The sequence below is a fragment of the Salvelinus namaycush genome, chromosome 13 (assembly GCF_016432855.1).
Source record: "Salvelinus namaycush isolate Seneca chromosome 13, SaNama_1.0, whole genome shotgun sequence".
Lineage (NCBI taxonomy): Eukaryota > Metazoa > Chordata > Actinopteri > Salmoniformes > Salmonidae > Salvelinus > Salvelinus namaycush.
This window is the reverse complement of record NC_052319.1, coordinates 35,216,834-35,361,012: the sequence shown is the minus strand read 5'-3', so window position 1 is coordinate 35,361,012 and position 144,179 is coordinate 35,216,834. Positions and strand designations below refer to the sequence as shown.

Sequence of the window (144,179 nt, the reverse complement as noted above, 5' to 3'; positions counted from 1 at the left end):
CCCTCCTAACTGATAGATGTCTCACTCCTAACTGACAGATGTCTCCCTCCTAACTGATAGTTCAATTTTATTTATTTTTTATTTAAACTTTATTTAACCAGGAAGGGCTCATTGAGATTTAAAATCTATTTTTCAAGAGCGTCCTAGCCAAGATAGGCAGCACCAAGTCATTACAAAAATTACAGACAGACAACATGAAAAACTACAAGTAATCTAGTAAAAACCATTGAATTTACGAGAGTATAACAAAATCAAAAACAGCAAATTAAAAACATTGACAGGTCAGGGAATCAGCCTCAAATTCCTTCATCAGTGATTTAAAAACACCAATCGGGACAAGTTCTTCCAGTTTAAAAGTATTTTGTAAGGTGTTCCAAGACGATGGCGCAGAGTACATAAAAGCCCTTTTACCAAATTCAGTTCGGACATTTGGAACAGTTAGCAGGATAAAGTCCAGCGAACGAAGAGAGTACCCACCACATTTCTGAACAATACAAATGCCCAAATAAAAAGGTAGTAAACCCATAATGGCTTTGTAAATAAAAGTATACCAGTGACTGAGCCTACGAGTGACTAGAGAAGGCCAGCCAACCCTGGTATACAAAGTGCAGTGGTGCGTAAGGGTTTTGCAGTTTAAAATAAATCTCAAAGTGCCATGGTAAAGAGTGTCAATTGATCTCAAACACTGAGCGGAAGCATTCATATATAAAATATCCCCATAGTCTAGTAAAGGCATACATGTAGCTGATACTAGCCTCCTTCTGGCTTCAAAAGAAAAACAGGCCTTATTCCTAAAATAAAATTCCAATTTTAGCTTCAATTTTTTTGTAAGTTGTTGAATATGCAATTTAAAAGAGAGGCCGTCATCAATTAGAATTCCAAGATATTTATATGAGATTACAAACTCAATCTCCTTGCCCTGACAGGTAGTAATAGGTGAAAGGTTCAGAGGTCTATTTCTTGCAATAGAAAACACCATTAGTTTAGTTTTGTCAGTATTGAGGATAAGCTTCAATTGACACAAGGTATGTTGAACAGTATAAAAAGCAGTTTGCAAGTTCTGGAAAGCTTTTGTAAGAGACGAGGCACAACAGTAAATAACAGTATTATCAGCATAAAAATGAAGTTGTGCATTTTGAACATTTTTGTCTAAATCATTTATATAAATAGTGAATAAGAGAGGACCAAGTACAGAGCCTTGGGGCACACCAGTAAGGACAGACAATTTAACAGACATAAGCCCATCAAATTGAGTGCACTGAGTTCTATCAGACAGATAGTTAGCAAACCATGCAACTGCATGCTCCAAAAGACCTACACTCAACAATCTCTGCCTTAGTATAGCATGATCAACTGTATCAAAAGCCTTAGAGAGATCAATAAAAAGTGAGACAATACCTCCTAACTGACAGATGTCTCCCTCCTAACAGACAGTTGTTTCCCTAATAACTGATTGCTCTCTACCTCCTAACTGACAGATGTCTCCCTCCTAACAGACAGTTGTTTCCCTAATAACTGATTGCTCTCTACCTCCTAACTGACAGATGTCTCCCTCCTAACAGACAGTTGTTTCCCTAATAACTGATTGCTCTCTACCTCCTAACTGACAGATGTCTCCCTCTTCCCTGATAGATGTTTCCGTCCTACCTGACAGATGTCTCAAATCAAATCAAATCAAATGTATTTATATAGCCCTTCGTACATCAGCTGATATCTCAAAGTGCTGTACAGAAACCCAGCCTAAAACCCCAAACAGCAAGCAATGCAGGTGTAGAAGCACGGTGGCTAGGAAAAACTCCCTAGAAAGGCCAAACCTAGGAAGAAACCTAGAGAGGAACCAGGCTATGAGGGGTGGCCAGTCCTCTTCTGGCTGTGCCAGGTGGAGATTATAACAGAACATGGCCAAGATGTTCAAATGTTCATAAATGACCAGCATGGTCAAATAATAATAATCACAGTAGTTGTCAAGGGTGCAGCACCTCAGGAGTAAATGTCAGTTGGCTTTTCATAGCCGATCATTAAGAGTATCTCTACCGCTCCTGCGGTCTCTAGAGAGTTGAAAACAGCAGGTCTGGGACAGGTAGCACGTCCGGTGAACAGGTCAGGGTTCCATAGCCGCAGTCAGAACAGTTGAAACTGGAGCAGCAGCACGGCCAGGTGGACTGGGGACAGCAAGGAGTCATCATGTCAGGTCGTCCTGAGGCATGGTCCTAGGGCTCAGGTCCTCCGAGAGAGAGAAAGAAAGAGAGAAAGAGAGAATTAGAGAGAGCATACTTAAATTCACACAGGACACCGGATAAGACAGGAAAAGTACTCCAGATATAACAAACTGACCCTAGCCCCCCGACACATAAACTAAACTAATGCAGCATAAATACTGGAGGCTGAGACAGGAGGGGTCAGGAGACACTGTGGCCCCATCCGATGATACCCCCGGACAGGGCAAAACTTGATTTTGCCCTGTGGGTGGGGATTTAACCCCAAAGTGGGTGGGGATTTAACCCCACCCACTTTGCCAAGGCACAGCCCCCACACCACTAGAGGGATATCTTCAACCACCAACTTACCATCCTGAGACAAGGCCGAGTATAGCCCACAAAGATCTCCACCACGGCACAACCCAAGGGGGGTCGCCAACCCAGACAGGAAGATCACCTACCTGATAGATGTTTCCGTCCTAACTGACAGATGTCTCCCTCTTCCCTGATAGATGTTTCTGTCCTAACTGATAGATGTCTCCCTCTTCCCTGATAGATGTTTCCGTCCTACCTGATAGATGTCTCCCTCCTAACTGATAGACGTCTCCCTCCTAACTGATAGATGTTTCCGTCCTACCTGACAGATGTCTCCCTCCTACCTGATAGATGTTTCCGTCCTACCTGACAGATGTCTCCCTCCTACCTGATAGATGTCTCTGTCCTACCTGATAGATGTCTCTGTCCTACCTGATTGATGTCTCTGTCCTACCTGATAGATGTCTTTGTCCTACCTGATAGATGTCTCCGTCCTACCTGATAGATGTCTCCGTTCTACCTGATAGATGTCTCCCTGCTAACTAATAGATGTCTCTGTCTTACCTGTTAGATTTCTCCCTCCTAACTGACAGATGTCTCCCTCCTCCCTGATAGCTTTCTCCCTCCTAACCAGAACACTAACCCTAGCATGTCCATATTCTGATGCAACCTTAACCCTGGTCTCAACCAGAACACTAACCCTAGCATGTCCACATTCTGATGCAACCTTAACCCTGGTCTCAACCAGAACACTAACCCTAGCATGTCCATATTCTGATGCAACCTTAACCCTGGTCTCAACCAGAACACTAACCCTAGCATGTCCACATTCTGATGCAACCTTAACCCTGGTCTCAACCAGAACACTAACCCTAGCATGTCCATATTCTGATGCAACCTTAACCCTGGTCTCAACCAGAACACTAACCCTAGCATGTCCACATTCTGATGCAACCTTAACCCTGGTCTCAACCAGAACACTAACCCTAGCATGTCCACATTCTGATGCAACCTTAACCCTGGTCTCAACCAGAACACTAACCCTAGCATGTCCACATTCTGATGCAACCTTAACCCTGGTCTCAACCAGAACACTAACCCTAGCATGTCCACATTCTGATGCAACCTTAACCCTAGTCTCAACCAGAACACTAACCCTAGCATGTCCACATTCTGATGCAACCTTAACCCTGGTCTCAACCAGAACACTAACCCTAGCATGTCCACATTCTGATGCAACCTTAACCCTGGTCTCAACCAGAACACTAACCCTAGCATGTCCACATTCTGATGCAACCTTAACCCTGGTCTCAACCAGAACACTAACCCTAGCATGTCCACATTCTGATGCAACCTTAACCCTGGTCTCAACCAGAACACTAACCCTAGCATGTCCACATTCTGATGCAACCTTAACCCTGGTCTCAACCAGAACACTAACCCTAGCATGTCCACATTCTGATGCAACCTTAACCCTAGTCTCAACCAGAACACTAACCCTAGCATGTCCACATTCTGATGCAACCTTAACCCTGGTCTCAACCAGAACACTAACCCTAGCATGTCCACATTCTGATGCAACCTTAACCCTGGTCTCAACCAGAACACTAACCCTAGCATGTCCACATTCTGATGCAACCTTAACCCTGGTCTCAACCAGAACACTAACCCTAGCATGTCCACATTCTGATGCAACCTTAACCCTGGTCTCAACCAGAACACTAACCCTAGCATGTCCACATTCTGATGCAACCTTAACCCTGGTCTCAACCAGAACACTAACCCTAGCATGTCCACATTCTGATGCAACCTTAACCCTGGTCTCAACCAGAACACTAACCCTAGCATGTCCACATTCTGATGCAACCTTAACCCTGGTCTCAACCAGAACACTAACCCTAGCATGTCCACATTCTGATGCAACCTTAACCCTGGTCTCAACCAGAACACTAACCCTAGCATGTCCACATTCTGATGCAACCTTAACCCTGGTCTCAACCAGAACACTAACCCTAGCATGTCCACATTCTGATGCAACCTTAACCCTGGTCTCAACCAGAACACTAACCCTAGCATGTCCACATTCTGATGCAACCTTAACCCTGGTCTCAACCAGAACACTAACCCTAGCATGTCCACATTCTGATGCAACCTTAACCCTGGTCTCAACCAGAACACTAACCCTAGCATGTCCACATTCTGATGCAACCTTAACCCTAGTCTCAACCAGAACACTAACCCTAGCATGTCCACATTCTGATGCAACCTTAACCCTGGTCTCAACCAGAACACTAACCCTAGCATGTCCACATTCTGATGCAACCTTAACCCTGGTCTCAACCAGAACACTAACCCTAGCATGTCCACATTCTGATGCAACCTTAACCCTGGTCTCAACCAGAACACTAACCCTAGCATGTCCACATTCTGATGCAACCTTAACCCTGGTCTCAACCAGAACACTAACCCTAGCATGTCCACATTCTGATGCAACCTTAACCCTGGTCTCAACCAGAACACTAACCCTAGCATGTCCACATTCTGATGCAACCTTAACCCTGGTCTCAACCAGAACACTAACCCTAGCATGTCCACATTCTGATGCAACCTTAACCCTAGTCTCAACCAGAACACTAACCCTAGCATGTCCACATTCTGATGCAACCTTAACCCTGGTCTCAACCAGAACACTAACCCTAGCATGTCCACATTCTGATGCAACCTTAACCCTGGTCTCAACCAGAACACTAACCCTAGCATGTCCACATTCTGATGCAACCTTAACCCTGGTCTCAACCAGAACACTAACCCTAGCATGTCCACATTCTGATGCAACCTTAACCCTGGTCTCAACCAGAACACTAACCCTAGCATGTCCACATTCTGATGCAACCTTAACCCTGGTCTCAACCAGAACACTAACCCTAGCATGTCCACATTCTGATGCAACCTTAACCCTGGTCTCAACCAGAACACTAACCCTAGCATGTCCACATTCTGATGCAACCTTAACCCTGGTCTCAACCAGAACACTAACCCTAGCATGTCCACATTCTGATGCAACCTTAACCCTGGTCTCAACCACTAACGCATCACCTCTCTCTCTCTTTACCCTGTACTACTCTTGTCCCAATCCCAATTCTACTCCTGTTCCCTGGCCTCTGATTGGTCCCCTTGTTGGACAGAGGCCCAGTAACACTAGGTGTTGAACAGGGCTGGGCTGTTGGCACTGGGCAGCCTGGTGTTTAATGCAGCCAGTGAGGGTCCTAGTGTTTACACTCTGAGAGCAAGCCTGCTTCGCAGCCATATCTATCCCAGTCCCAAACATCCCGGCTCCTCTCTCTATCTTTACTTTTTACCTCACATCATATATATGATGCTCTGGATGTCAGAAGGCTGGTGAGCTGGGGAAAGGTTTTCATCACAAAATGGCGAAATGGGGGAGAGGGTACTTTTGGGTCACTCACAGACATACATACACTGAATGTAGAAAACATTAGGAACACCGTCATAATATCGAGCTGCACCCCTTTTTGCCTTCAGAACAACGTCAATTTGTCGTTGCATGGACTCTACAAGGTGTCAATCATTCCACAGGTGTGCTGGCCGATGTGGACTCCGATTCTTCCCACAGTTGTGTCAAGTTGACTAGATGTCTTTTGGGTGGTGGACCATTCTTGATACACACGGGAAACTGTTGAGCGTGAAAAACCCAGCAGGGTTGCAGTTCTTGACACACTCAAACCGGTGTACCTGGCACCTACTACCATACCCCGTTCAAAGGCACTTAAGTCTTACCCATACACCCTCTGAATGGCACACACACAATCCATGTGTCAATTGTCTCATGGCTTAAAAATCCTTCTTTATCCTATCTGCTCCCCTTCTACATTGATTTGTCGTGGATTTAACAAGTGACATCAATAGGGGATCATTGATTTCACCTGGATTCACCTGGTCAGCAATGTTCCCTAAACATTTTTTGGGCACTGAGCAAATTTCAGGTGTGCTGGACACAAACTTGAACGTTGTGAAAATGCTGTGCAACTTCCAGCGTGTTTACTGTGAACACTAAGGCTGTACCTGCTTTAAGTTACAGTTTTAGACAGTGGTCTAGAAGGCTACTGTGGCTATTTGGTCATAATGTAAGTCTACCAGAGTGGCCTATCATCAAAAACAATGGAGAAAATGCATCCCATAACATTTTAACATGGAAATAGCTGTTCTATCATTCAGTCTACAGTAGCAGCCAATGTGTGGTGTTCAATGTAGGCCTACATTCCATGAGACTTTTGAAAAAACATTCAGGGCTTGACATGAACCTTTTATGCATTGTCCTTCAGACAAGGAGGTGACTGGAAATGTTGTTGTGTTGTTTGATGCAAGAAACCACTTTACAAAATAAATGCATTATTATTCCCAAACCATTATTACAGAGAATCAGACACATTATGCTACCCTCTGCCTATTGGCAACTTAGCCTATTCAAGCCTGTCTGAAAATACAACACTCTAAGAGAAAAAATAAAATCTCTTTACCATGTAAAGAGAAATGTAGAAATGTTATGTTTTGTGCTCTTGTAGGAAGCAATCACTCCATCATTGCTGATTACAAATGATCTATAACTGGGCTAATAACTCAATAACTAGCAAAAGATATGAACAAATGTGCACACATGCAGCACTCTCTTTGATCTCAAAACAAGCATATCTACTCACAACCGGTCATGCTGTAAACACAGTCCAGTTCGAACTGAATGGCACAGATCCATATATGGCAATGGTCTATTTGCATATAGGCCTACTGCACCGCTGATTGGTTATGCCGCGCCGGTCTGTGTAGAGTACAGGCTGAGTCGTGCGTGTCAATGCAATATAATCCTACTCCAATTCGTTCTGCCTACAACAAAATCTCTTGCATAGTTAGTTTTGCATACTAAGTCTTGCATAGTTCATTTTGTTTCGGTGTGTTGCATTCAAAGTGACTAATGTTGTGTTGATTCGATCACAGTTCCCACAGTAAAGGGAAACGTTGATAGTGTTAACTAAGGTGGAAAACTCTAGAAAGTTGAGTGAAGTTCAATCTCGTCCTTCTCTGCATAGGTGGATATTTCTTCTGCGGCAGTTCTACGCGCGCAGCTTAGAGGGAACATTGCAGGTCAGCCTAGGTAATGGAAAGAGTCTATGTCACCCCACAAAAAAAAAAAAAAAAAAAAAAAAAAAAAAAGAGTCTATGTCATGGAAAGAGTGTTCCTAATGTTTTGTACACTCAGTGTACATTGTCAGAGTGAAGATGGTACCACATAATGATGCAATGGGGTGTGTTTTGGGGTCATATACAATTAGTTTACCTTCTGTGGTAGGCTTGTCTCAACTGGAAATGGCCATAGGGGTCTCAAATGTGAACGCACGCACGCTCACACACACAAATACACACACAACGAGCTGTATAAGGCCATAAGCAAACAAGACAATTCTCATCCAGTGGCGGTGCTCCTAGTGGCTGGGGACGTTAATGCAGGAAAACTGAAATCCGTTTTACTTAATTTCTACAAACATATTACAAAAAAGTCTACATCACCTTTACTCCACACACGTGTACAAAGCTCTTCCTCTCCCTCCATTTGGCAAATCTGTCCATAACTGTATCCTCCTGATTCCTGCTTACAAGCAAAAAATCTAACAGGAAGTATCAGTGACGCTCTCAATACGGAAGTGGTCCAATGAAGCAGATGCTAAGCTACATGACTGTTTCCTTAGCACACATTGGAATATGTTTTGGGATTCATCCCATGGCATTGAGGATTATACCACATCAGTCACCAGCTTCATTCATAAGTGTATTAACAACGTTGTCCCCAAAGTGACCATACACTGGCTTCTGATTAGTGCCCCAACCAGAAGCCATGGATTCCAGGCAACATCTGCATTGAATTACAGGCTAGAGCTGCCACTTTCAAGGAGTGGGACACTAATCCGGACACTTATAAGAAATTCTGCTATGCCCTCCGATCAACCATCAAACAGACAAAGCTTCAATACAGGACTAAGATAGAATCCTACTACACCGGCTCTGATGCTTGTTGGTTGTGGCAGAGTTGGCAAATTAAAATCGATTACAAAGGGAAACCCAGCCGAGATCTGCCCAGTGACGCGAGCATAACAGACGAGATAAATATATTCTATGCTCGCTTCGAGGCAATCAACACTGAACCATGCATGAGAGCACCAGCTGTTCCAGACGACTTCCTGTTGCGCTTACATCTGTAGCCATGAAATTCTTTGAAAGGCTGGTCATGGCTCACATCAACACCATCATTCCAGAAACCCTAGACCCACTCCAATTCACATACCGCCCCAACATATCCACAGATTACGCAATATCTATTGCACTCCACACTGCCCTTTCCCACCTGGACAAAAGGAAAACCTATTTGAGAATGCTGTTCATTGACTACAGCTCAGCGTTCAACACCATAGTGCCCTCTGACCTCCTCAGTAAGCTAAGGACCCTGGGACTGAACACTTCCCACTGCAACTGGATTCTGGACTTCCTGACGGGCCACCCCTAGGTGGTGAGGGTAGGCAACAACACATCCGCCACGCTGACCCTCAACACGGGGGCATCTCAGGAGTGCATGCTTAGTCGCATTCTGTACTCCCTGTTCACGCACAACTGTGTGGCCATGCACGACTCCAACACCATCATTAAGTTTGCCGACAACACAACAGTGGTAGGCCTGATCACAGACGACAATGAGACAGCCTATAGGAAGGAGGTCAGAGACCTGGCAGTATGGTGCCAGGACAACAACCACTCCCTTAACGTGAGCAAGACAAATGAACTGAACGTGGACTACAGTAAAAGGAGGGCCGAGCATGTCACCATTAACGTTGACAGGAATGTAGTGGAGCGGGTCGAGAGCTTCAAGTTCCTTGGTGTCCACATCACAAAGGTGCTATCATGGTCCAAACACACCAAGACACTAGTGAAGAGGGCATGACAATGCCTATTCCCCTAAGGAGGCTGAAAATATTTGGCATGGGACGTCATATGCTCAAGAAGTTCTACAGCTGCACCATCAAGAGCATCCTGACTGGTTGCGTCACCGCTTCGTAAGGCAACTGCTCGGTATCTGACGGCAAGATGCTACAGAGGGTAATGCGAACGCCCTAGTACATCACTGGGCCGAGTTTCCTACCATCCTCGACCTCTATACCAGGCGGTGTCAGAGGAAGTCCCTAAAAATGTTCAAAGACTCCAGCCAACCTAGTCATAGACTGTTCTCTCTACTACAGCATGGAAAGTGGTACCGGAGCGCCATGTCTGGGACCAAAACGCTCCATAACTTCTTCTATCCCCAAGCCATAAGACTGTTGAAGAGTTAATCAAAAGACTACCTGGAATATTTTTATTGACCCCCATATTTTATTATTATTTATTATTAATAATAATCTCTCTTGCATAGGCTCAATGTACACTCACTGGACTCTAACCACACAATCACACATACTACTACATTGGCACTCCAACACTCACACACAAATCTCACACACACACACATGCATATTGACGCCACACACACACACACACAAACATTCACATTCCTTCACACTCTTCACATACGCTGCTACTACTCTCTGATTATTATCTATGCATAGTCACTTTACCCCTACCTACATGAACAGTACCAGTCAAAAGTTTGGACACACCTACTCATTCAAGGGTTTTACTTTATTTTTACTATTTTCTACATTGTAGAATAACAGTGAAGACATTAAAACTATGAAAAAACACATATGGAGTCATGTTGTAACCAAAAAAAGTGTAAAACAAATCAAAATATATTTTATATCTTAGATTCTTCAAAGTAGCCACCCTTTTTTTTCACACTTTTGGCATTCTCTCAACAAGTTTAACCTGGAATGCTTTTCCAACAGTCTTGAAGGAGTTCCCACATATGCTGAGCACTTGTTGGCTGCTCTTCCTCCACTCTGCAGTCCAACTCATCCCAAACCATCTCAATTGGGTTGAGTTTGGGGGATTGTGGAGGCCAGGTCATCTGATGCATCACTCTCCTTCTTGGTCAAATAGCCCTTACACAGCCTGGAGGTTTGTTGGGTCATTGTCCTGTTGAAAAACAAATGATAGTCCCACTTAGCGCAAACCAGATGGGACGGCGTATCGCTGCAGAATGCTGAGGTAGCCATCCTGGTTAAGTGAGCCTTGAATTCTAAATAATTCACTGACAGTGTCACCAGCAAAGCATCCCCACACCATCCATCCTCCTTCTCCTCCTCCATGCTTCACGGTGGGAACCACACATGCAGCAATCATCCGTTAACCTACTCTGCGTCTCACAAAGACACGGCGGTTGGAACCAAAAATCTCAAATGTGGACTCATCAGACCAAAGGACAGATTTCCACCAGTCTAATATCCATTGCTCGTGTTTCTTGGTCCAATCACGTCTCTTCTTATTATTGGTGTCCTTTAGTAGTGGTTTCTTTGCAGCAATTCGACCATGAAGGCCTAATTCACGCAGTCTCCTCTGATGTTGAGATGTGTCTGTTACTTGAACTCTGTAAAGCATTTACTTGGGCTGGTAACTCTAATGTATTTATCCTCTGCAGCAGAGGTAACTCTGGGTCTTCCGTTCCTGTGGCGGTCCTCATGAGAGCCAGTTTCATCATAGTGCTTGATGGTGTTTGCGACTTCACTTGAAGAAACTTTTAAAGTCCTTGGAATTTTCCGAATTGACTGACCTTAATATCTTAATAAGGTAATGATGGACTGTCATTTCTCTTTGGTTATTTGAGCTGTTCTTGCCATAATATGGACTTGGTATTTTACCAAACTCTACCTTGTCACAACACATCTGATTGTCCCAAACGTATTAACAAGGAAAGCAAATTTTTCTTACTTTCTTTTTAAAAACTCTGCATTGTTGGTTAAGGGCTTGTTGGTTAAGGGCTTGCATTTCACGGTAAGGTAGAAAATCTGTTGTATTCGGCACGTGTCAAATTAAATTTTATTTGATACACACACACACACACACACACACACACACACACACACACACACACACACACACACACACACACACACACACACACACACACACACACACACACACACACACACACACACACACACACACACACACATTAATTTACAAGCATGACGCCCAAGTCATTCACAAAGTTGAATCATTCTGTTTATGTTCAATGGCCTATAAAACCTATCAGTTGGTTACAATGCTGTTTTGATGTCCACCCATCGGAGAAGCACTCTTTTGAACTGGGGTCGCCCTACCAAGCCCCCTGTACCCCCCAGCCCTAAACCTTGTAAACCCCTCAGTGATGGTGATGTCATCTGTTGGCAGCCCTGGGCGAGAGGCAGGAATGTTACAGTCTGTTGATTGAGGCAAGGGATTATGGGACGGGTCCTGTCAAGTGGCATGAAAAGTGTGTGTGTGCCTATGTGTTTGCGTGTGTGCTTATGTTTGTGTGAAGGGGGACTTTACTGCGACACTGCAGTGTGAAGCCTGGTCTTTGTGTACGGGCCAGCTGTGTATGGGGGGGTGTGTGGACAGCCTATACATTCACAGTAAACTCCCAAAGTTGGAATCAAATAAGGTTATTGAGAGTGATGCCATAGGGGAACTATTTTGAGGTCTCTGGATAGCCATAAATGGGATGGTTCTTTTGAAGAAACGTTCCAAAATCCAAAACCAGAAATGTTTTGGCCCTCCAAAACCTTTTGAGTGGATTTTTTAGATACCAGTACCGACCATGACTGGGTTTGCTAGTGACAGAGGTCTAAGGCACTGCGTCTCAGTGCTAGAGACGTCACTACACACCTTGATTCGATTCCAGGCTGTATCACAACCGGCCGTGACTGGGAGTCCCATAGAGCGGCGCACAATTGGCCCAGCGTCGTCCGGTTTAAGGTTTGGCTGGGGTAGGCCGTCATTGTAAATAAGAATTTGTTCTTAACTGGCTTGCCTTGTTAAATAAAGGTTAAAAAATAATAATAAATAAGTCCAAATAACAGATTGGAACATACAGCGCCTTCAGAAAGTATTCAGACCCCTTGACTTTTTTCACATTACAGCCTTATTCCAAAATGTATTAAATAGTTACTTTCCCTCAATCTAAACACAATACCCTATAATGACAAAGCAAAACAGGTTTTTAGACATTTTGCAAATCTATTAAAAATAAATAACAGAAATATCACATTTGCATAAGTATTCAGACCCTTTACTCAGTACTTTGTTGAAGGACCTTTGGCAGCGATTACAGCCTTGAGTCTTCTTGGGTATGACGCTACAAGCTTGGCACACCTGTATTTGGGGAGTTTCGCCCATTCTTCTCTGCAGATCCTCTCAAGCTCTGTCAGGTTGGATGGTAAGCATCGCTGCACAGCTATTTTCAGGTCTCTCCAGAGATGTTTGATCGGGTTCAAGTCCGAGCTCTAGGTGAGCCACTCAAGGACATTCAGAGACTTGTCCCGAAGCCACTCCTGCATTGTCTTGGCTGTGTGCTTAGGCTCGTTGTCCTGTTGGAAGGTGAACCTTCACCCCAGTCTGAGGTCCTGAGCACTCTGGAGAAGGATTTCATCAAGGATCTCACCGTACTTTGCTCAGTTTATTTTTGCCTCGATCCTGACTAGACTCCCAGTCCGTGCTGCTGAAAAACATCCCCACAGCATGATGCTGCCACCACCATGCTTCACCATAAGGATGGTGCCAGGTTTCCTCCAGACGTGACACTTGGCATTCACTCCAAAGACTTCAATCTTGGCTTCATCAGACAAGATGATCTTGTTTCTCATGGTCTTAGAGTCAAGTGGGCTGTCATGTTCCTTTTACTGAGGAGTGGCTTCCGTCTGGCCACTCAACCATAAAGGCCTGATTGGTGGAGTGCTGCAGAGATGGTTGTCCTTCTGGAAGGTTCTCCCATCTCCACAGAGGAACTCTAGAGCTCGGTCAGAGTCACCATCAGGTTCTTGGTCACCTCCCTGACCAAGGCCCTTCTCCCCCAACTGCTCAGTTTGGCTGGGTGGCCAGCTCTAGGAAGTGTCTTAGTGGTTCCAAACTTCTTCAATTTAAGAATGATGGAGGTCACTGCGTTCTTGGGGATCTTCAATGCTGCAGAAATATTTTGGTACCCTTCCCCAGATCTGTGCCTCGACACAATCCTGTCTCGAAGCTCTGCGGACAATTTCTTCGACCTCATGGCTTGGTTTTTTGCTCTGACATGCACTGTCAACTGTTTGACCTTATATAGACAGGTGTGTCCCTTTCCAAATCATGTCCAATCAATTGAATCTACCAGGTGGCAGGGAAGTCAGGCGCAGGAGAACGAACTTGGTATAAACGGAGTTGTTTAATAAATGCTGACAAAACTCCAAAACAACCAAAATGTACAAAATAACAAGTGGGTACAGAAACCCATCGCACACCAACACAAAAATGCACATCACGTACAAACAAAACAATCTCCGACAAGGACATGAGGGGAAACAGAGGGTTAAATACACAACATGTAATTGATGGGATTGGGACCGGGTGTGAAGGAAGACAAGACAAAACCAATGGAAAATTAAAAATGGATCAATGATGGCTAGAAGGTCGGTGACGTCGACCGCCGAACACCGCCCGAACAAGGAGAAGGACCGACTTCGGCAGAAGTCGTGAAACACAGGTGGACTCTAATCAAGTTGTAGAAACATCTCAAGGATAATCAATGGAAACAGGATGCACCGGAGATCAATTTTGAGTCTCTTAGCAAAGGGTCTGAATACTTATGTAAATAAGGTATTTCTGTTTTTTATTTTTAATACATTTGTAAAAAAATCTCAACCTGTTTTCGCTTTGTCATTATTGGGTTTTGTGTGTAGACTTTGTCATTATTGGGTATTGTGTGTAGACTTTGTCATTATTGGGTATTGTGTGTAGACTTTGTCATTATTGGGTATTGTGTGTAGACTTTGTCATTATTGGGTATTGTGTGTAGACTTTGTCATTATTGGGTATTGTGTGTAGACTTTGTCATTATTGGGTATTGTGTGTAGACTTTGTCATTATTGGGTATTGTGTGTAGACTTTGTCATTATTGGGTATTGTGTGTAGACTTTGTCATTATTGGGTATTGTGTGTAGACTTTGTCATTATTGGGTATTGTGTGTAGACTTTGTCATTATTGGGTATTGTGTGTAGACTTTGTCATTATTGGGTATTGTGTGTAGACTTTGTCATTATTGGGTATTGTGTGTAGACTTTGTCATTATTGGGTATTGTGTGTAGACTTTGTCATTATTGGGTATTGTGTGTAGACTTTGTCATTATTAGGTATTGTGTGTAGACTTTGTCATTATTGGGTATTGTGTGTAGACTTTGTCATTATTGGGTATTGTGTGTAGACTTTGTCATTATGGGGTATTGTGTGTAGACTTTGTCATTATTGGGTATTGTGTGTAGACTTTGTCATTATTGGGTATTGTGTGTAGACTTTGTCATTATTGGGTATTGTGTGTAGACTTTGTCATTATTGGGTATTGTGTGTAGACTTTGTCATTATTGGGTATTGTGTGTAGACTTTGTCATTATTGGGTATTGTGTGTAGACTTTGTCATTATTGGGTATTGTGTGTAGACTTTGTCATTTTTGGGTATTGTGTGTAGACTTTGTCATTTTTGGGTATTGTGTGTAGACTTTGTCATTTTTGGGTATTGTGTGTAGACTTTGTCATTATGGGGTATTGTGTGTAGACTTTGTCATTATTGGGTATTGTGTGTAGACTTTGTCATTATTGGGTATTGTGTGTAGACTTTGTCATTATTGGGTATTGTGTGTAGACTTTGTCATTATTGGGTATTGTGTGTAGACTTTGTCATTATTGGGTATTGTGTGTAGACTTTGTCATTATTGGGTATTGTGTGTAGACTTTGTCATTATTGGGTATTGTGTGTAGACTTTGTCATTATGGGGTATTGTGTGTAGACTTTGTCATTATGGGGTATTGTGTGTAGACTTTGTCATTATGGGGTTTTGTGTGTAGACTTTATCATTATGGGGTATTGTGTGTAGACTTTGTCATTATGGGGTATTGTGTGTAGACTTTGTCATTATTGGGTATTGTGTGTAGACTTTGTCATTATTGGGTATTGTGTGTAGACTTTGTCATTATTGGGTATTGTGTGTAGACTTTGTCATTATTGGGTATTGTGTGTAGACTTTGTCATTATTGGGTATTGTGTGTAGACTTTGTCATTATTGGGTATTGTGTGTAGACTTTGTCATTATGGGGTATTGTGTGTAGACTTTGTCATTATTGGGTATTGTGTGTAGACTTTGTCATTATTGGGTATTGTGTGTAGACTTTGTCATTATTGGGTATTGTGTGTAGACTTTGTCATTATTGGGTATTGTGTGTAGACTTTGTCATTATTGGGTATTGTGTGTAGACTTTGTCATTATTGGGTATTGTGTGTAGATTGCTCAGAAATGTTCTTATTTAATACATTTTAGAATAAGGCTGTAATGGTACAAAATGTGGAAAAAGTCAAGGGCTTTGAATACGAAGTCACTGTATGTTATTTGTATTTAAGTAGCGTAAGATGTATTAGTCAATCAAAAACATAGATATTGAAACAAACAATATGGGAAATATATAGTACACGCTTCACTTATGGTCTAGTTTGTGGTACTCATTTCCACGATTTGGAGATACAGTAAGCTAAGGTTATGGAATAGTGACACCAAGCTAGTTCCCTTTCGTCCATAGTCTGGGCACGGGAATATTAGCTGACTGGGGTGAGGAGGGTGTCTTTAGGAGAACCTGAATCATCAGAGTCTGTAGTAATGGACCCATTATGCAGTTAGCTTTAGGAGGGTAGTAGCATAGCTATGTGAACTAAGTGACTGTGAAATTACGGTACTTCACACACTCACATTTCTAAGATATGCTGAGGATATGGGATTTTAGAACTCTACTACCCCACCACACTTTCTGAATTGACTGAAATTTAAATAAAATTGACACCAACTCTGGTGTGTGTGTGTGTGTGTGTGTGTGTGTGTGTGTGTGTGTGTGTGTGTGTGTGTGTGTGTGTGTGTGTGTGTGTGTGTGTGTGTGTGTGTGTGTGTGTGTGTGTGTGTGTGTGTTCTGGGAGAGAGGAATGTTGAAGTCATGCTAGCCCCCAGTGAACAAGCAACAGGGTTGTTTTTACAAAAACAATCAAACAAATGTTGGGCCTTGCTGGTGTTGAGAGTGGCACTTTTAACGTGGCACTGGGGGCTCTTAAATTTCTACTTTGACTGATTTACTGGCTGTCCTAGGGTTGGGGGTTGGGGGGTAGGGTAGTGGTTCCTACCCGCCTTGGGTGTAGCAGGTGTGGGATGTGAAGTGTGACGACGTGCCCCTAACAACCAAGCAGAGAACCAGGGGAGGGACAGGGGGGAAAGGTCTCTTCAAGCCCAGGATGGGACACCCTCACGAGTAGGGTCAGATGAACTTTGTGAATCCCACATTCATCTGACCATCTTACCCTTGTCCCACTGCTGGTTCGGAGAGCAATATGGTGTGCAAACATTAATTTGCAGCCAAGCACAAACAGGGAGCACGAGTTTCAAATAGTTTGAAATACTTAATTTCCCTGATATGCTGAATCAGATGTCTTTGTGCTGAGCTGTAAAAAAAAATCTAAAATAACATAAAGCCAGCATACCATGTAGTTCTCCAGGACCAGGGTTGGTGAACACTGTTGTACTTCTCCAGGACCAGGGTTGGTGACCACTGTTGTAGTTCTCCAGAACCAGGGTTGGTGACCACTGTTGCAGTTCTCCAGGACCAGGGTTGGAGACCACTGTTGCAGTTCTCCAGGACCAGGGTTGGAGACCACTGTTGTAGTTCTCCAGGACCAGGGTTGGTGACCACTGTTGTAGTTCTCCAGGACCAGGGTTGGTGAACACTGTTGTACTTCTCCAGGACCAGGGTTGGTGACCACTGTTGTAGTTCTCCAGAACCAGGGTTGGAGACCACTGTTGCAGTTCTCCAGGACCAGGGTTGGTGACCACTGTTGTAGTTCTCCAGGACCAGGGTTGGTGAACACTGTTGTACTTCTCCAGGACCAGGGTTGGTGACCACTGTTGTACTTCTCCAGAACCAGGGTTGGTGACCACTGTTGTACTTCTCCAGGACCAGGGTTGGTGACCACTGTTGTAGTTCTCCAGAACCAGGGTTGGTGACCACTGTTGTACTTCTCCAGGACCAGGGTTGGTGACCACTGTTGTAGTACTCCAGGACCAGGGTTGGTGACCACTGTTGCAGTTCTCCAGAACCAGGGTTGGTGACCACTGTTGTAGTTCTCCAGGACCAGGGTTGGTGACCACTGTTGTAGTTCTCCAGAACCAGGGTTGGTGACCACTGTTGTAGTACTCCAGGACCAGGGTTGGTGACCACTGTTGTAGTTCTCCAGAACCAGGGTTGGTGATATTTGTATATTTGTATGAGATTCATAAGATTCAACAACTGAGACATAACCGGAAAAGTTCCACAGACGTGATGAACAGAAATTGAATAATGTGTCCCTGAACAAAGGGGGGGGGTCAAAATCAAAAGTAACAGTCAGTATCTGGTGTGGCCACCAGCGGCATTAAGTACTGCAGTGCATCTCCTCCTCATGGACTGCACCAGATTTGCCAGTTCTTTCTGTGAGATGTTACCCCACTCTTCCACCAAGGCACCTGCAAGTTCCCGGACATTTCTGGGGGGAATGGCCCTAGCCTTCACCCTCTGATCCAACAGGTCCCAGACGTGCTCAATGGGATTGAGATCCGGGCTCTTCGCTGGCCATGGCACAACACTGACATTCCTGTCTTGCAGGAAATCACGCACAGAACGAGCAGTATGGCTGGTGGCATTGTCATGCTGGAGGGTCATGTCAGGATGAGCCTGCAGGAAGGGTACCACATGAGGGAGGAGGATGTCTTCCCTGTAACGCACAGCGTTGAGATTGCCTGCAATGCCAACAAGCTCAGTCCGATGATGCTGTGACACACCACCCCAGACCATGACGAACCTTCCACCTCCAAATTGATCCCGCTCCAGAGTACAGGCCTCGGTGTAACGCTCATTCCTTTGACGATAAACGCGAATCCGACTATCACCCCTGGTGAGACAAAACCGCGACTCGTCAGTGAAGAGCACTTTTTGCCGGTCCTGTCTGGTCCAGCAGGTGTGATGTTCGGATGTATCAATCCTGCGCAGGTGTTGTTAAACGTGGTCTGCCTCTGCGAGGACGATCAGCTGTCCATCCTGTCTCACTGTAGCACTGTCTTAGGCGTCTCACAGTACGGACATTGCAATTTATTGCCCTGGCCACATCTGCAGTCCTCATGCCTCCTTGCAACATGCCTAAGGCACGTTCAAGCAGATGAGCAGGGACCCTGGGCATCTTTCTTTTGGTGTTTTTCAAAGTCAGTAGAAAGGCCTCTTTAGTGTCCTAAGTTTTCATAACTGTGACCTTAATTGCCTACCTTCTGTAAGCTGTTAGTGTCTTAACGACCGTTCCACAGGTGTATGTTCATTCATTGTTTATGGTTTTTATGAATTATCTTTGAAAGACAGGGTCCTGAAAAAGGGACGTTTCTTTTTTTGCTGAGTTTATTTCTTTGTTAACCGCTCATCAAAGAATAGTCGCATGTGCGCACTCCCTCAAATTATTTGGAGAAAATATCCTTTCTATTTTATTCAGCTTTGTTCAATTGTATTCTTCATACTATAAAATAATATAAAATAATGTCATGGAATTATAAGAAAATCTTGTCTGCTAAATGAACTAGTGTAGCCCAGCCATTTAGCATAGCCAGATCAGGACCTAACAAAAGGACAACTCAGATTATGCTATTCTGTTCTTCTGAAATAGACTACATTTTCTTCATATCATGTTTCTTTAGACCTGTCTTAAATAAATAATGGATTTATTGTGAAGGTGTAAGTTATATTACATGGATTTATTATACTTTTTAAAATGTAGATGTTCAGAAGGTCTGCATAAGTGGCTTGTAGGCTGTGTATGGAAGCCAGAAGATGCTAAATGTGTTCATGCTAATTATGGGTAAATTACCGTGAGACCAACCGTTATTTGCTTGACAATTACCGGCTGATGAAATTGTGTGACCGCCACAGCCCTAATGGTGACCTATACCACGGATGACCTTGTTTTAAGCCATGCGTGAGGCTGTGACGGTCTGAGTTGAGGGGGATTAATACTTGTCACTGTGTAGAGAACTGTTCTGAAGGAGCCCTCTCTTTAAAGTCAGACCCATGTTTTCACTGTGCCAGCCGAGACCATCTGGGTGCCTCTCCGTCCCAATGGGATGGTGTGACAGTAGTGTTGGTATGTTGACTCCTCTGTTTACCCACGGAATTCCAGTGTTGCCACACGGAGAACGGGAACATAAGGAAGAATGTGGTAATGTGGGAGTTTTGCAAAGTTAAGCTGTGTCAACCAATCAGAGATAGAGCCCTGACGGCTGTGGGACCGTAAAGGAGAGATGGTTGACCCATCGTTACCACGGTGACAGGCTCAGCCTCTCAACTCCCACAGTAATAGCTGTAATAAAACAGTAACCTAAAAGGGTGGTTGGTTTGGAGTCTCCTCTCCTCTCCTCTCCTCTCCTCTCCTCTCCTCTCCTCTCCTCTCCTCTCCTCTCCTCTCCTCTCCTCTCCTCTCCTCTCCTCTCCTCTCCTCTCCTCTCCTCTCCTCTCCTCTCCTCTCCTCTCCTCTCCTCTCCTGGTAAACAGTAGGCCAGATGTCATAGTTACAGGGAGGTGGATGATGTTTAAAGGGCAAGCACACTAATTGAATAATGTCTCAGTACCAATGAATAGCTATAGGATTCCCCTTGACTGTGTATCTGCTGTATGACTCACACACACATGTGCACGCGCGCACACACACACATTCTCAAGGCAGGGAGGGAATGCAGTAAAGCCCGGGAGTGGGAGCAGCAGAGAGAGAGACAATGACAGATTGCAGACTAGACACAGATTGAGCTGTATACATTACAAATAGAACCATTAAAAACACTTTACCAAGCAAAACCCAAGCACTCTCACTCATTCACACACATTACTGTATTTTCTGCACGTGCCATTCTGTCTGGGATCCTTTTGCTCCAATGGTTATTACTGAGTTATTTCAACAGGATGTTTTTGGTTGGACTCTAAGCATGTTTTCATTGAGCCTCTAAATAGTGTTCCTGGGGAACAGTTAAACCAAAACACAAATAGGTAACACTCATCAGGGGTTCTGGACAACGTCACACATAACAGGCATCATACACTTTCTCAGGACACAGCAGAGGCCTGCTGGCGGGGTGGGGGGTGGGGGGGGGGGGGGGGGGGGGGCATGTGGGAGACACACAGCACCGACCCAGCTCTGTAATGAGATAATAAGGTGCTGAAACCTCCTGTAATGTCCTTCAAATCCATTCACTCACACCCACGGGACACCCTGCTTTTAGTGTCTCTCTCTCTCTCTCTCTCTCTCTGGTCTAGATGGTGAGCCAACGCTAACAGGAAGTGGTCATGATGAGTGTGGTGTGGACTGTGTGGCTTGGCGTCAGGTCCTAATAAACCAGAGATTCAGGGATTGCTACAGATACAGATGTTTTACTGGCAGGCAATGGAGAAAAGATGGGTGTTTGTACTATTTAGAGTGGGAACACACACACACACACACACACACACACACACACACACACACACACACACACACACACACACACACACACACACACACACACGCATACAGTTGAAGTCAGAAGTTAACATACACTTAGGTTGGAGTCATTAAAACATGTTTTTCAACCACTCCACAAATTTCTTGTTAACAAACTAAAGTTTTGGCAAGTCGGTTAGGACATCTACTTTGTGCATGACACAAGTCATTTTTTCCAACAATTGTTTATAGACAGATTATTTCACTTATAATTCACTGTATCACAATTCCAGTGGGTCAGAAGTTTACATACACTAAGTTGACTGTGCCTTTAAACAGCTTGGAAAATTTCAGAAAATGATGTCATGGCTTTAGAAGCTTCTGATAGGCTAATTGACATCATTTGAGTCAATTGGAGGTGTACCTGTGGATGTATTTCAAGGCCTACCTTCAAACTCAGTGCCTCTTTACTTGAAATCATGGGAAAATCAAAAGAAATCAGCCAAAAAATTGTAGACCTCCACAAGCCTGATTCATTATTGGGAGCAATTTCCAAACACCTGAAGGTACCACGTTCATCTGTACAAACAATAGTATGCAAGTATAAACACCATGGGACCACACAGCCGTCATACCGCTCAGGAAGGAGATGTGTTCTGTCTCCTAGAGATGAACGTACTTTGGTGCGAAAAGAGCAAATCAATCCCAGAACTACAGCAAAGGACCTTGTGAAGATGCTGGAGGAAACAGTTACAAAAGTACCTATATCCACAGTAAAGTGAGTCCTATATCGACATAACCTGAAAGGCCGCTCTGCAAGGAAGAAGCCACTGCTCCAAAACCGCCATAAAAAAACAGACTACGGTTTGCAACTGTACATGGGGACAAAGATCGTACTTTTTGGAGAAATGTCCTCTGGTCTGATGAAACAAAAATAAAACTGTTTGGCCATAATGACCATTGTTATGTTTGGAGGAAAAAGGGGGAGGCTTGCAAGCCGAAGAACACCATCACGACCGTGAAGCACGGGGGTGGCAGCATCATGTTTTGGGGGTGCTTTGCTGCAGGAGGGACTGGTGCACTTCACAAAATAGATGGCATCATGAGGCAGGAAAATGATGTGGATATATTGAAACAACATCTCAAGACATCAGTCAGGAAGTTAAAGCTTGGTTGCAAATGGGTCTTCCAAATGGACAATGACCTCAAGCATACTTCCAAATTTGTGGCAAAATGGCTTAAGAACAACAAAGTCAAGGTATTGGAGTGGCCATCCAAAGGCCCTGACCTCAATCCTACAGATAATTTGTGGGCAGAACTGAAAAAGCGTGTGCGAGCAAGGAGGCCTACAAACCTGATTCAGTTACACCAGCTCTGTCAGGAGGAATGGGCCAAAATTCACCCAATTTATTGTGGGAAGGTTGTGGAAGGCTACCCGAAACGTTTGACCCAAGTTAAACAATCTAAAGGCAATGCTACCAAATACTAATTGAGTGTATGTAAACTTCTGACCCACTGGGAATGTGATGAAAGAAATAAAAGCTCAAATAAATCATTCACTCTATTATTATTCTGATATTTCACATTCTTAAATTAAAGTGGTGATCCTAACTGACCTTAGAAAGGGGATTTTTACTAGGATTAAATGTCAGGAATTGTGAAAAACTGAGTTTAAATGTGTTTGCCTAAGGTGTATGTAAACTTCCGACTTCAACTGTACAAACACACACACAAACACACAAACAATGGGAGGTGCCTGAGGCTTATTGAGGCTTGGTTAAAGGACCAGGAAGAGAATTGAAGCCCAGGGACAAACACACGGTCTCATTACAGCCTGACTAACGTGTTCCTTTTACACCGCCACTCAAACTGTGTGTGTGTACAGTAGAGCTCTATCAGTCTGAATGCCCACAGCCCACTTTCAGAGAATGACAGGGAATCCTTGCCAATAAAACAGTTCAACTCCCACCTACTGAAAACAAAGCACACTAGAACAGTGTTTAAGTGGTTGACTCCAGTCCTCCGTGAATGCACAGGTGTGTTAGTGCCAGGCTAGGACAACAAAAGTGCAATGCGTTGGACAGCAGTTGAGAACCACTGCAACATGAGGCTACTCAGCTGTTTTTAACTACTTGACTTTACACGTACGTCATTAGTCATTAATCATTAGTCATTAATCATCAGTCAATAATTATCGATCATTAGTCATTTATCATTAGTCATTAATTATTAGTTATTAATCATACGTTATTAGTAATGAATCATTAGTCATCAGTAGTTGACTGGCTGGACATGGCTGGTGATGTCTAAGGTAACAATCCCCCCTCCCTCAGACACACAGTCCCCTCAGAGGAGAGTTGGCCAATGCTGGCAGAGCTGACGCTTGCCTGTGGAAGACAGGACAGGACATCCACCCTTTCCCTCCCCTCTGTCACCTTGGTCCCCCATACACACTTACTGCATTCATCCACCTGCGGGAGAGACACACTGCTCTCTGTCCATTCACTAAGACCCTGAGGGCAGAGTACAGGCTCTGGTAGTGGAGGGGTGGACACATGGTGGTGTGTACGTACAGACACTCTCTGGAGACCACAAAGTGAGTGAGTCAGGTGGGGTGGAGGGTTGAGGACAGGTGTCAGAACTGGCCTTGAAGAACACTGTCATGTTCTTTCTTTTAGGACTCCCGACTCATGTATGTTTGTGTGGGTGTGTGTGTGGGTGTAAATGTGTGGGTGTGGGTGGGTTTGGGTGAATGCAGTAAGTGTGTTTAAGCGGTGATGACGTCCAGTGATGGCCTATTGTGGAAGCCCCTGACCCAGCAGCTGACCCACAGTTTGAACTGGACCAGGTGGCTAGGAGCAGCTAATTCACGACTAATAATCCCAAATCTAACACCCATTATTCTTAGTGAAGTCTGCACTCTTCCATCCATTATTCTTAGTGAAGTCTGCACTCTTCCATCCATTATTCTTAGTGAAGTCTGCACTCTTCCATCCATTATTCTTAGTGAAGTCTGCACTCTTCCATCCATTATTCTTAGTGAAGTCTGCACTCTTCCATCCATTATTCTTAGTGAAGTCTGCACTCTTCCATCCATTATTCTTAGTGAAGTCTGCACTCTTCCACCTGTTATTCTTAGTGAAGTCTGCACTCTTCCATCCATTATTCTTACTGAAGTCTGCACTCTTCCATCCATTATTCTTAGTGAAGTCTGCACTCTTCCATCCATTATTCTTATTGAAGTCTGCACTCTTCCACCCATTATTCTTATTGAAGTCTGCACTCTTCCATCCATTATTCTTAGTGAAGTCTGCACTCTTCCATCCATTATTCTTACTGAAGTCTGCACTCTTCCACCAGTTCTTCTTAGTGAAGTCTGCACTCTTCCATCCATTATTCTTATTGAAGTCTGCACTCTTCCATCCATTATTCTTATTGAAGTCTGCACTCTTCCACCCATTATTCTTATTGAAGTCTGCACTCTTCCATCCATTATTCTTAGTGAAGTCTGCACTCTTCCATCCATTATTCTTACTGAAGTCTGCACTCTTCCACCAGTTCTTCTTAGTGAAGTCTGCACTCTTCCATCCATTATTCTTACTGAAGTCTGCACTCTTCCACCAGTTCTTCTTAGTGAAGTCTGCACTCTTCCATCCATTATTCTTATTGAAGTCTGCACTCTTCCATCCAATATTCTTAGTGAAGTCTGCACTCTTCCATCCATTATTCTTATTGAAGTCTGCAGTCTTCCACCAGTTCTTCTTAGTGAAGTCTGCACTCTTCCATCCATTATTCTTAGTGAAGTCTGCACTCTTCCATCCATTATTCTTAGTGAAGTCTGCACTCTTCCATCCATTATTCTTAGTGAAGTCTGCACTCTTCCATCCATTATTCTTAGTGAAGTCTGCACTCTTCCATCCATTATTCTTACTGAAGTCTGCACTCTTCCATCCATTATTCTTAGTGGAGTCTGCACTCTTCCACCAGTTCTTTTTAGTGGAGTCTGCACTCTTCCACCAGTTCTTTTTAGTGGAGTCTGCACTCTTCCACCTGTTCTTCTTAGTGAAGTCTGCACTCTTCAATTAATTATTCTTACTGAAGTCTGCACTCTTCCATCCATTATTCTTAGTGGAGTCTGCACTCTTCCATCCATTATTCCTATTGAAGTGCACTCTTCCATCCATTATTCTTATTGAAGTCTGCACTCTTCCATCCATTATTCTTAGTGAAGTCTGCACTCTTCCATCCATTATTCTTACTGAAGTCTGCACTCTTCCACCCATAATTCTTACTGAAGTCTGCACTCTTCCACCCATTATTCTTATTGAAGTCTCCACTCTTCCACCCATTATTCTTACTGAAGTCTGCACCCTTCCACCCATTATTCTTAGTGTAGTCTGCACTCTTCCACCCATAATTCTTACTGAAGTCTGCACTCTTCCACCCATTATTCTTAGTGTAGTCTGCACTCTTCCATCCATTATTCTTACTGAAGTCTGCACTCTTCCATCCATTATTCTTACTGAAGTCTGCACTCTTCCATCCATAATTCTTACTGAAGTCTGCACTCTTCCATCCATTATTCTTACTGAAGTCTGCACTCTTCCATCCATTATTCTTACTGAAGTCTGCACTCTTCCATCCATAATTCTTACTGAAGTCTGCACTCTTCCATCCATTATTCTTACTGAAGTCTGCACTCTTCCATCCATTATTCTTACTGAAGTCTGCACTCTTCCATCCATTATTCTTACTGAAGTCTGCACTCTTCCATCCATTATTCTTATTGAAGTCTGCACTCTTCCATCCATTATTCTTACTGAAGTCTGCACTCTTCCACCCATTATTCTTATTGAAGTCTGCACACTTCCATCCATTATTCTTACTGAAGTCTGCACTCTTCCATCCATTATTCTTACTGAAGTCTGCACTCTTCCATCCATTATTCTTACTGAAGTCTGCACTCTTCCATCCATTATTCTTACTGAAGTCTGCAATCTTCCATCCATTATTCTTACTGAAGTCTACACTCTTCCACCCATTATTCTTAGTCATCTGCACTCTTCCACCCATTATTCTTATTGAAGTCTGCACTCTTCCATTAATTATTCTTATTGAAGTCTGCACCGTTCCATTAATTATTCTTATTGAAGTCTCCACTCTTCCACCCATTATTCTTATTGAAGTCTGCACTCTTCCACCCATTATTCTTTGTGAAGTCTGCACTCTTCCACCCATTATTCTTACTGAAGTCTGCACTCTTCCATCCATTATTCTTACTGAAGTCTGCACTCTTCCATCCATTATTCTTACTGAAGTCTACACTCTTCCACCCATTATTCTTAGTCATCTGCACTCTTCCATCCATAATTCTTATTGAAGTCTGCACTCTTCCATCCATTATTCTTATTGAAGTCTGCACTCTTCCATCCATTATTCTTATTGAAGTCTGCACTCTTCCACCCATTATTCTTACTGAAGTCTGCACTCTTCCATCTATTATTCTTACTGAAGTCTGCACTCTTCCATCCATTATTCTTACTGAAGTCTGCAGTCTTCCATCCATTATTCTTACTGAAGTCTACACTCTTCCACCCATTATTCTTAGTCATCTGCACTCTTCCACCCATTATTCTTATTGAAGTCTGCACTCTTCCATCCATTAGTCTTATTGAAGTCTGCACTCTTCCATTAATTATTCTTATTGAAGTCTCCACTCTTCCACCCATAATTCTTAGTGAAGTCTGCAGTCTTCCATCCATTATTCTTAGTGAAGTCTGCACTCTTCCACCCATTATTCTTATTGATGTCTGCACTCTTCCACCCATTATTCTTACTGAAGTCTGCACTCTTCCATCCATTATTCTTATTGAAGTCTGCACTCTTCCACCCATTATTCTTATTGAAGTCTGTACTCTTCCACCCATTATTCTTAGTGGAGTCTGCACTCTTCCATCCATTATTCTTAGTGGAGTCTGCACTCTTCCACCCATTATTCTTAGTGAAGTCTGCACTCTTCCATCCATTATTCTTATTGAAGTCTGCACTCTTCCATCCATTATTCTTATTGAAGTCTGCACTCTTCCACCCATTATTCTTACTGAAGTCGGCACTCTTCCACCCATTATTCTTACTGAAGTCTGGACTCTTCCACCTGTTATTCTCTCTCTCTCTCTCTCTACTCTTTCTTTCCCCATTCTCTCTCTCTTGCCCATTCCCCTCTCTCATTCTCTTTCCATCCCTCCTCCCTCTCTCTGTCTCTTGCCCTCCCCCCTCTCTCTCACTCGCTCTCTCTTGCCCTCTCCCCCCTCTCTCTCTCTTGCCCCCCCCCCCCCCCCCCTCTCTCTCTCTGCGCTCTTCTTCCCCTGACTCCTCCCAGTAGTAGATATAAGACAGGTCCATGACGTGATGCTGTTCGGAGCTCATAACCCAGGGTTGTCTCTGTACATCCATCTGTCTGTCTCTCCATCTGTCTAACTGCAGTGATTATTCCCCCTTTAAACAGCCACTCACAGAGAAAGGTAAGGCACCTTCCAATTCTCCAGCCTTAGCACCTTTTTCATGATGTCAGATTACAAGGGTGAATGCTGTGATAAATTAAACTTTTTAGATGCATGTAAAACAAAAAACGTATAGTTAAGTTCAGGTTGACATCTTGGCACTTGGTTTATGTGTCTGTATATGCAATGTGTTTGTATTTGTATTTGTTCAATCAGCACGGGTCATTTAGGAACAGTTGACAGGTTGATTGCCTTTGAGTGTATTTTGGAATGATCAGAACCAGAGTTGTAGACTGAAGTCTTTGTATAGAGTGGTGTTCCTTGTCGTTGTTTTTTGTTGCTCTGTGATGATATCCATAATATTTCCTCAGTGTGTTTTTCATATCAGGACTGGTTTTACATGATTGTACAGTGCTTTCTGAAATGATTAATACCCTTGACTTATTCCACATTTTGTTCTGTTACAGCCTCAATTCAAAATGGATAAAACATTTCTCACCCACCTACACACAATACTCCATAATAACAAAGTGAAAACATGTTTTTAGCAAATGTATACAAAATGAAATATCTAATTTACATAAGTACCCTTGAGTCGATGCATGTTAAAATCACCATTGGTAGCGATTACAGCTGTGAGTCTTTCTGGGTAAATCTAAGAGCTTTGCAGACCTAGAATGTACAATATTTGCACTTAATTATAATTTTTTAACTCTTCGAGCTCTGTCAAGTTGGTTGTTGATCATTGCTAGAGAGATATTTTCAAGTCTTGCCATAGATTTTCAAGCTGATTTAAATCAAAACTGTATCTTGGCCACTCAGGAACATTCAATGTCATCTTGGTAAGCTACTCCAGTTTATATTTGGCCTTGTGTTTTAGGTTATTATCCTGTTGAATGGAGAATTTATCTCCCAGTGAGTGTTGGAAAGCAGACTGAACCAGGTTTTTCTCTAGGATTTTGCCTGTGCCTAGCTCTATTCCATTACTTTTTATCCTAAAAAACTCCCTAGTCCTTGCCGATGACAAGCATACCCTCAACATGATGCAGCCACCACAATGCTTGAAAACATTGTATTCGGGAGATGTATTCAGTACATTAAGTGAATTCCTTTCCTTTTCTTTTATTCTGTACTTCCTTCTTTTCACTCTGTCATTTAGGTTAGTATTGTGGAGTAACTACAATGTTGTTGATCCATCCTAAGTTTTCTCCTATCGCAGCCATTAATTAAACTCTGTAACTGTTTTAAAGTCACCATTGGCCTCATGGTGAAATCCCTGAACGGTTTCCTTCCCCTCCAGCAACTGAGTTAGGAAGGACGCCTGTATCTTTGTAGTGACTGGGTGTATCTTTGTAGTGACTGGGTGTATTGCTACTCCATCCAAAGTGTAATTAATAACTTCACCATGTTCAAAGGGATATTGAATATCTGCTTTTTTTTTTACCCATCTACCAATAGGTGCCCTTTTTTGTGAGACATTGGAAACTCTCCTTGGTCTTTGTGGTTAAATCTGTGTTTGAAATGTACTGCTCGACTGAGAGACGTTACAGATAGTTGTATGTGTGAGGTACAGAGATGGGGTAGTCCTTCAAAACCTATGTCCATGCAACTTATTTTGCGATTTGTTAAGCCCATTTTTACTCCTGAATTTACTTTGGCTTGCTGTGACAAAGGGGTTGAATACTTACTTATTAACTCAAGACATTTCAGCTTTTCATTTTTTATTAATTTGTGAAAATTTCTAAAAACATAATTTCACTTTGGTATTGTGTGTGGGCCAGTGACACAAAATCTAAATGTAATACTTTTTTTAACACAACAAAATGTGGAAAAAGTCAAGGGGTGTGAATCATTTCTAAAGGCACTTTAAATAGTCCAGTAAAATCCAAGTCTTCCTTTGTATGTCAATGAAACTAAATAGTTTTGGGGTAGCACCAATAAACTTTGGTTCACTTCAAATTGAGTTGTTCTTGGATGTTATTGGATGTTATCTTGGCAGTTTGGAATAAAGGGGAATCAGTCAGCTAGACTGTTTGAACAATTAGGGTTGGTTTTCCTTGTAAAGCTTAAGTACCATTAAGTGTTGTCTGTGTTCACTGTGGCTGCTTCACATGCAGAGGTCACTGAGACAAATATGCTTTTTTGTCATACAGTCCATGTTTCAGACAGAGGATGCTACCAAAGCGTTGAACAGTGAAGTAGATCATAGTATTATTGGTGGACAGAGTGTGAGCCGGTGGAAGCCTGGGCAGTGGGTAGTTGGTGTCCCAGGGTATGTAGTGACAGTGCCCCCTACTGGGTTTGTCCGATTCTCTTCTTCTGCTAAAAGTTGCCATCCCCAGGGAAATGGAATGTGGGTATCTGTGAAAGATTGCTTGTGTGGAAGGCGTGTGCGTGTGTGTGTGTGTGTGTGTGTGTGTATGTGTGTGTGTGTGTGTGTGTGTGTGTGTGTGTGTGTGTGTGTGTGTGTGTGTGTGTGTGTGTGTGTGTGTGTGTGTATGCAGGAGAATGTGTGTGTGCATGTGTGTGTGTGAGTGAACGTACATGTCTATGTGTAGGCTGTGAGATGTGTGCATGGCAGAGAGATGAAGCCAAACTGTCAGGTCTGTGTGATGGGGGCAGGTGCAGCAGTTTGGTGAGAAAAGAGCCCAGGTCAAACACTGTCACTGGCTGACAAGAGCTATTTCTCCCTGGAAAAATGACAGCTCATTAGTTGAAATGGATGGTGTTCTCTCACTGGAAAGCTCATCGGTCCATTGGTCTGTCATTTAAAAGTGAATGTCCAGTTATGCTCTTATTCTGTGAGGCAACAACAAGTCACCATATAATTAGATTTGCAAATCCAATCAGTTTTCCACGTTGATGCAATGTCATCACCTAGATTTTTGGGGTTGAAATGATGTGGAAACAACGCTGATTCAAGCAGGTTTTTCCCAGTGGGACACCTCGCTGTGCACAGGTATATACCCACCTAGAGTTGAACAAATCAACTGAAAACACATTCTGCGTACCCCCTCCCTTCAAGTGGACACAGGAGGTACAGGGTCAGAAAGGCCGACTAAGAACAGAAAGGTCAAAGAGCGTTCTAAGATGATGATGACCCCTCCGACACTTCAGATTGTGTGTGTGTGTGTGAGTGTGTGTGAGTGTGTGTGTGTGTGTGTGTGTGTGTGTGTGTGTGTGTGTGTGTGTGTGTGTGTGTGTGTGTGTGTGTGTGTGTGTGTGTGTGTGTGTGTGTGTGTGTGCGTGTGTGTTTCTGCGGTAGATAAAGGGCATGTTTCTGCGACCATACACCTCTAACTTAGTGTTAAGAGATATTAATGAAGGAATTCACTGCATGAGTGAATGCGAGAGCGAGAGACTGACAAAGGGAGTGAGAGAATCTGTAAACATAGTTTGGTTGTTTAGCGCCACAGCTGTGTCTAACGGGGCCAGTGTGTGTGTTAGTTAGTGTGTGTTAGTGAGTGTGTGTGTGTGTTAGTGAGTGTGTGTTAGTGAGTGTGTGTATGTGTGTGTTAGTGAGTGTGTGTTAGTGAGTGTGTGTCAGAGTGTTTGTGTTGCATTTTATAGATGTCCAATTATAAATGGTCCCCCCTTGCATGAGTGTTCGTGCACGCACGCACGCACGCACGCTCGCACGCACGCACGCTCGCACGCACGCACGCACGCACGCACGCACGCACGCACGCACGCACGCACGCACACACACACACACACACACACACACACACACTAACACACACACACACACACACACACACACATACACACACACACTCACTCACTAACACACACACTCACTAGCACACACTCACTAGCACACACTTACTAACACACACTCACTTACACACACACACTTCCACACATTCATTAACACACACACACACACACACACACACACACACACACACACACACACACACACACACACACACACACACACACACACACACACACACACTCACTAACACACACTAACACACACTCACTAACACACACACTCACTAACACACACATTCACTAACACACACACACACTTACACACACACACTAGCACACACTCACTAACACACACACACTTACACACACACACACACACACACACACACACACACACACACACACACACACACACACACACACACACACACACACACACACACACACACACACACACACACACACACACACACTTCCCCCTCCTCTCTCTTCATCTCCTCCCCCTCCTCTCTCTTCTTCTCCTCCCTCTCCTCTCTCTTCTTCTCCTCCCTCTCCTCTCTCTTCATCTCCTCCCCTCCTCTCTCTTCCTCTCTCCTCTTCTCCTCCCCCTCCTCTCTCTTCTTCTCCTCTCTCTCCTCTCTCTTCTTCTCCTCCCTCTCCTCTCTCTTCTTCTCCTCCCCCTCCTCTCTCTTCTTCTCCTCCCCCTCCTCTCTCTTCTTCTCCTCCCCCTCCTCTCTCTTCTTCTCCTCCCTCTCCTCCCTCTTCATCTCCTCCCCCTCCTCTCTCTTCTTCTCCTCCCCCTCCTCTCTCTTCATCTCCACCCCTCCTCTCTCTTCTTCTCCTCCCCCTCCTCTCTCTTCATCTCCTCCCCCTCCTCTCTCTTCCTCTCTCTTCATCTCCTCCTCCTCCTCTCTCTTCCTCTCTCTTCTTCTCCTCCCCCTCCTATCTCTTCTTCTCCTCCCTCTCCTCTCTCTTCTTCTCCCCCCTCTCCTCCCTCTTCTTCTCCTCCCTCTCCTCCCTCTTCTTCTCCTTCTTCTCCCTCTCTTCTTCCCCCACTGGTCACTTCTGTTTTTACAGCTGTTGGCATTGCAAACAATTAGATAATGCATGTTTTGACTATACACCAACAAAGTTCATATTGCAATAGCTTACACTTTTTGCATTCTTTGTAAAACACAGCTTGTGCATGTCAGACAGTACTGCGTCATTGATACAGATTGTTTTATCCTTTTTAAACAACGGAAACACATCTTATGTGGAAGAGAGAGTGACGCTGTCAATGTTTACAGAAATAAAAGCATCCCAGTTGTAAACAGCCAAGCCATTCTGACTTGTGTAACTGAACAACCCTGGTAGCCCTTTCCTGCAGTCAAAAGACCAAATCCCCCTGTAGTGGCCTCATGGCTGGAATGTTCTTAATCATTTTCATAATTTCATAATTAACCAACGTTATTTACAAAAAACCTAGAAAATCTGGTGTTTCTATGTCAAACAGTTTTGTTATATTTCAGTCTTCTGTGATGTATATAAAGTGTAATATTGTGATACAAACTGAAAATGTAATACATTTCAACTCTATATCTGACATGGTACAGGTGTCTTCTTCTTTTAAGCCCATAGCCATGTGTGTGAGGTGTATACTTTAGTTTCAAAGTAGATTTGTTTAAGACTACCAAGAAACACTCTGTGTGACCATGATTTAGCTCAGTGCAGTAAAAGGCTAAAGAGACACTGGATCACTCACCCACACACACTCACCCACGCATACATCAGACAGCTTTGAATAATTGTTTTGTGAGTCTTGGGCAGGCAGGGCAGCTGAAATCTCTGTGGCGTGTGGCCAACCACATGTGGTTAATAGGCAGGACCACAGAGTGAGTGAGTGAGTGAGTGAGTGAGTGAGTGAGTGAGTGAGTGAGTGAGTGAGTGAGTGAGTGAGTGAGTGAGTGAGTGAGTGAGTGAGTGAGTGAGTGAGTGAGTGAGTGAGTGAGTGAGTGAGTGAGTGAGTGAGTGAGTGACTGACTGACTGACTGACTGACTGACTGACTGACTGACTGACTGACTGACTGACTGACTGACTGACTGACTGACTGACTGACTGACTGACTGACTGACTGACTGACTGACTGACTGACTGACTGACTGACTGACTGACTGACTGACTGACTGACTGACTGACTGACTGACTGACTGACTGACTGACTGACTGACTGACTGACTGACTGACTGACTGACTGACTGACTGACTGACTGACTGACTGACTGACTGACTGACTGACTGACTGACTGACTGACTGACTGACTGACTGACTGACTGACTGACTGACTGACTGACTGACTGACTATCTCATGAAGACTTTTCCACCCTGAACCCACCACGTAATCATTCAGACAGAGTCAAACTGAGGGGGCTGTAGGTTAGGAACAATGTCATGTTGTCTAATGACAAGCTAATAGAAGGTCAGTGTGACCAAGAGGGCGGCACTTCCTTCCAAACCCTATAGTCACAAGGGGCCTTCCTTACAAATCGCGTCTCGTTGACTACGTGAGCGAAGCCTGGGTGTCCGAGGCTACTCTAAGCCAAACTGACATTTCTGTACATTGATTTCATGGAAGCAGTTTGAAAGGACATTATTCAGTGGATCCTGTAGCTAAATACAATGCCAGTGAATGACGGGTGTATTGCATAGCGTAGCCTATACTTTTTGGAACCAAGCTGCATCACGTCTTGAGGTTGCCTACCCTACACCTTCCTTAATACAACAGGTCTCGCATAATGTAGGTCTACACGTGTCTGACAGCTAGGGGGAACTCTGTGAAATCCTGTCTGTTCCACATTGTTATGGTTACCTTTGCTGCTCATCTAAACCAAAGATTTTTTACAACTAAACCAAGATAGACCACAGCTTGTCATTTCCAATGGGAACAAATGAGTCATAGTGGGCAGAACAAGCAAGAAGGTGGGCAGAGCCAAGCACAAGCTAGCGAGATCCTATTGGCGCGAGATCCTATTATCTGCATATTTCCGTTAGGGAACGCCTACTCTGTGAACTCAATTAGCTTTTGCACCCGGTGAAATACCTGTCTCATTGTTCTATCTGTGTCCAAACTCTGACTTGTCATGACATCTCCATGACAACAGGACGTGTCTGACACTAAACAGAAATCATGTTCTGTATCTGTTATGTTCTGTCAAAATGTTTCCCACCCTCCCGAGTGTGGCCTGTGACAAACACACACGTGTACAAACACACACGCTTACACACACACTTACACGCACACACGCTTACACACACACACGCGGGCATACACACACGTACACACACACGCACATATGCACACACATACAGTATGCAGATATACACACACATACACTATGGTTTAAGTTAACGATGGCCATAATATACTGTAGAAATGTGTATCACTTTGGGTCATCTTAATTAATGCTTTCTGTCAGATGGTATGTACTCTAGCTGTTCTCGTACAGTTGATCCTTTGTTAAAATGAGGCGACGAGCTCAGTCTGTCACTGCACATGGCATATTAATGATAGACAGCCAGTGAAAGTTTGCACCTACCCCACAAATCCCCCAAACATATTCCCACTCTTAAAGACGTCAGCTGAATCTATTTACTCTTTGAGTTGCAATTTGGTGACGGAAGTGTGTGTGACAATTAAAGTGACCTGTGGAATGTATCAGCACCTAGGCATTTCTCCCAACCCTGGTCCTGGAAAGCTACAATAAGGATGGTATTATGTTTTAGTTCCGGCTTTCTTACTTGAATACACACTCCAAATCACTCTGCATACTAGAGTCTGCTAAATGGCTTAAATGTGACTGTATCATAAAAGAAATCTGCGTCATTAGCAGTGCAACCCAAGCCAGGCGTGGATGGCCAAAACTGAACATACCATACATGATCTATAATCTCTCAATTCTGCTATACCAGCTAACAGAGCATGTCCTCAGTCCACCTCTACTGGACCAGAGTCTAGAATGTTCTATCTACGCCATACTGGATACATGTGCTCACGCACGCACACACACACACACACACACACACACACACACACACACACACACACACACACACACACACACACACACACACACACACACACACACACACACACACACACACACACACACACACACACATTGAACCAGTAGTCATGAATTAGGCTATTAGTCTAGAGCCTCTTCATCCACCTATGTGTCTGGGTCTCCCAACCCCCCCTTTCCAAACACATAATATGTTGTTCCACACTAAAAAATGTAATTTGCCAGTATCTACCCCAGCCAAACCCTAACCCAGACAACGCTGGGCCAAATTGTGCACCACCTTATGGGACTCCCAATCATGGCCGGTTGTGATACAGCCTGGGATCAAACCAGGGTCTGTAGTGACACCTCTAGCACTGAGATACAATGCCTCAGACCGCGGCGCCACTCGGGACCCCATCTGGGTCGTGTATGTATTCATATGTGGATGCATGTGGGTGGTAGATCCATTCTGTGGACAAGGGTGTGAAGTCACAGTTTGCAGTGAGATCACCACTGCCCCCCCACTTCTCCCACTCCATGTTTTGGTTGTTTGATGGATCTATTTCTATATCGCAGGCGTTGAGAGCCAAGAAAGAAATAAGGATGTGGAGCGAGGGCTCTTTGGCACGTCTGGCTCCCATTGCCACAGAAACGAGACGGGCCCCCTTCAAAGGCAGGAGATGGCCGGCTCCCGCGGGAGGAGAGAGGGTGGCACAGTCGCGTTAGAATCGCCAGCCGCCTGAGAAAAGGTCAAGGGTCAACTCAGTTGTCATCCATCATAGGTGAGCTAGTGTATAGAGCTGGGGCTGGGGTAGTGCTAGGGGTAGGGCTGAGGCTGGGGTAGGGTTAGGGCTGGGGCTGGGGCTGGGGTAGGGCTAGGGCTGGGGCTGGGGCTGGGGCTGGGGTAGGGCTAGGGGTAGGGCTGAGGCTGGGGTAGGGTTAGGGCTGGGGCTGGGTCTGGGGTAGGGCTAGGGCTAGGGCTGGGGTAGGGCTGAGGCTGGGGCTGGGGTAGGGCTGAGGCTGGCGCTAGGGGTAGGGATGGGGCAGGGCTAGGGGTAAGGCTGAGGCTGTGGTAGGGCTGGGGCAGGGCTAGGGGTAGGGCTGAGGCTGGGGTAGGGCTGGGGCAGGGGCAGGGGTAGGGGTAGGGCTGAGGCTGGGGTAGAGCTGAGGCTGGGGTAGGGCTAGGAGTAGGGCTAGGGTCTGGGGCTGGGGTAGGGCTAGGGGCTGGGGCGGGGCTAGGGCTAGGGGTAGGGCTGAGGCTGGGGTAGGGTTAGGGCTGGGGCTGGGGCTGGGGTAGGGCTAGGGCTTGGGTAGGGCTGAGGCTGGGGCTGGGGTAGGGCTGAGGCTGGCGCTAGGGGTAGGGATGGGGCAGGGCTAGGGGTAGGGCTGAGGCTGGGGTAGGGCTGGGGCAGGGCTAGGGGTAGGGCTGAGGCTGGGGTAGGGCTGGGGCAGGGGCAGGGGTAGGGGTAGGGGTAGGGCTGAGGCTGGGGTAGAGCTGAGGCTGGGGTAGGGCTAGGAGTAGGGCTAGGGTCTGGGGCTGGGGTAGGGCTAGGGGCTGGGGCAGGGCTAGGGCTAGGGCTGAGGCTGGGGCTGGGGTAAGCCTAGGGGTAGGGCTGAGGCTGGGGATGGGGTAGGGGTAGGGGTAGGGTTAGCTCAGGGATTTGATGGGGCAGGGCTAGGGGTAGGGCTGAGGCTGGGGTAGGGCGGACGCAGGGCTAGGGGTAGGGCTGAGGCTGGGGTAGGGGCAGGGGTAGGGGTAGGGCTGAGGCTGGGGTAGAGCTGAGGCTGGGGTAGGGCTAGGAGTAGGGCTAGGGTCTGGGGCTGGGGTAGGGCTAGGGGCTGGGGTAGGGCTAGGGCTAGGGGTAGGGCTGAGGCTGGGGTAGGGTTAGGGCTGGGGCTGGGTCTGGGGTAGGGCTAGGGCTAGGGCTGGGGTAGGGCTGAGGCTGGGGCTGGGGTAGGGCTGAGGCTGGCGCTAGGGGTAGGGATGGGGCAGGGCTAGGGGTAGGGCTGAGGCTGGGGTAGGGCTGGGGCAGGGCTAAGGGTAGGGCTGAGGCTAGGGTAGGGCTGGGTGCTGGTGTAGGGGTAGGGCCTGGGGCTGGTGTAGGGGTAGGGCCTGGGGCTGGGGTAGGGCTAGGGCCTGGGCTAAGGGTAGGGCTGAGGCTAGGGTAGGGCTGGGTGCTGGTGTAGGGGTAGGGCCTGGTGCTGGTGTAGGGGTAGGGCCTGGGGCTGGGGTAGGGCTAGGGCCTGGGGCTGGGGTAGGGGTAAGGCATGAGGCCGGGGTAGGGGTAGGGCATGAGGCTGAGTCTGTGGCTGAGTGTTGGTTGTGGAGAAAAAGGGTTGCAACTGGAACTAGGAGAGCGGGGATGGGATATTGGTATAGGTCACAGGTGGCTGGTGGAACCTTAATTTGGGAGGACGGGGTCATAGTAATAGCAGGAATATAATAAATGGAATGGTATCAAGTACATCCCATGTTTCCATGTGTTCGATACCGTTCCATTTACTCCATTCCAGACATTATTATGAGCCATCCACCCCTCACCAGCCTCCTGTGGCATAGGTATATGGCTGGAGCTGGGGCTAGGGCTAGGGCTTAGAATGGGGCTGGTGTTGGTGTACAGAGGTTGGATGGCATGGGGCTAGAACCCACAATCTCTTAGTTAATACTATATACCAGTTCACTCTTAGAAAGAAAGGTGATATCTAGAACCTTAAAGGATTCTTCGGCTGTCCCCATAGGAGAAACCTTTGAAGAACCCTTTCTAGTTCCAGGTAGAACCCTTTGGTTCCAAGTAGATCCATTTTGGATTCCATGTAGAACCCTTTCCAGAGATGTTTTTACATGGAACCAAAAATAGTTTTACATGGAACCAAAAAGGGTTATCCAATGGGGACAGTCGAAGAACCTTTTTGGAAACCTTTTTTCTTAGAAATAAAAATAATAATGTAAAATAAAGCATTACCACCTCTCCCAGAACCAGTCGGCCTGACCCAAACCCAACCACAGAGCGGAATCCCGTCCCTCTGGCCCATCTAGACAGGATCAGGACTGCCTTTGTTTAAAGCTCAAATAGAAAAAGACAGAGAAACACACACACAGTCCTACCCTAGCTGCAACAGAGGACCACAATGGAAATAAGATCACATTTTTTAACTGTACTGGGAAAGGGGAATACCTTGTCAGTTGTACAACTGAATGCATCTTCCGCATCTAACCCAACCCCTCTGAATCAGAGAGGTGGGGAAGGCTGCCTTAATTTACCTCCATGTCATCAGCACCCAGGGAACAGTGGGTTAACTGCCTTGTTTAGGCAGTGGGTTAACTGCCTTGTTTAGGCAGTGGGTTAACTGCCTTGTTTAGGCAGTGGGTTAACTGCCTTGTTTAGCGGCAGAATGACCTTTTTTTTTTTATCTATCAGCTCAGGGATTTGATCCAGCAACCTTTCGGTTACCGTCCCAACACTCCTACCCGCCAGGCTACCTACCTAGACTTTGTTGTGTGTTATCCTCCATGATTTAACAATGGAAATACGTCTCAGACTTTATTGTGTGTTATCCTCCATGATTTAACAATGGAAATAAGTCCCAGACTTTATTGTGTGTTATCCTCTATGATTTAACTCATGTGCATGTAAGACATTTTCAAGTTTTATGTTTGCTTGTTTTTTTTTAAATGGTCGAATTAATAAACTAAACTAAACCAAAGAAAACCCAAATGTCTGTCTGTGTTACTGACCTTCAGAGGGGAATGCACAGGAGGAAGAACATGAGTATAAGACTAGGTGGTGGTCTGGAGGACTGACTCGTTGGACCGCTCTTCTGTCTGTATGACCCGAGCTCTGCTTGTTGGACGCCACTTCTGGGTCCTGGATGTGAGTGAAAATGAGAAGAAAAAAAACAGACGCATCAACACACACACACACACACACACACACACACACACACACACACACACACACACACACACACACACACACACACACACACACACACACACACACACACACACACACACACACACACACCAACACACACACACATGCATTCTAGTTCCTCTCACAGCAGCTTCAAACAGATACCTGTAGGAGAAGACAGCATCTCAAGATCAGAGAGTGATGGGGTCAGAGGTTGTGGGCACTGACGTGTTTTTATTTCCACTTGGCTTTGAGGTGAGAAAAATACCTCTCACTGCTGTAAAATGACCAATGATTGACACGCAGTACACAACCTGATACATGCTAACACACGCACTCTTTTATCTATGCACCACACACACACCCGAAAAACACACAGATCAGGTGGACACTCTTTTTGGTGGACTTCTAGGGTCACCTAGGTGCCTAGCCTAGGTGTTTTTCCCAAACATGTGAAGATATCCCTTCCAAGTTGCCTTAGGTCAATTAGTATTTTGAAGTACTAGCCTAGTTATTCTAAAATGATACGCTTATAAATAAAGCTTCTGCGGTTCAAAGGCTTTGCAGGAACCCTACTGTAAACACAAAAAAACCTCAGAAATCAGCAATTATTTTGTATTTCTCTTCAGAAAGTTTGAACTATGAATACAACAGTGTTGGGGAAGCTACTCTGAAAATATACAGTAGTTTAACAAGCTACTACTGACCGGGCACAGATGTCAATTCAACGTTGGTTCAACGTAATGTCATTGAAATGACGTGGAAACGATGTTGATTCAACCAGTGTGTGCCAGGGGTTTGAAACAAAATCATTTTCCAATCGTTTCGTTCTGAAGAGTACCATTATTTGTTTTTGTTCCGACCAGCAAAATAAAGTTCTGAACCGGTTCGAACCCAAAAACGTACCGGTTTATGTTGTTAATTTAAAAAATCTCTGATTTTAAAAAAAACTTTTAGCTCAACGTTAAATTACTTCACCAATCATGCAGTGCGGATAGAGCAGCTTGCTATAGAACCGGCAAGCTATAGCTCAGTGAGTTGTTTACAGAAAAAGTATGTAAACCATTTGGAAATATCTGGATTTCTGCATAAATTTGTCATCAAATTTGATCTGATCTTTGTCTAGGTCATAACAATAGACAAACACAGTCTGCTTAAACTAATAACACAAACAATTATACGTTTTCATGTCTTTATTGAACACACAGTGTAAACATGCACAGTGCAGGGTGGGAAAAGTATGTGAACCCTTGGATTTAATAACTGGTTGACCCTCCTTTGGCAGCAATAACCTCAACCAAATGTTTTCTGTAGTTGCGGATCAGACCTGCAGTCAGGAGGAATTTTGGACCATTCTGCTTTACAAAACTGTTTCAGTTCAGCAATATTCTTGGGATGTCTGGTGTGAACTGCTCTCTTGAGGTCATGCCACAGCATCTCAATTGGATTGAGGTCAGAACTCTGACTGGGTCTCTCCAGAAGGCGTATTTTCTTCTGTTGAAGCCATTCTGTTGTTGATTTACTTCTGTGTTTTGGGTTGTTGTCATGTTGCATCACCCAACTTTTGTTGAGCTTCAATTGGCGGACAGGTAGCCTAACATACTCCTGCAAAAGGTCTTGATAAACTTGGGAATTAATTTTTCCGTCAATGATAGCAAGCTGTCCAGGCCCTGAGGCAGCAACACAGCCCCAAACCATGATGCTCCCTCCACCATACTTTACAGTTGGGATGAGGTTTTGATGTTGGTGTGCTGTGCCTTTTTTTCTCCACACATAGTGTTGTGTGTTCCTTCCAAACAACTCAACTATAGTTTCATCTGTCCACAGAATATTTTGCCAGTAGGGCTGTGGAACATCCAGGTGCACTTTTGCAAACTTCAGGCGTGCAGCAATGATTTTTTTGGACAGCAGTGGCTTCTTCTGTTGTATCCTCCCATGAACACCATTCTTGTTGAGTGTTTTACGTATAGTAGACTCGTCAACAGAGATGGTAGCATGTTCAAGAGATTTCTGTAAGTCTTTAGCTGACACTCTAGAATTCTTCTTAACCTCATTGAGCATTCTGCGCTGTGCTCTTGCAGTCATCTTTGCAGGTCGGCCACTCCTAGGGAGAGTAGCAACAGTGCTGTATTTCTCAATTTCTCACTGTGGTCTGATGAACATAAAGGCTTTTAGAGATACTTTTGTAACCCTTTCCAGCTTTATACAAGTTAACAATTCTTAATCTTAGGTCTTCTGTGATCTCTTTTGTTCGAGGAATGGTTCACATCAGGCAATGCCTCTTGTGAATAGCCAACAAACATTTTGTGAGTGTTTATATAGGGCAAGGCAGCTCTAACCAACATCTCCAATTTCATCTCATTGATTGGACTCCTGGTTAGCTGACTCCTGACTCCAATTAGCTTTTGGAGAAGTCATTAGCCTAGGGGTTCACATACTTTTTCCAACCTTCACTGTGAATGTTTAAATGATGTATTCAATATAGACAAGAAAAATACAATAATTTGTGTGTTATTAGTTTAAGCACACTGTGTTTGTCTATTGTTGTGACTTAGATGAAGATCAGATCAAATTTGATGACCAATTTATAAATAAGTCCAGGTAATTCCAAAGGGTTCACATACTTTTTCTTGCCACTGTACGTGATGGAAAGACAAGTGTAGGGCGCGTGGAGAGCTGGACGAACAAGGACAAGGGCTTGAGGGAGATTTTGTGTGAGTCAAAAGAACAAAAGGAGGAAGCGTTGTGGCTCTACAAATATCAACATATGATGTGGAAAGCTATGATTTTCAGAGTAGGACACCGATTAAAGGTGTCATCTCTGGCGTTTTGAAGGATATCGAGGCTTCGTGGCTTTGGAAGAACATGCCAGAAGTGGTAGACGCATGTCTACTGACCTGAATTATATATCGAAAGAAAGAGGAAATCCTATCGGTTTTGTTGTCGTTTGATCAAGAGTTTCTTCTGACTCGTGAAACTTGGGTATGTGAGATTTGCAGCGAGACCATATGTACAGAAGACACTGCAGTGTTACAATTGTAAAAAGTATGGACACGTGGCAAGTGTTTGTCAAAGGAATAAATATCTCGTAGTTGAAGAGTCCGATGAAGCACGTTGCTGTAATTGTGATGGGAATCACGTTCCTGAGTTCCCGGAGTGCCCTGTAAGGATGAAGGAGGTTGCAGTAGCAGGATCAGGGCTATCCAGCAGGTCTCCTATGTGGAGGCAGTGAAAATACCTGAAGGAGCGAGTGGAGATGAGATGGTAGTGGATGGCCCACAGCCTGCAGTGAATGCCATTCAGGAGAAGGATCCTGAAACATTAACAGTGAAGTAGGTGGATTTTGTTGCGTTTATAGCGCAAGTGATGAAATGCACTGGACAAACTGTTATAAAATCTAAGAAACTAGACATTGTGAATGTGGCAAAAAGATTTCTGGATCTCCAGGACTTTACAGCCTAAATGTTACAGGGAATACGGAATGAAGAGGTTCCCCCCTCCCAGGTTCCTGAGCCTGTGTAGGGATCTGAGTAGACATTTGAATCTAACTGGAGTAGTTTTAGTTATTCTTGTTTACTTTTGAATATTAGAAGTATATTTTTTCACCCTTCCCTTCTCCCTATTATTTAGCATTCAAGTTGATCAGTTTTCAGCCCATGCAGTAGGTGGCGGCATGCACCTCTAATGTTGTTTGCGGACCGCCATATCATAGAAGAAGAACAAGAGGAGTAGGGCTCCAGATGCATTTGAAATGTTTCAGGTGGGGAGAGAGGGACGAGAAGGAGGAGGCTTGGCTTGAAGCACTGGGCATCTTGTGATGACATTCATTATTTGAATTAGGCCCACAGAATTATACCTACGGAGGAGCGGCTTCTATGGAGGAACTTTGAATGTCTTTGAACTCAAGAGTTGGCTTAACAATAAGCTAGCTAATAAGCTTGTGTGTGCGGAACCAGAATTAAAAACACATCTTAGCTTTTTGTAGATAATAAATCCAATGTGAAATGTAATAACTATAGTATCCCTAACTAGCATTTAAAAAGTGAATGCATTCTTCTCTAATGAAAAATCTCTCTCCCGTTCTTCTGAATCATGTCACAACGCTACAGCTATGCTTTGGAGGGGGGCGGGGCTTGTAACTTCAGTAGTCTACAGCTATGCTTTGGAGGGGGGCGGGGCTTGTAACTTCAGTAGGCTACAGCTATGCTTTGGAGGGGGTGGGGCTTGTAACTTCAGTAGACTACAGCTATGCTTTGTGGGGGGCGGGGCTTGTAACTTCAGTAGGCTACAGCTATGCTTTGGAGGGGGGTGGGGCTTGTAACTTCAGTAGGCTACAGCTATGCTTTGGAGGGGGGCGGGGCTTGTATCTTCAGTAGACTACAGCTATGCTTTGGAGGGGGCGGGGCTTGTAACTTCAGTAGACTACAGCTATGCTTTGGAGGGGGGCGGGGCTTGTAACTTCAGTAGGCTACAGCTATGCTTTGGAGGGGGGCGGGGCTTGTAACTTCAGTAGGCTACAGCTATGCTTTGGAGGGGGCGGGGCTTGTAACTTCAGTAGGCTACAGCTATGCTTTGGAGGGGGGCGGGGCTTGTAACTTCAGTAGACTACAGCTATGCTTTGGAGGGGGCGGGGCTTGTAACTTCAGTAGGCTACAGCTATGCTTTGGAGGGGGGCGGGGCTTGTAACTTCAGTAGGCTACAGCTATGCTTTGGAGGGGGGCGGGGCTTGTAACTTCAGTAGGCTACAGCTATGCTTTGGAGGGGGCGGGGCTTGTAACTTCAGTAGGCTACAGCTATGCTTTGGAGGGGGGCGGGGCTTGTAACTTCAGTAGACTACAGCTATGCTTTGGAGGGGGGCGGGGCTTGTAACTTCAGTAGACTACAGCTATGCTTTGGAGGGGGGCGGGGCTTGTAACTTCAGTAGGCTACAGCTATGCTTTGTGGGGGGCGGGGCTTGTAACTTCAGTAGGCTACAGCTATGCTTTGGAGAGGGGTGGGGCTTGTAACTTCAGTAGACTACAGCTATGCTTTGGAGGGGGGCGGGGCTTGTAAATTCAGTAGACTACAGCTATGCTTTGGAGGGGGATGGGCAGATTGCCAGTGCGTGTGCGTGTAGGCTAAGATATTCAGGTGACAGGCAGACAGTGGAAGAAATTCTGATTGACCGAGGGAGGGCTTTGCATAGGCACTTGGTTGCATTTTTTGTGGGACTGGAAAAAAATGTCCTGAACATAAAATAATGTTATTAACCGGTTCCCATGCCTTTAAAATAACGGTTGTGTTATTTTAAAAGCATGTTTTTGGGGGGTGCAGGGTTTTATAAACTTTTTTTAGATCTTGCCTCTTTTTAGTCAGCAGGAAGCAGATTGTGCAATCAATCTTTCTACCTGTTCTTGATTATGGCCATACTATTTATTAACCTTTCTACCTGTTCTCAATTATGATGTTACTATTTATCAAATTGCAGCTGCCACTACTCTTAAATCCCTGGATTCCATTTATCATAGCACCCTTCGTTTTATCACAGGAGACAATTTTATTACTCATCACTGCATCCTTTACCAAAAGTTTGACTGGGCCTCTTTAAAGTCAAGCAGATCACATCGTTATGCTCTTCTTGTTTACAAATCCCTGCTCCATAAGCTTCTGACCTACCTTAATGCCACTGTTAAGATGAAAAATTACAAGTTATCAAACCCATTCACATGGTTGGTTAACTTTGGAGACTTTTTTGGTGTCGGGCTTTAAAAACCTTGCACCCTATGTTTGGAATAATCTCCAAAATACCTTTTGGTTGGACGTTTTGAAGTCCCTAAGCCAATTCAGGCAGCTGATAGAAGATTTTTGTAATGAAGAATGTGTTTGTATTAATTGACTTAATGTGTATTTAATGTGTATATTGCCTATATTTATGTGTATCTATACTTGCCAGTTGTATGTGCTTGTTTATGTGCAGGGCTCATTTGTAAAAGATACTTTAGTCTCAATATGACTTCCTTGTTGAAAAAAAGGTAAATAGTTCCGGAACAGTATAGATCACTTTCTTTCCCACTTCAGATTTGAACTGTTTGTTCTTTTACGTTCTGTTCTGTTCCCTGAACCGGTTCCAACCCCTGGTGTGTGCCCAGTGGGCGCTGTAACCTGGACTCAGGGTAGACGTAACATAGTAAATATAATTTAGACTCACTCCAATTAGTATGATATGTAATGTTTTGTATGGTATGTATTAATTTGTGGATGTCCATCATCCATTTTGTACAGTATGTTGCATTTTAAAACCAAGACATGGCAGAACGATTTCTGCATATTGCAACTTTAAGTAGTTCAGTACATCCAAACTACTAAAATTATAATATGTAGGCCTAAGTCTGAAATTGCTACAGTGTATTCGGAAAGTATTCAGACCCCTTGACTTTTTCCACATTTTGTTACGTTCGTCTGATTGGTGTGCCTGATTAGTGAAGTGTTGCAGAGATGGTTGTCTTCTGGAAGGTTCTCCCATCTCCATAGAGGAACTCTGGAGCTCTGTCAGAGTGACCAACGGGTTCTTGGTTACCTCCCTGACCAAGGCCCTTCTCCCTTGATTGATCAGTTTGGCTGTGTGGCCAGCTCTATGGAGAGTCTTGGTGGTTCCAAACTTCTTCCATTTAAGAATGATGGAGGCCACTGTGTTCTTGGGGACCTTCAGAGTTGCAGAAATGTTTTGGTATCCTTCCCCAGATTTGTGCCTCGACACAATCCTGTCTCAGTGCTCTACGGACAATTCCTTGGAACAGATGAGCAAAAATTACTGTATAAAATAAATAATTCAAATACTGAGCTATATTGTATGCTAAAACGTTCATATTTCTAGCACACAATGACCACATCAAGCTTGTGACTACAAACTTGTTGAATGTATTTTTCTTTTCTTTAGTTCATTTTGGTTGTGTTTCAGATTATTTTGTGACCAATAGAAATGAGAGTGAATGTATTCTGTTCTTTTGGAGTCACTTTTATTGTAAATAAGAATAGAATATAGAGTATTTCTAAACACTTCTACATTAATATGGATGTTATCATGATTACGGATAATCCTGAATGAATCTTGAATAATGATGAGTGCAAAAGTTACAGAGGGTCAAAGATCATACCCCCAGGACATGCTAACCTCCCCTGTTATTGGTATTGGTGAGAGGTTAGAATGTCTTGGTGAAGCTCTCAACCTGCTCCACTACAGCCCCGTCGATGAGAATGGGGGCGTACTCGGTGCTCCTTTTCCTGTAGTCCACAATCTTCTCCTTAGTCTGGGATCTGAGCACGCACCCCTGGGGGGCTCCAATGTTGAGGATCAGCGTGGCAGATGTGTTGTTACCTACCCTCACCACCTGGGGGGCGGCCCGTCAGGAAGTCCAGGATCCAGTTGCAGAGGGAGGTGTTAAGTCCCAGGATCCTTAGCTTAGTGATGAGATTTGAGGGTACTATGGTGTTGAACGCTGAGCTGTAGTCAATGAATAGCATTCTCACATAAGTGTTCCTTTTGTCCAGGTGGGAAAGAGCAGTGTGGAGTGTAATGGAGATTGCATCATCTGTGGATCTGCTTGGGCGGTGTGCAAATTGGAGTAGGTCTAGGGTTTCTTCGATAATGGTGTTGATGTGAGCCATTACCAGCTTTTCGAAGCACTTCATGGCTATGGACGTGAGTGCTACGGGTTTGTAGCCATTTAGGCCGGTTGCCTTTGTGTTCTTGGGCACAGGGATTATGCTGGTCTGCTTGAAACATGTTAGTATTACAGACTCAATCAGGGACATGTTGAAAATGTCAGTGAAGACACCTGCCAGCACATGCCCGGAGCACACGTCCTGGTAATCCGTCTGGCCCCGCAGCCTTGTGTATGTTGACCTGTTTAAAGGTCTTACTCACGTCGGCTACGGAGAGCGTGATCACACAGTTGTCCGGAACAGGAAAGTAATGAACTACTACCAAGCTACTGAAAAATGGAGTTACATTACTAGTTGAATTAGGTGTTCACTACTAATGTAGCTCACTACTTTCCAACACCGGAATAGACAGAAACAAGCTTGAATGTGGGGTATTGCTGAAACCAGGCTAAAGAGAAAGAGCCATGCCATGTCCTGTGTCTCTCCCTGGTGGCTGAGGGGTGTTAGTGCAGGTATGTTCGATCTAGCTTGGGGAGACTCCTACAGACTCATTCACCCTGGAAAATGTTACAATCCTCCTCCCATTGACACACAGGGTCTAGGTTAAAGATAACATCACTATCAGGTACAATACCTGGGGGGGGGGGGGGGGGGGGGAAGAAAGAGAGAGAGAGAGAGAGAGAGAGAGAGAGAGAGAGAGAGAGAGAGAGAGAGAGAGAGAGAGAGAGAGAGAGAGAGAGAGAGAGAGACACACACACACACCAATTGGTGAACAGGTTGCGATAAATCCCATTGGAAATGAATAATAGCCTCTCCATCTTTCCATCCGTATGGAGAGTATGCCACTATCACTTTAATAATATTTACATATCTTGCATTACTCATCTCATATGTATATACTGTATTTTATACCATCTATTGCATCTTGCCTATGCCGCTCTGTCATTGCTCATCCATATATTTATATGTATATATTCTTATTCCATTCCTTTACTTAGATTTGTGTGTATTAGGTAGTTGTTGTGGAATTGTTAGATTACTTGTTAGATATTACTGTACTATCGGAACTAGAAGCACAAGCATTTCGCTACACTCGCAATAATATCTGCTAACCACGTGTATGTGAACAATAATATCTGCTAACCACGTGTATGTGACCAATAATATCTGCTAACCACGTGTATGTGACCAATAATATCTGCTAACCACGTGTATGTGAACAATAATATCTGCTAACCACGTGTATGTGAACAATAATATCTGCTAACCACGTGTATGTGACCAATAATATCTGCTAACCACGTGTATGTGACCAATAATATCTGCTAACCACGTGTATGTGAACAATAATATCTGCTAACCACGTGTATGTGAACAATAATATCTGCTAACCATGTGTATGTGAACAATAAAATGTGATTTGATTTGAATATTTCTCATTCACAAAGGTCAGCTGTGACAACTGATTGGGTTGAACTGACTCCCTAAGAGGCCAAGCCAACAGTAATAAGTCATTCCTACTGCATATATTTGCCAGACCAGCTCTCAGAATCAGGATCACCTTTATTCACCTACTGAATAATTCACACAGTCAGAATTTTACTTGGTGATATGGTGCTGCTAATGATAGACCATTTTTAGAGACAGAATACCGACAGTGGAGTTCAAACAAAGTTTACACATGGAAAACATGTATTTGATACCATTCCACCAATTCCACTCCAGCCATTACCACAAACCCGTTCTCCGCAATTAAGGTGCCACCAACCTCCTGTGATAGAGCGCCCTCATAGGAAGATCCGGGAGGTTCACAGTAAAAGGTCAGGGCCACATAAAAAGGCTATCTAACAGTCGGCCCAGCCAAAATCAGCCCCATTGTATTATTCATTATTTTATGAAAGAAAGAACATGTTAAGAGAAATAACAGACAAGACTTTCTCCCGCCTCCCTATCTTGAGTTAAAATGGCTATTTGTCATTTTCTCATGTTGCTTCCTCTGCTGTTTGAAATCCAAGGTAAAGTGTAGTCAGTCAGCAGTCAGCATGTTTAAAAAGAACATCCTGCAACATAAACTCCTTTTTCATTTTCTATTGTTTAAAAAGGATGGCGCCTTTGTTGAGTGTTGAGTGACTGGTGGTCAGTGGTGTATAGTAATTAAGTAAAAATACTTGAAAGTACTACTTCAGTAGTTTTTTGGGGTATCTGTACTTTAATTTACTATTTATATTTTTGACAACTTCTACTTTTACTATTGTACTTTTACTATTGTACTTTTTACTCCATTCATTTTCGCTGACAACCCAAAGTACTCGTTACATTTTGAATGTTTAGCAGAACAGGAAAATTGTGAAACTCACACTTATCAAGAGAACACGTGGTCATCCCTACTGCCTATGTTCTGGCTGACTCACTAAACATATACTTCTTTACTTTTACTCAAGTGTGACAATTGTGTACTTTTTCCACCGTGCTGGTGGTGGTTTATAACTGCAAAATGCATGTTGGATGCATTACACGTTAGTGTCCAGCAGGTGAAGGCAGAGCAATGCAAAGGTCTACCAGGGTATGAATCATAGTACCAGTCATAGGCCTATGGATTTTATCGCCATGTCTGAATGTTTGATTGTTTGCATTGTGAATTAGATTCACTTTATTAACTGATTGACTTTGTGATCAATTGATCAACTAACTGATTATCTAACAGACTTCTCCTCTGGTGACTTCCCTAGGCCATGGTTGTACCTCCCTTCTCCGCCCCCCTCCCTCTCCTAGTGGCTCTGCTTCAGCTTGCAGTACTACCTCTTGTCCACGCGGGGGCGTACTACAGACACAAGCAGCACCCGCAGCAGCATCAGCCCACGCCACACCTGTCCCACATGGGCATAGGGGGTAAGGAGCAGCACCCTCAGCAACATTGGCCGGGAAAAGAGATGCCCCACATGCAGTACCCCCAGTACAGAAAAGAGATCCCACAGATGTCCATGCACATGGGCAAGGCGAACCCCCACAAGGGTGGAGTAGTCAACAGTGGACAGGATAAAGGTGAGACCGAAGGGAAATCTCAAATGACATGTGGCTCTGGTCAAAAGTAGGCCAGTAGTATGTTACTTATATTAAGATTATGTCAATCTTCAATGTTTATTACCTTAACCTAACTCGAGTTAGGACACACACACTCTGCCATCTTGGAATGTTTAGACTGAATGGACATCTTATCCCCCACAGGTCAAACCATCCCCAGTGGGGCAGTGGGAGGTCTCCCTGGGGGTCTGCCAGGAGAGCAGGGCCCAGCTGGGCCTCCCGGACCTGAGGGACCCTCTGGGCCTCCAGGACCTCCCGGGGAAGGACAGCCAGGAGGGGAAGGAAAACCAGGCCACGCTGGTCCCCCAGGATTCCCTGGAGTAGGAAAACCAGGACTCCCAGGAATTCCAGGCAAGCCAGGCAGCATGGGAGAGCCAGGAGTACCTGGAGAATTGGGCCCCAGCGGCAGGGAGGGTCCGATGGGGCAGCCAGGGCCTCAGGGGTCCCCTGGTCCTCCAGGTCTTCCAGGGATAGGACAACTAGGGGCTGGGGGGTTGCCAGGACAACCAGGAACCAGAGGAGAGTCAGGACACAAGGGCCTGTCGGGACTACCAGGATTACCAGGACCCAAGGGTGACAAGGGGATTGGACAGCCAGGACAGCCAGGCCACAAAGGACTAGCAGGACCTCCTGGACCTCCAGGACAGGGAGGGATGCCTGGTGTGGGCAAGCCTGGAATGAATGGCATGTCAGGGCCACCAGGAGGACCAGGGAAACCAGGCCTCCCTGGAGAGCAGGGGCTGGCTGGACCAGCAGGAGAGGGCGGAGAGCCCGGTCCACCAGGGCTGCCAGGTCAGGGAAAACCTGGCCAGAATGGTCTGCCGGGACAACCAGGGATGCCCGGTGGGAAAGGGCACCCAGGTCCTCCAGGTTTTCCAGGGAAGCCTGGATTGCCTGGATTCGGAAAACCAGGATTCCCAGGACCCAAAGGAGATAAGGGGATGGGTGGGATGCCCGGAGGCCCAGGACCAAAGGGAGACAAGGGCCATGGAGGACTGCCTGGTATGCTAGGACAGCCTGGATCAATTGGACAAGCTGGTCCCCTTGGCCCTATGGGACCCCCTGGAGGTCTGGGTCAACCAGGGCCAAAAGGCGAGGCTGGAGAAGGAGGTCATAAGGGGTTGCCTGGTGGGCAAGGGGAGCCTGGTCCTACTGGACTGACTGGTCAGAATGGCTTCCCTGGAGAGGGAGGAGAGCCAGGGCCAAGGGGTCCCACCGGGCCTGTAGGACCCCAAGGGGAAGGCGGACACAAAGGGTTACCAGGCGCCACTGGTATTCCAGGTCTACCTGGGCCAAAGGGAGAGGGAGGACTTCCAGGCGAGAAGGGTCCCCAAGGTCCTAAGGGCATTCCAGGTCTGGGAGGTGCAGGTGGGCCGATCGGACCTCCTGGTGCTCCTGGAACTAAAGGTGACAGCGGACCTCCTGGTCTTCCCGGCGTTGATGGTAAGGGAAACCCAGGTGTCCCTGGTCCTCTTGGACCTCCAGGTAAAGAAGGTCCTGGAGGACCACCGGGAAACCCAGGCCAGCCAGGTCCACCTGGTCCCCCAGGCCCTCCCGGACCCACTGACATGGGAGCAGTCCTCCCTGAGATGGGTTTTCCTCCTGGGCTGGACGGAGTCAAGACTGACGGTTATGGCAAGAAGGGAAAATATGGAGGAAACGGCGGAGAAGTGATGAGCCCCAACGGCCTGGAGATGCCCGCGTTCACGGCTCTGGTGACCACGCCCTTCCCACCTGTGGGCACGGCTGTGGTGTTCGACAAAATCCTGTACAACGGCCGTCAGAACTACAACCCCCAGACAGGCGTGTTCACCTGCGACATGCCCGGGATCTACTACTTTGCCTACCACATCAGCTGCAAAGGGGCCAACGTCTGGGTTGCACTGATGAGGAACGATGAGCCTGTGATGTACACATATGATGAGTATAAAAAGGGCTTCCTGGATCAGGCATCGGGGAGCGCAGTGTTACCTCTACAGCCCGGGGACACTGTGTACCTCCAGCTACCCTCGGACCAGGCCGCAGGACTATACGCTGGCCAATACGTCCACTCCTCCTTCTCTGGATACTTGTTGTACCCCATGTAAGAACACCAACCTTCAGAGAGGAAGAGATGGTCACAAAGAGAGAGAATGTTGGAGAAATGTAAACATTGATTATAGAATTCTTTAAATTGATATGTTGTTTTAAAAACATCAACTATCTGCTGAGATTGACGCTGTTGAGATCGACAGTGACGGGAGGACATGTCGGACCGTCCCAGGGAAATTCTGAGAGAGGAGTGTACTTGTGTGAGGGTACATATATGCCGTTTTTAATAACAATGTATGTTGGGGTACAAAGATTGCTGTATCTATCTACTGGTCTGAGAAGTTGTCACAACAACACTGCATTAAAATATTCCATTACAGCAACTGGGTTCATTTATTGTAAAATGTGGTGATATATATTGGTTTGATTTAATGTACAGCACAGACTGATTTGGAGACTGTACAAGAAAGAATGGGATATCTGAGGTATATATTTAGTATTGTGTTTTCCCCAGCCCCTACATGTTCCTATTCAAACTGGCAGCTGCCATAAACGAAACTGTGGCAAAGAATGTAAATTGGATAACTTTAAAAAGAAAACTAAAGAAAATCAATTGAATACCTATATTGGCACCTGAACCTTTGTATTACGGTACTTATAAAATGGCAATTGAAAACCAATAGAGACAGTTCAAGATTCACATAAAGTGGTGCTATCATTTATGTCACATTTGAGTTTGTTACATAACTTTGTTTTTTTACTTTTTTTTATTTGTGTGATTATTTTTTGTTGTTACTTTTGCAGACAAGCATCATCTGTGATGTTTATAGGGGTGATTCTGTTGCATGAAATGGATGGGAATATAATGCATTATGGGTGTATTGGTTCAAAGCGATGCCTCTTGTGGCACGTAAAGAGTAAGAGTAATGCTCCAACAGACACTGACAAGCCCACAAATATGAAAACCACTGCTCTCATTACAAAGCCCCTTCTTGCTGTATGTGTCTGTTGTCAGCTGAATGAAGCAGTAGCACTATACTGACAGAGGTATAAAACACGTATGACCAACAGCTAGACACTCATTTAGATGGCCTATACGGTTATGTAAGTAGGATAGAAATTGATAATCAATTGTGAATAATTTTGAAAAAGATAATTGAATGAATGAATTACTCTGGGGGAAATGGTGTGTAGGCCTAGTCCCTCTGGGTTCAGCAGTACAGAATTTAAGTAATTGGGTTAAAGGTACTGTATGTGGAGGTTAAGATTGAAGGTTAATAAATACTTTGATGTCAATCAGCGAGAATAATGCCCAAAACAAACCAGGAGGAGGTGGTTGTGGTTACAAGTTAGTGAGGAGACTTATAGACAAAGAATATAGACAAAGAATAGAATGTCAAAAGAGAGAGGGGGAAGGATGAAAATGCCTTCCTGCATGCCCCCTCCCTCACCTCTCACCCACCTATATATCCCTATACCTAACCCCTCTAGTCTACCCTTCCTTTCTACCCATCCCTACCCTTCTACCCCCCCCCCCCCCCCCTTGACTCCAGGTATCAATTCTGTTTTCTATCTTTATTTCAGTCCATGGTGCTAAACACAGTATAACCAAACAAAACCTTGAGTTTTTATCTTTTTACTGTTATACTGTAGATGTTGTTTTTTAAATAAAGATGATTTAACTAAAATGTCATGTGTTATTCTTCTTTTAACATATATCTAAACATGTATTATTTTATTGTGTGACACTGATAAGTGCACATCAGATTAGTACAGTTCACCAGTCAAATTTCCATAAAGTAATTTTACTTGCCCCGGATGGCCAGTAAATATCCTCTGGCTCTGTCTTAATCATATTGCTCTTGACTGATATGCCATAGTGAGAAGAGATGAGCATTCTGTGCTGCCAGAGACAGACAGATACTCTAAGTTGACTCGCTCATGGTTATTAAATGGTATCATATGTTCAAGACAAAGATGAATAAGGTAAATAGGATTCATTGTATAGCTTCTTCTATCACACATTTTTTGGGCACATCTATAGAGTACCAATTGAGGGTGTGGAAAAACGGAATGTTAATTTTAATGAAATGTATTATTGTATTTCGTCGTTTTAAGAGGTGCTTTCTTTTTCCCGCAAAACACAAAAGGAAACGTTTTTGGTGTCTTACCAACAATTATGTTTCCGTGATGGAAAACGAAGCAGCCAAAATAGTCAATGGACCAGTCTCGAAAGTCTCATGAAGGATGTTGAGAGAAAAAGGGATGCTGCGACTGATGTGATGCGCGTGCGCAGTGCGCACAACGCATGTGTCTTGTCCTCTATTCAGCCGGCTTCTATCTATTCACCCAGCTTCTATTCATCTTGGCATTTAGGCATATTTAGATACTGTAGTAGCTACCTAACTACGTTCATTCAGCATCTCAGTAACAAACGGTAAGAATCCTCAATTAATTGTTATTTTTAAACTACTGTATCGTGAATTACTGCATTCAAGGTAATTTTCAGTAGGCTAGCCAGTTAGCGATTGCTAACGTACGTTAGCATTACAATTTATTAGCAGGTGAAATATGGATGAACCAATAAATAGGTGAAACGTTTGCATACAAAGACATTTATGCAGCTATAGTGTGATCTCGGTAACCTCCTTTCCAAGAGGACAATGAATGAATCCGCTTAACATAGCCAGCTAACGTGACCAACTGCTTGTGAAAGTTATGCTAGCTAACGTTAAATAGCGAACGTTAGCAAAGCTTTCCCAGTTGCCAGAGGCAGAGAAATATGCAGCTAGCTACTATTCATATCTATTGATGTTATATTACGGTTGATAAAACAACTTAAATAATAGAGGAGCTTCTAATATTCAATTGTTTAAGTGTAGAAATAGAAGACTGATCATCACATCAGTGTGTCTGTCTGCATGGATCAACTCTTTGTCATTGTCATGGATTAAATGCATGTAAAGAACGCATATGCTCATTATTGATGAATCAGATGTGGGCAAAATAAATTAGAAAATGTACACCAAGTCAAATAAGACAAATTATTGTTGCGTGGTATTTGGGTAAGCAGGTTGTTACCATGACGTCTCGTGTGGGCCCTCGAGCTGCAGGTACTGATGGGAGTGACTTCAAACACAGAGAGAAGGTGGCCTCACACTACCAGATGAGGTAATCAGTCATGTCTGTCTGCTGGCTGGCTGTATGTCTGTGTCTGTGTCTGTCTGTACGCTTGTTTGTCTGCCTGTCTGTTTGTCTGCGCTTGCCTTTCTGTCTGTCTGAGTGTGCCTGCCTGTCTATTACCATATTGTTTATAGTTATCCATTAACCATACTGTCTCAACTCCCTCTCCCTCTCCCCCTTTTCCCTGTGTCTCCAGCGCCTCGCTAAAGTCTGAGATCCGGAAACTCAACTTCGTCCACCTGCTGCTCTGGCTTCTGGTGGCGGCCCAGGTGATCGCCAGCAAACTCGACCTGGTGTCAAGTGATAAAGTGGCTGAGCCCTACAGATGGGAGTACCCCTACCTGATCAGTCTCTTTCCACTGGTCACCGGCAGCCTGTCGCTGCCCAAGAACAACATCAGCTACCTGGTGATCTCCATGATCAGCTCAGGCCTGTTCTCCATCGCTCCACTCTTCTACGGCTCCATGGAGATGCTCGGCGAGGCTCAGCAGCTGTACCGCCACGGCAAGGCTTACCGCTTCATCTTCGGCTGGGCGGCGGTCACCGTCATGTACCTGGTGATGGTGGTGGCGGTGCAGGTGCACGCCTGGCAGATCTACTACAGTAAGAAGCTGCTGGACGCCTGGTTCGACTCCACACAGGAGAAGAAGAAGAAGTGATGAGGATGTTTGGTGGGTTTTGAGGCTAGGGGAAAACTGTGTTTTTGTTTTTCTCTCTGTCTTTAGGATGCATATATTAGTATATTCTGTTATTTATTTATTACCTCATGTAATCACTGGCTATTATATCTTTCCAGATCGTCTATCCAACACACATTTTCTCGCCAAAACACGCATACTCTCTCTCCATTTCAAAGACACTCAGGTGTATACATTTTCTCTCACATACACAAACAATTAGTGGCGCAGCGGTCTAAGGCACTGCATCTCAGTGCTAGCGGTGTCACTACAGACCCAGCGTCGTTAGGATTTGGCTGGGGTAGGCCGTCATTGTAAATAAGAATTTGTTCTTAACTGACTTGCCTAGTTAAATCAAATAAATGAAAATAAAAGCAATTCTCTATTTTGTTTATCTGGCCTCAGAGAATAAACGATAGAGACTGCAGCTCCTTCTGAGACTGCTATATTTACAGCTGTTGTGAAGCATTTAGACATATGAACCAAGCTCTTGTGTGAGACTGCAGCATGACGGAGGATCTCTACTGACTCTTTGTCTTAACAGTGGAGGAATGAGGGCTGGACTAGTTTGTTGTGACGGTTTCAGTAAATTGACATCCGGTGACTAGTCTGTCAATATTGAAATCCCTGTAAGGCATGCGCACAAGTACTGTCCAAAGCTTGAGACTGAGAGACATGGGATGCTGTGTTTCAAAGGCCCAAAAATGTATGCTAAGTTGGCCTGACAGGTTAGTCTGTGTCTTGACAGCTATCAAGGGGTCTTGATTTGCCCCTGTAATGTGCCCAAACTGTAGTGCTCATCAGGGTTGTGGTCAATACCAGTCAATTCAGAAAGTAAACCAAATATAAATTCCAAATTATCATTGATAAGCATTGAAGAGAATTGTAATTTCAGTGTACTTCCTGAATTGACTGGATTTGAAATGGAATTGACCCCAACCCTGGTGCTCATCATTCATATATCTCTTAAATGTCCTGTATGCTTACCCATTGCTCCCTCACTTTATATGATTATGTTTTTACCACCAATAAAAAGGGAAATTAAATCCTTGTTGTCTTGATTGTGTCTTTAGTTATCTTGATTTTTACAGACCTTGTGATGTGCTTGATGAGTTGTTTCATCACAGTTGCTTTCACCACATAATCACGTATGTGTCACAGTAACCTTTGAAATTAAGCAAAACACGTCCTGTAAAGTCAGTATAGAGGAAACCACATCACACAGAGTCACATATTTCATATAAAACTCAATTTGTCAACCTGCTCCTATGCAGTGGTGTAAAATAATTTAGTAAAAATACTTGAAATTACTACTTAAGTAGTTTTACTTCACTACATTCCTAAAGAAAAGTATTTACTTTTTACACCATACATTTTCCTTGACACCCAAAAGTACTCTTTACATTGTAATGCTTAGCTGGACAGGAAAATTAGCAAATTCACACTTATTAAGAGAACATCCCTGGTCATCCCTACTGCCTCTGATCTGACGGACTCACTAAACACATGCTTTGTTTGTAAATGATGTCTGAGTGTTGGAGCGTGCCCCTGGCTATCCGTAAATTAAAATAAGACAATGCTGTCTGGATTGCTTAATATAAGGAATTTGAAATGATTTACACTTGTACTTTTACTTTTGATTTCTTATATTTTATATTTTAAGTATATTTTAGCAATTACATTTACTTTTGATACTTATGTATAATTCAAACCAAATTCTTTAGCCTTTTACTCAAGTAGTATTTTACTGGGTGACTTTCACTTAAGTCATTTTCTATTAAGGTATCTTTACTTTACTCAAGTATGAGATTTGGGTACTTTTTCCACCACTGTTCCTATGCAGAAAAAAATACGTCAAATAGTTGAGTCACTACTGCGCGTTCCACTGTACGACACGTACAGGTTTTACGTCGACAGGCGGGCAGACTTCCTCATGTGAGGCTAGGATTCTGTGTTTGCCAGCCCTGGTTAAACATTTTGGCTGACAAGGTCCTGAGAGAAATACCGACACAACAGTGGGATCAAGTCGTCCAGTTACAGGTGGGATACATATAGATGTCTGTTTCGATATTGCTAATATTGACAACCTGAATCACAATCTCAATCACAATTAGCATTTCTACCTAACGATTGACGCTAGCATCGGGTTTGTTGTGTTTTTAAAGCCACATTTGTTTTATTTTCTCAAAGACCTCTCTTAAATTGTATACATAATTTTATTGGTGCAATTATATTGGTTTTTGTATTAAATTAAGTCGAACATTCATTCTCTGATGCCGGTTAAAACGCTAAACTGTGAATTATTTTGCAGGAAGTCAACATTCTAACCATAAATTGGAGTTTTGAGTTGGTCTGTATTTGGCATGGTTCTACATCCTGTCAGTTACAGGAAAATTGGCTATGTATGAACCAACTTGGCTTTCTTACTAGCTAGTTAGCGAGTTACATTCGTTTTGACACCTCTAGCAACAATAAAATTATCTAGTTATGTTAGCTAACAATATAGCCAGTGCAACAGATTTTGAGCTAGAGTTAGTTATTGGCATAACAGCAAACGAACGAGCTGTCAAATTACCACGCTAGGTAACGTTAGGTACGTCTAACGTTAGCTGTCACGTCATGGATCACTGCAAATAAAATGACAAGCTGTAATCCCGAACCTCGCCCTTTCATTAGTCAGCAAGTTAATTGAATGACTTCTGTACAAGCCAAGCCTTATGTTAAAATGAGATGGGTGTCATTACTTTCTATATTATGCGAACTATCTAGACAGACACCTTTTGTTGGTAGCTAATTTAGCTAGCTTGTTTGCTAGCCAAAGGCCAGACCAAGTTCAAATCAAAATCAACTAAAGTAGTTGCATTTGACGTGATTGAATCTATGTATTGTAACTGTTTGTTGATAAAAGGCCTATCTGGATAGGGAAGGGATTGTTCATCATAAACTAATCAGTTCAGCTAGTGCTTATATCATTCTAATGATATTAACTAGAGGTCTACCGATTATGAGTTTTTCAACGCAGATACCGATTATTGGAGGACCTAAAAAAACGATGCCGATTTAAAAATAAAATAAATAAATAATAAGAATATATGTATAATAATACTAAATAAATAAAAGTTGTTTTATTTGTAATAATGACAATTACAACAATACTGAATTAACACTTATTTTAACTTAATATAATAGATAAATCAAATCAATTTAGCCTCAAATAAATAATGAAACATGTTCAATTTGGTTTAAATAATGCAAAAACAAAGTGTTGGAGAAGAAAGTAAAAGTGCAATATGTGCCATGTAAAAAAGCTAATGTTTAAGTTCTGTGCTCAGAACATGAGAACATATGAAAGCTGGTGGTTCCTTTTTAACATGAGTCTTCAATATTCCCAGGTAAGAAGTTTTAGGTTGTAGGAATTATAGGACTATTTCTCTCTCTACCATTTGTATTTCATTTACCTTTGACTATTGGATGTTCTTATAGGCACTTTAGTATTGCCAGTGTAACAGTATAGCTTCCGTCCCTCTCCTCGCCCCTACCTGGGCTCGAACCAGGAACACATCGACAACCGCCACCCTCGAAGCATCGTTACCCATCGCTCCACAAAAGCCGCCGCCCTTGCAGAGCAAGGGGAACAACTACTCCAAGTGTCAGACCGCATGACGTCACCGATTGAAACGCTATTAGCGCGTGTAACAGTATAACTTTAGTACGTCCCCTCGCCCCTACCTCGGGCGCGAACCAGGGACCCTCTGCACACATCAACAACAGTCACCCACGAAGCGTCGTTACCCATCGCTCCACAAAGCCGCGGCTCTTGCAGAGCAAGGGGAACCACTACTTCTAGGTTTCAGAGCAAGTGACGTAAACGACTGAAAGGCTGCTAGCTCGCACCACCGCTAACTAGCTAGCCATTTCACATCCGTTACACTCACCCCCCTTTCGACCTCCTCCTTTTCCGCAGCAACCAGTGATCCGGGTCAACAGCATCAATGTAACAGTTTAACTTTAGACCGTCCCCTCGCCACGACACGGGCGCGAACCAGGAGAAGGATAGGAGGTAGTTTGGCAGTCCATGACAATTTCACAGGCATCTGCCTCAATTGACGGTGAGCAGCTTTCGAGGTCGAATGGGTGGTTCGACCAGCGGAACACATCTTGCACCTTCTCAGCATGTACTCCCGCAGCTTCTTCCAGCAAGGCCTTGTATGGAACCCTTGTGATGCGTTGGAGAGCGCTCGGCTGCACAAATGGCTGTCTGAGTGCATCAGCAATGACATTTTTGGGACCGGGGATGTACTTTATGTCAAACTCGAATGGAGCGAGTTTAGCAACCCATCTCTGTTCACAGGCGTCCAATTTGGGCTTGGACAGGATGTATGTTAATGGGTTGTTGTCTGTCCATACAGTAAAAGGCTTGCCCCTTAGCCAATGACTAAACTTCTCACAGACTGCCCAGCGTAAAGCAAAAAACTCTAACCTATGGGCAGGATACTTTGACTGTGCATAAGTAAGAGATTGCTAGAGAATGCTACGGGCCTGGCTGCAGACCCATCCTCTGGCACTTGGGAGAGGACAGCACCTAATCCATTACTAGATGCGTCTACAGACAGCAAGAAAGGTCTACTAAAATCAGGGTGGGCTAGCATGACCTGATCGAGGAGAGCTTGTTTCAACTGACTAAAGGCCTGTTTGCACTCACCAGTCCAGTCTGCTGCTGTGAGTTTCCTATGTATTCTTCTTTTCCTCTTTCCCATGGCGTGGTGCCTTCGTCCCAGTTGTCAGCCCATGCAGCGGCTTAGCGATGGTGGAGCACCCCTCAATGAACTGCTGGTAATAGACTATCATTCCGAGAAAGGACCGAATCTTCCCCTGGGAGGGCACGTCCGTGTTATCCTCCATGAGATCCTTCTCTGTCATCCCTGCAATAGCCTTCACCTTTTCTGGGTCTGTGGCCACACCTCCTTCTTTCGACCTCCTCCTTTTCCGCAGCAACCAGTGATCCTCTGCACACATCAACAACAGTCACCCACGAAGCGTCGTTACCCATCGCTCCACAAAAGCCGCGGCTCTTGCAGAGCAAGGGGAACCACTACTTCTAGGTTTCAGAGCAAGTGACGTAACCGACTGAAAGGCTGCTAGTTCGCACCACCGCTAACTAGCTAGCCATTTCACATCCGTTACACGCACACCCTGCTAACTAGCTAGCCATTTCACATCGGTTACACCAGCCTAATCTCGGGAGTTGATGGGCTTGAAGTCATAAACAGCTCAATGCTTGAAGCATTGTGAAGAGCTGCTGGCAAACGCATGAAAGTGCTGTTTGAATGAATGCTTACGAGCCTGCTGCTGCCTACCATCGCTCAGTCAGACTGCTCTATCAAATATCAAATCATAGACTTAATTATAACATAATAACACACAGAAATACGAGCCTTTGGTCATTAATATGGTCGAATCTGGAAACTATCATTTCAATAACAAAACTTTTATTCTTTCAGTGAAATACGGAACCGTTCCGTATTTGATCGAATGGGTGGCTTCCCTAAGTCTAAATATTGCTGTTACATTGTACAACCTTCAATGTTATGTCATAATTATGTACAATTCTGGCAAATTAATTACGGTCTTTGTTAGGAAGTAATGGACTAAACACAGTTCGCAACGAGCCAGGCGGCCCAAACTGCTGCATATACCGTGACTGCTTGCACGGAACGCAAGAGAAGTGACACAATTTCCCTAATTCTAAGAAATTCATGTTAGCAGGCAATATTAACTAAATATGCACGTTTAGAAATATATACTTGTGTATTGATTTTAAAGAAAGGCATTGATGTTTATGGTTAGGTGCAACGACAGTGCTAAATCATCACCCGTTTGGCGAAGTAGGCTGTGATTCGATGCGAAATTAACAGGCACCACATCGATTATATGCAACGCAGGACACGCTAGATAAACTAGTAATATCATCAACCATGTGTTGTTAACTAGTGATTATGTGAGATTGATTGTTTTTTCTAAGTGTAATGCTAGCTAGCAACTTACCTTGGCTTCTTGCTGCTCTTACGTAACAGGTAGTTAGCCTGGCTCCTCGTGGAGTGCAATATAAGGCAGGTGGTTAGAGCGTTGGACTAGTAACCGGAAGGTTGCAAAAACGAATCCCCGAGCTGACAAGGTAAAAATCTGTCGTTCTGCCCCTGAACAAGGCAGTTAACCCACCGTTCCTAGGCCGTCATTGACAATAAGAATCTGTTCTTAACTGACTTGCCTAGTTAAATAAAGGTGTACAAAAAAAATAAAAAATTGGCCAAATCGGTGTACAAAAATACCGATTGTTATGAAAACTTGAAATCGGCCCTAATTAATCGGCCATTCCGATTAATCGGTTGACCTCTAATATTAACCAGTTGTGTGTTATGAATCATGATCCACTCAACACATTCTACAAACTCACTCTTTCAATTCAAGTTACAGTACTTGGCCTATATACAGACCTCTACATGCTTTGTAAGTAGGAAAACCTGCAAAATCGGCAGTGTATCAAATTCTTGTTCTCCCCACTGTAGGTCCAAGTCTCTTTGTGAGGATGCATAAGAACCGGCCTGCCAGCTCAGCCTGGCATTTTTTTTTTTACTTTTGAAGCAGAACAGTGTACTATATAGCAAAGTGGTTCCTAGAGGGCAGTGACCACTGACCAGCTGTAGCGCATTCTGTCATGTAAAGATGAGTGAATCCAATTGGGTTGCTAGATGAATGATTCTACCATTTTTCCATGGTCCAAATACTTTGTCTGTATCTGAAGGATGTTTTAACTGATGGTGCTGATCTGTTTTTCAATGGTTGTTTGTGGCTCACTAATCATCTATAGCAGTGGTTCCCAAACTGGGGTGGGGGGGGACTCATTCTGCACAAGGTGAAATTTCGAAATTGGGTAGTGCATCATCAGTTCCTCTTGTCATGTTAGTCATTGCATAGCTTAGAGAGCTATTTGTAACTTGTCTAAATCAACTAGCACATCAGCTAACGTTTATTTAGTTTTTTTAGCCCATAGATATTGTTGTAATTTAAGTCACTCAAATATCACACGAATACACATTAGACATGGCAAAATGTATAGAATTGCAAGAAAATTTGCTTTAAAATCGCATCATTTTCATTGCACCGCATGACGAAATATGTAGAATTGCAGGAAATGAGCTTTAAACCAGCACAATTCTCTCCACCAACAAGAGGGGTGTGAACAGTTCGTGTCATGAACAGTGCTTGTTCCTATAGAAATAGATGTGGTGCGGGATGTTCCCCAATGCTGGTTGGGGCCCCCAGAGGGAAAAAGTTTGGGAACCCTTGATCTATAGGACATGGGGGGGGGGGAAACGTGTGCTGTTTGCACTAAATTCTTTGTTGTAATATTGCAAATTGACATTGCATTTTCACCATGAATGATTCCAGCTTTAATTTATGTAAAAAATGTATGTAGCAACTGCAGATTTCCCCTTTAATGGTCATATGGTAACAGGTTGGCACCATAATCAAACCTACATGATTCCTGTGTAATGTATGTTCCATCTCCTTCCTTTTGTGATGTCCCCTCCAGCGGTGGAAGCAGTAGACTGTACCATGAACGGACAGCTGGACCTGAGCGGCAAGCTGATCATCAAGGCCCAGCTGGGCGATGACATCAGACGCATCCCCATCCACAATGAGGACATCACCTATGACGAGCTGGTGCTGATGATGCAGCGCGTCTTCAGGGGCAAGCTGCAGAGCAACGACGAGGTCACCATCAAATACAAGGACGAGGGTAAGCATGGAAGGGGACTGGGCCGTTCTGGACTAGCACTGGAATAAGATGGATTATCACAATACTGGTAGTCAGTGTGCTGCTAACTACTTAGCTTCCTCCACTGTCCGACTGCCCCATACTGGGCGCAATCCAGTGATCCTCTGCTTAGCAACACACATGACAGCCCTCCTTGACAACGTGTAAACCGATAGAACCATACAAAAGGTACCAATTTGGATGGCTCCATCCGCAACATTTTAAGATAGCTGTGAAATAAGTTTACGGTACGTTCTGAACCCCCGTTGCCTAGCTAGATGCCATCTGACCCATCAACATTTAGCTGCTCCCTGCTGGTAATGGAAACAGATGTTCTCTTCCATACACTTGAGAATGCATCCTCCACTTGTTTTGAGTTATTATTGGACGTAAGAGAATAGGTTAATGTGAGGGTTTCTACCTCACAGCTTTCACCAATTCAGTCATTTCAGAATAGTCATTATCTTAGGAAATAAGGATTCATTGTAAAACTATTGGAACGTGGCCTCATTCTGATTTGGGTTCTGAATGATGTTCCCTGCTCTCTTCTCTTCCTGTAGACGATGACCTCATTACTATTTTCGACAGCTCGGACCTGTCTTTCGCCATCCAGTGCAGTAGGATCCTCAAACTCACTCTCTTCGGTAAGATATTATCATACACATACATAACCATCCTTTCCTTTTTTTACTATAGGCCTACGTGCTGCTGTGCCAAGCACGCCCATCCTTGAATAATCAAAACCACTTGATTTTTCCCATGGATATTAAAGTAGGCTCATTCTGTTTTTCTAGTCTTTGTTATGGTACTGTACTATATAGAACTTATGTTCTTTGTATCCTCTTGAATACTCATTCTGACTGTTCCATTCCAGCAGCACCCTCTCTCCAAAAGTTAAGGTTCATTTCCAGGAACATGCCACTGGGAGGCAGTCTAGTCTCATAGTTTGACATTGAACCTGAGGTCTTCATAGATCTACCTGAACTTGATTACCCGAGATCCGACCCAGTCACATTTTGTAGTTAATCCTCGGATCCCGCTCGGTGGCCACGGGCCTCGGATCTTTGTGAAAATGTGAAATACTGACCGGATCCCAAATTATATTTGAAGAGTTTAGTTCCTAAACAACATTTCATACATTTTAAATGTTATCTTAGGGCTGAATGACTGTCAGGGGGGGTCCCTTTTCATCAAATCAAATGTGTAATTTTGTGACAAAGGCAAATTTGCTTTATTAAAACAAGCCACTTATGTGATGTGGGGTAAAATAGCCTACTTGCTGTGAGAGAGGAGGACGCGACAGCGTAAAAGAGTGATAGCACCCAGACTATATAAAGTGAGTTTCTGAAACATTGAGTCAGTCGTTCTTTGCTGACGTGAAGAAGAAACTGAATGAAAGACCATAGAGGGAGGAAAAAAACAACAGTCATCTGTATACCCTTCATTTATGTACATTGTGGATGTGAAGGGGGAAAAGGTTGCCCATATTGTCAAGACCTGAGATATTTAATTTGTTTTATTTATTCAATTTACTAGTTTATTTAGGGTATTTCATTTATATTTTTAAGCTTGGCCTATTTAGCAGGCTTTTGCTATTTTATTTGGGTATTTCCTTTGTTTAAAACCCCCTAGAGTCGATGTCTGCGCCCCGGTGGAAATCTAATTGGCATAATAATATCTGCATAAAAATCTGTCCGTTTAAGCTAGAGATTGTTTATTTTTTTTAATTGGATCTGTCTGTCCACCGCATCTGCTGATGTCACTTCCGCACCCCAGGCTTAGACAGGGCTTACGCTTACCTAGACAGTTATGTGTTCAAATAACAGTTGAACTAATGGTGAATGTCTCGAGTCAAGTGTGATATTTGTCAGCATAAAGATGAGTGGCTCATTTATGTGCTAGTTTCGTGGCTTTCGTTCAAAATAAATAAGTTATATAATGCAGAGTTACTTACACATTCTTTCTGATCGTCTTTAATAAAGAACACATATTTGACTAATCTGCTCATGTTTGCGTGTGCGGTAGAACTCATTGCCGTAGGCTTATCTGCAGAAATATTGTATTTCTAATGTTGGAAGGCTGCCGATTTTGATTGTGTAATGCATGGATAGGTATAAGAAATATCAGGACAACTTCTCTCTTCAACTCTCAGGACAGTAGGACTTCACAGCCGTGGCGTGGATTACTTTTCGATCAAACCCATATCCGAACCAGGCTGAATCTGCGGGCCTAAAGGCTATATCTACATTTAATTTAGAACAAAAAATATTAGGCTATTATATGAGTTAGACCTGAGTTGTAGAAATACATGTTTTGGTAGGCTATAACACTTGCTAGCGTCCTAAAATCACAAAATAAAAATCCTTGAATCTAAAAAATGTGGTCAACAGAAACAAAATTAACAGATCTTTGAAAACCACAATATTCTACATGCAATTATAGCGTTGGTATACTGAACTCTAGATCAGGAATCATCAACTAGATTCATCCACGGGCCGATTTAAAATAAATAAATAAAAGTCAATAATTGAGCGGATGGTCGGGTGTCCGGAACATAATAAAACAATTTTTGTAGACTGCAAATTGATCGCAAGAAGCCCAAACAGAGATAATATTTGACTGAAACATATTCATTTCAAACCTTGCTTACATTTGTATATGATCACGTCTCTCTACTATGCGTGGGAATATTTTAAGAGATTTCCAAAATTCAAATCACTTGGAGTTGATATCCTGGTGTTTATACAGTCTTATGTCCAGCAATGAAAATTTAAAAATATTTATTTTGATTTTTCTCAGAAAACGTGTGAGGCCAAATAAAACCACCTTAAAGCTAAAAAAAATAATGTTTCTTTCTCATCCGTTTAAGTCGGATACAGATATATTAGTTGAATCTAATTCTCTCTCAGGTCGGACATGTGTTGTGTCAGATCTGGTCCACTTCGTATCCGAACTGGATTGGATATTGATTTTCCCCAAAAAATACTGGATCCTGTTGGTTGGGTAGGAATTTAATGGTTCGGATCTCAATTTTTGGATCCAAGAAGACCTTGACATTGAACTCCTACTTCGTACCCCTTGACACTTTCTGTTTTTCTCTCCTGCCAGTATCGTCCCAACGGCAGTGTTCCTATGCTGGTTGGTTAGTAGAGGCACCAAGCTATACTTGAAAGTTATTATAATTTTTGTAATACTTTTCACGTCTCTCAAGAGTTGAGCTCCATCTCGGGCTCCATGTTGTCAACCCCTTTTCAGAGAGTTTTAAGAGTGTGCTCTGCAAAGGATGGCAGATGGACGACGAGAACTTTTGTCTGCTTTAGGCCTAATCATCATAATGCCTTCTGCTCTTCTGCCAGTTCCAGCGACGTCCCTACACTGTAGTGTGTGTCCATGTCACAGTATTGTACGCTGGCCATGTGTTATGCTTCCGCCTTTGTTTCACAGTGCAGAAATGTCAGATATGTGTTACTGTTTACACACACACCTCTCCCTCTTTCATCTCCAATGTAACTTCCTGTGCTCTGTTCCCAATTACACCCCAGTGTCCCTGAACTATCCCTGCTATTATTATAGAGGGAGCGGCAGAAAGTAAATGTTTTGGGGATATTTGACTCCATCCCGAGACTTTAGTGCCGAGGCCTGGAGCGTCAGCACGTGCCGCCGGCCGGGACCTCACGTGTAGTCGATATTCCCAGACATGTGTACAGGGATTGGGAGCAGGAGGGAAGAGTAGGATTCATCCCGACGGTCCGTGTCTCCATCCAGGGCCTTTTTCTGACCTGCTGTGTCTCTGCTCACACAGGAATCTGGAATTCTGTCTGTAGAATGCTCTGCCTATACCCTCATATGTCATATACTACAGTCTCATTGATATCATATACCATGTGTCCAAAGCTCCCATCATGCATTTCAACTGAGATTTATTTGTTGGACTTCCTGTAGTGTGGAACAGTGCTCATCTGTCTGTACTAGTCGTGGTCCAGGAGATGATTGTTGGTCACATCTCAAATTACTCCCTGTTCCCCATTGAGTGGCCAGAGCCACAGCCTTAGTGTCGCTTTGTGGATTCAGTCATGTGGTTTCTGTGTCAAGCCAGAGTACTGTGGGGCTGCTCGTCTCCCTGTTCTTTTTGTACCCATTGATGGGCCATACTCTACCTCTCCTCTGTGCCCCTATACTCTTTATCTATTGATTCAGTGCTGATGAGGATGGTGGTGTGTTGTGCTATGACAGCCTGTAAGACTGGGACTCATTGAGATGATACATGGTTCCCAAACGTTTTCACTCCGGCTTCCTCTCCAGCATTGGGGAACATCCTCCCCCTGTGTCTATTTCTATGGGCAGAAGCTCTGTTCATGACACAAACTGTTCACACTCCTCTGCATTCACGCAGGACCAAAATAAATGTACATCTCTGTACAGAGGTTAGGGCTCATCTGTTATAGTGATCAGAAGGACTGTCTGGGACAGATCACTGTATCCTATAGCTCTGGGATGCTGCAGTGTGGATGGAGAGAGATTGAAGAGGTGATCCTCACCCTTACCAATGTGAAGTTCCATACCGCTATATATTTGAAATGTAATAATGTTATATCGTCTCGTACTCTTCTCTCTCTTCCCCAATATATCCCCTCCCTAGCTTTCTTTCTCTCTCCCTCTCTCGCTGTCTGTCTCTCTCTCTTTGTCTCTCGCTCTCTATTCAATGGCAACGTGCCACAAATCTTGCTGCTGTGATCGTCTACTGTGGTATTTGGCCTAACATGTAGGGGAGTTTATCAATATTTGTTTTGAAATTGTTTGTGGGTCTGTGTGATCTGTGGGAAATACACTGAACAAAAGATGAGATGAGAGAACCCTTAGGAACGAGGTCAGAGACCTGACCGTGTGGTGCCAGGACAACAACCTCTCCCTCAACGTGATCAAGACAAAGGGGATGATTGTGGACTACAGGAAAAGGAGAACCGAGCACGCCCCCATTCTCATCGACGAGGCTATAGTGGAGCAGGTTGAGAGCTTCAAGTTCCTCGGTGTCCACATCACCAACAAACTAACAAACTAGCACACCAAGACAGTTGTGAAGAGGGCACGACAAAGCCTATTCCCCCTCAGGAGACTGAAAAGATTTGCCATTGATCCTCAGATCCTCAAAAGGTTCTACAGCTGCACCATCGAGAGCATCCTGACTGGTTGCATCACTGCCTAGAATGGCAACTGCTTGGCCTCCAACCGCAAAGTACTACAGTGGGTAGTGCATACGGCCCAGTACATAACTGGGGCCAAGCTCCCTGCCATCCAGGACCTCCATACCAGGCGGTGTCAGAGGCTCCAGCCACCCTAGTCATAGACTATTCTCTCTGCTACAACACGGCAAGCGGTACCGGAGTGCTAAGTCTAGTTCCAAAAGGATTGTTACCAGCTTCTACCCCCAAACCATAAGACTCCTGAACATCTAATCAAATGGCTACCCAGACTATTTGCATTACCCCCCCCCCCCCCCCCTCTCTCTTTTACGCTGCTGCTACTCTGTTTATCGATGCATAGTCACTTTAACTCTACACTCTAACTCTACCTACTTAGAAATGTCCTTGTTTTTGAAGGAAAAGCTATTTTTTTGGTCCATTAAAATAACAGCAAATTGATCAGAAATACAGTGTAGGCATTGTTAATGTAACATTAACAATGCCTACACTGTATTTCTGATCAATTTTATTTTAATTGACAAAAAATTTGCTTTTCTTTCAAAAACAAGGACATTTCTAAATGACCCCAAACTTTTGAACGGTAGTGTATGTATATATTTTTTTAAATTGTGGATCACATTTTTATTTGGCGTACCCCCGACGGCATTACGTTTACCCCAGTTTGGGAATACCTGCTCTACAACAACATGGAGGTCGGCTTCTGGTATAGAAATTAACATTACATTCTCTGGCAACTACTCTGTTGGACAATCCTGCAGTCAGCATGCCAATTGCACACTCCCTTAAAACTTGAGACATCTGTGGCATTGTGTTGTTTGACAAAACTGCACATTTTAGTGTCCCCAGCGCAACGTGCACCTGTGTAATGATCATGCTGTTTATTCAGCTTCTTCACATGCCACACCTGTCAGGTGGATGGATTATCTTGGCAAAGGAGAAATTTGTGCACAAAATTTAAGAGAAATAAGCATTTTGTGCAAATGTTAAATTTCACTCATATTTTATTTCAGCTGAAATGCTTTACATGTTGCGTTTATATTTTTGTTCAGTCTATGTATCTCTAAAGTGGTCATCTCTTCTCTCCCCCCACAGTGAATGGTCAGCCGAGACCTCTGGAGTCCTGTCAGCTCAAGTACCTGCGTAAGGAGCTCATTGAGCTCAGGAACAAAATCAACGGTCTCTTGGAATGTCTGGAGCCCCCCTCAGAACCTGGCCTGGCTGCCTCCGCACCAGACAGGGGTACGTATATACACACACACACACACAAACACACACCTACCTCTGTCTTTGCAAGTGTGAAGTGTGTTTTTAAATCATCTAATTATCTACTGATATGCACACGTCTTGCATATTTGTTCTATAACTTTATGAAGTGTCCACACAGATACAGGCTGGTTGTTTTTATTAGTTCCTAAACCCTCTCTGTAACTTCACTAGTTAGCCCTGAAAAGGGTGGTTTGTCCTCTTTCCAAAACCATCCATTGCTTCTAATCACAGCATGCTTTGCATCAATGTTGTTCGCTAGCTGGCTTGTGGTGGACAGCAACAGGTGGATTTGTTTTTCCAAGGTGTAGAGGAGAGAAGTGTAAAAAATGTTTTTACGAGTTGTTTCCTTTGGCATGTTTATGCCGCTAATCCGGGGTAATGAGTTGATGTTTCAATGATAAAAGATAATGGAACGTTCTGCTTATTTGCATATTTGACAATGTATTTTTTGTGATTGTGTGTTGACATGCATCCCCTCCCTCCCTCCCTCTCCCTCCCATCCACTTCCTCTCTCCTCCAGACTCGGTGGATGTATGTAAGGGGAGGGTGGTGGCGGCGGTGAAGCAGGCCCCGGTCCCAGTCAGTGCGGCCAGCATGTCGGCCTTCGACCCCCTGAATAAGCAGGACGAAGTCAGCAAGAACGTCATGTCCGCCTTTGGCCTGAGTGAGAACCATGTCCCAGGTAAGGCCGTCCATCATTGTTATTACTTTCTGTTGCTTTCTGTTTGTATTTTTTTTATGCAGTCTTCTGACTGACCTTGCCCTCACTCCCCACCCTGTTTGATTTCTCACTTGTCTGTCTGTCTCTCTCTCTGTTGAGCGTCTGATACATACCCGCTTTGTCGCAGGATGGGGCTTGGGGGGTGCATAATTTTAGTATTTTACTTAAATAAAATGTTAACTAGGCAAGTCAGTTCAGAACAAATTCTTATTTACAATGACGGCTTACCCCGGCCAAACACTAACCCGGACGACGCTGGGTCAATCACGGCCGGTTGTGATACAGCCTGGAGTCGAACCAGGGTTTCTAGTGACGCCTCTAACACTGAGATGCAGTGCCTTGGACCGCTGCGCCACTCTGGAGCCCAAAATTAGTGGTGGTTGGGCCTGTTGCTCTGCTCATGGCCTGGGCATATGTGCGGCTCTCATGTTGAGGTCTTTGCAGTGGGGCGGGCGGCATGGGGGGGCAGAAGGGGCATAGGTCTGATCTGGGGGGACCTATATAGAGTGTGGCCAGGGTTTGGTTGGGGTGTGGCTGGTGACGCTGTGGTCTGGGTGTAGGTCCTCGTGGTGTAGGTTCTCTTGGTGCAGGTGTCTCGCTGGTCTGGGTGGGGTTTCCACTGCTCTGTCGCTCCTGTGTGAGGTGCTGCGGTTCAGGGTTGCGTCCTTCAGGGTCCTGGCAGAAGTTGGGATGGCTGCCTTGTTGAGGTGGACCTGGTCGTAAAAGCTGTTAAAGTCCAGGGTGATGTGGTGGGCCAGGTAGACATTAGGTTTTGAGGCACAGTCCTGGGAAATGCTTTCATTCACCTGCTGTATGGTGGCAGGGTGGAAGTATTTTTGTGGTAGCAGGGTGGAGATAACTACTTGTGCGTTGGGGGAAAAGTTTATTCTCTTGAATTGATTTGCCATTTGAGTCAATGAGGAACACAATTTCTGGCTTTTGTGTCCTCAGTGGATGTGTGGGGGTTGTTAGGGGAGCTAATGGGGGAGCTGACGGGGACTGTTAAAAGGGGGTGATGTCTGTTGGGTTGTCTGTCCCGTTGTGGTCCGTGTCTGAGGTGGGCTTCTCTGGGGGAGTGTCCGGCTCTCTGTCACACCTCAGCTTTCTCACCTCCTTGTTCAGTACTGTTAGTTGTCCCATGTGTTTCTCTCTCTCCTCCTTCACTGCTGTTAGCTGTGCCATGTGTATTTCTCCCCACATAAGTTCTCTCACCTCAGTCCGTTGTGCAGTCAGCTCTCTGACAGCCGTCCATCTCCACCTTCTGCCCTCCGGGTCTTGTTGAGAGGTTGTTGTTGTGCTGGTCTGTTTTGTGGGTCTGTTCTGTCTGGATTGTGTGGACTAGCTCTCTGAGCTCCACCATGTCTCTCTCCAGCTCTGTGAACTTATCCCTCTCAATGATTGTGGAGCAGTGCAGTTGTTGGACCTGGGTGTGTTCAGTACTGGGGAGGGGGGGTGATTATCCTCGTCTGCAGGACAGTTTGAAGAGATGTGATCAGGCTCACTCAGGATGGGGGAGTCGTCACAGCGAGATAGCGCTTTTCCTTCTGTGTTCTCTCTTTGATCCCGTAAAAGTCCTGCTGGATGGAAGTGCATGAGGTTGCCCTGCACCATTACTGTCCCAGACTTGTACATGTTGACAGGTTGTTTCAATTTCCTCAATGTCTAGTATTCTGAGTTTCCATCCTGGGCCAATACCCTCTCTCTTGACATAGGGGTAGTGTGCTCTTATAGCACTGTGTCATGCCAGAGAATGGTCTGTATTAATAAATCACTGTGTCATGCCAGGGGATGGTCTGGTTAATATAGCACTGTGTCATGCCAGGGTATGGTCTGTGTTAATATAGCACTGTGTCATGCCAGGGGATGGTCTGGTTAATATAGCACTGTGTCATGCCAGGGTATGGTCTGTGTTAATATAGCACTGTGTCATGCCAGGGGATGGTCTGGTTAATATAGCACTGTGTCATGCCAGGGGATGGTCTGTACGGAAAATTAAGTTGCTTATGTTCCCCTCTTTGCAGCAGTCAGCAAATAGTGTGTCTGGATTGTCCTTGAGGAGCTTATTTTTGTAGTTATTCCGTGCAGTTTTATTTTAAATATCCAAGGGGTACTGTACTTTGATGACATCTGCATAGGGATACGCCATGGCACAGGGGGCTTCAACGGCCTCTGCATTTGGGTGGGGGAGGCTATGAAACTGCTGCCATTGTTAGCCTCGAGTTTTCACACACATCACTTCACACTTCAGTGCTAATTGAAGTTGCAGCCAGGTCAGGTCTGTTCTGTCCTAGCAGCTTAGTAGCCTTAGTTAATTTGGTTATATAAAGCTCAGACTGAGGTTCAGACTGAGTAATGTTCACTCAGTTTTGTGTTGGATGGTATTTCCAGGTTTCCGCTGTGTTTCTTCTGCAGGTTTTTGTTTGCTCTAAGTTTTTTTCTTCTGTCCTTGGTAGTTAGAATCCATTCAGGTAATTTTGTCAAATCATGGTTTTAGGTATGGAGTTTTGAGGATAGTGTCCCGTAGAGGATGGTGTCCTGTATGTCCTTGTGAAAAAAAATCTATCTACATTTATCCAACTCTAATTATATATGTTTTATAAATTTCTCTCTCTCTCTCTCTGCTCATGCTCTGTAATCTCATCATCCTCTCTCTCTCTGTCTGTCCCTCCCTCTGTCTCTCTTTCTCTCTCTCTCTGTGTCTGTCCCTCCCTCTTTCTCTCTCTGTCTCTCTCTTTCTCCCTCTCTCTAGCCCCCCCGGGTGTTTCGTCTGTGGAGCGGTCAGATACTCCAGAAAGCATTGCATCATCCTCGTCCGCCGCCCTCCAGCCACAGGCCCCCTACGCAGGGATGCAGCAGGGACCCCCAGCAGCCCTCGACGGTTAGGAACACGCACACAGTGACCAATACCACCAGACCATAGCACTGCATGGATGAATATATGTATGAACATGTGGGGTGGGAGGTTATCAGTGTGGGCCAGTGTAGCCATTGGGTGGTTTAGCACCTCCAAATATCTGGGGTTAACTGGGATCCCTAAAAAACTGTTGTCTTGTCAAGATGGTAGAGCGACTTCACCCCATGACAGTGACCCGAGGTCAGTTTGTGCTTTAAACTGATCTTAGGCCTGTGCCTCAGGGCCGCCTCAATCCAGTTGATGTGTTGTGGTACACCTCTCTGGCGTGGCAGCTTTGGGCCCTTTTGCTCAAGTAGTGTTGTCCCAGGCCCTACCACAGAACGATGTTCCAGTCCCCTGCCAAGCCAATGGCATGTTGTTTTTTTGCTCTTATTTCCGTTAACATTATGAATGTGTCAGTGTCACGATGGTTTCATCCAGATGATTTTCACTGCTCAGACTTGTCGGCAACCACAAACGGGAGGAATTGGTTGTCCTACTTAATTGTTTGTGTCATGCTGTTGGAAATTAAATCTAATGTAAATCACAACTGCCATCTTAGTAGGGTATTTATTAATGCCTCCATTTTAGTCAGGGATGGCTAAATTTTACACTTGGATTGGCCAGTTCCCCAGTCCTGTTTTCTGTACAGTATTTTTACTCTGCATATCTACATGCTGATGTATCTGTAACATACAGTGCATTCAGAAAGTATTCAGACCATAACTTTTCCCACATGTTACGTTACAGCCTTATTCTAAAATAGATTAAATACATTTTTCCACTCATCTACACACAATACCCCATAATGACATAGCAAAAACAGATTTTTCAAAAATGTTTGCAAATTCCCCAAAAATATTTTATTTATTAATATACGTATTCAAACCCTTTGCTATGAGACTTGAAATTGAGCTCAGATGAATTCTGTTTACATTGATCATCCTTGAGATGTTTCTACAACTTGATTGGATTCCACCGGTAGTAAATTCAATTGTTTGGACATGATTTGGAAAGGCACACACCTGTCTATATAAGGTCCCACAGTTGTCAGAGCAAAAACCAAGCCATGAGGTCGAAGGAATTGTCCGTAGAGCTCCGAGACAGGATTGTGTCGCGGCACATATGACAGAATGGCGCCGGTGGGGGATGACTGCCGTTTTACGCGCTCCTAACCAACTTTGCTTTTTTTGTGTTTTTTCACATTGTATGTAACAGTACATAATGTTGCTGCTACTGTCTCTTATGACTGAAAAGAGCTTCTAAATATCAGAACAGTGTTTACTCACCTAGAGTTGGATGAAGATTTTTTCTTTAATGTGTCCGATGCGAAGGATATACTGCTTCTCGGAGACCAGGCCCAAATCCCTGTTATATTCGCGTGAAGAAAAGACAGAAATAAAGGAGGCCGGAGATCGGGGTGACTTGTGAGAATTTGTTGGCACGTGAGTAACACTGGAAAATAACTGGATGATCTCTGCTCGAGACTATCCTGCCAACGGGACTTTAACTGTAATATCTTGTGTTTCACAGAGTCGTGGCGGAACAACACGGATAATATACAGTTGGCTGGGTTTTCCGTGCATCGGCAGGACAGAACAGTTACGTCTGGTAAGACGAGGGGTGGAGGTGTGTCTATTTTTCAGTAACAGCCGGTGCGCAATGTCTAATATTAAAGAGGTCTCTAGGTATTGCTCGCCTGAGGTAGTGTGGTCTACAGTTTATGATGAGGTACTCTATCTACCATTTTTCGTAGCCATCTATTTACCACCACAACCCATTGCTGGCATTAAGATCGCACTCAATGAGCTGTATAAGGCCATAAGCAAACAAGAAAATGCTCACCCAGAAGCGGTGCTCCTAGTGTCCGGGGGCTTTAATGCAGGCAAACTTAAATCCGTTTTACCTCATTTCTACCAGCATGTCAAATGTGCAACCAGAGGAAAAATAACTCTAGACCGGCTTTACTCCACACAAGAGACGCATACAAAGCTCTCCATCGCCCTCCATTTGGCAAATCTGACCATTAATCTATCCTCCTGACAACTGCTTACAAGCAAAAACTAAAGCAGGAAGTTCCAGTGACTCGCTCAATATGGGGGAGGTCAGATGACGCAGATGTGCTACAGGACTGTTTTGCTAGCACAGACTGGAATATCTTCCGGGATTCATCCAATGGCATTGGAGTATGCCTCCTCAGTCACCTGCTTCATCAATAAGTTCCTTGACGTCTTCGTCCCCACAGTGACTTTACCTACATATCCCAACCAGAAACCATTTATTACAGGCAACATCTGCACCGAGCTAAAGGCTAGAGCGGCCGCTTTCAAGGAGCGGGACACTAATCCGGACGCTTATAAGAAATCATGCTATGCCCTCAGACGGACTATCAAATAGGCAAAGCGTCAGTACAGGACTAATATGGAATCCTACTACACCGACTCTGACGCTCGTTGGATGTGGCAGGTCTTGCAAACTATTACAGACTACAAAGGGAAACCCAGCCATGAGCTGCCCAGTGACACAAGCCTACCAGATGAGCTAAATGCCTTTTTATGCTTGCTTCGAGGCATGCAACACTGAAGCATGCATGAGGGCACCAGCTGTTCCAGACGACTGTGATCACACTCTCAATAACCTATGTGAGCAAGACCTTTTAAACAGGTCAACATTCACAAGGCCGTGGGGCCAGACGGATTACCAGCACGTGTACTCCAATCATGCACTGATCAACTGGCAAGTGTCTTCACTGACCATTTTCAACCTGTCCCTGACGGAATCTGTAATACTTACGTGCTTCAAGTAGACCTAATTGACTACCTCCCGTAGCACTCACGTCAGTAGCCATGAAGTTCTTTGAAATACTGTTCATGGCTCACATCAACACCATCATCGCCAAAACCCTAGACCCACTCCAATTTGCATACCGCCCCATCAGATCCACAGATGACGCAATCTCAATCACACTCCACGCTGTCCTTTCCCACCTGGACAAAAGGAACACCTATGGAAGAATGCTGTTCATTTACTACAGCTCCTTGTTCAACACCATAGTGCCCACGAAGCTTATCACTAAGCTAAGGACCCTGGCACTAAACATCTCCCTTTGCAACTGGATCCTGGACTTCCTGACGGGCTGCTCCCAGGTCGTATGGGTAGGCAACAACACATCTGCCACGCTGATCCTCAACACAGGGGCCCCATGGGTGTGTGCTTTGGCCCCTCATGTTCACCCACGATTGCGTGGCCAGGCTCAACTGCAACACCATTAACCTTTACTTCATACCCATCCGGGAGCATCCTCATCAAAAAAGCTGACTAGCATAGCCTAGCCTAACGGGACAGGGATATCATATAATATAATTTCATGAAATCACAAGTCCAATACAGCAAATGAAAGATAAACATCTTGTGAATCCAGCCATCATTTCCGATTTTTAAAATGTTTTACAGCAAACACAATATGTATTTATATTAGCTAACCACAATAGCCAAACACACAACGGCATATTTTCACCATGTTTCCACCGCATAGGTAGCCTTCACAAAACCCACAAATAGAGATAAAATGAATCACTAACCTAGAACAACTTCATCAGATGACAGTCTTTTAACATCATGTTATACAATACATTTATGTTTTGTTTGAAAATGTGCATATTTATAGCTACAAATCCTGGTTTTACATTGTAGCCACCATCACAAATAGCACCAAAGCAGCCAGAATAATTACAGAGAGCAACGTGAAATACATAAATACTCATCATAAAACATTTATGAAAAATACATGGTGTACAGCAAATGAAAGATAAACATCTTGTGAATCTTGCCAATATTTCAGATTTTTTTTAACGTGTTTTACAGCGAAAACACAATATAGAATTATATTAGCTCATCACAATAGCCAAACACACAAAGCTATTTATCCACCGCCAGCATAGATTTCACAAAAACAGCAATATAGATAAAATTAATCACCAACCTTTGGACAACTTCATCAGATGACAGTCTTATAACATCATGTTATACAATACATTTTATGTTTTGTTCGAAAATGTGCATATTTAGAGCTGCAAATCGTGGTTATACATTGTGAATATGTAGCAACAATTCACAAATCTCCGGAGATATTTTGGACAGTCACCTAATCTAATCAAAGAACTCATCATAAACTTTACTAAAAAATACATGTTGTACAGCAAATGAAAGCTGCACTGGTTCTTAATGCAACCGCTGTGTTAGATTTTTAAAAATAACTTTACTACAACATACAAAAAGCATTATTGTGAGACAGCGCTCACATATTCTACCCCCTGTTGGAGTGAACATATTCCACAGAAATACGAAATAACATCATAAATTGTGTCTTACTTTTGCTGAGCTTCCATCAGAATGTTGTGCAAGGAGTCCTTGGTCCAGAATAAATCGTTGTTTGGTTTTAGAATGTCCATTTCTTCTGTCGAATTAGCAACCTTGGCTAGCCATGTGGCGCGAACATGCCCATCTTGCCCATCTCTTGGCGCAAAGAACGGAAAATTCCAAAAGTCCCAATAAACGTTGAATAAACTGATAAAACTCGGTTGAAAAATCCTACTTTATGATGTTTTTCTCATATGTATCAAATAAAATCAGAGCCGGAGCAATTCGCCGTGTATACCGAACGCTCTTCAGAAGACAATGTCGAGGTCCCCCGCGCGCCGTCGACAACAAACAAAATACCGGACCTGCCACTCCAAAAGCTCTTATTCGGCCTCAGATCAAGCTAGACACCCCATTCAACCTTCCACTGCCTGTTGACATCTAGTGGAAGGCGTATGAAGTGCATACATATCGATAAATAAAAGCCAGTTGAATAGGCAGGCCCTGAAACAGAGCCTCGTTTTCAGATTTTTCACTTCCTGTATGGAAGTTTGCTGCCAAATGAGTTCTGTTTTACTCACAGATATAATTCAAACAGATATAATTCAAACAGTTTTAGAAACTTCTGAGTGTTTTCTATCCAATAGTAATAATAATATGCATATTGTATGATCTAGAACAGAGTACGAGGCCGTTTAATTTGGGCACGATTTTTTCCAAAGTGAAAACAGCGCCCCCCCTATTGACAAGTTAAGTTTGCTGATGACACAACAGTGGTAGGCCTGATCACCGACAACGATGAGACAGCCTATAGGGAGGAAGTCCGAGACTTGGGTGGTGTGGTGCCAGGACAACAACCTCTCACTCTACGTGAGCAAGACAAAGGAGATCATCGTGGACTGCAGAAAAAGGAGGGCCAAACACGCTCCCATTCTCATTGACGGCACTGTAGTTGAGTGGGTCGAGAGTTTCAAATTCTTATCGCAGTTCAAACACACCAAGACAGTCGTGAAGAGGGCACGACAACACCTTTTTCCCCTCAGGAGACCGATTTAGATTTTGCATGGGTCTCCAGATCCTCAAAAAGTTCTACAGATGCACAATCAAGAGCATCCAGACCGGTTGCATCACCGCCTGGTATGGCAATCCGACCATATTGTTATTTTGTTTTTATTACATTTAGTAAATATTTTCTTAACCAACAATCGAAATAGAGTTATGGGCTTATAAGGAAGCATTTCACGGTAAGGTCTACACCTGTTGTATTTGGCATATGTGACATACAATTTGATTTTGAATTGAGATCTGGGGAACAATACCAAAAATGTCTGCAGCTTTCAAGGTCCCCAAGAACACAGTGGCCTCCATAATTCTTAAATGGAAGAAGTTTGGAACTAAATTCAGCAAAAATAGAAACGTCCTCTCACTGTCAACTGCATTTATTTTCAGCAAACTTAACATTTGTAAATATTTGTATGAGACATAAACTGACCAAGTTCCACAGACATGTGACTAACAAAAATTGAATAATGTGTCCCTGAACAAAGGGGGGTCGAAAGTAACAGTCAGTATCTGGTGTGGCCCCCAGCTGCATTAGGTACTGCAGTGCATCTCCTCCTCATGGACTGCACCAGATTTGCCAGTTCTTGCTGTGAGATGTTACCCCACTCTTCCACCAAGGCACCTGCAAGTTCCCGGATATTTCTGTGGGGGAATGTCCCTAGCCCTCACCCTCTGATCCAACAGGTCCCAGACGTGCTCAATGGGATTGAGATCCGGACTCTTCGCTGGCCATGGCAGAACACTGACATTCCTGTCTTGCAGTAATTCACGCACAGAACGAGCAGTATGGCTGGTGGCATTGTCATGCTGGAGGGTCATGTCAGGATGAGTCTGCAGGAAGGGTACCACATGAGGGAGGAGGATGTCTTCCCTGTAACGCACAGCTTTGAGATTGCCTGCAATGACAACAAGCTCAGTCCGATGATGCTGTGACACACCCTTCCAGACCATGACGGACCCTCCACCTCCAAATCGATCCCACTCCAGAGTACAGGCCTCGGTGTAACACTCATTCCTTTGACGATTAAACGCAACTCCAACTATCACCCCTGGTGAGACAAAACCGAGACTCGTCAGCAACGTGCACTTTTTGCAAGTTCTGTCTGGTCCAGCGACGGTGGGTTTGTGCCCATAGGCGACATTGTTGCCGGTGATGTCTGGTGAAGACCTGCCTTACAACAGGCCTACAAGCCCTCAGTCCAGCCTCTGTCCGCAATAGGCTGAGAGTCTGAGCACTAATGGAGGGATTGTGCATTCCTGGTGTAACTCGGGCAGTTTTTGCCATCCTGTACCTGACCCATGCAGGTGTGATGTTCGGGTGTACCGATCCTGTGCAGGTGGTGTAGACGTGGTCTGCCACTGTGAGGACGATTAGTTGTCCGTTCTGTCTCCCTGTAACACTGTCTTAGGTGTCTCACAGTACGGACATTGCAATTTTTTGCCCTGACCACATCTGCAATACTCTTGCCTCCTTGCAGCATGCCTAATGCACGTTCACGCAGATGAGCAGGGACCCTGGGTATCTTTCTTTTGGTGTTTTTCAGTCAGTAGAAATGCCTCTTTAGTGTCCTAAGTTTTCAGAACTGACCTTAATTGCCTACCGTCTGCAAGCTGTTAGTGTCTTAACGACCGTTCCACAGGTGCATGTTCATTTATTGTTTATGGTTCATTGAACAAGCATGGGAAACGGTGTTTAAATTCTTTACAATAAAGATCTATGAAGTTATTTGGATTTTTATGAATTCTTTGAAAGATAGGGTCCTGAAAAAGGGACGTTTCTTTTTTTGCTGAGTTCACCAAAACTCTTCCTCGAGCTGGCCGCCCGGCCAAACTGAGCCATTTGGGGAGAAGGGCCTTGGTCAGGGAGGTGACCAAGAACCCGATGGTCACTCTAACATAGGTCCAGAGTTCCTCTAAGGACAACCATCTCTGCAGCACTCCACCAATCAGGCCTTTATGGTAGTTTGGCCAGATGGAAGCCACTCCTGAGTAGCCTATTTTTTAAATATTTTTTTTACTTTAGTTTATTTAGTAAATATTTTCTTAACTCTATTTCTTGAACTGCTTTGTTGGTTAAGGGCTTGTAACTAAGCATTTCACAGTAAGGTCTACACCTGTTGTATTTGGCACGTGTGATCAAATAAAATTTGATTTGCTTTGAGTAAAAGACACATGACAGCCTGCTGGAGTTTGCCAAAAGGGACGTAAAGACTCTCAGACCATGAGAAACAAGATTCTCTTGTCTGATTAAACCAAGATTGAACTTGTTGGCCTGAATGCCACGCGTCATGTCTGGAGGAAACCTGGCGCCATCCCTGTGGTGAATCATGGTGGTGGCAGCATCATGCTGTGGGGATATTTTTCAGCGGCAGGGACTGGGAGACTAGTAAGTAGTACAGAGATACTTCATGAATACCTGCTCTCGACCTCAGACTGGGGCAAAGGTTCACCTTCCAACAGGACAACGACCCTAAGCACACAGCCAAGACAACGCAGGAGTGGCTTCGGGACAAGTCTCTGAATGTCCTTGAGTGGCCCAGGCAGAGCCCCGACTTGAACCCGATTGAACATCTCCAGAGAGACCTGAAAATAGCTGTGCAACGCTCCCCATCCAACCTGACAGAGCTTGAGATCATCTGCAGAGAAGAATGGGAGAAACTCCCCTAAATACAGGTGTGTCAAGCTTGTAGCGTCATACCCAAGATGACTTGAGGTTGTAATCGCTGCCAAACGTGCTTCAACAAAGTACTAAGGGTCTGAATACTTATGTAAATGTCATTTTTCAGTTTTTATTATCTTTATAAATTTCCCAAAAAATCCAAATCTGTTTTTGCTTAGTCATTTCTGGGGTATTGTGTGTAAATTGAGGAAGAACACAGAGCTTCAACTCTAGGACACGCTGAGTATTCCCATAATGGTGTTGATCTGGAATGAACACAGCTTTTCCTCTAGGACCCGCTGAGTATTCCCATAATGGTGGTGATCTGGAATGAACACAGCTTTTCCTCTAGGACCCGCTGAGTATTCCCATAATGGTTGTGATCTGGAATGAACACAGCTTTTCCTCTAGGACCCGCTGAGTATTCCCATAATGGTGGTGATCTGGAATGAACACAGCTTTTCCTCTAGGACCCGCTGAGTATTCCCATAATGGTTGTGATCTGGAATGAACACAGCTTTTCCTCTAGGACCCGCTGAGTATTCCCATAATGGTGGTGATCTGGAATGAACAGAGATCGAAAGTAACTCTCTTACCAGATAACGAGGTGTGCTCTAGTTTTTGGCATCTCAGTATATGACACAGACACACAGGAAGGGAGGGGACAGAGGAACATGTTGTGAGTCAGTCTTATTATTAAGCTACCTCATTATTTTGGATGGGATGTTTTTTTGTCATTGGCAGGCACGGGTTTTGGCTCTTCTGGCTCTCCGTAGCCGCCTCCATCCCTGGAGACGTCTCTGTTTTCACCCAGAGAGACCCATAACCAGCTCACAGACAAAACCCCACCACAGGAGCCAAACCACAGCTGGTACACGCACACTCACGGTACGCTCGTTGAGCTGTGGCTTGAACACAGAGGAGCCATACCAGGGCCTCCAAACCGCACTTGGAACAAAGAGAGTGCAGTTCCACATGGTGTTGGTTTGACCGTGTTCCCCAGACCAGCTCTGTGGTTTTGGCTCGGGCAGGGTTCAAGCTTCTCCAAGGGGTTTGGGTTGAGTTTAACAGAGCTAAGAGTCTAAAGTTACAGTCATTCTTCCTTACGTCTTACTTATTCAACTCAGTCGTACTCTTTATATTCCAGACCATTGCACTTTGTGCTGGTTATTAGTTTTAGTTTGTCCATAAATGACTGTGCGGTCATATAACGGTCACGGGCTGTTACTAGGTTGTGTGACATCGCTGACTGTGTGGTTGGCTGGTCGTCTTCTGGAGTTCATCATCCTCATCTTTTCCTCCCTCTGCTCATCCGTTCCTCCCTCTCTCCCAGACTTCCAGGGAGGAGAGAGGCTCTGGGCTGCAGCTGTTGGCCAGACGGCCGAGTCAGGCTGCAAGGACACGTTTTTCCCTATTCCAACGCTCTGGTGAGAGAGAGAGAGACCCCAAATGTTCCCTTAGTTCAGGAGTGTCCATAGGGTCTGTACAAAGACAATACATTGAAGACTGATCATCGTTGACCAGGAATAGTCTCAAAGGATCAGTGCACTCCTGCCAACATGTTGGGAATGAACACGTTGATTTAAGGGTGTGGTGCCTTGACATTATGCACAGAGGACGACTTCAGAAACTCAACAAGGACACAGATCATGTACTTTGGGGGTAGATGGACCAATCACTCTCTCATCTCTCTGTCAACATTTGGTTTGTGTTTACACGTAAACATGGCGCTAATAAGATCCATAAGCAGAAGATTTCTAGTGGCTGTCTCTCGTTTACACTGAGTGGACAAAACATTATGAACACCTCTTTCCATGACTTAGACTGACCAGGTGAATCCAGATGAAAGCTATGACCTCTTATTGATGTCACTTGTTAAATCCACTTCAATCAGTGTAGATGAAGGGGAGGAGACCAGTTAAAGAAGGATTTTTATGCCTTGAGACAGTTGAGACATGGATTGTGTATGTGCCATTCAGAGGGTGAATGGGCAAGAAAAAAGGTTTAAGTTCCTTTTGAGCGGGTTATGGTAGTAGGTGCCAGGCGCACCGGTTTGTGTCAAGAGCTGCAACGCTGATGGGCTTTTCTACACTCAACAGTTTCCCGTGTGTATCAAGAATGGGCCACCACCCAAAGGACATCCAACCAACTTGACACAACTGTTGGAATCATTGGAGTCAACATGGGCCACCTTGTAGAGTCCATGCCCTGACAAATTGAGGCTGTTCTGAGGGGAGGGGGGGGGGGTGCAACTCACTATTAGGAAGGTGTTCTTAATGTTTTGTACAGATTATGATCAACTCTAGATAAGGAATGTTCTGTGTTTGTCTCTGAGTTTTAGCACACCTGTTCACCCACCACTGCACAGATGGTGTCTTTGATGCTTTATCAGATTGAATACCTCTCCAGCTTGAAAGTTGGCTGTCAGAAGTATTATAGTGTGAACTTTTAATCTGTCTGTCTGCTTATTTCAAGACATGGCATATGGGGGTGTAGTGAGAGACCATATAGGCTGGAAGATACTCTTTTCATTACTGATCTTGAAAAAAAGTATACTAAATGTGGAAATCAATCATTCCGCCATCATGAACACAATGGAAAAATATAATAATTTATTGAAATAGCATGGGTGACCAAGAAAAACAAATTGATACAATTTAAGGCCAAGTGGCAAACAATAATGCAGGCACAAGGGATGAGGGTGTAAGCATGCTGGTCTGGGCAGAGATGTAGTCATTGTTTGTGCGTCTAAGTTGTTTTGTATGTGGAGTAAAAATGTAATAAAAAATAGGAATACCTCTCCATCACGGTTGACAACTCCACGGTGTCCCTCGCCCAAAGTGCAAAGAACCTTGCCGTGACCCTGGACAACACCCTGTCGTTCTCTGCAAACATCAAAGCAGTGACTCCGATGACGCAGATGCTAAGCTACATGACTGTTGCTAGCTCAGACTGGAATATGTTCTGGGATTCTTCCAATGGCATTGAGGAGTACACCACATCAGTCACTGGCTTCAATAAGTGCATCGACAACATCGTCCCCACAGTGACCGTACGCACATACCCCAACCAGAAGCCATTGATTACAGGCAACATCCGCACTGAGCTAAAGGGTAGAGCTGCCGCTTTCAAGGAGCAGGAATCTAACCTGGACGCTTATAAGAAATCCCACTGCCCTCCGACAAACTATCAAACAGGCAAAGCATCAATACAGGACTAAGATGGAGCCGGTGTAGTACGATTCAGACGCTCGTCGGATGTGGCAGGGCTTGCAAACTATTACAGACTACAAAGGGAAGCACAGCCGCGAGCTGCCCAGTGACACAAGCCTACCAGACGAGCTAAATTACTTCTATGGTTTCTTCGAGGTAAGCAACACTGAAGCATGCATGAGTGCACCAGCTGTTCCGGACGGATGACTGTGTGATCACGCTCTCCATAGCCGATGTAAGACCTTTTAAACAGGTCAACATTCACAAGGCAATAGGACGTGTATTCCGATCATGCCCTGACCATCTGGCAAGTGTCTTCATTGACATTTTCAACCTGTCCCTGGCCGAGTCTGTAATACCTACTTGTTTCAAGTAGACCACCATAGTCCCTGTTCCCAAGAACACAAAGGTAACCTGCCTAAATGACTACTGACCCCAAGCACTCACGTCTGTAGCCATGAAGTGCTTTGAAAGGCTGGTTATGGCTCACATCAACACCATTATCCCAGAAACCCTAGACCCACTCCAATTGCATACCGCCCCAACAGATCCACAAATGATGCAATCGCTATTGCACTCCACACTGCCCTTTCTCACCTGGACAAAAGGAATACCCACGTGAGAATGCTGTTCATTGACTACAGCTCAGTGTTCAACACCATGGTGCTCTCAAAGCTCATCACTATGCTGTGCACCCTGGGACTAAACACCTTCCTCTGCATCAGGATCCTGGACTTCCTGACGGGCCACCCCTAAATGGTAAGGGTAGGTAACAACACGGGGGCCCCTCAGGGATGCATGCTCAGTCCCCTCCTGTACTCCCTATTCACCCATGACTGCATGGCCAAGCACAACTCCAGCATCATTAAGTTTGCTGACGACACAGCATTGGTAGGCCTGATCACTGACAATGATGAGACAGCCTATAGGGAGGAGGTCAAAGACCTGGCAGTGGATGCCAGGATAACAACATCTCCCTCGATGTGATCAAGACAAAAGTGGTGATCGTGGCCTACAGGAAAAGGAGGGCTGAGCACGCCCCCATTCTCAACGGCGGGGCTGTAGTGGAGCAGGTTGAGAGCTTCAAGTTCCTTGGTGTCAGAGGAAGGCCCTAAAATTTGTCAGACTCCAGCCACCCTAGTCATAGACTGTTCTCTGCTACTGCACGGCAAGCAGTACCGGAGTGCTAAGTGTAGGTCCAAAAGGTTTTTAACAGCTTCTACCCCCAAGCCATAAGACTCCTGAACAGCTAATCAAATGGCTACCTGGACTGTTTGCATTGACCCCCCCCAACCACCCCCATGTACATGTTACCTCAATTACCTCGACTAACATGTGCCCTTCACACATTGACTCTGTACCGGTACCCCCTGTATATAGCCTCACTACTGTTATTTTATTGTTGCTCTTTAATTATTTATTTTTATATTTTATTATTTTAGTGAATACTTTTATCACTTATTTTTCTTGACTGCATTGTTGGTTAAGGTCTTATAAGTAAGTATTTCACTGTACCATTTCACTATACCTGTTGTATTCGGTGCATGTGACAAATACATTATTTGATTTAACTCGCTGCAGGTTCATGTGCACAACATCCATAGAGTACAACCCTACCTCACACATAAAGCGGAGCTGGCGCTTGTCATCTCCCATCTGGACTACTGCAACTCGCTGTTGGCTGGGCTCCCCGCTTGTGCCATCAAACCCCTGCACCTATCCAGAACACTGCAACCCTCCTGGTGTTCAACCTTCCCAAGTTCTCCCATGTCACACCACTCCTCCCCACACTCCACTGGTTTCCAGTTGAAGCTTGCATCCACAAAAGACCATGGTACTTGCCTTCGGAGCAGCGAGAGGAACTGCCTACCTTCAGGCTCTGTTAAAACCCTACACCCCAACCTGAGCACTCTGTTCTGCCACCTCTTGGCACTCCCACCGCTATGGGAGAGCAGCTCCCGCTCAGCCCAGTCCAAGCTCTTCTCTGTCTTGGCACCCCAATGGTGGAAACAGCTTCACCCTGAAACTAGGACAGCAAACTCCCTGCCCATCTTCAAAACCATTTGAATCTCTGCCTCTTCAAGGAGTATCTTAAATAATCCCACAGTACCCCCCTCACACAACCTCCTCAGCCCCCCACACACACAAAGAAATCGACTTTTGTGAACTAACACTCGCACTTGACCCCCCCCCCCCCCCCCCCCCCCACACACACACACACTACTGGCTCTGACTTTGCTGATGCCTGCTTTATTGAGGGAAATGTACTTACTATGACTATGATATGTGGTTGTTCCACCTAGCTATCTGAAGGTGAATGCACTAACTGATAAGAGCATCTGCTAAATAACTAACGTAAATGTATTACTACCCATATTATCTTGTTTCCTTTCTGAAAACATCCCTAATAGGCTTGAGAACTACAGTGAAGCAATAACATTCCAGATAATTTTTCCAGCTCTGTTTTGTGTTCAGCTGAAGGGATGTGCAGGCAGCCGGTCTCTCCATAGAGCCGCAGTGATTTCTCTGTCCTCTGGGACTTACATTTACTGATCAGAGAAGAATTCTTCTGGCCAATGAGGCCTGACGGCAGCTCCATCCATCCCTCTATCGGATTACATAACACACATGATGGATAGCAGACAGGAAACCAAGACGGAGAGAAAGTCAGCACCTACATGCTCGCGAACACACACACATTCACACACACACTTTGTGATTCTCACTCGAGCACCATGGTGCTCACATTACAGGGGTTAACAGTGGGCTTACAGCTGATTTCATAGATGCAGTCCTATAGAGCAGTATGTCTGGTTTCATTCTATAGACTTTTCACAATTTGGGGCAAGATGGTAGCCTAGTGGTTAGAGCGTTGGGCCTTGTCAGCTTTTTACCTTGTCAGCTTGGGAATCGAATCCCCGAGCTGACAAGGTAAAAATCTGTCGTTCTGCCCCTGAACAAGGCAGTTAACCCACTGTTCCCCAGTAGGCCGTCATTGTAAATAAGAATTTGCGCTTAACTGACTTGCCTAGTTACATTTTTGTAAATGTTTGAATCATGTTCGATGAGAGATCACCAATGGTGGAGGAATGAAACATGGTTCTTTCATCTGGTCCAGACTTGGGTCAAAATGTATTTGTACTTAATGTATCTGAAGTATTTGAAAGAAAAAACAAATAGCATTTCAACCCAGGTACGGACCTACAGTATGGGTCTGGGTTATGATCTGGGACTGGGAGTGTATAAGATGGCTGGCATAAGGTCACTTCATGTGTCTGTGTGGCACCCTGTCTGTCTGTAGTAGACAGTCTTCATTAGTTCCCCAGTCCACTGCAGCTCAGACCCTTGTTTTTTTGATCTTCCTCTGACTTTGAGAAAGTTTGTCCCCTGCAGGTTTTGGGTCAGTTTTATTCTGGCACATTTGTGCCCCAGCTGTTTGTACCTGTGTTTGTCTGTGTATCTTTCAGCCACTGCATGTGTGTGTGTGTGTGTGTGTGTGTGTGTGTGTGTGTGTGTGTGTGTGTGTGTGTGTGTGTGTGTGTGTGTGTGTGTGGAGTGAACTACCACTTCAGTGAGTGTTTAATCAGCCTAGTGATAGCCTAGCACAAATGTCCCTGCAGAACTTCTTAGAATTATGTCTAGTCCCTATTCCCTCACAAAGGAGTTCCATAGGGCTCTGTTACGGGCCCTCTGAGTGGAAAATCAACGCTCTGCTTTAACTGGCACATGAAAAAACAGTGAACTTTAGCAAAGATAAAAGTCTCGGTCAGGCAGCTGTGCCAGACAAGCTCATGTTAATCAGCTTTGACCTGCGCAGAAGCAACCATCAAATCAATTTAGCAGGTGTTATTGTGGGTGTAGCGAAATGCTTGTGTTCCTAGCTCCAACAATGCAATAATATCTAACCATACACAACAATACAGACCAATGTAAAAGAATGGAATATTCATTGCCTGTGGCAAAACGTTTGTCAGTCAGTGTCTTGAGGTCTTTGAAGCTCAGCGGTCCGGTCCACATTGTGTGCACACTACGTGCATGTGTCGTTTGTGTTTCTAGTTTTTATTTTCAGACACTCTTAACCACACTCTTCAGTCCATGGTATTGAGCCGACTTTCCAGTCTAGACTTTTAAATGTGACATGGACCCGAGAAAGAGACACACACACACACACACACGTAGACTGAGGTTATGGCTAATTAAAGTTGGGAGGGAAGTGTCTTGTCTACTGACACAGACAGACCTGTTTAGACAGATGGCACCCGCTCTGACCCAACACGTCTATCCAAATAAAAGTGTGTGCGTGTTTAGCTTGGAGCTGTTCAGCTGACTGTAATGTGCCATAGAGAGTGTCTAGGCGCAGGGCTTTGAAGAACCAGTCCTGTTTTATTTTAGTGCTCGGGCTGTTTGCATTAAGACGATCCTGTCTGGTTCCATCCAGACACCCAGGTGTGTGCCTGTCTTCCCCAGCAGTCATACTGATGTCCTCCATCTCTCTCTTCTCCAGGTCAGATGTACCAGCAGTACCAGTCTCCAGGTGGATACCCTCCCCAGCAGCCAGCACCGCAGCAGCAGTATGGCATGCAGTACCCTGGTAAGACAGTGACACTTTCTCTCAGAAAAGGTCCAAGAAGGACAGGCTGATCTTATAAAAATGGCCCAGACTTTCACAGGAATGATTCTATGAATGTGAAATGGATTACAATCAAAAGTTATACTGTACTTCTCTCCCCAACTCTCTCTCACTCAGCAGGATGCACCCCCCAGCCCGGCACCCCTCAGCCTCAACAACAGCAGTTCCAGAACTACCCTGCCCCCAACTCCCAGGGCCCCGCACCCAGCCAGGGCCCAGCCCCCGGCTTCCAGGGAGGCCAACAGCAGGCCGCTCCACCCCAGGGACCCCAGCAGTACCCCCCAGGGGCCTTCCCTCCCCAAAACTACACCTCCCAGGCCAACCAGCCTGCCAACTACAGCCTACCCCCCACCTCCCAGTCTGGCCAGGGTTACCAGGCCCGTCCCAGCTACACTCCTCCCCCCGGTAGCAACGTTACCCCCCCTCCTGGGGCGTCCAACCCCTATGCCCGCAACCGGCCCCCCTTCGGCTCGGGCTATGCCCAGCCTGGCCCTGGGTACCGGTAAAGGAGAAGGAATGGAAAACGTTATCCACACACACCCACCCCTCCCCTTTGTGTCCTGGCTGGCTCTGTTTGGCCTGGGTTTGGTAAATATGGTCTGCTAATCTGTCCATCCGTCCTTCTGTCAGTCCTCAGTCACTGATGAGTCCATATCCAAAACAAACTACAACCCCCCCCCCCCCCCCCATGTGATTGTCTGTGTTCTGTCTCGACCCCACCACCGCACACACACACCCATGTGTTATTGCCCTGTTATTTGAAATTCAATGTTTCCTACCCACACTCTCCCCCCTGTGTCTGTCATCAGGGTGGGCTCAATTTGAATTGAAGGCAGTCAATTCAGGAAGAAAACTCTAATGTACAATTCAAAGCATTTTCAATGACTTCTCAATAAACTGAGAAGTCGAAGGTATTTATTTCAAAATGTTTTTATTTCGAATTGACTGCCTTCAGTTCAAATTGTGCTCAACACTGGTGAACATGTAGTCAGTCTGTAAGCACAATCAGCTGGGAGAACAAAACAGGCTGGAATATGAAAGCTGTCTATCATTATCATCATCAGACTTTTTCTTGCTAGTCTGACAGCTGTAAATGCACCTGTATACGCTGGTCAACAGATGTTGATTCGTTTGGCATTTAACTGATCTTGAGAGGATATAGTTTGCTGAGTGTCAACCGATGCTGCTGTTCAAAATGGTGTTCATCCCCTTTTTTAAATAATTTTTTTACAACTTGTTTTCATCACCACCATGTTGATATTAAGACGTGTCATGGAATCTGCCTCTCCGTTGAGTACAATATGGGAGGTGTAGTTTTGACCTTCCAGAAGGGTCCTACCATGTTTAGCCTCTTAGATCACCTCCTTATGGTTTATCGCTCTCTCTCTCATACATTTTTTTCCCTCACTGGTTTGTATTAATATATCAGTCAGATTTTCCACCTTGAAGTGTCATTTAGTTTGTTTAAACTGAAACATTTTCTCTAAAACCTAATAAAGGCTTTGAAACCTTGAAGTCTGTCACTGTTTTGATTCTTTCTCTCCCTCACTCTTTCTCTCCCTCACTCTTTCTCTCCCTCCTTCCCTCACACTGTGGTTTGTGAGTTCACGGCTCCGTGTTGAGCTTGGCTTCCGAGAGCCTTTCGTATCCCACCAGATTTGGATTTTGGATTTGGAAAAGTGTGGTAATGCTGCTGTTGATGTTTGTTTTCCTAATCGGGCGTTGTGGTTGGCTGGGACGTGTGGTGAGGGAGTGTGTGGTAGGTCCCTCAGCTCTGCCTGTCTGCAGTCAGAACTAATGGCCAAACGAGTGAAACGGGGCATGTGTTGATGATTTGTGTGTGTGTGTGTGTGACATATGAACACACTTTCAGATGTGCATAATGCATTTACAACCAATTTGAGTCGTATAAGTAGTAAAAAAAGAACCATACTTAAGGATTTATTGTTGAAAACAGAAACAGAAATGGTTGTACATATCTGAAACAATCTATAAACACTTTTCCCACAAAATGTGGGTTGAAAATACAACTGCAGCCATTTGCGAGCAACTGTACAAAATGTTAAATGTAATATTTCTTTGGTTGTTTCCACACTAAAAGAAGCCTTTATGTACATGTTATATAATATTTAAACTCAGACGAACAAAACTGTAGCAAAACATTCCAAGGCTAAAAACGAAGGGTTTTGTCAGTGAGGGGAAATGTTCTGAATGTTGTAGGTAGAAATGTAACGTATAGAACTGACACAATTCATCATCCTACAAACCCAATACATTACATCTGAACATTCTGCCATGTTGCACCCCACTGAAAACGCCCCAGAGGTGGACAATTGTGGTCACTTGCAATGAGCTTAGGACCACATCCACATAACGGATACCTGGCAATCATTCTCCAAATTGAGATGAGTTGAAGTTAGAAAATTGAAGATGAAAGAACAACAAAGCATATCCTTATGCTGTTCATTCCAACTGAGTGAATCCCAGTATCTGATGATTTTATCTCTACTTAATATTTGGACATTCATTGGCTAAAGAACCCATTCAGGTGTTTTTCCAAGTGATTAACACACACTCGTGGAACCGCCTTGCTTTGTAAACTTAATGTTGAGACTTAATAGTAGTTCAGAAATATTGTTCTTTCACATCATATACATATATTTAATACTTTCATATTGTGCAAACCGCAACTGTTAATCCCACAGGACCAATCAAGAAAGGTATTGAGTATAGACAGTATCCGTATGAGTGAAAACTAATGCTTTTGTAGCAGACTGGCCAATAGAAACCACAAGGTACATGAATAACAACTGCTGATAAATAAAACCATACACATTACATTTTTAGGGAGCCAGCTTCCCAACAGTTTCCGGTGTTCATATTTAATGAAGCACTCTGAAAAACCTTTACCAACTTCTCTTCCATGTTTACAGGTTTTGAGTATTTTCTCATGTTGTCGTGTTTGATAAATAGTGAGATGAGATTTAAGGAGATATGACAAATGTGCCTAACAGAGTTCGTGACAAAGTATGGTCCTGTACACTTTTATACAATGGAATGTGGGCTGTTGCCATCTGACAAATAGACAGTCAGAAAGGTGCATCTCCATGGTAACAGAGAAGCCCACCTCCCCTCAGGCCTCCTCAGTCCTCCTTTCAGCCTGGTAAAATAATCCCTCTTTCAGTCAGGCATCTTCCTGGCCACCTCCTTGGTGGAGGGGTCTTACCATTTCCCAGGTATGGGTGTTCCGCACTCATACCAGCCGACATAGGTGGAATGCGAGTTCCCTCCGATCTGGCCGAAGTTGACTGGTTCCTGACGCATAGCCCGGTAGAAACCTGAGCATGAGAGAAAGGCATAATGAGAACCTTTCTTTTAAAAATGGTTTGGAATGTGAATGGTCTTTTAACATAGTCTAGAGATCATTGTTTCCCATAGTTAACCCTGAAACAGAAATCTTTAGTAGTCATTGAAAAGTGAACAAGAAACCGTGGTCATGGACACCTGTACAAGTGGTTCTCTCCCACTGATCTTTCTAATGGGTCCCAGTTGATGGTACTCTACCTGATCGGCTGGGTAGCTGGTCGGCCAGTACCTGGCTGCCTGTTCGTCCGTCCAGGAAAGAATCTACAAACTGGCAGTGGTCCTCCCCATGACCAGTCTGGTCCCCGATGTTGTAGAACTTGCCTGCACAGGGTCAAAGGTTATGGCTCTCTATGATGCTATAGGTTAAATAATGTTGTTTGAGATTAAATCATTTTTGTTAGTTACACCTCGTTCAGAATTCCATTGTAATTTATAAATCCTTTATAGTCGTACGTACACAGAGACAAGGCAATATAAACAGAGTAAAACATAGACATACACTGAGTGTACAAAACATTAGGGACACCTTCCTAATATTAAGTTGTCCCCCTTTTTGCCCTCAGAACAGCCTCAATTCATCGGAGCATGGACTCTACAAGGTGTCGAAAGTGTTCTTCAGGGATGCTGCCCATGTTGACTCCAATGCTTCCCACAATTGTGTCAAGTTGGTTGGTTGACCTTTAGGTGGTGGACCATTTTTAATATACTCACAGGAAACTGTTGAGCATGAAAAACTCAGCAATGTTGCAGTTCTTGACAAATCCGGTGCGCCTGGCACCTACTACCATACCCCGTTCAAAGGCACTTAAATAATTCACCATCTGAATGGCACATACACACAATCCATGTCTCAATTGTCTCAAGGCTTAAAATCCTTCTTTAACCCGTCTCCTCCCCTTCATCATCACACTGATTGAAGTGGATTTAACAAGTAACATCAATAAGAGATCAAACACTCTTTGAAAAAGGGTTTCAAAAGGGTTCTGCGGCTGTCCCCAAAAGAGAACCCTTTTTTAGTTCCAGGTAGAACTATTTTGGTTTCCATGTAGAACCCTCCAAAAGGGTTCTACCTGGAACCAAAAGGGGTTCTTCAAAGGGCTGTCTTATGGGGACAGCCAAATAACCCTTTTTAGTTCTAGATAGCACCATTTTTCTAAGAGTGGTGCATTCACCTGGTCAGTCTTTGTCATGGAAAGAGCAGGTGTTCTTAATGTTTTGTACACTCAGTGTATACAATGACTTCGGAAACTATTCAAACCTCTTTACTTTTTCCACATTTTGTTCGTTACAGCCTTATTCTAAAATTGATTAAATAAAACAGTTTCCTCAGCAATCTACAAACAATACCCCAAAATGACTAAGCGAAAACAGGTTTTTAAACATTTTTGCAAATGTATTTAAAAAAAACAGAAATACCCAGTTTACATAAGTATTCAGACCCTTTGCTATGAGACTCGAAATTGAGCTCAGGTGCATCCTGTTTCCATTGATCATCCTTGAGATGTTTCTACAACCTGATTGGAGTCCACCTGTGGTAAATTCAATTGATTGGACATGATTTAGATAGGCACACACCTGTCTATATAAGGTCCCACAGTTGACAGTGCATGTCAGAGCAAAAACCAAGCCATGAGGTCGAAGAAATTGTCCGTAGAGCTCTGAGACAGGATTATGCCGAGGCATAAACCTGGGGAAGGCTACCTAAACATTTATGCAGCATTGAATGTCTCCAAGAACACAGTGGCCTCCATAATTATTAAATGGAAGAAGTTTGGAACCACCAAGACTCTTCCTAGTGCTGGCCGCCAGGCCAAACTGAGCAATCGGGGGAGAAGGGCCCTGGTCAGGGAGGTGACCACGAACCCAATGGTCAGTCTGACAGAGCTCTAGAGTTGCTCTGTGGAGATGGGAGGACAACCATCTCTGCAGCACTCCACCAATTAGGCCTTTATGGTAGAGTGCCAGAATGCTAAGTGTCACGTCTGGAGGAAACCTGGCGCCATCCCTACAATGAAGCATGGTGGTGGCAGCATCATGCTTTGGGGATGTTTTTCAGCAGCATGGACTGGGAGACGAGACTGGATCGAGGGAAAGATGAACAGAGAAAAGTACAGAGAGGTCCATGATAAAAACCTGGTCCTGAACCTCAGACTGGGGCGAAGGTTTACCTTCCAACAGGACAATGACTCTAAGCACACAGCCAAGACAATGCAGGAGTGGCTTCGGGACAAGTCTCTGAATGTCCTTGAGTGGTCCAGCCAGACTTGAACCCGATCGAACAATTCTCGAGAGACCTGAAAATAGCCGTGCAGCAACGCTCCCTATCCAACCTGACGGAGATTGAGAGGATCTGCAGAGAAGAATGCAAGAAACTCCCCAAATACAGGTGTGCCAAGCTTGTAGCGTCATACCCAAGAAGACTCAAGGCTGTAATCGCTGCCAAAGGTGATTCAACAAAGTGTAATGTGTAATGTAAGTGTAATGTAAAAATATAATTTAATCAGAATTCCAGTCATTCCAATAAATGTTATACCCCTTGATCTTCTAGAATAGGACTTGGAAATATGGAAGTATAGATTAGCCTGAACATAACCCCAAAACTAAGGACTTATCAGCCAGCCCTACTCTGTTATTTATGATTTTGTTGTCATGGAGGACTGATTGATTCGAGTTGAAAAATAAATGCTGCGCTCATGGAACGGCACGCTTTGAGCACTACTGAAAAGAGCTATTTACATGTGAAAAATGAATGCCATATGCTACATTTTCTATAGGCCTATTTAACATTTTGTTGGTGACACTTTGATATCTTGATAATATGCAGCTGTTTAAAGGGCAAATCCACAGATGAAACAATAACAAAATGGCACCCCGCCTCTGTTTTGGTAAAAAGCTGAGGGATGGGCATGGAGAAATGTAACCACTCTCAGATTAATAGTCGGAGCTGCAGATGCAAGAACTGACCATCCATGATATCAAAATGATTGTTTGAACCATGTTATGAGGCTATACAGGTTGTTACATTTACAATGTTCACAAACATTGGGGGAAAACAAGCTTATATTTTGGGTTCTCATGGAGTGTGACAGTTGAACTAAGCTCATGAGGCATTTATAAATTATATTCTTCAAGAATCAGTTGGTATATAATTTATAAGTCCAAAAATGGATGTAGCAACTACAGATTGCTCCTTTAAGTCTATCAAAAGTGAGTTTGAGTTTGAACACGTGTCCATTAGGCCTATGGATAAGAAAAAAAAGTATCAGCATGAATTAGATTGAGCAATAAAACCCCCACTTTTATTCCATAGGCTGGGATTCGCACTATGCAGCTGTTGCAATAGCATATTTTTTACTGGCTGTCCACTGTTTTCAAAAACAATGATTGATAGTCAGCCTAAACTTCTTGAATTCAACCATTATTGGGTTCAAATATACATTTAGATTTGGGAACAGCCATCCACCACAACCACCGTAAGGTGCAAATAGCTAAATGAGAGAGCAGCAGTGTGATTCACATCAATGCGCTATGTAGATGACAATAATAAGTGATATCCGTATCGCCATAGACTACACTGCTGTCATCCTTACCTCCAAGCGTTTATTCAAGTTGGATAATTTTTGGATGCCGACAGCAGTCGTACCATTGGAAGACATGGCTTGGACTGGAGTTTACAAAAGCCCTTTCCTGCTCTTTTCCCGCAATCCATCAAACCCATTTGGTGTGTCATCATAGTGGTCTCTGAATCAGGTGGAACAAATTTAAACATGCGCCTTTTTTTCAATGCTGATTTGAATGTCATTGAGAAAACAGAAGTGTCAAAGATTTTTTTTCTCGCAAACCTCCTTTCTGAACTTAAAAGCTATCCTCGATGTAATGATCTAATTTTTCAAAAGTATCTGTAATCTGATTACAATATTTTTGCTGGTAATGTAACGGCTTACAGTTATAGTTTTTTGTAATCCCTTACATATAAAGGATTACATGTAATTCATTACTCCCCAACCCTGGCTGTAACCTACTGTAACCTAACAAAATTTGGAAAAAGTCAAGGGGTCTGAATACTTTCCGAAGGCACTGTACAAACCCTCTTACTATACTATACTGACCATTGAGCGAGTCGCTCATGTAGATTTTGTATCTAAGGGAGTTGCATAGTTGGATGCCCACAAACTTGCGGTACCAGGTCCTCTTCACGTACTGCTTCCCGTTACACTCCGAGTAGGAATCTGCCTTGAAGGGGAACTGTGTCCAGATAGCAGCTTTACCTGGAGGCAGGAGAGAGAATATATTTAAGGATGCATATGACACTATGGCATAGAGAACGGGACACAAACTATGGAGGAAAAATGATTGTGAACATGACATACTGAGTCCACTCACCTGAGACATTCTCACTCACCCGAGGGTCCGCTATGGAGGAGAGAGTGAAAGAGAGAAAACATCATTAGTCACACATCAGTCCATTATTACCGCATTAATAAGCAATACTTGCACATGGACAGCTACATAGTCGTGTCCCTCCCAGTCTGATTTCACTACAGGGCAAAGAGCCTTTGGTCCAATCACTCCTCTTTATCAGTGTTGGAGATCAATCCAGCTCAGGCACATCAGTCGACTGTTATTTCTGTTTGGACACAATATTGCTTTGAATGAAGTTAGTTCATTGATTTCATTAGTGTGCATAACGGATATGATATGAATCCCAAAATCCAGTCCATCTGTAGCTATTATGTGACTATGACTGATGTTGAAGCTGTCAAATCGTTGAGCAGCTGCTCTTGATCATTGTCACGAAGCCACATCCTCCCTTTCAGGTTAGAAGTTCAGAACGAGAAAGTGTAGGCTATATAGAAAAAATGACACTCAAATTGAAATTCATTAAACAAAATACTGAAGATTTCGATCAGCCTATTGGAGGTGTAGATTACATCTCACATTCCAGTGTTCCTTATGGAGGTGTAGATTACATCTCACATTCCAGTGTTCCTTATGGAGGTGTAGATTACATCTCACATTCCAGTGTTCCTTATGGAGGTGTAGATTACATCTCACATTCCAGTGTTCCTTATGGAGGTGTAGATTACATCTCACATTCCAGTGTTCCTTATGGAGGTGTAGATTACATCTCACATTCCAGTGTTCCTTATGGAGGTGTAGATTACATCTCACATTCCAGTGTTCCTAATGGAGATGTAGATTACATCTCACATTCCAGTGTTCCTTATGGAGGTGTAGATTACATCTCACATTCCAGTGTTCCTTATGGAGGTGTAGATTACATCTCACATTCCAGTGTTCCTTATGGAGGTGTAGATTACATCTCACATTCCAGTGTTCCTTATGGAGGTGTAGATTACATCTCACATTCCAGTGTTCCTTATGGAGGTGTAGATTACATCTCACATTCCAGTGTTCCTTATGGAGGTGTAGATTACATCTCACATTCCAGTGTTCCTTATGGAGGTGTAGATTACATCTCACATTCCAGTGTTCCTAATGGAGGTGTAGATTACATCTCACATTCCAGTGTTCCTTATGGAGGTGTAGATTACATCTCACATTCCAGTGTTCCTTATGGAGGTGTAGATTACATCTCAAATTCCAGTGTTCCAACTTGTTAACAAGGCTGCATGGGATGTTTCTTAATGTGACTCTGTGCAGCCAATGGCAATGTCCCCTTTAGGTACACTGAACAAAAATATAAATGCCACATGCAACAATTTCAAAGATTTTACTGAGTTACAGTTCATATAACGAAATCAGTCAATTGAAATGAATTCATTAGGCCCTGATCTATGGATTTCACGACTGGGATACAGATATGCATCTGTTGGTCACATATATCTTAATATCAGAAAGCCAGTCAGTATCTGGTGTGACCATCATTTGCCTCATGCAGCGTGAAATCTCCTTCGCAGGCCTGTGGAATGTTTTCCCACTTGGCGGGAACTAGAACACCCTGTCGAACACATAGATCCAGAGCACCCCACACATGCTCAATGGGTGACATGTCTGGTGAGTATGCAGGCCATGGAAGAACTGGGACATTTTCAGCTTCCAGGAATTGTGTACAGATCCTTCCGACATGGGGCCGTGCATTATCATGCTGAAACGTGAGATGATGGCAGCGGATGAATGTCACGACAATGGGCCTTTAGGATCTCATCACTGTATCTCTGTGCATTCAAATTGTCATCGATAAAATGCAATTGTGTTCGTTGTCCTTAGCTTATGCCTGCCCATACCATAACCCCACTGCCACCATGGGGCACTCGGTTCACAATGTTGACATCAGCAAACCGCTCGTACACACGATGCTGTCTGCCGTCAGCCCAGTACAGTTGAAACGCTGATTCATCCATGAAGAGCACACTTCTCCAGCATGCCAGTGGCCTTCAAAGGTGAGTATTTGCCCACTGAAGTCGGTTACGACGCCAAAATGCAGTCAGGTCAAGACCCTGGTGGAGACAATGAGCACACAGATGAGCTTCCCTAAAACAGTTCCTGCAGTTTGTGCCAAAATTCTTTGGTTGTGCAAACCCACAGTTTCATGAGCTTTCTGGGTGGCTGATCTCAAATGATCCCGCAGATGAAGAATCCGCATGTGGAGGTCCTGGGCTGGCGTGGTTACACATGTTCTGCAGTTGTCAGGCCGGTTGGACGTACCCAAAATCTCTAAAACGATATTGGAGGCGGCTTATGGTAGAGAAATTAACATTCAATTCTCTGGCAACAGCTCTGGGAGACATTCCTGCAGTCAGCATGCCAATTGCAAGCTCCCTCAAAATTTGAGACACGTGGCATTGTGTTGTGTGACAAAACTGCACATTTTAGTGGCCTTTTATTGTCCCCAGCGCAAGGTGTACCTGTATATTGATCACACTGTTTAATCTGCTTCTTGTATAATGCCAGGAGCCACTTGTGGATTTGACAGCTCTGACGTAGTTCCACCTCCGACACCGCCAAAACAACCTCTATGTGGATGTCGGCTAAAGTGGATCTGATTGAATAGAGCACTAAACCTAACTATGACCAACATGATCAAGTCCCCAAACACCCCCCTCGCAAAGTTGCACACTGGTAATAGTTGTCCATCTCTTCCTGGAGACTAGTGTGTGTTGTTTTTTGATTAGAGGAGTGATGAAAAGCCTGACAGACAGACAGGACCCATAGGTCTCGACCAGACATGCCCCAGTGGTCGCCAAGGTTACCAAAACAGAAAAGGCATGTTGGGGTCATTAACAACAGTCTCATTGCACACCTCTGACATGCTAGGCCATGCTAATAGTGAGCAGCTAATTACTTACACACATCTATTAGCCAAAGGTTAATACCATGAACAAGTAACTAATTAGCGACACATGTCTGAAAAGCATGTGATATCAGTGTTTGATACAGCATTTAGAGGCGGAGCCAAGCTAAAGCAAAGTATTCAAGTTGAAACAGTAAGATTGTTATTCAATTTTTTTTACTAATTCACTGGCGCAGCCAGTGAATTAGTAAAAAGAATTGAATAACAATCTTACTGTTTACTGGGCTCTATAATGCCAACAGTGGGAATTGTGGTCCTAGGTCAAGGTTCTGATCTATGGTCCCTTTTGCATGGTTTCCATCAACAGTTAACATTTGGATATGGGAATGGTAAGCTGATCATAGATCTATCCATGCCCAATGGGAACTTCTATCTGGAGCTGGCCTCCATTCCGGCTCCATTATGTAAGTGTAATCAGACATATTGGCCGCTCTGACATTGCTCATCCATATATTTATATATTCTTAATACATAGTCTTAATTCATCATCCCTTTACTTAGATTTGTGGGCATTGGGTATATGTTGTGGAATTGTTAGATATTACTTGTTAGATATTACTGCACTGTCGGAGCTAGAAACACAAGCATTTCGCTACACCCACAATAACTGCTAAACACGTGTATGTGACCAATAACATTTGATTTGATACAGTGGAGTCCATTTTGGCTCTACACCTACCTGACTCTGTGTTGAACGACACCGCCTCACTGGCAGGCCCTTCCCCAAGCTCATTCTTGGGTTTCACTTTGAACTCGTAACTGAAAAAGGAAAGAGAAAAAGTCAGCATGGTGTTAATCCAGCTCAGTCATTTCAAAATCTCATTTTTATATACAGAACTTTCTATTCCAATCGCCATGGTGAGATAGCTTTCCCAGCAAAGGAATGTAAACGGGAGATTCCACATCACAGGAGGCTGCTGAGGGGAGGATGGCTCATAATAATGGCTGGAATGGAGTGAATGGAATGGTATCAAACACATGGAAACATGCGTTTGACGTATTTGATACCATTCCATTAATTCCAGTCCAGCCATTACTATGAGCCTGTCCTCCCCAATTATGGTGCCACCAGCCACCTGTGTTTCACGTACACAAAAAGAAACATTAGTTACACTTGTTCGCTATAATCGTAACCTTTGTGGAGCTTGAGTTTATATTCCACCCGTCTCCAACACTATGACACTTGATATTTTATATCAAGCCTTGAGCAGAGGCCAGTGCTTGCTCATGGCCCCCTTATCCCTTTCTCTACTTCTCCATCTCCCTCTCTCTCTTGCTCTTTCTCTTTCTGTCTGCCTCTCTCTCCTATTCTCTCTCTCACACAGACACACACACACACAGACTCTCTCACTTTAACATACACACACACATACATTCACACTCTCTCACTTAAACAAACACATACATACACACACATACACACACACACACTTTGCTAATGGCTGTTCCATAACGTATGTGATGTTCAGATGTTGTGGTGGGGGAAACAGACCCAGCCCAGGATAAGGTTCTGGTTAATCTGGTTTATTCTATGAATCTCTAACTCCCAGCCAAGACGAAGATCAGGATCCAGCATAATTAGAAACACAGTGAACCTTCCCAACTCAACACTGCTCCAGCAAGCCTCCACACACCACATAAAAACAAACACAGACACACACCTGCTCTCTGGTTTTAAATTCTCCACAGCAGTGTGAGTCTGGTTGGTAGTCAGGATGGACACCTCTTCTCCATTGGGTCCTTGGGTCCTTGAAATTACCTCATACTCTGATCAAACGAGAAGCAGCAAATCCACACAACATGTTTAATTATATCTTTACAACCTCATTGATATCATACATATGTGATTTATGTGTCTTAACGAGGGAAATATAACATTTCAAGACAGGACTCTGCGGATTTGGGTGGGTTTGACAAGGACTGGGCCATAAAAAGCGTTCTGAAAATATGTTGCCGCACCGCTCCACCTCCACGACATGTTCTTATTGTAGAGTTATCCTGATGGAGCACAGATGGACTTTCAGGATGTTATTAAAAGAACCATTGTAATAGAGTCTTATGAGTTAGGACTTCACCCTTCAATAACCTAGAGAGCTTTATGAACCTCTGCGCATGTGCTCTTGCACACACGCACACACACACACACTAGTATACACGCACACACACGTATACGCACACACGTATACGCACACACACACACACACATATATATGCGCACACACGCGTGTATCAGCACACACACACAATCATACACACACACGCACATATATACGCGCATATATGCACACACATATACGCACACACACATACATATATATCCGCGTATACGCACACACACACACACGCACACACACCCGCACACGCACACATGTATACGCACACACGTATACGCGCACACACACACATTCACACACAAACCCGTGGTGTCGTTGTCAGTCTTCTCCCAGTCCAGGATGATGAAGGAGGGGCATCCCTCCACGGTCACCACGGTGACGTTGGAGGGGGACAAGCGGGGGGGTGCGGTGACGTTCTGCTCCACGCCCTCCTCCTCAGGGAAGAAGCTGAGGGAGTGTGTTATGGAACACGGCTCGTCTGGCTTCTTGTCCGTCTTATAGAGCACATGAGGGGCTGGAAAAGACATTAAAGGGTTGGTGCTCAAACAATAATATCTTAAAAGACACAGAACTCTGTATGATAACACGTCATTTAGCAGACGATTTTATCCAAAGCGACTTTCAGTAATGCGGCATAGGACTACTTTTTACATACAGGTGGTTGTGGGAATTAAACCCACTATCCTGGCATTGCTAGCGCCAAGCTCTACCAACCGATCTACAAAGAATCACAATAGGATAAGAACGATTAAAAACATTGTAACTACAGATTTAGGTAAATGTTTTTCAGTGCACTTACAATGTACTGTCACATATTGTTCTACATCTGGGTTACATGCAATTAATTATACATTGCATTCATTGAAAAGGCCTCGAACAGCTTATGATCAGCAGTATAGTGGTATTATTGTTTACATCTCTGACATCTGTAAGAGACAAGAGATCTAAGTCAGCTGGAGCTCAGCCAACCATCTGGATACAGACAAGACAAATCCAAAACAACTGGCGGTAAGAGGAAGCACGAAAGGCTAATGTTCTCCAGGTTATTGTCCTCAGTGATCCTCCAGCCCCTGTCCACCGTGAGTTTAGTCATGGGGGTTTGTTGAATACTGTTATGATGCATGTGTCCTTACCTACGAAGCGCTTCTTGCCCAAGGCGTCCACTTCCGAAGCAGGCAGAGAGCTGAACACAGAAGAGTTGTCACCTGTCTCATTACGAGTGGCTATAGGGAAATGGATGATGAGATTGAGAAACAACAAAGTGAGTGTGTGTGCATGCTATGAGAGTACTGTGATGATATGTCAACATTCCCTGGCAGAACTTCTCTGGCTCAGTCCTACAGTCCGCAGCTGCTTTGGTCTCTCTCTCTCTCTCTCTCTTAACGCACACTGGCTAGATTTGAGAAGTAGACATTTGAGAAGTAGATGTCTTACTCTGGTTAGAAAGCAAAGTCAACATTGTGTATCTGGTGGAAATCAAGCAATTCTGTAGCAATTCTGGAATGTGGTCAAATCTTTGAAACCAAACTCCACCCCCTCATTGCCCTAACAGGTTATGACAGCCTCTGGTCCCAGAACAGTGAGAGAGAAAAAAATAACCAACTGTCAGCTAAGAACTTCAAATGATATTCTTGATGTTTCAGCAGCTACGCTTGTCTTAAATTCTGTGTTTAATAGATCATAGGCATCACTGTGTTTCCGTATTTATAGACTCACAGCGTATCTAAGGACTAGGATACTGTCCAAAAGTTGTCTGAAATGGGCCTTGAACAGGCGTCTTGCAAATGGTTTGGGAACTATCTGTCAGACAGGACACGTGTGCTTTTTGATGGTGTCAAGTCAAGTTACCTCAATACTACTAAAGGTGTCCTGCAAGGGTCAATTTTGGGACCTGTCCTCTACTATTTATATAAATAATGTTGGTCTATCTGCAAAATCCTGTAACATTCATCTGTATGCAGATGACACTTATGCATGTAAATATCTGGGCTTTTGGATTGACAAAGATTTTACGTTTAAAAAACATTCGGATGAGCTAGCTAAAAAGCTGAGATTTAAAATAGGCTTCTTTTATAGAAATATATCCTGCAGGTTGTACAGGCAATTATGGTGACACTATTCATCAGACTGCAGCAGCAATTCTCTAAAACCCTTGGATGTTGTGGTACCATTTCATTTCATTTCTCCCTTTTTGTTTACAAAGCTCTTCTGCACAAGCTTCCAACATATCTTAATTCTCTGTTAAAGTATAAAAATACGAGGCACCAAACACGCTCACATGGTTGGTTAACTCTTGAAGTCCCTCGTGTTTCTACCAACCTACGTAAATCAGTCTTTAGTTTAAACCCCCCCGCCCCCCCCCATGTTTGGAATAATTTACAATCCACATTACATCTGGAATCCTTGGTGCCAATAGGGCAGTTTAGAACGCTGATGAGGGATGAATTCACTGAGGTTTGCGAGTGTTTTGCTTGATAGTAATAAATTATTTGTGTTGTTGAAATGTAGTGTATCTTATAGTTTTTTTGCTATTTTACTGAATCATCATGTTGACTAATGAATTGTTTGTTCTCACGGCACCATTGTGAATGATACCATGGTCTCAATTGGGCTACCTTGAACAAATAAAAGTTTTAAAAAAGCACAAAAAAACACATACACTACACGACCAAAAGATGCTCGTTGAGCATCTCATTCCAAAATGATGGGCATTAATATGGAGTTGGCTGTCATAACAGCCTTCACTCTTCTGGGAAGGCTTTCCAATAGATGTTGGAACATTTCTGCGGAAATGTGCTTCCATTCAGCCACAAGAGCATTAGTGAGGTTGGGTACTGATATTGGGCAATTAGGCCTGGCTCGCAGTCAGCATGCCAATTAATTCCAAAGGTGTTCGATGGGGTTGAAGTTAGGGCTCCGTGCAGGCCAGTCAAGTTCTTCCACACCATTATCGCCAAACCATTTCTGTATGGACCTCACTTTCTGCACGGGGCATTGTCATGCTGAAACAGGAAAGGACATTTCCAAAACTGTTGCCACAAAGTTGGACGCACAGAATCGTCTAAAATGTCATTGTATGCTGTAGTGTTAAGATTTCCTTTCACTGGAACTAAGGGGCCCGTACCATGAAAAACAGCCCCAGACCATTTTTTGTCCTCCACCAAGTTTTACAGTTGTCTCTATGCATTCGGGCAGGTTAGCTTTCTCCTGAAATCCGCCAAACCCAGATTTGTCCATTGGACTGCCAGATGGTGAAGTGTGATTCATCACTCCAGAAAACATGTTTCCACTGCTCCAGAGTCTAATGGCGGCGAGCTTTACACCACTCCAGCCAACGTTTGGCATTGCACATGGTGATCTTAGGCTTGTGTGCAGCTTCTCGGCCATGGAAGCTCCCAACAAACAATTATTGTGCTGAATTTGCTTACAGAGGCAATTTGAACCTCGGTAGTGAGTGTTGAAACTGAGGACAGAGGATTTTTACGCGTTAAGCGCTTCAGTACTCGGCAGTCCCGTTCTGTGAGCTTGTGTGGCTTACCACTTCGCGGCTGAGCTGTTGTTGCTCCTAGACGTTTCCACTTCACAATAACAGCACTTACAGTTGACCGGGGAAGCACTAGAAGGGCACAATTTTGACGAACTGACTTGTTTGAAAAGTGCCATCCTATGACGGTGCAACATTGAAAGTCACTGAGCTAATCAGTAAGGACATTCTACTGCCAATGTTTGTCTATGGAGATTGCATCGCTGTGTGCTCCATTTTATACACATGTCAGCAACGGGTGTGGCTAAAATAGCTGAATCCACTAATTTGAAGGGGTGTCCACATACTTCTATAGAGTGCATACGGAAAGTATTCAGACACCTTCCCTTTTCCCACATTTTGTTACATTACAGCCTTATTCTAAAATGGATTAAATAAATTACTTTCCTCATTAATCAACACACAATAATGACAAAGCGAAAATAGGTTTTTAGACATTTTTACAAATGTATTAACAATAAAAACAGAAATACCTTATTAACAAAAGTATTCCGAACATGTGCTATGAGACTCGACATTGAGCTCCGGGGCATCCTGTTTCCATTGATCATCCTTGAGATGTTTCTACAACTTTATTGGAGTCCACCTGTGGTAAATTCAGTTGATTGGACATGATTTGGAAAGGCACACACCTGTCTATATAAGGTCCCACAGTTGACGGTTTTTGCTCTGAAATGTAGTAAGCCATGAGGTTGAAGGAATTGTCCATAGAGCTCCGAGACAGGATTGTGTCGAGGCACAGATATGGGGAAGGGTACCAAAACATTTCTGCGGGATTGAAGGTCCCCAAGAACACAGTGTCCTCCATCATTCTTAAATGGAAGAAGTTTGGAACCACCAAGATTCTTCCGAGAGCTGGTCGCCTGGTGAAACTGAACAATCGGTGGGGGAAGGGCCTTGGTCAGGGGGGTGAGCAAGAACTCGATGGTCACTCTGAAGGAGCTCCAGAGTTCCTCTGGGGAGAAGGGAGAACCTTCCAGAAGGACAACCATATCTGCAACACTCCACCAATCAGGACATTATGGTAGAGTGGCCAGACGGAAGCCACTCCTTAGTAAAAAGCACATGACAGCCCGATTTGAGTTTGCCCAAAGGCACCTAAAGACTCTCAGACCATGAGAAACAAGATTCCCTGGTCTGATGAAACCAGTATTGAACTCTTTGGCTTGAATGCCAAGCGTCATATCTGGAGGAAACCTGGCACCATCCTTACGGTGAAGCATGGTGGTGGCACCATCGTCCTGTGGGGATGTTTTTCAGCGGCAGAGACTGGGAGACTAGTCAGGATTGAGGGAAAGATGAACTGAGCAAAGTACAGAAATATCTTGGATGAAAACCTGGTCCAGATTGCTCAGGACCTTAGACTGGGGCAATGGTTCACTTTCCAACAGGACAACGACCCTAAGCACACAGCCAAGACAACGCAGGAGTGGCTTCGGGACAAGTCTCTGAATGTCCTTGAGTGGCTCACCTAGAGCTCGGACTTGAACCCGATCGAACATCTCCGGAGAGACCTGAAAATAGCTGTGCAGCGATGCTCCCCATCCAACCTGACAGAGCTTGAGAGGATCTGCAGAGAAGAATGGGAGAAACTCCCCAAATACAGGTGTGCCAAGCTTCTAGCGTCGTACCCAAGAAGACTCAAGGCTGTGATCGCTGCCAAAGGGGCTTCAACAAAGTACTGAGTAAAGGGTCTGAATACTTATGTAAATGTTTCCGGTTTGAAGTTATTGTAAATTTCCTAACATTTCTAAAAACCTGTTTCTGCTTTGTCATTATGGGGTATTGTGTGTAGATTGACGAGGGGGAAAAAATCTGGAAAAAATCAAGAGGACTGAATACTTCCCGAATGCACTGTATTTATATAGTGTATATTCTTAGAAACACAATCACTGAACCGTACCGTTCAAGGCCGGGGCGATGGTTGTGGTCTTTGGTTTGGAGGGCTTAGTCGTAACCGGAAGGAAGGACTTCAAGATGGATGCCTTGTCTCCCTGCTTCAGGTCTATGGGCTTATCTGAGGACAGGGGGGAGAAAACACAGCTCAGTCATATTAGCTACAGATACAGTTGTGGTCATCTGCTACCCAGCCAGGTGTATCTCTAAGAGGTTTTCCTGCTGAAGGAAAATATATTAAATATGTGTGTTGCATAATTGTGTTGGTGTTATGTAAGAGAAGTGAGTCAGAACAACACACACATACTGCACACATACACAAGCACACACATGCACACATACATACTGGCAGGAGCGCACTCACACACAGTTGTTGCGTTTAAAGCTGTGTGTGTATTCTTCAGAGTAGTGGTTTAAAGCTGTGTATGTATTCCTCAGAGAAGTGGTTTAAAGCTGTGTGTGTATTCTTCAGAGAAGTGGTTTAAAGCTGTGTGTGTATTCTTCAGAGAAGTGGTTTAAAGCTGTGTGTGTATTCCTTAAAGAAGTGGTTTAAAGCTGTGTGTGTATTCTTCAGAGAAGTGGTTTAAAGCTGTGTGTGTATTCTTCAGAGAAGTGGTTTAAAGCTGTGTGTGTATTCTTCAAAGAAGTGGTTTAAAGCTGTGTGTGTATTCTTCAGAGAAGTGGTTTAAAGCTGTGTGTGTATTCTTCAGAGAAGTGGTTTAAAGCTGTGTGTGTATTCTTCAGAGAAGTGCAAGGCGCTTTATAACTTTACTGAGGGAAGGAAGAACCATCAAAATGACGACAAAATGAAGATGTCGGTGCAAAACTTGTGAAGTGTTGCTTTAACAGAAGTCAAAGTATTCAGCAGCCAAAACAGTGGTCAGTTCTGCCCTCACCCTTGTCTCCTGTTTTCCCCACCAGGTTGGGCCTCTTGTTGACAGGAAGAGAGGGACGCAGGACTGCAGGGGAGCCTGGGAAATAGAGGCCATAGCAGGGTTAGGAACTACATATTTGGAGGCTGCTGGAGTGCACTGTTGAGAGGCCTATTAACTCATAACTGAGGATGAATATTGGGCTTTTGAAAAATCAGTGGAAAACTTTTCAAGAGGGATGAAGAAGAGAGAAGCCGCAGTGCCAACTGAACCACTGGAGAGGAGATCGTGATGGACAGAAGAATTGCCATACAAACAGGCCCAACAGATTGGACTTGTTAAAAAAGGATGTTGAGAATTCCTACTACATTGCACAGCCATAGGCTATGAGTAACATCAACTCTTAATAACCTTCAACTATAAACCTAGCTGTCACATAAAAAACACAAGAGCAGCAATCAGAAGAAACCTAAAAACCACACGAGGATTCAAAGAATTTGACAACAAGACCGAGGCATAGATTCAATAAGATCAAGCATTTACCGGTGATAGCCGACACATACAGTGCCTTCGGAATGTTTTCAGACCCCTTGACTTTTTCCACATTTTGTTAGGTTACAGCCTTATTCAAAAATGTATTAAATTGTGTTTTCCCACATGAATCTACACACAATACCCTATAATGAAAAAGCAAAAACAGGAATTTAGAAATGTTTGCTAATAGAATAAAATGAAATATCACATTTACATAAGTATTCAGACGCTTAACTCAGTACATTGTTGAAGCACCTTTGGCAGTGATTACAGCCTGGAGTCTTATTGGGTATGACGCTACAAGCTTGGCACACCTGTATTTGGGAAGTTTCTCCCATTCTTCTCTGCAGATCCTCTCAAGCTCTGTCAGGTTGGATGGGGAGGTTCGCTGCACAGCTATTTTCAGGTCTCCAGAGAATTTTGATCGGGTTCAGGTCCGGGCTCTGGCTGGGCCACTCAAGGACATTCAGAGACTTGTCCCAAAGCCACTCCTGCGTTGTCTTGGCTGTGTGCTTAGGGTCGTTGTCCTGTTGGAAAGTGAACCTTCACCCCTTTCTGAGGTCCTGAGTGCTCTGGAGCAGGTTTTCATAAGGATCTCTCTGTATTTTGCTCAGTTCATCTTTGCCTCGATCCTAATTAGTCTCCCAGACCCTACCACTGAAAAACATCCCCACAGCATGATGGTGCCACCACCATGCTTCACCGTATGGATGGTGCTAGGTATCCTCTAGAAGTGACGCTTGGCGTTCAAGCCAAAGAGTTCAATCTTGGTTTCCTCAGACCAGAAAATCTTATTTTTGATGGTCTGAGAGTCTTTAGGTGCCTTTTGGCAAACTCCAAGTGGGCTGTCATGTGCCTTTTACTGAGGAGTGGCTTTAGTCTGGCCACTCTACCATAAAGGCCAGATTGGTGGAGTGCTACAGAGATGCTTGTTCTTCTGGAAGGTTCTCCCATCTCCACAGATGAACTCTGGAGTTCTGTCAGCCTGACCATCGGGTTCTTGGTCAGGAAGAGAGGGACGCAGGACTTTTTAAGATTGATCGAGGCCACTGTGTTCTTGGGGACCTTCAATCCTGCAGAAATGTTTTGATACCCTTCCCCAGATCTGTGCCTCGACACAATCCTGTCTCGGAGCTCTACGGACAATTCCTTCAACCTCATGGTTTGGTTTTTGCTCTGACATTCACTGTCAACTGTGGGACCATATCTTAGGTGTGTGTGTGTGCCTTTCCAAATCATGTCCAATCAATTGAATTTACCCCAGGTGGAATCCAATCAAGTTGTAGAAACATCTCAAGGATGATCAATGGAAACATGATGCACCTGAGCTCAATTTCGAGTCTCATAGCAAAGTGTCTGAATACTTATGTAAATAAGGTATTTCTGTTTAATTTTTTTAATAAATTTGCACAAATGTCCAAAAAAAACTGTTTTTGCTTTGTCATTATTGGTTAGTGTGTGTAGATTGCTGAATAGGTTTAATTATTTAATCTATTTTAGAATAAGGCTGTAACGTAACAAAATGTGTATAAAGTCAAATGGTCTGCATACTTTCTGAAGGCTCTGTAGCTGATATTTTGGCAGTGTTGGAGGTGGAACTGCATTCAAGGTGAAACTGCAGCTGTCAAATCAATGAGCAACTGCTCTTGATTATTGCCACAAAGCCACACCCTCCCACTTGCGTTAGAAGTTCAGAACAAGAAAGTGTAGTCTATTTACTGTAGAAATAATTACGTTCAATTTGAAAATCATTTATCTAAATAATGACGTTTTCTATCTGACTAATCAAGTTGTTGATTACATCTCACATTCCAGTGTTCGAACTTGTAAAAAAAAGTCTGCATGGGATTTCTCTTAATGTGACTCCGTGCAGCCAATGCCAATGTCCGCTTTAGATATAATGCCACAGGAGCAGTTTGTGGATTTAACAGCTCTAACGCAGGTCCACCTCCGACACCGCCAAAACAGCCGCTATGTGAATGTCAACTAAAGCAGAGCTGATTGAATAGACCCCTGAAACACCATAACATTTTATGCATGTTCTTATATATTTTAGATGAAAAGCAAGAAACCTGGTCTCAATTAATCCTCTGCTACAGCCAAGCCAAAATTCTTCACAATCCCTGTATTGTTCCTATTCCAAAAACTACGAATAGGATCAAACTAAACACAACCCAGGGAATAAGGCGGACGCCAGTTCAAACTCCCGCTAAATTATGTTCTTTTAAAGTCTGTTGGAGCTTTAGCAGGCTGTGGACTGATTGTAGGGGCAAAGCTCTGTGATGAAGACTCTGGAGTATCAAACTCAGAACAGGCCACTCAGACTGAACTCAGATCTACTATTAAGCAATCCAGGTCAGGATATTCTCCCTGAATATCTTTACTCCTGGCCAAACTGAGAGTGTTGGCAACCCTAGTTCAGGTCTCATTGAGTAAATGCACTTACTGGACATGCGTCATCTCTTCATACCGTTGACTTTGATGTGGTAGACACTATCTGAGCGTGATTGTGGCAGTTCTTTGAATGCTTGGGAGACTGGTTCCTTCTATTCACTGTAGCCTATGTCTATAGCTCTGACCACCCAGTGTGCAGCCCAGGGGACCCTATGTCACATCATGTCATTTCCACTTGGCCCACGCTTATCTCAAGAGAATGATTAGTGGTTGTGTTCTCCTCTAGGGTATCTACTGTTCCTAAGCCCTCCTTATCAGCACTAAACCCCTTCATAAATATTACCCCCCCCCCCCCACACACACCACAACACATTCATAAATATTAACTTGGCTTGTGTCGACCCCCTGGCCCAGTCGGATCTGACCCTGCATGCCTGCCACTCTTTCAGGGGTAAATCAGACTGAGCTCCAACCTCAATGGGGCTACGAAGACCAGACAAGGATAAGTAGAACTTGAAGCCAAGCAAGGGAAAGTCTTGGAGAGCCACACTGTGTGTCGCTTTCAGCCAAAGAAAATGTGGCTGTGTGTAAAACCTTGTGGCTCCTTAAATGCTTTTTTCCCCCAAAATTAAATCTACAACTTTTGTTGACTGCTCATTGGGTGATGGGGATCAGCGTTATGGGAACGTAAGGTGTGATGTCATGAGGAAGCTCTGTTTATCATCCTGAACCCTGCAGCTGGCTATAGGAGAACCAGATTATTCACAACACCCCACAAAACACTCACTGGTCTCTTTGGGTGACAAACACCTAACCGCTGCACTGTTTTACAACAGCAGTGACACACACACACACGCTCCCACGCACTTAAACACACAAAACACACACACACACACACACACACAGACACACACACACACACACACACACACACACACACACACACACACACACACACACACACACACACACACACACACACACACACACACACACACACACACACACTGTTTTGAAGTGTGAGCTTTACCAGCAGTAGATTGTTGTGTGAGCTGGTTTCTGTCAGAATCCTCTGGCAAGACAGTGAAAAACACTGTTCAAAACACTGTGCTTTAGGTTTGCCCAGAACAATATTCCCTGAGAAAATATTTTCCACTGATTTACAAAATTACTGTTATGCTTGTTGCAACATACAGTGCAATCGAAAAGCATTCAGACCTCTCCCCTTTTTCAACATTTTGTGATGTTACGACCTTATTCTAAAATGGATGAAATCTTTTTTCCCCTCATCAATCTACACACAATACCCCAGATTGACGAAGCGGAAAAAGGTTTTTATACATTTTGCAAATTTCAAAAATAAAGAAAATGAAATATCCTTATTTACATAAGTATTCAGACACTTTGATATGAGACTCGAAATTGAACTCAGGTACATCCTGATTCCTTTGATCATCCTTGAGAAGTGTCTACAATTTGATTGTAGTCCACCTGTGGTAAATTTGATAGGACATGATTTGAAAAGGCACACACCTGTCTATATGAGGTCCCCACAGTTGACAGTGCATGTCAGAGCAAAAACCAAGCCATGAGGTGGAGGTAATTGTCCGTAGAGCTCCGAGACAGGATTGTGTTGAGGCACAGATCTGGGGAAGGCTACCAAAACAAAGGAGAACCTTCCAGAAGGACAAACATCTATTCAGCAATCCACCAATCAGACCTTTATGGTAGAGTGGCCAGACAGAAGCCATTACTCTGTAAAAGGCACATGACAGCCCGCTTGGAGTCTGCCCAAAGGCACCTAAAGGACTCTCAAACCATTAGAAACTAGATTCTATGATCTGATGAAACCAAGATTGAAGTCTTTGGCCTGAATGCCAAGCGTCACATCTGGAGGAAACCTGGCACCATCTCTACGGTGAAGCATGGTGGTGGCAGCATCATGCTGTGGGGATGTTTTTCAGCGGCAGGGACTGGGAGACTAGTCAGGATCGAGGCAAAGATGATTAGAGCAAAGTACAGAGAGATCCTTGATGAAAACCTGGTTCAGAGCATTCACGGCCTCAGACTGGGGCGAAGGTTTACCTTACAACAGGACAACAACCCTAAGCACACAGCCAAGACAACGCAGGAGTGGCTTCGGGACAAGTCTCTGAATGTCCTTGAGTGGCCCAGCCAGAGCCCGGACTTGAACTCAGTTGGTACATCTCTGGAGAGACCTGAAAATAGCTGTGCAGCAACGCTCCCCAAGAGGATCTGTAGAGAAGAATGGGAGATACTCCCCAAATGTAGGTGTACCAAGCTTGTAGCGTCATACCCAAGAAGACTCAAGGCTGTAATCACTGACAAAGGTGCTTCAACAAAGTACTGAGTAAAGGGCCTGAATACTTATGTAAATGTATTATTTTTCTTCTATAAATTTGCAAAAATGTCTAAAAACAAGTTTTTGCTTTGTCATTATGGGGTATTGTGTGTAGATTAATGAGGGAAAAATACAATTGAACAATTTTAGAATAAGGCTGTAACGTAACAAAATGTGGAAAAAGTCAAGGGGTCTGAATACTTTCCGAATGCACTGTATACTGGAGAAACTCAAGGTCACTATCCACTCTCAAAGCAGAGGGCTCAAAACAATGTAAGGCCTATATAAACTATATAGACCACATTCACAGTTGAACAACATCAAATCAAACATGAGATGTGCAAGACATTGAGGTACCGAACACAGACATGAGCACTCCATCCAGTGTGGAATTCACCCTGAGAAACACATGCTTCAGGAGGTGGATGGGAACAGAGTAATAGGAGACAGATAAGCCCAAGACAGACAGACACCACAGACAGACAGACACCACAGACAGACAGACACCACAGACAGACAGACAGACAGACAGACAGACAGACAGACAGACAGACAGACAGACAGACAGACAGACAGACAGACAGACAGACAGACAGACAGACAGACAGACAGACAGACAGACAGACAGACAGACAGACAGACAGACAGACAGACAGACACCACTGACACCACTGACAGACCGTTTAGACACATCATAATTCACAACTACATCAATGATTTACTTTTGCAGTTCATTAGAAACCAAAAAGTGCAAATATTGGAATAACGTTGCTGTGGGGACATTTGAAATCTAATAATATTTCATTGGTATTTCAGATTGGTTTTTGTAGACAAAGTGTGTTTTTAATTCTGTAGAGCTGCTTCCTGCAAGCCCTAGGGCTCCTTGATGACCTCTGAAACTCTGCCAGTTTCACAGAAACACACACACCGGCTGAGACTGAAGCAGAAACTGAAGCCAACAACTGGTTATAGTGGAATGTAGGTGTGGACATCCATGACTGTGGTCATTTTTTGGTTTGAGATGTAACACATTTTCGAGCAAATCATGCATTGACGTCAATGGGAGATTTGTGTGAAAATTCTAACCATGCTCCCAGATATCAAGTTACTGTAAGATGCAGTCTTTTATGACCTGAACAACAGGTCTAGGATCAGACTGTAGTGATACGACCAGAGGAGAGGACTCTTCTTTAGTCTCAGTCATATTGACAGTCAAAACGTGGAAAAACACACCAGCAGATTCAGACCCACATCAACAATAACAGGCACAACACGCAAATGGACAGGATGCTCAATAAGAATGGACAGTCACGCGGACAAACAGACAAGCTTGCCAATCTTAGGACAGGGACAAGTTGTTGAGGCTTAAGCGCATGGAGGGCTTGCTGCGGGGAACATAAAACAAAATGACATCTCTCGGGGGAGATGGGTTAGTGGGTGAGAGACAAACTGAGAGGTAACAATCATCTCTGTTTTTTACCCAGTCGGTTTCCGGACCAGACTGCAGGTTTGGGAATAGCAAGACCCTTGTGGTGCTCCCCGTCGGCTGTTGGAGGGAGAAGAGGGCTCATTAAATTAAGCATGTCTAAAAATGCAGAAAACATGCTTAAGACATGCTAGGAACACACGAGAGGACAACAACAACAGGACTAAAAGTGGATAACATAATCTCATCTGAAAACACTGTCTCTTAAAAGGAAATGGTCAGATCAGTCTGGTGTTTGGAATGATTTGAAGCCAGTTGGCCTGTGTTCCACAGATGTAGCTGTCTCTCTCAGTCTCTCTCTCGGTCTCTCTCTCGGTCTCTCTCTCGGTCTCTCTCTCGGTCTCTCTCTCGGTCTCTCTCTCTCTCTCTCTCTCTCTCCAAAAACATTGGCAGAAATGATTTAAGCCTACACATTCTCTGACCCACACTGTGGACCAAGACCACATGACACCCATATCGATTTGTGAGAGGAGAGAGAGTTAGCGAGAGAGAGAGAGAGAGAGAGAGAGAGAGAGAGAGAGAGAGAGAGAGAGAGAGAGAGAGAGAGAGAGAGAGAGAGAGAAAGAGAAGGTGAGACCTGAGCTAGTGGTGAGGACAGAGGGGGGAAGATAAGGAGGAGGAAGAGGAAAACATTGCTCCGTTACCCTCACGCGTGACGGAGGTGAGGAGGGAGGTGGTGTTTTTGTTCCTGGGTAGAGAGAGAGGTCTGATGCCGTTAGGGGTGGAGTAGAGAGCTACGCGACCACGAGGCAACGTCGTGTTCCTGGCTGCCGTGGTAATGGCAGAGCCTATAGGAGAGCGAGGCTCGGTGGGGGTCAAAGGTCTCAGGAAGCTGGTACCTATATGAACAGAGAGATTGGCAGTAAGAGAGGTTAGAGAGAGAGAAGGGGTCCGATCCCATGGAGACAAGGTTCAAAGGTCATTCAGGTGAGATGGTAGGAGCCCTGGATGGAAAAATAAATGAATGAGTGAGTGGATAAATGGATGAATGAAAGATGCAGACAAGGAAAGGAAGAGTGAAGTGAAAATAATGGATGGAGATACGAAACAAAACTTTGGTTGAACTGCCCTTCTTTTCTTTTCCATGAAAGATGGATGATTTAATGCCAGTGAGACCAAACTATCCAGTGCCTGGAATGATCAGGAATGGGGTGAGTGTGGTGGAGTAAGGATGAGATGGATGGGCAAGGGTGATGGAGAGATGCAGGAGTTTAGGTGTACAGTTTGTTGTAATGGGATGGTAGGAGGGAGAAAGGGTTCAGAGTGCAACACAGACAGCTTCAACCAATAGTAACAGTGTGCGGACTGCTGAAAATAGTATTATGGGTAAGCTATGAGGTCATCCAATAATTGACTGATGGAGAGCAGACATGACCAATGAGAGCTTTGGGTTCATGAGGTTGGATGACAACAGAGATGGTGATAGGACAAAATGGTGTCATCGTTACCCCGGGTGTTACTATTGGCCCTCTCAGTGGCGAGGGCGGGTCTTGGCAGAGGTTGTCCCACCTGATATTGGCTGGGAGCTGTGTGAGAGAGAACTTTATTTTTTATCAGATTAGACGTTTGGACTCAATGATCCATTATAAATGTTTCTATTTCTCTGTTACGGCCTAGGTGAGTGGAGAGAGCAGGGTCTTTACCCGTGGGGGTCTGTAGGTTCTGGGTGACCTTAGCAGGCTGTTGGGGCTGGGCCTGAGGCTCTGGCTGGGGTCTGGCCTGAGGTTGGGCCTGAGGTTGGGCCTGAGGCTGGGCCTGAGGCTGGGCCTGAGGCTGGACCTGTTGGGGTCTGGCCTGTTGGGGTCTGGCTTGTTGGGGTCTGGCCTGTTGGGGTCTGGCCTGTTGGGGTCTGGCCTGTTGGGGTCTGGCCTGTTGGGGCTGTGCCTGAGGCTGGGCCTGCGTCTCGGGCTGGGGTCTGGCCTGTTGGGGTCTGACCTGTTGGGGTCTGGCCTGTTGGGGCTTTGCCTGAGGCTGGGCCTGCGTCTCGGGCTGGGGTCTGGCCTGTTGGGGTCTGACCTGTTGGGGTCTGGCCTGTTGGGGTCTGGCCTGTTGGGGCTGGGCCTGAGGCTCAGGCTGGGGTCTGGCCTGTTGGGGTCTGGCCTGTTGGGGCTGGGCCTGAGGCTCAGGCTGGGGTCTGGCTTGTTGGGGTCTGGCTTGTTGGGGTCTGGCCTGTTGGGGTCTGGGCTGTTGGAGCCTGCCCTGGGCCGGTCCCTTGTGTCTCTCTTCCTTACGATGGGGATTAGGCGCAGGGGCCGTGGGAGAGGCCAGGGGAAGGGTGGGGGAGGGCAGGAGCTGGGGGGAGGCATGGGGGAGAGTGGGGGAGGCAAGGAGGACGGTGGGGGAAGCACGGGGGATGGTTGGGGAGGCACGGGGGACGGTGGGGGAAGCACGGGGGATGGTTGGGGAGGCACGGGGGACGGTGGGGGAAGCACGGGGGAGGGTGGGGGCGGCACGGGGGATGGTTGGGGAGGCACGGGGGACGGTGGGGGAAGCACGGGGGAGGGTGGGGGAAGCACGGGGGACGGTGGGGGAAGCACGGGGGACGGTGGGGGAAGCACGGGGGAGGGTGGGGGCGGCACGGGGGAGGGTGGGGGCGGCACGGGTGATGTCCACGGAGGGAGAGGAGGCAGATCTGATCTGGTCTGCTCGTCCTGGAGTGGGTGAGAGATGAGAGTAGAACATTGAGGCCATAGAAATATGTTTTATAGAACAGACAGCACACCAAGGACAGGTCTTTTGACACTGGAAAAAATGTATATTTAAATGGCTTAGAAAAACTAAGAGGCCTGCCCAGTAAGAGGCCTGCCCAGCATTATCAAATGAAGTTGCAGGGCGGGCCCAACAGCTCAGTAGATACAGCAGAGAGAGAGAGAGAGAGAGAGAGAGAGAGAGATGCCGATTTCAAGTGCTAGTCGAAATGAGGAAACTCTGAAATTTTCGAGATGCTAACTGGTTGTAGTTATACAGGTACCACGTTCAACAAATCAGCAAGTGAGAAATGTCAGAGTTCCCTAGTTCCGACTAGCATATGAACACTGCAATAGAGAGAGCAATGACGTGGTGCACATATCTGCACATATGTGACGTAGTAGGCCATTTTCTGGGACAGCTTTTGGCTCATGAGTGCTATTTTCAGAACTGCTGTCTAAAATATATACAAAAGTACTTCAGGGATAATGTTGAGAGTATAGTTTTCTATTTCGGATGTTTTGCTAACCCTTGTTCAAGAGGGATAACAGAAACGATAGAATGATGTGAATAAAGAAAGGATAGAAGGGACATACAGTCAGAGTACTGTATGTATCATTCCAGGCTGTTTAACAACCGGCCGTGATTGGGAGTCCCACAGGGCGGCGCACAGTTGGCCCAGCGTCGTCCGGGTTAGGGCTTGGCCGGGGTAGGCCGTCATTTTAAATAAGAATTTGTTCTTAGGTGACTTGCCTAGTTAAATTAAAAGTTATATTAAAAAAATATTTTAAAAAATATAAATAAAAAGAGCACACTATGAGAAACAAGGACATTTTATGATAGATCTGTGAGGGATCTTCTGTTGGGAAGAAAGTGGACTCATTTAGTAGCATGACACATTATCATGCAGACTGGACTGAACACCGTCTAGACTGTAACTTTCTACTTTACCTTGCAGACTGGACTGAACACCTTCTAGACTGTAATATTCTACTTTATCATGCAGACTGGACTGAACACCTTCTAGACTGTAATATGCTACTTTATCATGCAAACTGGACTGAACACCTTCTAGACTGTAATATTCTACTTTATCATGCAGACTGGACTGAACACCTTCTAGACTGTAATATGCTACTTTATCATGCAGACTGGACTGAACACCTTCTAGACTGTAATATGCTACTTTATCATGCAGACTGGACTGAACACCTTCTAGACTGTAATATGCTACTTTATCATGCAGACTGGACTGAACACCTTCTAGACTGTAATATTCTACTTTATCATGCAGACTGGACTGAACACCTTCTAGACTGTAATATTCTACTTTATCATGCAAACTGGACTGAACACCTTCTAGACTGTAATATTCTACTTTATCATGCAGACTGGACTGAACACCTTCTAGACTGTAATATTCTACTTTATCATGCAGACTGGACTGAACACCTTCTCTAGACTGTAATATGCTACTTTATCATGCAGACTGAACACCTTCTAGACTGTAATATGCTACTTTATCATGCAAACTGGACTGAACACCTTCTAGACTGTAATATTCTACTTTATCATGCAGACTGGACTGAACACCTTCTAGACTGTAATATTCTACTTTATCATGCAGACTGGACTGAACACCTTCTAGACTGTAATATTCTACTGTATCATGCAGACTGGACTGAACACCTTCTAGACTGTAATATTCTACTTTATCATGCAGACTGGACTGAACACCTTCTAGACTGTAATATTCTACTTTATCATGCAGACTGGACTGAACACCTTCTAGACTGTAATATTCTACTTTATCATGCAGACTGGACTGAACACCTTCTAGACTGCAATATTCTACTTTATCATGCAAACTGGACTGAACGCCTTCAACGCTGGCTGAAAGCAAAGCACCATGGGTTAAAATAATGATTCTAAATGAACAGTTGTGTGTAGAACGTTTTAAAAGTATTGAAATCAACAGATTAATGAATGTGGGTTACATATGGTACAAGATGCTGATGGATGTTTGGACAGACAGCAACGAAATGAGACAAAGATTGAGGAAGAGAGAGAAAGACGATTGACTTGTTTGTGGGACGTGACTGATGAGAAACATATTGAGTGAACAAGCAGCGCTTATGCAATATGCTCAAAAGTTCAAGAGTCGTTCTCACCTGGACCAACCAACCACTAGGCTAGGCCATGCTGCCGTGGCAACCTACCTTCGCCTCCATGGGGACCAATTGTCTGAGGCAGTATTAGAACTTTCAGTCATCTTCTCCTGAGATCCGGATGAGGGGCTCTCTACTTCTGTACTTAGTGCATGCCAATCGTACTCATGCAGGCAATCATAAAAGAAGATCCCTCTGAAATAGCACCCACCCACCCAGCCTTTCACTGGCTGCAGCCAAGCTGACTGACAGTTAAGCCGTCCTGTCTCGTTAGGGAGTAAAGTGTCTGTTTGTTTACCGGTTGGCTCGTTCTGCACCAGAGGCATTGTGGGTCTTGGAGTGGACAGGAAGCGCTGTCTATTGGTCGAGGTTGGGGCTGAGGAACATAACACACTTTAAGAACAACACAAAATCTGTGGAGTGAAACGTGATGTCCTACTACAGGATATACACTGTGAAATGGTGTCAACGCTTTCCCGAGGAAAAGAAAGAGAAATGAAAAGTGTAAGATTGAAAAAGACTACAAGGTTAAGAAGGAATAAGGTCAAGAAGAATAAGGTCAATATGGAATAAGGTCAAGAAGGAAAGATCATAGGACATAGTTGCATGGCTCATTACCGAAGGTGGTCCTTGGAGCCATAGGGGTCCTGAAGAGGGTTCTGCCCTGGCTCCTGTTACGGACAGCTAAACAGAAGGAGGCGACAAACATCAACAGCTATCATCACTTTGCCAGGCTGGAGTTTCCCAGTGTGGCTGCTGTGAGTAGCAATTACATTCCCAATGTATTGGCTATGTTCATTGTATTACAGTGCAGTATGAATGAATTCAGTGTATTACAGTGCAGTATGAATGAATTCAGTGTATTACAGTGCAGTATGCATGGGCTCAGTGTATTACAGTGCAGTATGTATGGGCTCAGTATATTACAGTGCAGTATGCATGGGTTCAGTGTATTACAGTGCAGTATGTATGGGCTCAGTGTATTACAGTGCAGTATGTATGGGCTAAGTGTATTACAGTGCAGTATGTATGGGCTCAGTGTATTACAGTGCAGTATGTATGCACTCAGTGTATTGCAGTGCAGGTTGTATGGGTTCAGTGTATTACAGTGCAGTATGTATGGGCTCAGTGTATTACAGTGCAGTATGTATTGGTTCAGTGTATTACAGTGCAGTACATATAGGTTCTGTGTATTACAGTGCACTATGTATGGGTTCAGTGTAATACAGTGCAAGTTTTATGGGTTCAGGTTATTACAGTGCAGTATGTATGTGTTCAGTGTATTACAGTGCAGTATGTATGGGTTCAGTGTATTACAGTGCAGGTTGTATGGGCTCAGTGTAATACAGTGCAGGTTGTATGGGTTCAGTGTAATACAGTGCAGTATGTATGGGCTCAGTGTATTACAGTGCAGGTTGTATGGGTTCAGTGTAATACAGTGCAGGTTGTATGGGTTCAGCGTAATACAGTGCAGTATGTATGGGTTCAGTGTATTACAGTGCAGTATGTATGGGCTCAGTGTATTACGTGGCAGTATGTATGGGTTCAGTGTATTACAGTCCAGGTTGTATGGGCTCAGTGTAATACAGTGCAGGTTGTATGGATTCAGTGTAATACAGTGCAGTATGTATGGGCTCAGTGTAATACAGTGCAGGTTGTATGGGCTCAGTGTAATACAGTGCAGGTTGTATGGGCTCAGTGTAATACAGTGCAGTATGTATGGGCTCAGTGTAATACAGTGCAGGTTGTATTGGCTCAGTGTAATACAGTGCAGTATGTATGGGTTCAGTGTAATACAGTGCAGTATGTATGGGCTCAGTGTATTACAGTGCAGGTTGTATGGGTTCAGTGTAATACAGTGCAGGTTGTATGGGTTCAGCGTAATACAGTGCAGTATGTATGGGTTCAGTGTATTACAGTGCAGTATGTATGGGCTCAGTGTATTACGTGGCAGTATGTATGGGTTCAGTGTATTACAGTCCAGGTTGTATGGGCTCAGTGTAATACAGTGCAGGTTGTATGGATTCAGTGTAATACAGTGCAGTATGTATGGGCTCAGTGTAATACAGTGCAGGTTGTATGGGCTCAGTGTAATACAGTGCAGGTTGTATGGGCTCAGTGTAATACAGTGCAGTATGTATGGGCTCAGTGTAATACAGTGCAGGTTGTATTGGCTCAGTGTAATACAGTGCAGTATGTATGGGTTCAGTGTAATACAGTGCAGTATGTATGGGCTCAGTGTAATACAGTGCAGTATGTATGGGTTCAGTGTAATACAGTGCAGGTTGTATGGGCTCAGTGTAATACAGTGCAGGTTGTATGGGTTCAGTGTAATACAGTGCAGGTTGTATGGGTTCAGTGTATTACAGTACAGTATGTATGGGTTCAGTGTAATACAGTCCAGGTTGTATGGGCTCAGTGTAATACAGTGCAGGTTGTATGGGTTCAGTGTAATACAGTGCAGTATGTATGGGTTCAGTGTATTACAGTGCAGGTTATATGGGTTCAGTGTATTACAGTGCAGTATGTATGGGCTCAGTGTGATACAGTGCAGGTTATATGGGTTCAGTGTATTACAGTGCAGTATGTATGAGCTCAGTATATTACAGCACAGGTTATAAGGCCTGAGTTAAGTACAGTAAGCCTATTTCACAAAGATTATAAAAAAAATGATTGACAGCCCTAACAAGCATGTATCTTGCTGATCACATCGTCATAACCATCATAGGCGACATGTGTGTACAGTAGACATGTACACAGTGGCTGTCATCTTCTCTGGTCACCTGTAATAAACCCTGTGGTTATCAGAAGGAAGATTAGGAGACTATAACATTGAATTAATGATGATGAGGTCCTGTCTACAGAGTCATAATTCAGACGTTCTGTTTAAATTCTTCCAGTGCTGGTTCCTCAGTACAGGGTTCAGTGAGGAGTGGTGGAACACACGTTTTGGAAGGGATGGTGATAAATCATCATGTCCTGTTAAGTCTTTGCCGCAGTGTAAAACCAGGGTTTGACCAAACCAGGAGCGCATGTGTACAGTATGTGCATGCGTGTGTAAGTGTCTGTGTGTACAGTGGGGCAAAAAAGTATTTAGTCAGCCACCAATTGTGCAAGTTCTCCCACTTAAAAAGATGAGAGAGGCCTGTAATTTTCATCATAGGTACACTTCAACTATGACAGACAAAATGAGAAAAAAAATCCAGAAAATCCCATTGTAGGATTTTTTATGAATTTATTTGCAAATTATGCTGGAAAATAAGTATTTGGTCACCTACAAACAAGCAAGATTTCTGGCTCTCACAGACCTGTAACTTCTTCTTTAAGAGGCTCCTCTGTCCTCCACTCGTTACCTGTATTAATGGCACCTGTTAGAACTTGTTATCAGTATAAAAGACACCTGTCCACAACCTCAAACAGTCACACTCCAAACTCCACTATGGCTAAGACCAAAGAGCTGTCAAAGGACACCAGAAACAAAATTGTAGACCTGCACCAGGCTGGGAAGACTGAATCTGCAATAGGTAAGCAGCTTGGTTTGAAGAAATCAACTGTGGGAGCAATTATTAGGAAATGGAAGACATACAAGACCACTGATAATCTCCCTCGATCTGGGGCTCCACGCAAGATCTCACCCCGTGGGGTCAAAATGATCACAAGAACGGTGAGCAAAAATCCCAGAACCACACGGGGGGACCTAGTGAATGACCTGCAGAGAGCTGGGACCAAAGTAACAAAGCCTACCATCAGTAACACACTACGCCGCCAGGGACTCAAATCCTGCAGTGCCAGACGTGTCCCCCTGCTTAAGCCAGTACATGTCCAGGCCCGTCTGAATTTTGCTAGAGAGCATTTGGATGATCCAGAAGAAGATTGGGAGAATGTCATATGGTCAGATGAAACCAAAATATAACTTTTTGGTAAAAACTCAACTCGTCGTGTTTGGAGGACAAAGAATGCTGAGTTGCATCCAAAGAACACCATACCTACTGTGAAGCATGGGGGTGGAAACATCATGCTTTGGGGCTGTTTTTCTGCAAAGGGACCAGGACGACTGATCCGTGTAAAGGAAAGAATGAATGGGGCCATGTATCGTGAGATTTTGAGTGAAAACCTCCTTCCATCAGCAAGGGCATTGAAGATGAAACGTGGCTGGGTCTTTCAGCATGACAATGATCCCAAATACACCGCCCGGGCAATGAAAGAGTGGCTTCGTAAGAAGCATTTCAAGGTCCTGGAGTGGCCTAGCCAGTCTCCAGATCTCAACCCCATAGAAAATCTTTGGAGGGAGTTGAAAGTCTGTGTTGCCCAGCAACAGCCCCAAAACATCACTGCTCTAGAGGAGATCTGCATGGAGGAATGGGCCAAAATACCAGCAACAGTGTGTGAAAACCTTGTGAAGACTTACAGAAAACGTTTGACCTCTGTCATTGCCAACAAAGGGTATATAACAAAGTATTGAGATAAACTTTTGTTATTGACCAAATACTTATTTTCCACCATAATTTGCAAATAAATTCATTAAAAATCCTACAATGTGATTTTCTGGATTTTCTTTTCTCATTTTGTCTGTCATAGTTGAAGTGTACCTATGATGAAAATTACAGGCCTCTCTCATCTTTTTAAGTGGGAGAACTTGCACAATTGGTGGCTGACTAAATACTTTTTTGCCCCACTGTATGTCTGTCTGTTGGCTTACCGTGACGAGGAGGGAAGAAGGACAGTGGCATGTTGTCCGTTTTCTGTTAGGAGAGGGAAAGAAAGAGAGAGATGGGGGAAAGAGAGATGGGGCAGAGAGAGAGGGAAGGGGTGGAGACAACGAGATCTCCATGATACTGTAGGCTATGGTCATTGGACGTGACACAACAATGATAAGATGAAGAGCTACCTACTTCACCTATTTACTTCACTCAATCCAGTCAGTGTCTGTCCATTTTCAATTCAATTCAAGGGGCTTTAATGGCATGGGAAACATGTGTTAACATTGCCAAAGCAAGTGAGGTAGATAATATACAAAAGTTAAATAAACTATAAAAATGAACAGTAAACATTACACTCACAGAAGTTCCAAAAGAATAAAGACATTACAAATGTTATATTATATATATATACAGTGTTGTAACGATGTACAAATAGTTAAAGTACAAAAGGGAAAATAAATAAGCATAAATATGGGTTGCATTTACAATGGTGTTTGTTCTTCACTGGTTGACCTTTTCTTGTGGCAACAGGTCACACATATTGCTGCTGTGATGGCCCACTGTGGTATTTCACCCGGTAGATATGGGAGTTGATCAAAATCGGGTTTGTTTTCAAATTCTTTGTGGATCTGTGTAATCTGAGGGAATTATGTGTCTCTAATATGGTCATACATTGGACAGGAGGTTAGGAAGTGCAGCTCAGTTTCCACCTCATTTTGTGGGCAGTGTGCACATAGCCTGTCTTCTCTTGAGAGCTAGGTCTGCCTACGGCAGCCTTTCTCAATAGCAAGGCTATGCTCACTGAGTCTGTACATAGTCAAAGCTTTTCTTAAGTTTGGGTCAGTCACAGTGGTCAGGTATTCTGCCACTGTGTACTCTCTGTTTAGGGCCAAATAGCATTCTAGTTTGTTCTGTTTTTTTGTTAATTCTTTCCAATGTGTCAAGTAATTATATTTTTGTTTTCTCATGATTTGGTTGGGTCTAATTGTGTTGATGTCCTGGGGCTCTGTGGGGTGTGTATGTCTCTCTCATATTCTCTATCCCTGTATCTTCACTCTCTCTTTCTGTTACATGGCCCCTTGCCCTCTTCACTGTGTCTTATCTGTAATCTCTCCGGTGGGAAGCTGGTTATTCCAACTTTCCCTTATGAAGTGCCAGCGTTGAGGCTAATGCTGGTCAGCTGTGCAGCTGCATAAGAGTGGGGCCGGGGACAAGTGAAACAACAGAGGAACACAGTCCAGTCACCGAGCACGGCCAGAAACTCAAGGCCAACACTTGTCTCTCCTCTCCTCTCCTCTCCTCTCCTCTCCTCTCCTCTCCTCTCCTCTCCTCTCCTCTCCTCTCCTCTCCTCTCCTCTCCTCTCCTCTCCTCTCCTCTCCTCTCCTCTCCTCTCCTCTCCTCTCCTCTCCTCTCCTCTCCTCTCCTCTCCTCTCCTCTCCTCTCCTCTCCTCTCATCTCATCTCATCTCATCTCATCTCATCTCATTTCATTTCATTTCATTTCATTTCATTTCATCTCATCTCATCTCATCTCATCTCATCTCATCTCATCTCCTCTCCTCTCCTCTCCTCTCCTCTCCTCTCCTCTCCTCTCCTCTGCTCTGCTCTGCTCTCCTCTGCTCTCCTCTGCTCTCTTCAGTAATACATGTGCTAGCTGGCTATGGTCCTCGCCACTGGTCTTGGCCAGCTATGGCTAGCTACTTGTTTCGCTATTTCCACTAAGGAGCAGGACGGAAAGAAAGAAGCTCCAGGCATCCCTTATATTACACTGTATACTTACTAAAGACAGACTACAGTACACTACAGACTAGAGCACACTACAGACTAGAGTACACTACAGACTAGAGCACACTACAGACTAGAGTACACTACAGACTAGAGTACACTACAGACTAGAGCACACTAGAGACTAGAGTACACTACAGACTAGAGCACACTACAGACTAGAGCACACTACAGACTAGAGCACACTACAGACTAGAGTGCACTACATACTAGAGTACACTAGAGACTAGAGTACACTAGAGACTAGAGTACACTACAGACTAGAGCACACTACAGACTAGAGCACACTACAGACTAGAGTACACTAGAGACTAGAGCACACTACAGACTAGAGCACACTACAGACTAGAGCACACTACAGACTAGAGTACACTACAGACTAGAGCACACTACAGACTAGAGCACACTACAGACTAGAGCACACTACAGACTAGAGTACACTAGAGACTAGAGTACACTAGAGACTAGAGTACACTACAGATTAGAGCACACTACAGACTAGAGTACACTACAGACTAGAGTACACTACAGACTAGAGCACACTACAGACTAGAGTACACTACAGACTAGAGTACACTACAGACTAGAGTACACTACAGACTAGAGCACACTAGAGACTAGAGTACACTAGAGACTAGAGTACACTACAGACTAGAGTACACTACAGACTAGAGTACACTACAGACTAGAGCACACTAGAAACTAGAGTACACTACAGACTAGAGCACACTACAGACTAGAGTACACTACAGACTAGAGTACACAACAGACTAGCGCACACTAGAAACTAGAGTACACTACAGACTAGAGCACACTTCAGACTAGAGTACACTACAGACTAGAGTACACTACAGACTAGAGCACACTACAGACTAAAGTACAGTACAGACTACAGACTAGAGCACACTACAGACTAGAGCACACTACAGACTAGATCACACTACAGACTAGAATACACTACAGACTAGAGCACACTACAGACTAGAGTACACTACAGACTAGAGTACACTACAGACTAGAGTACACTACAGACTAGAGCACACTACAGACTAGAGCACACTACAGACTAGAGCACACTACAGACTAGAGCACACTACAGACTAGAGTACACTACAGACTAGAGTACACTACAGACTAGAGCACATTACAGACTAGAGTACACTACAGACTAGAGTACACTACAGACTAGAGCACACTACAGACTAGAGTACACTACAGACTAGAGTACACTACAGACTAGAGTACACTACAGACTAGAGTACATTACAGACTAGAGTACATTACAGACTAGAGTACACTACAGACTAGAGTACACTACAGACTAGAGTACATTACAGACTAGAGTACACTACAGACTAGAGCACATTACAGACTAGAGTACACTACAGACTAGAGTACACTACAGACTAGAGCACACTACAGACTAGAGTACACTACAGACTAGAGTACACTACAGACTAGAGTACACTACAGACTAGAGTACATTACAGACTAGAGTACATTACAAACTTACTAAGGTAAATCACCAACGTTGTACAGAACACTCACCACAGACACAGTGCACATTCTTTAGCAGGAGTAATAAGTGCAGGACGTACCACAGGCGTCAGAGGGGTTCTTGGTCTGAAAGGTTTCTGCATGGCCTTCTCTGAAAATACAACCACAACACAAAAAGAATGAACAGCTGGAACTAATAACACGTTACTAGTACTGGAGCGTAAGGAATATATACAGTTGAAGTCTGAAGTTTACATACACTTAGGTTGGAGTCATTAAAACTCGTTTTTCAACCACTCCACATATTTCTTGTTAACAAACTATAGTTTTGGCAAGTCAGTTAGGACATCTACTTTGTGCATGACACAAGTCATTTTTCCAACAATTGTTTACAGGCAGATTATTTCACTTATAATTCACTGTATCACAATTCCAGTGGGTCGGAAGTTTACATACACTAAGTTGACTGTGCATTAAACAGCTTGGAAAATTCCAGAAAATTATGTCATGGCTTTAGAAGCTTCTGATAGGCTAATTGACATAATTTGAGTCAATTGGAGGTGTACCTGTGGATGTATTTCAAGGCTTACCTTCAAACTCAGTGCCTCTTTGGCATCTTTGGGATGCCTCTTTGACATCATGGGAAAATCAAAAGAAATCAGCCAAGACCTCAGAAAAAAAATTGTAGACCTCCACAAGTCTGGTTCATCCTTGGGAGCAATTTCCAAACGCCTGAAGGTACCACGTTCATCTGTACAAACAATAGTACACAAGTATAAACACCATGGGACCACGCAGCCATCATACCGCTCAGGAAGGAGACGCATTCTGTCTCCTAGAGATGAACGTACTTTGGTGCGAAAAGTGCAAATCAATCCCGGAACAACAGCAAAGGACCTTGTGAAGATGCTGGAGGAAACAGGTACAAAAGTATCTATATCCACAGTAAAACGAGTCTTATATCGACATAACCTGAAAGGCCGCTCATCAAGGAAGAAGCCACTGCTCCAAAACCACCATAAAAAAACAGACTACGGTTTGCAACTGCACATGGGGACAAAGATCGTACCTTTTGGAGAAATGTCCTCTGGTCTGATGAAACAAAAATAGAACTGTTTGGCCATAATGACCATCGTTATGTTTGGTGGAAAAAGGGGGAAGCTTGCAAGCTGAAGAACACCATCCCAACCGTGAAGCACGGGGGTGGCAGCATCATGTTGTGGGGGTGCTTTGTTGCAGGAGGGACTAGTGCACTTCACAAAATGGATGGCATCATGAGGCAGGAAAATTATGTGGATATACTGAAGCAACATCTCAAGACATCAGTCAGGAAAATAAAGCTTGGTCGCAAATGGGTCTTCCAAATGGACAATGACCCCAAGCATACTTCCAAAGTTGTGGAAAAAGGACTTAAGGACAACAAAGTCAAGGTATTGGAGTGGCCATCACAAAGCCCTGACCTAAATCCTATAGAAAATTTGTGGGCAGAACTGAAAAAGCGTGTGCGAGCAAGGAGGCCTACAAACCTGATTCAGTTACACCAGCTCTGTCAGGAGGAATGGGCCAAAATTCACCCAACTTATTGTGGGGAACTTGTGGAAGTCTACCCAAAACGTTTGACCCAAGTTAAACAATTTAAAGGAAATGTTACCAAATACTAATTGACTGTATGTAAACTTCTGACCCACTGGGAATGAGATGAAAGAAAACAAAGCTGAAATAAATAATTCTCTCTACTATTATTCTGACATTTCACATTCTTAAAATAAAGTAGTGATCCTAACTGATCTAAGAGAAGGAATTTTTACTTGGATTAAATGTCAGTAATTGTGAAAAACTGAGTTTAAATGTATTTGGCTTAGGTGTATGTAAACTTCCAACTTCAACTGTATGTAAAAACAGGTGATATGTGTAAGATACTGACAGACTCAGTGCTGCATCCATTTTTGGATGTGTTTGAAGGGGGAATGATTTGAGCGATGCACCATGGAAGGAAAGAGACGAAGTGTTTAGGTGACCTACCTATGTTGGTGTTGTGGATAACTGGCTTGCTCCACACTCCGCTGCGTTCCTCGTTGTTGGGTCGGACACCAAACTCGTAGGCCGTGTTGGGCTTCAGGTTATCGATGACCATGTCGCTGGCGGGGCAGGTCTGTTGAGTCCACTTCCTGTTCCTCTCACGGTAACGCACCGTGTAGTGCCTGGGTCAACACAGATAGAACACAACATTGTTCATTATCACACATTTTCATCAGTAGTATTATAACATTGTATATTGTGTGGTGACTATGTCAACAAACATAGAATGTAATAGAAATGTCAGCCATTGTGTAGTAACATGGATACTACAGCATTGATGGCACAGTTTCTAGGGACTCATTTGTAACACAATGGCTTGTTATTAAGCTGTGACAGCTGTCTGTTCACCATTTTGTGACAGTGACAGCTGTGAATGCAGAGCTGTAAGTTCTAGTTTCCTGGTTGAGATGTGTTGTACAGGCCGTGGTCGTGTGCGACATTCAAGTGTTGGGTGGGCAGAGCAGGTTGGGGCAGAGCAGGTTGAGGTCAAGCTTTCCAATGGGTTTTCCAAAGCTCAGTAGAGAGAAGAGGGGAAGTTTAGAGAGGTACATTTGGTTGATGTGTAGGATGAGTATCACTCCACCACGACTAAACACCTGTGCCCTCGCCCCACTGCCTTCCTGGCGGAACAATGTGTTGCAGTTATACCACATTTTTTATGCTGTCTGTTGTGTATGACATACTGTAAGTGTCAGTTTGAGTGAAATAAGTCTTTGTTTTTCTCAAACTGTGAAAATAATCTCCTTAGTGTGGTGGGACCCACTGTGTGCTTTTTGGCCCATCTGAGTACCCTTACTGCCCTGTGTCTCTATGGACAGAGAGCAGCATGACGAACCAGTACTGGAACGGGAACAACATGAACCTTTGTAGATGGGTTGGGACATGAGCTGTGTACCCGTAACCCCCTCACTGGCTCACTCTGCTGAGTGTGCATGTTTGTGCGTCCTTACGTGTGTGTTGGTGTACTTTAACTCACCCGTCCTCCAGGCAGTCGTTCATGATGTCCCCCTCGTAGGGCGTCTTGAGGAAGGTCCCCCAGGACAGCAGCACCGAGGTGGGGGTCACGGACCCAATCACCAGGTGCAGTGGCTTCTCCAGGTTCACCTTGCCTGGGGAGTCACAGGGGTCAGAGTTCAAAGGTCAACCTCATCAGATTCAAAGCAATGGGTATAAATAAGAAAAGAGTCAATGTAATCTATCAAATGATTACTGGTAACACAGAGTTGGTGCACGTGCAGTACCTGTGCACTGTTTCTTCACATTGTTAACTGGGACGGGCTGGACAGCAATCAGGTACTTGGGCTCGGCATCTGGAAGAGAGATTCAGGGCTTAGCACTGCTAGCAGAAGAAAGGTTGCTAATGAATGTCTCTGAAGTGGTTCGCTCCATAGCGTTGAGTGTGCATGTTCTCATATGTTACCTGACTGAACATTCAGGACAGGACATGCTGTCTTGAAAAGGAGGCTTGAGGGTGAGGTGTGTGTGTGCGTGTGCGTGTGCGTGTGCGTGTGCGAGCATCTACATGTGTCTAGGTATGTGTGTTGTACGGATGTTGGATGAGTCAAAGTGAGTCTGCACAGATGTGTCCTTTGTCAGTGATGCATAGAATCAAACCATGACTAAAACGTGAAGATAAAACACGTGTGCCAGAGCAATCTACCACAGTTCATGGGGCATAATCATGCAATCATACATTACATACCAAACACACACACACAAACGCCTCACCGATCTCGGTCTCGTAGGGCAGTCCGTTCTCTGGGAGTTGGATGAACTGCTTAGAGAACATGCTGCTGCCGTAGCCCAGGATGTAGCCCTCCAGCTTGGTGTCAGCGTTGGGACGTACAAACTTCATCACGATGGTGTCGCCTGTAGCGTTGATCCTCACCTTCATGTTCTGACGTCTCACTGGGGGCAGAAGAGAGCATACAGTAGTCAGCATGGTGCGCACACACACACACACATGCCCCCCCCCCCTCCTTCTCCGGGGTTAGGCCGTCATTGTAAATAAGAATTTGTTCTTATTTGACTTGCCTAGTTAAATAAAGGTTAAATTAAAATAATAATAAATATAGAAATTACTGGTAGTAAACAGGGACTGAAGCTAGGAGTGTTAATTGGGTGAGAGACCTTTGGCCAGATCTGTGTTGGGTATGAGACGGAATGGAAGGATACAAAGTTCCTGCTCCGTTAACTTGTGAAGGTAAACGCAAAAACAGACAGAAGTAAACCAAAGGTCAGAATGATCAAATATGTCACTCGTTTCAGGAAACTAGCCGTATGTCGCACGTCACAGAAGAGGCATTTGAACATAAACATTTATGTACAAATGTTCAGAAACGTGTTCTGGAACATGTGAACGTCCTGTGCCTTAAAAACAAACTTGTATATCTGAAAATACAAAGATTTGTTTTATTTTATTATGATCCTCGTTGGTTTAGCCATGGAAAAAGTCAGGAATCTTCCTGCTAGTCATGATTGGCTGAGATAATTGATGGGCTGGACACGCCGAGAGATGAGTTCGGATTGGTCTGCCATGCAGCACGCTTGTATCTATAACATGAGCTGCTCAGTATGTGTAGGTAATCATTTCTAACACAGCTTTTTTGAAAGATACCACGAAGAACTGCAAAAGTGTTGCAAATGCTTTGAATCAGACGATGAGGAAATCCCTGATTTAGGTAAATACATTTTCATTGAACCAGACATTGTAGACTCTTCTGAAACAGCGATCATCATTCTTGTTGTCACAGAAGAAGTTGACTGAGTTTCGAAATCAGTGGAATGCCCGGCGGAAGCAGAGTGTGATAGCTAAAAAAGTTCTGCCGTTTGATTGCAAATATGCGGAGGAAGTCGAAAATGGAACACAGAAGGTTGTTGTATAAAATCCCTGTCTATGGATTACATCTTCAAACTAAGGGCAACCATGGCATCCATGAAATAGAGGGAGACGCGTTCATCCATGAATACAGGTCAGAGAGTCTAGCTAGCTACATACATTATACATTTCTAATTTTGTCAGAAAGTAATTTCATTGCAAGTTAAAGTGTATTGTTAGCTAGCTAGCTAATGTTAGCTGGCTGGCTTGCTAGCTAACGTTACGTGTCTGATCTGTGTAGTAACATTATTTGGAAGCTGTGCCATCGAAAAGTATTCAGACCCCTTGACTTTTTCCACATTTCTCACATCTTGTTAGGTTACAGCCTTATTCTAAAATGGATGAAATGTTTTTTTCTCTCATCAATCTACACACAATACCCCATAATGACAAAGCAAAAACTGGGTTTTAGAAATGTTTGCTAATTTAAAAAAAGTATAATAATGAAATACACATTTACATAAGTATTCAGACCCTTTACTCAGTACTCTGTTGAAGCACCTTTGGCAGCGATTACAGCCTTGAGTCTTCTTGGGTATGAAGCTACAAGCTTGGCATACCTGTATTTGGGGAGTTTCTCCCATTCTTCTTTGTCAGGTTGGATGGGGAGCGTCGCAGCACAGCTATTTTCAGGTCTCTCCAGAGATGTACCAATTGGGTTCAAGTCCGGGCTCTGGCTGGGCCACTCAAGGACATTCAGAGACTTGTCCCGAAACCACTCCTACATTGTCTTGGCTGTGTGCTTAGGGTCGTAGTCCTGTTGGTGAACCTTCGCCCCAGTCTGAGGTCCTGAGCACTCTGGACCAGGTTTTCATCAAGGATTGTCCTTCTGAAAGGTTCTCCCATCTACACTGAGGAACTATAGAGCTCTGTCGGGTTCGTGGTCACCTCCCTGACCATTCCCTTCCCCCACCGATTGCTCAGTTTGGCCGGGCGGCCAGCTCTAGGAATAGACTTGGTGGTTCCAAACTTCTTCCATTTAAGAATGGTGGAGGCCACTGTGTTCTTGGGGACCTTCAATGCTGCAGACATTTTTTGGTACCCTTCCCCAGATCTGTGCCTCGACAGAATCCTGTCTCGGAACTTTACGGACAATTCCTTCAACGTCATGGCTTGGTTTTTGCTCTGACATGCACTGTCAACTGTCGGATCTTATATAGACAGGTGTGTGCCTTCCCAAATCATGTCCTATTAATGGAATTTGCCACAGGTGGACTCTGATGATCAATGGAAGCAGGATTTATCTGAGCTCAATTTTGAGTCTCATAGTAAAGGGTCTGAATACTTATGTAAATAAGTTATTTTTATTTTTTATTTTTAATACATTTGCAAAAAAATCTAAAAACCTGTTTTCACTTTGTCATTATGGGTTTTGTGTGTAGATTGCTGAGGAAATTGTTTTATTTAATCCATTTTAGAGTAAGGCTGTAACATAACAAAATGTGGAAAAAGACAAGGGGTCTGAATACATTCTGGAGGCAGTGTAAGATTGAATCGAGCGAGTCGGTCACGTATTTTACTTAATTATACAGGATGTGCATTTTGCAAACTGCAATGAGATATCTAAGGGCAAACTAAATAGTTAAGTTGAAATTGTGGAACATGCTTTTGAAAAAAGAAATATGCACACACTGCCAGCAGCCGCCAGAGACAAAGAGGTTGGCCAGAAATGAGGGGAAACCATGGTTTTGATAAATAGCCTCAAGCTTTGCCAACTGTGTGTTTTCTATCAAAACTGCATTTGTTTTTTTTCTCCTCAATATTTCAGATCAAACAATGAGGGATTGGCTTTTGCTTTGGCTCCAATGAGAGGGGTTTCCAACTCCAAAACAAGCAAACATTGTCTCAGTCACCTAAGAACCCGGTCCAACCCCCAACAGTTTGGCCGTTCTACACCAGAGACTATTAGGCTTATCTGTATTTCCAGTTTGAAATGACTGGATGTTTATAAATGGACAGTCATTACTCCAATCATCTACAGTCGCTTCAGAAGGTTTTCATACCGCTTGACTTATTCCACAATTGTTGTGTTACACTCTGAATTAAAATGAAAGCTGTTCACAGCCAAGCCACAAGAACAGATGAGACTAGAAAGGAATATTAGCCAACAACAACACAGATAAGGAAGAGAATTTTGTTATCGTCTTGGATACAGGCAGTGAGGATTAAGAATGACGGATTATCATCTTTAAGTTCCAACATCTCCAACGTAACAGAATGTTCAAACTGACCAAAGCTTTGTCACTGTTACCACGGACTTACAGCTTGAGGACCATATTCATCTTCACAACAAACACACGCACACTCACACAAACACCTAGGCTTGTACTGAGGGCAGCAGACCTGTAGATAGCCATCTGTAATCATGGACCTGACCTTACCAGCAACCTGTTATATGTAACGAATAAATACTTCAGTTGAATGTACCAATTGACTGTTTGACCCTGATGGACCTCATGGATAGGACATGCCTTTGACCATCTATGGCCACAATTACTAAGCATTTGCACCAGGTGAAAAGCTCACACCTATAGCAACAACATGTTACTAAACAATTGTGTTACCATATATGTTACTACACAGGTATGAGAGAAATGTCATGTGAAATGTTTAGATAAAACCATTGAGATAGCTAATTGGCTCTTCATCTGAGAAAATGTAGTCCACATGTTGTGACAGGGACACAGTGTGTGCAGTGTGCTCCATACTCTGTTCCAGGTCTCAGCAGCTACGCACACTTATTTAATTATGCAATAGATCAATAAATCATAGATTCTTTCATAAATGTCATCTGAATGTTATTAGAAGGTGATAACCAATGCAAATTTCCCACATAGCTGCAGTATTCATCCAAGTGGTTACTAAGCAGGAAGATCAGATGTTTTGTTTTTATGGAGAAGAGCTCTGCCTATCACCATGTTATCATGGGGTTTACTACAGCAACTTTCTCCACTCGCACACTTCAACAAATATCAGAGAAACGACACAATCCTAAAATACAATCCTTTCTTGATCAAGAGATGAAACCTCCACCTCATACTGATAGTGAATCACCACAAAAATGGACCAGACAATCCATCAGCACACTTGACAAGACACAATAAACCCTCCCACTCTGATCCCACTGTATTCCTCTATGGCTGGATCATAGAGCCTCCCTTAGACTGAAGACACTGAGCAGAAACATTGACTTGAGGCGACTGGGCTTCACAACGGCCATCCCGGCTCATCACTGGTGATGGATGGTCCTCTGGGAAAGGGAGGAGGTCATTCGTATTGTCAGTGGTTGAGCTCAGTGCTCTTGCAGAAATTCAAATTTACTGTGTGTGTGTGTGTGTGTGTGTGTGTGTGTGTGTGTGTGTGTGTGTGTGTGTGTGTGTGTGTGTGTGTGTGTGTGTGTGTGTGTGTGTGTGTGTGTGTGTGTGTGTGTGTGTGTGTGTGTGTGTGTGTGTGTGTGTGTGTGTAGCTATGGAATCATTGTCACGTTGTTGATTTTAATCTTGCCAAACTAGGTCCTCTTGGCAGCTTGTTTTGTATTCTTAGTCTTTGGATTCCTCCTCCCTCATGTCCTTCTATACTTGTTCTTCTCCTTCCTCTGTTTGAAGGGACAATGACTACTATGATCCCACTGTATGCACATACAAAACATAAAACACACACATTCACACACTACTGGGCAGGTTTTGTGTTTTAGGGGCTGTGTGGCTCTAGTCTAGTTGAAGACTGTGGGGCTCTTTAACTTTAGTCTAGTTGAAGACTGTGGGGCTCTTTAACTTTAGTCTAGTTGAAGACTGTGGGGCTCTTTAACTTTAGTCTAGTTGAAGACTGTGGTGATTTTTAACTTTAGAGTAGTTGAAGACTGTGGTGCTTTTTAACTTTAGTCTAGTTGAAGACTGTGGGGCTCTTTAACTTTAGTCTAGTTGAAGACTGTGGGGCTTTTTAACTTTAGTCTAGTTGAAGACTGTGGGGCTCTTTAACTTTAGTCTAGTTGAAGACTGTGGGGCTCTTTAACTTTAGTCTAGTTGAAAACTGTGGGGCTCTTTAACTTTAGTCTAGTTGAAGACTGTGGGGCTCTTTAACTTTAGTCTAGTTGAAGACTGTGGGGCTCTTTAACTTTAGTCTAGTTGAAGACTGTGGGGCTCTGTGGCTGTAGTTTATTTTATGTAGCTCTCCTTGTTTTTGGCTCTCAGGTTTCCATCCTGGGAATGAGAAGGTGAAGAGCTGGGGAAGAATGGTTCCGCCTCAGAACAAAAAGAGCGAGGCCTCACCTACAGTATCACATAACTCCAATGGGGGACAGGGGAGGGGGTGGGGCTTGATAAGCTTTAGGGGGCTTTACACCACTGCACCACACCTTTGGCCATGGGCCAGCCCAGCCATGCTCCAGGTTCTCAGGGAGGAGAGCTTTACCTCACAGCCCAGCTAGAGAGAGCCGTGCCTGGGCTAACACTCCCACACTATCATCTGCACTGGTACCCCTGATCTCATACTATATCTCCCACATCTGATCCTCATACTATATCTCCCACATCTGATCTGATCTCATACTATATATCCCACATCTGATCTGATCTCATACTATATCTCCACCATCTGATCTGATCTCATACTATATATCCCATGTCTGATCTGATCTCATACTATATCTCCCACATCTGATCTGATCTCATACTATATCTCCACCATCTGATCTGATCTCATACTATATCTCCCATGTCTGATCTGATCTCATACTATATCTCCCACATCTGATCTGATCTCATACTATATCTCCAACATCTGATCTCATACTATATCTCCCACGTCTGATCTGATCTCATACTATATCTCCCACATCTGATCTCATACTATATATCCCACATCTGATCTGATCTCATACTATATCTCCAACATCTGATCTGATCTCATACTATATCTCCCATGTCTGATCTGATCTCATACTATATCTCCACATCTGATCTGATCTCATACTATATCTCCAACATCTGATCTGATCTCATACTATATCTCCCACGTCTGATCTGATCTCATACTATATCTCCCACATCTGATCTGATCTCATACTATATCTCCCACGTCTGATCTGATCTCATACTATATCTCCCACATCTGATCTGATCTCATACTATATCTCCCACATCTGATCTGATCTCATACTATATCTCCCACATCTGGCTCAACTACAGCTGTTTTCTCTGGTGGCAAAAATATTTTTCTCTTTTCCCAAATCTCCCTCCATTGCTCTCCAATCATCCCTCCATCTGTCTAGCTATCTCTCAGCCATCCCTCCATCTGTCTAGCCCTCTCTCATCAATCCCTCCATCTGTTTAGCCCTCTCTCAGCCATCCCTCCATCTGTCTTGCGCTCTCTCATCAATCCCTCCATCTATCCAGCCCTCTCTCAGCCATCTCTCCATCTGTCTAGCTATCCCTCAGCCATCCCTCCATCTGTCCAGCCCTCTCTCATCCATCCCTCTATCTTTCTAGCTCTCTTATCCATCCCTCCATCCCTCAGGCTGTAAGAGCACATACAACTGAAAAATTAAAGGAGAGTCGCACACTGTAGGAGCTCAGATGCAAGAATTTAATACCATCGTTTCAACAGCCATGCTGTCTTCATCAGTTTTTAATGCACCTAACATGCACAAAGAGATATAAAGTGCATCAACAACATGGCACATTGCAAAAAGGACCAAACTGCCACAACCCTGACCTGTAACCTGGAAACACTTTCATTTGTAAAGAATGGACACTATTAGTAGGAGTTAACCTCTCTTACCCTCGTCTGCCCACCTTGTTTCACGGAAATAGGACAAACTCACGTGGCTCTTAAAAAATCCAGCACAAGCACAATTTTGGACATGGTCAACTAAAGACAGTCCATGGTCAACTAAAGACAGTCCATGGTCAACTAAAAACAGTCCATGGTCAACTAAAGACAGTCCATGGTCAACTAAAGACAGTCCATGATCAACTAAAGACAGTCCATGGTCAACTAAAGACAGTCCTTAGCCGTGCTATATTGGTCATATATCACAAACCCCCGAGGTGCCTTATTGCTGTTATAAACTGGTTACCAACGTAATTAGAGCAGTAAAAAAAATATGTTTTGTAATACCCATGGTATACGGTCTGTTATACCATGGCAGTCAGCCAATCAGAATTCAAGGCTCAAACCACCCAGTTTCTAATAACAATTGCATAGCATTAATCATAGTGTACATAGACTACGACCACAACCACGTAGTGTGAAGTACACAGACTGTTTTGGAGCATGGTCTCAGTGGACATAGTCTCAGCGTATGCATTACAATAACAGTCATATTCCAGATTTAGATTCAACACTGCAATAATGGGGCGGCAGGTAGCCTAGTGGTAAGAGCGTTGGGTCAGTAACTGAAAGGTTGCTGGATCGAATCCCCGGGCTGATGAGGTAAAAATCTGTCGTTCTACAAGGCAGTTAACCCACTGTTCCTAGGCTGTCATTGTAAATAAGAAGTTATTCTTAACTGACTTGCCTAGTTAAATTAAAGGATAAAAAAATAATGTCTAGCAATATTATATGAACCCATAATCACTACAGGATCCATACAAGTTGTAGGTTGATAATTAGCCCTATCTGATGATTATAAAATACCAGTCTCCAATTTGGTCCAACAATTCTACATGAAACTGAGTGGTCAGCATCATAAAATGTAATGTGATCATAGTATGGGGTGTCCACATTTCATTCACCTGCATGTATACATGCGTTTCATTTAATTTACATCATCTGAGGCTAACTGTCGTCGTGATAGGCAAGACAGAATTCCAATAAAAAAGGCCTATATTCATGCTATTTGATGTACAGTCACCCCGTGGTAAGGAAACATTGGACAGCTGCAGGCTGTGCGCTCTATTTCACCAGTTCTTATTAAAGTCCTGTCATTTTCATTGTTTTGTATCTGCATGCTTCAGTTTAGTGCAAGTCAAGCAATTCAAATACGGTTGTTTTGATCAGGAGTCAACTGTAAGGGTTCATCATGGCCATGATGGTGATGCAGATGTCACCTACCTCTGCTTCTCCGAGCCGTGGACGAGCTGGCCAGCGCCATCCCAAGGATGAAGAGGAGGAAGAGGAGGAAGGTGTGTGAACGCTGCATGGTTGTAGCTGATCTGCAGAGGTCTCAGGTAAAAAGGACTGGCTGGTGGGTCTCACTAGATACACGTGACTTGTGTAGATCTGCTCAGGTGCTCCACTAAAGGATCTCAGTTCAGGACTAAGAGGAGGACTAAGGTGAGCCACTGGACTACAGTACTGGAGAATTTCAGTGTAAATATCCACCTGCTCCGGACTAGCTCACAGACTGAGCCTGGTATACGACTAGAACAGTAGAACTAGAACAATAAAGTAATTCTCTTAGGTCTGTGTGACTATGAGAACTGTCTCTGGTGGCTGGACTACTTCCCTGAGCTGGTGGGTCTCAGGACTAGTGCAGCACACTGGACAGGCTCTGTCTGGGGCTGAAGGGCTGGTTGCTCTGGGGCTCTATGCTGTGCTCTGGGATCCAGGGAGACCAGTCTGCAGCATATATACATACAGAGGGAGGGGACACAGGGAGGCAAACACACCCCCTTTCTTTTTTCTCACTCTCCCACAGAGAACAGAGCTCGTTTACTTGCTGTCACACTCTCTCTCAGTCTCTCTCTCAGTCTCTCTCTCTCAGTCTCTCTCTCTTTCTCTCTGATTTTTCATTACACTTATTCTCTATTTCTCCCTTTCCTTTCTTTGTCTCCCTCCTTCTTTTTCTTTCCCTCTCTCATCTCTCTCTCATCCCTCTCTCATCCCTCGCTCATCCCTCTCTCATCCCTCTCTCATTCCTCTCTCATTCCTCTCTCACACAATCTCAACTCATTCTACTGTACCAAACCCCAAAACACGCCACCAACACGTGCAACTTTGGTCACTACATGCACGTAACTACATGCCTACTACACAATCTCAACTCATTCTACTGTACCAAACCCCAAAACACGCCACCAACACGTGCAACTTTGGTCACTACATGCCTACTATGAGCCCCCAAACATGTCACCCACCCATCACAAACACGTGCTGGTATATTAGTGCTGCACCATAAAAGTGCCTTTGAACTGTAGATTCATCCATCAATGTTTATCACCATTGGGCACAGTGAGTGTGTGGTAACGTGCGTGGTAACGTGAGTGTGTGCTTGCGTACATACTTGGGCACATGTGCGTGTGTATATGCGCATGTGATTGAGTGTGTGCATGTGTGTGCCTGTCTGGGTCCAGACTGCCAGCAGTCAGTCGTCCAGCAAAGTTCTGCCAGAACCAGGCCTCTGGGATGGGGTTTGTTACCAGGAGCTCCGCCCCTCTGGCACTGAGATTCCATCCCACATGCCATCACACGAGACATGAACTAGGCTTGGGCAGAGGGGGCGGGTCTATTCAAACAGGAAGTCCCTAAGCACTGTCATAGTCCAGGACACAGGCTTCGTTCTCCAATATCCATATAAAGGTATGTGTTATGGTGCTACAGAGTCAATATTCACATAAAGATATCCCACTGGGCACACACTGGTTGAATTAACGTTGATTGAAATGACGTTGAACCAATGTGGAATACGCATTGAATTGACATCTGTGCCCAGTGGGACGTGTTATGGTGCAACAGACTGCTTTCCTTTAAATGTTATAATTCAGAGCTTATAAATGAGGAACAACTATATTTAGAACGAAATAGGAAAATACACAATGTCTTTGTTAATTTGCATTAGACATCAAGGACTAAGGACTTAGTCAGATCACAACATGGCTATAATTAAGGTTGTAAAAATGTTGATTCTTTGTCTCTTTGTCCTGTCCAGTAAGCCAGCCATAGACTGGTGTGTCAGGGTTTATCTGAGGGCTGAGTGTTAAATGGACATACAGAGGTGCGAGGTCCAGAAGTCGACAGAGAGCATTTCTAGGACAATGGGGAACTTTTTACTATCCTGCCCCTCCCTGTACCTGGCCAAGCCCCGTCCCCCTGTTCAACCTCTACAACTGCTGTTCCTCCCTCCACCTCCTCCAACCTTTTTCCTCCTCTACCCACCTACTTCCACTTCCTCCCTCCTCCTTACATCTCCCTCCCACCCATCCTCTCCACATGTAGTCTGTGAGGGTGATCAGTGATGAAGCCACAGGAAGAGACAGAACAGTGAGTGCAGGATGGCGTTGTCTGAGCTCAGCTTACATAACCGTGTCTTTGCTGCAAAAGTCATGTCCAAGACTCAGGAGATCTTCAGGGGGAAGTCAGAAGAAACTCCCTCTGTACAGCACAATACCACCTCTGTCCCTCTGTACTGGGCAAAGGATGGGTGGCCAGAGAGAGAGGGAGGAGGGAGAGAAAGAACGAGGGAGGGAGGGTAAAAAAGAGAGGGGATGGACTAAAGCTGTGCCAACAAAAATGTCCAAAGTAATCTAAAATGCTGTGAAACCTCTGAAGTGAGACTGGTGCCTTTGATTTAAATCTGAGTCACAGAGTTTTCATCCAATCTAGTCAATGTTCCACATACTCCGGGGAAGACAAGATAACTGTTTCCATAGCATCTGTCAGTTATGTTCTTAAGATATTTCCTTTGTTAACCTTCTCCAGGCCTTATCCATGCTATCCAGCTAACCTGTAGTGGAATGTTGCCTGGTTTATTTCAAGATAGCCATATACCTGTCAGACAATGTCCGGAGCTATTCGTGACCATGACCTCTGACACCCCACCTCTGACCTCAGATTCCTTTGAGGTCAGAAACACCTGTCTACAAGTATGTGCTTATACTGCGTGTCTGTGTGCCTGGTGCCAGTGTGTGTATGTCTGTCAGATGGATACTGATGTACTGTATAGTCAATCCTATGGTGATCTACACTGAACAAAAATATAAATGCAACATGAACAATTCATTTGTTATATGAAACAACAGTTCATATAAGGAAATCAACTGAAATAAATAAATGAGGCTCTAATCTATGGATTTCACATGTATGGGAATACAGATATGCAACTGTTGGTCACAAAAAAAAGGTAGGGACGTGGGTCAGAAAACCAGTCAGTATCTGGTGTGACCACCATTTACCTGATGCAGTGTGACACATATCCTTCGCATAGAGTTGACCAGGTTGTTGATTGTGGCCTGTGGAATGATGTCCTACTCTTCATTGTGCGAAGTTGCTGGATGTTGGCGGGAACTGAAACAAACTGCATCCCAAACATGCTCAATGGGTCACATGTCTGAGTATGCAGGCCATGGAAGAACTAGGACATGTTCAGCTTCCAGGAATTGTGTACAGATCCTTGCTATATTGGGTTGTGCATTATCATGCTAAAACAGGAGGTGATGGCGTCGGATGAACGGCACGACAATGGGCCTCAGAATCTTGTCATGGTATCTCTGTGCATTCAAATTGCCATCGATAAAATACAATTGTGTTCATTGTCTGAAGCTTATGCCTGCCCATACCATAACCCCATCGCCACCATGGGACACTCTGTTCACAACATTGACATCAGCAAACCGCTCGCCCACACGACACCATACACACTGTTTGCCATCTGCACGGTACAGTTGAAACCGGAATTCATCTGTGAAGAGCACACTTCTTCA

At 44.2% G+C, this 144,179-nt stretch overlaps 4 protein-coding genes across 7 annotated transcripts; 3 read left to right on the top strand and 1 right to left on the bottom strand.

The window, feature by feature from the left end:
• The first annotated feature begins 49,799 nt into the window (after nucleotides 1-49,799).
• Nucleotides 49,800-52,235, top strand: LOC120058110 (collagen alpha-1(VIII) chain-like). The gene is made up of 2 exons (XM_039006586.1): nucleotides 49,800-50,079; nucleotides 50,293-52,235. Exons 1-2 carry the CDS (start codon nucleotides 49,800-49,802, stop codon nucleotides 52,233-52,235), a joined length of 2,223 nt encoding a protein of 740 aa, XP_038862514.1.
• Nucleotides 52,236-54,508: 2,273 nt separating this feature from the next.
• Nucleotides 54,509-57,079, top strand: LOC120057981 (protein jagunal homolog 1-A-like). The gene is made up of 3 exons (XM_039006467.1): nucleotides 54,509-54,616; nucleotides 55,253-55,350; nucleotides 55,559-57,079. The coding sequence occupies exons 2-3, from the start codon at nucleotides 55,262-55,264 to the stop codon at nucleotides 56,019-56,021; spliced, it is 552 nt and encodes a 183-aa protein (XP_038862395.1). The 5' UTR covers nucleotides 54,509-54,616; nucleotides 55,253-55,261; the 3' UTR covers nucleotides 56,022-57,079.
• Nucleotides 57,080-57,937: 858 nt separating this feature from the next.
• LOC120058476 (protein TFG-like) lies at nucleotides 57,938-91,376 on the top strand. 3 transcript variants are annotated; one of them, XM_039007166.1, is made up of 8 exons: nucleotides 57,938-58,079; nucleotides 63,634-63,840; nucleotides 64,419-64,502; nucleotides 70,152-70,298; nucleotides 70,846-71,007; nucleotides 73,796-73,924; nucleotides 89,736-89,822; nucleotides 89,982-91,376. In XM_039007166.1, the coding sequence occupies exons 2-8, from the start codon at nucleotides 63,657-63,659 to the stop codon at nucleotides 90,365-90,367; spliced, it is 1,179 nt and encodes a 392-aa protein (XP_038863094.1). In that variant the 5' UTR covers nucleotides 57,938-58,079; nucleotides 63,634-63,656; the 3' UTR covers nucleotides 90,368-91,376. The 3 variants fall into 3 exon arrangements, with proteins under 3 accessions (XP_038863094.1, XP_038863092.1, XP_038863091.1); XM_039007164.1 differs by having other exon boundaries at nucleotides 89,979-91,376; XM_039007163.1 differs by having other exon boundaries at nucleotides 89,736-89,852.
• Nucleotides 91,377-91,777: 401 nt separating this feature from the next.
• On the bottom strand, nucleotides 91,778-141,064 carry LOC120058475 (target of Nesh-SH3-like). 2 transcript variants are annotated; one of them, XM_039007161.1, is made up of 21 exons: nucleotides 140,593-141,064; nucleotides 132,390-132,569; nucleotides 131,903-131,971; nucleotides 131,638-131,770; nucleotides 130,605-130,783; nucleotides 128,684-128,733; nucleotides 125,300-125,342; nucleotides 121,219-121,284; nucleotides 120,899-120,976; nucleotides 116,389-116,583; nucleotides 115,739-115,804; nucleotides 108,993-109,067; nucleotides 108,104-108,217; nucleotides 103,790-103,879; nucleotides 102,961-103,170; nucleotides 102,204-102,309; nucleotides 101,222-101,301; nucleotides 97,611-97,640; nucleotides 97,337-97,495; nucleotides 93,426-93,548; nucleotides 91,778-93,199 (listed from the first exon to the last, which is right to left on the bottom strand). In XM_039007161.1, exons 1-21 carry the CDS (start codon nucleotides 140,678-140,680, stop codon nucleotides 93,084-93,086), a joined length of 2,250 nt encoding a protein of 749 aa, XP_038863089.1. In that variant the 5' UTR covers nucleotides 140,681-141,064; the 3' UTR covers nucleotides 91,778-93,083. The 2 variants fall into 2 exon arrangements, with proteins under 2 accessions (XP_038863089.1, XP_038863090.1); XM_039007162.1 differs by lacking the exon at nucleotides 120,899-120,976.
• Between the last annotated feature and the right edge of the window lie 3,115 nt (nucleotides 141,065-144,179).

Bases quoted from the DNA above. Each gene is read 5' to 3' on its own strand.
- LOC120058110 (XM_039006586.1), top strand. From the start codon at position 49,800: ATGGTTGTACCTCCCTTCTCCGCCCCCCTCCCTCTCCTAGTGGCTCTG. The intron at 50,080-50,292 runs GTGGAGTAGTCA...TATCCCCCACAG, and splicing joins CAAGGCGAACCCCCACAAGG to GTCAAACCATCCCCAGTGGG.
- LOC120057981 (XM_039006467.1), top strand. From the start codon at position 55,262: ATGACGTCTCGTGTGGGCCCTCGAGCTGCAGGTACTGATGGGAGTGAC. The intron at 55,351-55,558 runs GTAATCAGTCAT...CTGTGTCTCCAG, and splicing joins GCCTCACACTACCAGATGAG to CGCCTCGCTAAAGTCTGAGA.
- LOC120058476 (XM_039007163.1), top strand. From the start codon at position 63,657: ATGAACGGACAGCTGGACCTGAGCGGCAAGCTGATCATCAAGGCCCAG. The intron at 70,299-70,845 runs GTACGTATATAC...TCTCTCCTCCAG, and splicing joins TGCCTCCGCACCAGACAGGG to ACTCGGTGGATGTATGTAAG. The intron at 73,925-89,735 runs GTTAGGAACACG...TCTCTTCTCCAG, and splicing joins ACCCCCAGCAGCCCTCGACG to GTCAGATGTACCAGCAGTAC.
- LOC120058475 (XM_039007161.1), bottom strand. From the start codon at position 140,680: ATGCAGCGTTCACACACCTTCCTCCTCTTCCTCCTCTTCATCCTTGGG. The intron at 132,570-140,592 runs GTAGGTGACATC...TTCTGCCCCCAG, and splicing joins CACGGCTCGGAGAAGCAGAG to TGAGACGTCAGAACATGAAG. The intron at 103,171-103,789 runs GTAAGGACACAT...TGTCTTTTCCAG, and splicing joins GGGCAAGAAGCGCTTCGTAG to CCCCTCATGTGCTCTATAAG.